The 144179-nt window shown below is 39.1% G+C and overlaps 2 protein-coding genes, 1 long non-coding RNA gene and 1 pseudogene across 7 annotated transcripts; 2 read left to right on the top strand and 2 right to left on the bottom strand.

Annotated features, from left to right (window-relative positions):
• Positions 1-18241: 18241 nt before the first annotated feature.
• On the top strand, positions 18242-18360 carry LOC120594881 (uncharacterized; annotated as a pseudogene).
• Positions 18361-43019: 24659 nt separating this feature from the next.
• On the top strand, positions 43020-48692 carry LOC120594858 (uncharacterized). Its single transcript, XM_039853032.1, has 5 exons — positions 43020-43163; positions 43725-44022; positions 44838-44941; positions 45581-45841; positions 48153-48692. The coding sequence occupies exons 1-5, from the start codon at positions 43020-43022 to the stop codon at positions 48690-48692; spliced, it is 1347 nt and encodes a 448-aa protein (XP_039708966.1).
• Positions 48693-52553: 3861 nt separating this feature from the next.
• On the bottom strand, positions 52554-83352 carry LOC120594589 (uncharacterized). 5 transcript variants are annotated; one of them, XR_005650638.1, is made up of 5 exons: positions 83273-83352; positions 83010-83148; positions 55020-55068; positions 53292-53387; positions 52554-53015 (listed from the first exon to the last, which is right to left on the bottom strand). It is a non-coding gene; the product is annotated as an uncharacterized LOC120594589 (long non-coding RNA). The 5 variants fall into 5 exon arrangements; XR_005650637.1 differs by lacking the exon at positions 83273-83352 and adding an exon at positions 79552-79590 and having other exon boundaries at positions 53292-53395; positions 83010-83266; XR_005650635.1 differs by lacking the exon at positions 83273-83352 and adding an exon at positions 79552-79590 and having other exon boundaries at positions 83010-83266.
• Positions 83353-101700: 18348 nt separating this feature from the next.
• On the bottom strand, positions 101701-143829 carry BMS1 (BMS1 ribosome biogenesis factor). Its single transcript, XM_039852737.1, has 23 exons — positions 143671-143829; positions 142002-142214; positions 141015-141205; positions 139606-139685; positions 136995-137183; positions 136289-136431; positions 135440-135561; positions 134926-135119; positions 133649-133788; positions 131231-131976; positions 130919-131020; positions 130047-130201; positions 125529-125610; positions 114510-114583; positions 113516-113686; positions 110706-110894; positions 110435-110615; positions 110177-110235; positions 109290-109412; positions 105513-105660; positions 105000-105175; positions 102798-102959; positions 101701-102259 (listed from the first exon to the last, which is right to left on the bottom strand). Exons 2-23 carry the CDS (start codon positions 142175-142177, stop codon positions 102029-102031), a joined length of 3834 nt encoding a protein of 1277 aa, XP_039708671.1. The 5' UTR covers positions 142178-142214; positions 143671-143829; the 3' UTR covers positions 101701-102028.
• Between the last annotated feature and the right edge of the window lie 350 nt (positions 143830-144179).

Genomic DNA, 144179 nt, shown 5'->3' with positions numbered 1-144179 from the left:
ACTGTGCTAGGAAACTTCCTTTTGTTTGTCGCAGGGGCTTCAGCAGGAGGATGAAGCTTTGTGCAGCTGTCTGAGGTGGTGTTCCCCGGCTCTGTGCTTAGGAAGGGTCTGTGCACAGCTGGGCTGCCTCACAGTGTGTGTGTGTTGTTGAGGGGGCATGCCTGGGCCCCAGCAAGTGAGACTGCATGGTAACTGCAGGTAAAGGGCATTGAGGTTTCCACAGGTGCATCCTTCCAACAGAAGGACTATGGGGTACTTTCCCTTTTCAGAAAGGGAGGACCCTGCCCCACCTCCTATCATATTTGGGTTGGAGGTCAGTCCTCACCTGACTTCTGTAGCCCAGGCACCTCTTTTCTACCTGCAGGCCATTCTCTTCTGCTCCAACCTCTCCCCTCTGCACTATCCTCCACACAGTGGTCTCTGAAATAATAGTATAGAGCCTGATCAGAGTTGTCCTTGCTCTCTCTGCCTCAGAATTAATCCCAGAGTGGGTAGGGGAAGGGGAAGGGAAAGAGGAAGGGACAGCTGGCAATCTGCGGATTCATGCCTGTGCCCTTCCTTGTCCCCTTGGGACTCATGGGGCTGAGGCCAGGGGTCGGGGTGTATGGCCTTGAGGCAGACCCTCACTCCTGCCTGGCAGCACTGCACATGCAGCCTTTGCTATCTCTTCCTTCCATGCCATCCCGTGGCTGCCCGTGTCTTGCTGTCTGTAAAGTTCAGCCCCACAGCCCCATTTCCCGCATGTAGTAAAGGCTTCTCTGCTTTCCAAAGGTACCTCCTGAGATGTCACTTTGTCTCTTACTTCACTTTGCCCCTATGCCTCCTGTAGAGACAAGGCCAGGGAGGCGCTGCCCCCTGAGGGGGGTTCCAGCATCAGAACCCACTGGGTCTGAGCACAGAGGGCACCTAGCTGCACTCAGGCCCATCACAGAGCCCTGGCCCTCAGCACAGCTTAAGTAGAAACTCATGTCTATGAGCAATGATGCTAGACTGAAACAATACTGGCTCACAAAGAGGTACGAAAGCCCCAGGGGAGCATGTGGGCATGATACAACTGTGGGGACCAGAACAGAGCATTCATCCAGGGTGCTTGGGTGACCTCATACACATTAACATACCAGGGCAGGAGTGCTGGCTACCTGTCAGCGGAGGCAGTACCCACCCCTCCCCGCAGCACCTGTTTCTCCCCACAGAACATGCTCCTTCCTGCAGGGCACTTCTTCTTTTCCACAAGAGCTGCCCCGTCCCTGCAGGATATGCCCCATCCCCACAGGCCCCACTCTTCTTGCCCCAAGGGCCCCACACTTCTCATCTCACTAACCTCACTGCCTTTGGAGATGGAGAATTGGCTGACTGAGGAGGATATTAGACCAAAATTTTGGACACCTAGTAGGAGTAGAATGGAGAGATGAGGGCTTGGGATGGGGTGGCCCTGAGGTCCAAGGGGAGGATAGAGGATTGGAGAATGAAAGCAGGGTCTATGTCACAGGCCCTTTTACCTTCTTGAAGAGAAGTGATCAAAATTAGGATCCAACTTGTGGAGCGGGGCTGGCGACAGAATGTACCTGACCCCCAATAGGCTGTTCAAGGTGCTGCAGATTCAGGCCCCTAGAAGGAAGGAGCCTGGGTATAGTCCAGACAGGACAACCATCTGCTGCCTCTCTTTCCTGGTAAAGGAGTGCCATGATCAGAAAGAAAGAAAGATTAGGAAGGGGGCCTCATCCAAGGTTTGCCTAGCCTGTGCTCTGCAGAAACTGAAGGAGCTGAGTCTCACTCCTGCTGGTAGCCTCCAGGCCTCCTCTGTCCCCGGTCTTACTCCAAGATGCTCCGGCCCACCAAGGGACTGCGCAGTGACCAGGTGTCACCCTAGGGATACTATTCTGGAGTGATAACCATATCACACATTCCACCCTCTAATAGCCCTTGAGTGACTGCTTCTTGGAGCAACAATTAACAGAAGTGTGTTCTGCGGGATCAATGACCCACAAAATCTTTTCATTACATACATTGGAAAAAGCTGTGCCCCACCTTCACTTTGCTCACTGCCACCTTCTCTCCTCAGTTTCTAATGTAGATTCACTGATTAAAAGGCTCTGAGAGGTTCTGTAGCAAACAAACATTTAATTGGGGGTTGTGCAGCATTTCTTATATCTAATTGATCATGAAGGTCCTTTCACCTCTACCACATTTTAAGAAAAGCTAACTAAAGTATAGGTCCTATCACTTCTTTCATCAACACTTGAATTCCTCCTTGGACATGTCCTTCCAGCCCCAGAGAGGCACACTGTTGGAGTTGGTCATTCCTGCCTTGCCTTTAAAACATAGATCTCTTGTTTTGCTTGCCCTCTTGAGCCCAGCCCCAACCTCTCGGCCTGGGTTCATCTTCCTCTAGGCCCACCACACAGGCCCACAGCCTGGCCTTTACACCTTCATTAAACACACTGCATTGCAGGCCTTCTTGCCTTAGTTTCAGCCCTTCTCAAGCCCAGAGTGTCCTCTCCCATCTCTTTCTCCATTCATTCAATTATAACTCATCAACAAAGTCTCAAAATGCTGATTCCTCTATGAAGGTTTTCTTGATCTTAAGATGACTCATTCCAGATGGGCTTCGTTTCTGTATTATACTCCTTCTTGCCTTTAGTTAGGAATTCCTAACTAAAGATAATCCTTGAGGGAGAATTCCAGGTCTGATTTGACCATATATCCTCCCTAACCCCACCCCATCCCACAAGACACAGCACAAGACTGTTCTAATAATATCTATCAATAGATGTTGTTGAGAGCACCTCTTCGACCTCTGGGAAGAGCCTAAAGAGGTAAGGTGGTAACTTTCATGGGAGCTCTGGGATTATGACATCTTCATGAGCAAGCTGTGAGGGGTAATATTTATTAGAGTAATGAATGTTGATGATTAAGTCTGAGGACTCATTAAACCATGTATTTAATGAAGTATGGAGTTCAGCCCTAAAGTGAGCCATCATCTAAGGAATCAATGAGGCTGCACGAGGGTCAGCAGAAGACCAAGGCCCTGAGGGCAGGACAGTGCTCCCATGAGGGGTGGTGAGAAATGGGGATGGGAAGGAAATAAAAGATAATAAAATAAAAGAGCCCAATGAGGAGAGAGGAAGAATTGCCAAGGAATCCTGATGTGTCCTCGTATTTTGTTGGACATTTTTGGAACATATAAGAAAATACTAAAAAAATATGGCGTGTCCTTCCCCGTGTCTTTCTGACAGTGCTTGTTCCATGTATACTCAGCTCTGGTGAAAGTCAGTGGAATAATAATTCATGCTGCCTTGTGGTGCAAGGCCAGATCTCTGGAGTTAAGGGCGAGGACAAGTTGTGGTAATGCTGAGAGCAGGGACAGATCTCCTATCATCCCCTAGGCTGACATAGGCCACATAGGAGCATTTGCCATCTGCAGTGTGCTGCATGTGTGAAGTGATGGAGGAGAAGAGGGTGGGGGAAAAAACTCTGATCTCTCCCCCTTCTCAGTAAGCATGGGTCATAGGCGCCCCCGGTCCTCCAGCTTCAGCTGTGTACATGGAGCCTCCCCTTTCCTGGGTGGACCTTTATGAAAATGATCCCAGATATCCTTCCACATCTTACAACTCAGCATGTGACCTTGAAGCAGCCACATCATTGACACCATGAGCTCAGCCCAGCCCCCAAAACTAGGTTCTGCATTTCTCCAGAATTCTCTAGAGATTCATGGGCAAAGGTGTGAGAACTACCTCAAGTTCTGTGCAGCCAGCATGACTTCCCCATCCATATGACAGGCTCCTTGAGGTGCAGTCCATCTTAGGTATCTTGGTTCTCTATCCTCCCCAAACCTACCCACATAAATTGGCCCTAAACCTAAATGGAGGTCAGTGCTCAGCAAGGAATGAACAAATTAAATCAGGTAACTGGGCTCAGCACTTTCTTGGAGTCTTAAAAACCATGGTCATTGTGACCATAGGATCATGGGGCCATAAGCTGTAATCAAATGCTTTTGCTGGCGACTCCATTCCAAGTCACCTGCTATTAGTACCAGTGTTGGACAGGCAGCCAGGTTCCTCCTTGATCAAGCAGAAGAAACAGCTGAGCTTGGTCTACTGCTCTGCCAGAGGAGATTAAAATCTTGCTTTTTTCAGAAGATTTTGGAGAAAATCGCTTGCCCCATGTGAATCCACATCAAGAGCCACCAACGATTGTCATTCTCTCACTATGCGTGTTGGGATCTGACTGCAGAGTCTCATTGCAGAAAGGCAGCTGTTCTTATCCACAGGTGGAGCATCTGTCTGATGTCACCGGGGCTGGAGGCAGAACATCTCCTGGACAGCTGGGGACAAGGGCAGTGGCCTTCCAACAGAGCCACCTGCCACAGACTGACAGACTGATATAAGGAAGGTGGAAAAGGTCCATTCCTGGCATTGTCCTACCAGCAGAAGAGAAGTGAGGAATGTGTCTGGCATTGATGTTATAGGAGAATGCATAAGCAGCCAACTCACTTTCTGGACAAGAAATGACCTAATTCTCCAAGCCACATAAGCTGCATAAGGAAAGTCATACATTTTCTTAATTAAAAAGCATTCCCTTGTTTATTATATATTTATTCACCACCTACTGTGCATAAAGCCTTGTGATTGGCACTGGAGAAGCATAAACTCAATACAGTCACCATCCAGAAAAGCACAAAGACTGATAAAAATGGTCTATTCCTCCCAATCTACTCCAAATACTCTTATATCTCTAGAAAAGTTACTTTCTTAGATGAGCCTACTGAGACACTTTATCTGGTAATCTGCCCAGTGTCTTGGATATTTAAGAACCAGCCTGAGTACTCACCTGTCCATACTCTTCCACTCCTACCACACCTTGTTGGCACCCCACAAGAGGGCAACTCGATGTTCTCCCATCTCCACCATGTAGACATCCCACTCCTCTGATTTCCTACACGCTGGGCTGGTGAATCTCACTGAGGCAAGAATCTGTCCCAGGGGCTCATAAAAGAGGTTGTGTGAGGGGAGAAGAGGCTGGCAGGGAGAGGGCTGGCATAGCCTAAGCCATCAAAGAGCTTGATGGACTCAGCATTCATAGTGCTGGTTCCAAGTACCTGAGGACCTAAAACAGATCCGGGAAGAATGACCTGAATAGGACAGGGCCGCCTCCAATGCTCGGCCCACCTTCCTGTTCCCCAACCTGAGAGCCCCAGTGGGGTTGTGCAAGCCTAGGAGGGGTGTTGAACTCTCCAAAGACTGTGAGGAGAAGGAACCGTACTACTAGTGGAGGAGCAAGACAGTGAGAGGCCATGAATCCAGGCCAGAAACAAAGAAATACCTGGAGGGGACAGTCTTAGAAATGCATCAGAGGCCCAGCTAGGTAGACCCAGGCCTGATATGAACAAGGAGGGAGAGCAAGGTGTCTAAGGTGATGAGACATTTTCTTTTAGGTAATATGGGAAATGAAAAAACAATCTTGAAGACAGAGGTGAAGAGAATAATCTGTCTATGTCCATGCCACCCTAAACATGCCGATCTCATTTGATCTCAGAAGCTAAGCAGAGTCGGGCCTAGTTAGTACTTGGATGGGAAACTACCTAGGAATACCAGATGCTGTAGGCGTAAAAAAAAAAAAAAAAAGAATGATTTTGCGGCATCATGAATTTGTAGTGCCTCTGGGACAGCCCAGTGGAGGTATTTGGTAGAAACTTGGACATGCAGGTCTTGGAAGTAGGTCACTGTGATGGTTAATTTTATGTGTCAACTTACTGGGCTAAGGAATGCCCACATATCTGGTAAAACTTTATTTCGGGGTGTGTCTATGGGGGTTTTCTGGAAGAGTTTAACATTTGAATTGGTGAAGTCAGCTGAATTCAATTGGTGATGGCTCTCCTTAATGCAGGTGGGCATCATCCAATCCTTTGAGGGCTCCAAGAAAACAAAAAGGCAGAGAAAGGATGAATTTGCTCTCTCTGCTTGAGCTGAGACATCTATCTTCTCTGGCTCTTGGACATCCATGCTCCTGGTTCTCAGGCTTTCAGACTCAAATGGGAACTTGTACCACCAGCCACCAAATTTATTAGGCCTTCAGACTCATACTGAATTATACTCCTTGCTTTCCTGGTTCTCAAGCTTGCAGATAGCAGGTCTTGGCCTCCACAATTATAAGCCAATTCTAATAGTGTGTGTGTAGTGTGTGTGTGTGTGTGTGTGTGTGTGTGTGTGTGTGTGTGTGTGTCTTATTGGTTCTGTTTCTCTGGAGAGCCTTGACTAATATAGTCACTTACCTTCTCTGAGTCCCAATGTCCTCCTGTGTAAAATGGGACTGGAGAGAAAGGTGGTCTTGGAGTACTTGTATACAAACGCCTGATGAAGCAGAAAGTGTTGGTGGACACAGCCCAGGGGAAGAGCAGCACCAGAGTGAAGATGGCTGAGCAGAAAGCCCTGCCCCCCAAAAGGGTTTCTGGGCATTCACTACACAGGTGAGAAAGAACCAAGAGAACAGGTTGCAAAGGAGGATTAGGAAGAGAAAAGTAGATACACAGCAAGGAACTGTCATGAAAGCTAAAGGAGGAACATTGTCTAAAAAGGACCCATTAAAACTGTAAATGCAGTTTCCTGTTTAATCACAGGCCTACCTCCAAGAATCTGTCCTTCAAAACCACTTACACAAATGCTTTAATATGCTTACAAAAATATTTATATTTTTTGTACGACAAAAATATTAGAGGCAATCCCAATGCTTAAGGCAACACCTGCATCCAGTAGTACTTCATATACCATTTGTTTAATAAGTGAATAAACTCAATTTTATTAATAGGACTATTGATTACCTGAATTATGAGAGGTTAATTTTAGGGAGACCTCTGCTTCCATAAAAAAATAAAGAAGACATATTCAAAGGTGCCTATGGTGTACCATGAAATAAAAAAAGCAAGTCACCAAATGCTTCGTGTAAGCATGAGCTCCTCTCTGAAAATACTTGTGCATATATATTCACATATCTCTATGTAATATATTATACACTTACATTTATGTGCAAGGGATCTGTTGAGAAAGTGCTCTTAGGTGAAGCCTGTAAAAAAGGAAGGGAACAGGGAAAGGCAGGGGAAGAAGCCAGGCATTGTCATGGGTCTAGCCTCATCTGATCCCGCTGGGAGCTCTGGAATGTGAATGGCATCACAGAGCTGCCCTACCTCAAAGAAAGGGGCCAGGATTTTGTACCTGTATCATTCAGTTGTTGGATGGGGGCTGCTCTGTGAGATGAGCATGACCTCCTAGGCATTGTTGCATGAGGAAGATCATTTTTGCTAAGAGTAATTCTCCAGAGAAGGGCACAACTCTGAATCATTAGAAGCTGGGATGGGTGCACTGACTAGATGAAGAAAATCTAGGCAGCACCAACAGTATCGAATACAGATGTACAGGTGTGTGTGTGTGTGTGTGTGTGTGTGTGTCTTTGCAGGTGCACAGAAAAAAATTGGAAGACTATCCCCCAAGGTATCAATAGTAATTAATTCCTAAAATGGAAATTGGGGCTGGAATAGGGCAATGAGAGAAGAAAAATTTTATTTCACTTAATATATTTCTGTATTAGTTGCATTTTTCTTGCAACCAGCATATATTATATTTGTAATAAAAAACTAAAAGAGATTGGCTGGCATTAAAAGTTGTAGATAGGCCAAGACATCTAAAAATGGAAAAGAATTCTTTGGGATGCATCTGATGAGCCCTTGACTGCAAGGTGGTTGAGGTCAGGGCATGAGAACACAAGAGGGCCATAAAACAGGGCTAGCAGTCAGGTGAAAGGTATTGGAGGATATGTTTGGTGGCCAGAAGCCACACCTCCCAGGGATGTGGGGCCCCTGGGCCAAATTATCCTTTCTGGGGCTGAGACATCTCATCTTACCTTGCTCTCAGAACTCTCTCTGTAATGAATGCTCTTTCTTTTCTCTTGGAATGGAAGAACAGATTAAGAGTCTTAAGGAATTTATGCCAAGGGTTGAGTGTTTCTTCCCAGGAGATAAGTTGTACACATTGTCATGAAGCAGGAAGACAAGAACCCGTCAGGAATTATGATTGTTGCTGTTGGAGGTTTTCTATTAGAAACTACAGAGAAAGGCCCTGGTCCACTCAGAGGTGGTGGCTGGAGAGGAGTGTGACCAGACACCCATAGAGGAGACTAGCCCTTTCATCTAATCCCTGCCACAGCCAAGCTTCCCCCAAGCCCTCCAGCCCAGCAATATTCTCTCATCAGGGGATGGGAACCATGGTTAGAGCCTGACTATTGGGAAAGGGCCACAACAAATGCAGCAGGGAGTGGGATCACCTTGTGTCTCACCTTGTGTCTGCTGGCTTGGAGCAAGAGCAATCATCCATTGGTATCTGTCTCAGTCAGCTCAGGCTGCTATAACAAGCTACCATGAAATAGGTGGCTTAGACAACAAATATGTATTTCTCTCAGTTCTGGAGATTGGAAGGATGCCAGAATGATTGGGTTCTGGTGAGAGTCCTTTTCCTGGTTAACAGCTGCCTTTTTGTTTTGTCCTTACATGGCAGAGAAAGAAAGAGAGGGCTATCTCTTTTTCTTTCCTTATAAGGGAACTAATCCCATTCTGAGGTCTCTGCCTTCATGACCTAATTACCTCCCAAAGGTCCTACCTCCTAATACCATCCTATCGGGGGTTAGAGTTTCAACATATGAATTTGGGTTGAGGGACACAAACATGAAGTTCATAGCAGTACTTATATTCCAAGATTACCAGTAAATATTCAGGGGAAGACAATCTTGAATGTACTTGACAAATTTGGAACATGTCATATGATGAGAATGTCACTTAAGCAAATGTCTCTGGTAGGACCCCAAAATATGGATAGTGCTAAAGAATGTGTGCCATTGATGTGAATGAGCCTTTAAACATGACTGGGCAAAAGAGTTCCTCTCCAGGAAACACTGATGATCCCAGAGAGCATGGCAAAACTCCTGCATTAGATATTCAGAACCCCCTCTATGGAATGCTTCTACACAGTGGCAAGCCTGTTAGAAAAGCACAATGTCAAGAAAAAGGAAATAAAATATTAATGATAGAAGAATTAACACAACAAAGCAAATATGTATGATAGGTGTGATACCCTAAAATATAAATATGCAGAGCCAATTTCTCTATCTGTTGTTAGGAATGACAACAGTGGAAATAGATAATAAGATGCTTGGACATATGAGATAAGTGGCTTGGGTTATTAAAGACTAGCCATCGTGAGTGACTATGGATCTTAGTTTAGAAATGATGGCTGTGGGTCACATAGACCACTAATACCTTTACCCGATCATATGGAGTGGGGTGTTGAAACTTGGAATACAAACATGGGGTGGTATGTGATAGTAATTTTTCCCATCTCCTCCCAGGTAGACTACAAAAATACAGGGTAATGGGAAAAAATACACAGACTCTATATTCAGCAAAAATAGGACACAGTAATAATCTGTAGACTCAAAATTTGTGTAAAGACTACTAAATAAACTGAAATCTGCTCAGAATCCACATAGGGTAAATTCAGGAGAAAGTGAAGCTGGAGAGGAGTCATTGCAAACAGAAGATATCAGGAGACAATAACAAAAATTGCCTTTTCTGTGGGTAAGGGGGATACTCACAAGGGACAGGCCTATATCCCTAACCTACAACCATGACTGTAGTGAGGAGGGAGCTGTGATTAGGAGGCAATCGACAGAACAAAGAAGGAAGTGCTATAAAAACATCCAGAGAATGAGGCTGCAGTCTCAGTAATTGCCAGAAAAAAAGCAATCCCTAAAATAACTTTCTGCAGATAGCTAAGCAAAGAAAAGTTGACTCATTACACAATGGGCTAAAGAGCTGCTGACATGGCATCAATACAAAGATAAAAATTTAAAAAGGAAAATCTGCAAAACTTAGGCAAAAACTACCCATCTGAAAATGTTGCCGTAAAACTATTAATAACAAAATATGTTTCCATGAATTAAAGAAAGAAAAACATTATAATGCAACAATGTATATGAGGGAAGATCACAAAGCAGAAACAAAAACTGGTAAGAAAACTAAAAAAGAATAAAAGAGAGTGTAAACATGAGGAAAACATATTAAGGAACATGGAAGATAGAAATGAGATTACAGATTTATTCTAGAGAAAAGACAATTTATGTTCACACGAACATGTGTACACAAATATTCCTAGGTGTTCTATTCATAATTGCTAAAAAGAACTCAAATATCCTCCAGTGAGTGAATATGGGATACCCATACAATGGAATACTACTTAGAAATAAAAAGGAACAAAATATTGATACCTGGAACAACTTTGGATGAATCTCAAAGGCATTGTGCTTATTGAAAATAGCTGGGAAAGTGACATCAGAAACATGGTGGAGTGAGAGATGGCCCCAGATCTCTCCCCTTGAAACAACAATAAGCTGAACATCTAAAACTCAACAAAAACACCCAACCTGCACACAAGCACATCTGAGCAAATGATCTGCAAATAAGAGCTACCACAGGTCAGAAACCATGGAAGTTAGGAGGTAGAAAAAGAGAAATAAAAAATCTGCCTCTCTCTGCCAGAGCTCCCTGAAGGAGGAGGGGGTGGGGAGGGGAAGCGGATTCCCTGAACAGCCCTGCCTGAGACAGATATGAGCTGCACGCAGTGGCAGTGCCCAGGGATCAGAGCAGAAGGCAGAGAAATGGAGATGGCAGAGAAGCAACAGTTGATTATTACCAGCAGCAGTTGCAAAATGTGAGGGTGAGCTGTAGCCCCCATCCCTCTACCGAGAGGGCAACTCCCCTGTATTCTCCAAGAAAAACATCTCCGATCCACAGGAGAATCTGAGGAAACACTACCAAAACTGTCACTAACACTGACAGAGACTGAGACTGAGGATAGCAAGCATGTTTGAATATTTATAAGGAAAAAAAAAAGACATTATTAAGACTGTAAAAAGCAGGGATCCAAAAAGCTTAGACTCCACTTACTGGAAACCAATAGAAAAATGCCTTCTTAATAACAAGCTAAAGAAAGACATTAATATAATAAATATTTCTGGGGGAAAAAGCAGAATACACTTCCATTAATGCCCAGGCAGAGAAACAGCCCATTAAACACCGTGAACAACCAAGGTGACAAGGCATCGCAGAAAGAGAAAAATCTCCAGAAAATAAGCTTACAGACATAGAAATACGCGACTTAAATAACAGAGAATTCAGGATAGTACTTCTGAAAAAACTCAATGAGATCCAAAACAAATCATATCAACAATTTCAGAAACTGAAAAAACAACTAGACGAGCAGAGGAAGGAGATCGAAACCCTCAGAAAGAACCAAATAGAACTTCTGGAGATGAAGCACACACTGAAACATATGAAAAATGAAATAGCAAGCTTGGGAAAGAGAGTTGATCAAATGGAGGAAAGGATCAGTGATATCAAAGACAGAAATCTAGAAATGCATCAAGAAGGAAGAAGAAAGAAACCAAAGAATGAAAAGTAATGAAAGAGAAATACAAGAACTAGCTGACAGCATCAAGAGAGGAAACATAAGAATAATGGGCATTATTGCAGGCGAGGAAAAGGAGCAGGGACTAGAAAGCATTTTCAGACAAATAGTTGATGAGAATTTCTCTAATCTAAGGAATGAGCTGGAGCTTGGAATTCAAGAAGTCAATAGAACACCCAATTATCTCAACCCAAAAAGGCCTTCACCAAGACACATTGTATTAAAGTTATCGAAAATCAACGACAAAGATAAAATTCTCAAGGCAGCCAGGGGAGAAGAAAATGGTAACTTATAAAAGAAAACCCATTAGATTATCCTTGGACTTCTCAGCACAAACCTTACAAGCCAGAAAGGAAAGGGAATCAAATATTTAAACTATTCAGTGAAAGGAACTACCAGCCAAAAATAATGTATCCAGCTAAGCTCTCCTTTAGATATGAAGGAGAAATTAAGACTTTTCCAGACATACAAAAATTGAGGGAATTCTCCACTACAAGATCTGCACTACAGGAAATACCAAAAGGGGTCAGCTCACCTAAAAGAAAATAACAACAACAAAAAAACATAATTAGGAGTAAAGTGACTATCAGGCAAACAGAAGCAGAGAGTGCAACTCTTACTAAGAACAGGGCATTATAGCTTAAATAATAAGAAGTGAATTGTTATAACAAGATAGTAATGAACGTTCAGCATACATAGGGACAAACTGAGACAACAGTGACTAAAAAGAGGAGGATTCAAAGATCCAGATTTGCAAAGGGGAACGGAGATAAGGCAGGCGTAGAAGAAAATGCACGACTGTATATATGTGACTATCCTTTTCATATTCGTAATGGTAACCACACACCAAAGATTCAGAGCTGAAGCATACGACATAAAACAAGAAGAACCAGAGGAAAATCCCACAAAAGCCAACCAAAATAAAGAGAAACAGAAACACAAGGACAAGGAAACAATGGAAACACTGAGCTACCAGAAAGCAAAAGATAAAATGGCTATAAGAAGACCTCATATTTCAATAATCACCCTAAATGTAAATAGACTGAACTCACCAATGAAAAGGCACAGAGTTGCAGAATGGATCAAAAAACAAAACCCAACCATACACTGCCTCCAGGAGACACATCTCAGCTTCAAAGACAAATATAGACTCAAAGTGAAAGGGAGGGAAATGATATTTCAAGCAAATGGCATTCAGAGAAAAGAGGGACTAGCAGTACTAATATCGGATGAACTAGACTTCAAAATAAAAAAGGTAAAGAAAGATACTGAGGGACACTTCATAATGATAAAGGGAATCATGCACCAAGAAGACATAACAATGATTAATATCTATGCTCTTAATCAGGGAGCCCTGAAATATGTAAAGCAATTACTAACAGAACTAAAGGGAGAAACACACCAAAACACTATCGTATATCGTAGTACGGGGATCTAATTATCCCACTATCGGATATGCACAGATCATCCAAACAGAAAATCAATAAGGAAATAACACCCTTAAATGACACATTAGACCAACTGGACATAACTGACATTTACAGAGCCTTCCTTCCCAAAACAGCTGCTTATACATTCTTCTCTAGTGCATATGGAACGTTCTCAAGAATCGACCACATACTGGGACACAGAGATAGCCTCAACAAATATAAGAGGGTTGAAATCATACCAACCATATTCTCTGATCATAATGCTTTGAAACTAGAGATCAACTGCAAAAAGAAAGCAGGAAGAACCACAAATATGTGGAGATTAAACAACATGCTACTGAAGAATAACTGGGTCAGAGAAGAAATAAAAAGAGAGATCAAGAGATACATAGAAACAAATGATAATGATAGTACAAAATATCAAAACTTTTGGGACACGGCAAAAGCGTTAATAAGAGGAAAGTTCATATCATTACTTTCCTATCTCAAAAAACAAGAACAATCCCAAATAAATAACCTAATGCTTCATCTTAAAAAACTAGAAAAGGAAGATCACATGAAGCCTAAGATCAGGAGAAGGAAAGAAATAATCAAAATTATGGCAGAATTAAATGGAATTAAAAACAGACAAACAAAAATAGAAAAAATATAAATGCAACAAAGAGCTGGTTCTTTGAGAAGTTTAATAAATTGAGAAACCCCTGGCTAGACTCACGAAAGAAAAAAATAGAAAGGACACAAATAAACAAAATTAGGATGAAAGAGGAGAAATTATGACAGACACTGCAGAAATACAAAGGATCATACAAGAACACTGAAAAAGTACATAACGCCAAATTTAATAACCTAGAAGAAATGAAAAAGGCTTTAGAAAGATACAACCTTCCTAAACTGAATCAAGAACTGGAAAATCTAAATAGACCGATCGGCATTATGGAAATTGAAACAATCATCAAATACCTACAAAAAAGTAAAAGTCCAGGACTAGGTGGCTTCACTAGTGAATTCTACCAAACATTCAAAGAAGATTTAATACCTATTCTCCTCAAACTCTTCCAAAAAAATCAAAGAGGAGGCAATATTTCCCAAGTCATTTTATGAGGCCAATATCGCCCTGATATCAAAACCTGGTAAACATAACACAAAGAAAGAAAACTACAGACCAATATCTCTCATGAACACAGATACAAAAATCCTAAATAAGATACTAACAAACCGAATACAGAAACATATTAAAAAGATTATACACCACGATCAAATGGGCTTCATCTCAAGGGCACAGGGATAGTTCGACATATGCAAATCGATTAATGTGAGGCACCACATAAACAAATTAAAAAATAAGAATCATATGATCATATCAATAGATGCAGAAAAAGCCTTTGACAAGATACAACACCCATTTATGATCAAAACACTTAACAAAGTCAGTATAGGAGGAAAGTACCTTAACATAATAAAGGCCATCTATGACAAAACCTCAGACAACATTATACTTAATGGTGAAAAACTAAAAACCTTCCCTCTAAGATCAGGAACAAGGCAAGGCTGTCCACTATCGCCACTATTATTTAATATAACATTAGTGGTCCTAGTGAGTGCAATCAGACAAGAGAAAGATATAAAAGGCATCCAAATAAGAAACGAAGAAGTCAAACTGTCACTATTCGTGGATGACATGATTCTCTATATAGGAGACCCTAAAGACTCCACAAGAACACTACTAGAAACAATAAGCAAATATAGTGAAGTTTCTGGATACAAAATCAATGTTCAAAAATGCATAGTGTTGCTATACTCTAACAACGAAGTGTCAGAAAAAGAAGTGGAAAAAATAATTCCTTTTGCAATTTAATGGAACATGTGAAGGACCTATATGATGAAAACTACAAGACTCTATAAAAAGAAATCGAAGCAGATACAAAGAAATGGAGAGATATTCCGTGTTCTTGGATTGGAAGAATCAACATAGTTAATATGATTTTATTACCTAAAGCATTATATAGATTTAATGAAATCCCCATCAAAATCCCATCGGCAGCTTTTAAAGAAATACAACAAAAAATTATCAGATTTGTATGGAAGCTCAAAAGACGGAATTGCCTAAGCCATCCTGAGAAAAAAGAACGAGGCTGGAGGCATCACTTGCCTGACTTCAAATTATACTACAAAGTGACAGTAATCAAAATGGCAGAAAAACAGTCACACAGACCAGTGGAACAGAATCGAGAGTCCAGATAAACCTATGTGTATATGGGCAAATAGTTTTTGACAAGAGAGCCAAAAACATACAGTAGAGAAAGGAAAGCCTCTTTAATAAATGATGCTGGGAAAACTGGAAAGCCACCTGCAAAAAAATGAAACTAGACTCTTGTCTATCACCACACGCCCAAATTAATTCGAAATGGATTAATGCCGCGTCCTCCTTCTACCCTACTGCGTGACAAGGTCCGGAGATGGGGACAGAGGCTTCAAGGAATGCATCGTCGAGAACGAGGACGTGGCATGTGTTTAGGGATAATTGGTTTCTTAGAAACGATCCTATTAATAGGGGGAATTTGGGTAGCACAAATTCTAGTAAGTGTAAACGCTGTACAAATGGATTTCCTCAAAATTGGCTCTGAGGAAAACATAGTAAATTCTCTGCGTATGGAATCAGCTCTAGTCACCCTGACGTGTCCAGAATGCGTAAACCCTTTATTTGAACAATTATTAAGGGAAATTCCTTTTGATGCGCCTCTTAAAGATATTATGAATAAATTATAACAAGCTGAATTACTGGAACCAGTTTATACTCCTGTTCCCACGCAGTTAGTATAAAAATTAGTAAAGGATAAGAAATTTACTCATAAGCCTGTGCCTACTATGGAAGGGCCTCCTTTTGTGGCCTAGTGGATAAATAGAGAACTCTGGTATCCACCTAGGGGGGCTAATAGTATGAAAAGATTACCTGATCTTCCTTTGCCTTATACAGGAGCTTATAATAAAGATAGTATACGTATAGTGAATAAAGATAGAATTCATGTGCCTTACAGTAGTTTAAGTTTCATAGAAAGGCTGGCTAGGTCAGGATCTCCTTGGTGCTTAAAAAACAAAGGAACAGAAACTTAGCTTATGAAAGCAGCTTTGTAAAACTGATTTTTATAAATATTTTCCTCATTACTGCACCAAGGAAACTTTTGAACAGCTATGAGAAAGGTTCAGCTTGAACTTTAGATATAGCATAAATCGAATAGCATTTAAAAGATTTCTTCAGGCAGAAAGAAGAACAATGTCTGCCCACAAGCCAATGCTTGCTGTTATGAATACATCTATCTATCACCTTTACTTAAATCAAACTGTATCTTACGTAATAGATATAAGAATTAAAAGTTTAGATTGTTCCATCAGGTAGTTCTGTTCTAATGATTGAGAGAAAAATGTACTAGTTAATCATGAACATTAATAATAATATACTCTATAAGATTTTCTGCTTCGCCTAACCACAGAAATTTAACTCCCTGCTACTTTAACAACAAAGTATAATCAAATGCCAAAATAAAAAGTATAAAAGTAGTACTCAAATCACAATAAAACGGAACAGTGTCACACTGCCTCTGAGTTGTGTAGTCGACTGTCTCCCGCGCCGACGCCTTGCCCACCTTCGGGGCCCCCTGGATCCTGTCGTGGCTGGACCGCGGCAGATTAAGAATCTGCATATGAGACCTGAAACAATAAAATGCATAGAAGTAAACATAGGAACTAAGCTCATGGACCCTGGACGTAAAGAGGATTTTATGAATTTGACCTCTAAGGCAAGAGAAGTAAGAGCAAAAATAAATGAATGGGACTACATCAAACTAAAAAGCTTCTGCTCAGCAAGAGAAACCGACAACAAGGTAAAGAGAGAACCATCCGAATGGGAAAATATATTTGCAAGCAACACCTCCGATAAGGGCCTAATTCCAAAATATACAAAGAACTCATACAACTCAATAACAACAACAAAAAACAAACAATCCAATCAACAGATGAACAGAAGACCTGAACAGACACTTCTCCCAAGAAGATATACAAATGGCCAGCAAAGATATGAAAAGATGCTCAACATTGCTAGCTATTAGAGAAATGCAAATCAAATCCAGAATGAGATACCATCTCACATCAGTTAGAATAACTGTTATCAACAGGACAAGTAATAACAAGTGTTATAGAGGATGCAGAGAATAGGAACCCTCATACACTGTTGGTGGGACTGCAATTTGGTACAGCCACTATGAAAAACAATATGGAGTTTCCTCAAAAATCTAAGAATTGATCTACCATATCACCCAGCAATCTCTCTTCTGGGTATCGACCCCCAAAATTTGAAAATATTGATCCATAAATATATATGCACCCCAATGTTCATTGCAGCATTATTCATGATGGCCAAAACATGGAAAAAATGAAGTGCCCTTTAATAGATGATTGGATAAAGAAGAGGTGGTACATATGTACAATGGAATATTACTCAGCCATAAGAAGAGATGAAATATTGCCATTTGCCACAATGTAGATGGAGCTTGTGATAATCATGCTAAGAGCAATAGCCAGACAGAAAAAGTTGAAGACCACATGATATCACTTATATGTGGAATATAAACCTACAAGCAACAAACAAATAGGACATACAAACAGAGACCCATGCATATGAACAATAGACTAGTGGTTACCAAAAAGAGGGGGGAAAGGAGAGAGGGGAGGTAATGAGGGGTCAAATATGTGTTGTCAGAAAGAAATTTAACTATGCAATGAATATATGTCTTACTATTGAATGGTACACCTGAAACTTACTGGATTTCGTTAATCAATGTCACCATAATAAAAAAGAAAGAAAGTAAGTAAGTAAGCAAGCAAGCAAGCAAGCAAGCAAGCAAGCAAGCAAGCAAGCAAGCAAGCTGATCTCATAAGGTTATGTACCACATGATTCTATTAACGTAATTTTCTAAAAGACAAACTATAATGGAGAACAGATCAATGGTTGACAGGGGCTAGGAATGAGGAGAGAGTGTGAACAGCCTAAGAGTTTTGGGGGATTTTTAGTCATAGAACAGTTCTATACTCTAGTTCTATTATGGTGTTGTTTACACAGATATTTATGTAAACAATACCATATTACAATTTATAGGCTTATACATCAAAAGATTAAAAACGTCCATTTTACTGTATAATTATTTAAAAATAAATGCATTTAATCATTTAAAGAAAAAAAGTGAAAGAAAACATAAAGAAGGAATTAAAAAAGATAAAAACATAAATTAGTCATTCAAAAAAATAAAAATAGTTTACAGCCATGCTACCCTGAATAAACCCAACTCCATCTGATCTCAGAAGCTAAGCAGGGTTGGGCCTGGTTAGTACTTGGATGGGAGACCACTCAGGAAGACCAGGTGTTGTAGGCGTCAAAAATAAAAAATAAAAAGTAAAAAATAAGAGATTGTAAGTTGACAAGGTCCTTGCAATCTGTGAGGTCAACCAAGGGTTGCCTTGCCTAACAAACAAACAAACAAACAAACAAACATAGCATAATTGACTAATAAATATGAAAGTTTACTATGGAGCTATAGTGGTTGGGTTGAATATATAAATTGCTAAATAACATAAGAAAAAATGTTTTAAAATACCACAAAGAAGAGATAATATGGAAAAACTATTGGAAACAGAAAATTAAAAGAATCATAAAGATTAATTGATCTATTCCATTCAAATACATTTGAAAACATTTTAGAAATCAATAATTTCCTAGAAAAATGTAGTTTACCAGAACTCCTAAAGAGTTAGAAAATTTAAATAGAGTAATTTGCAAGAAGTAGATAGAGTTGTTGTATGTGTTAAATTGTGTCTCTCCAAATTTATACGTTGAAGTCCTAACTGCCAGCACCTAAGAATGTGTCCTTACTTAGGGATAGAGTCACTGTAGATGTAAATAATTAAGTGAGGATGAAGTCTTACTGTAGCAGGATTGGCCCTAATCCAATATGACTGGTGTCCTTAATACAAGGGGAAATTTGGATGCAGACACCAGTACACAGTGAGAACACCACGTGAGGGTCAGAGTAATGTACCACAATCCAAGGAACTACCACAAGTTGGGGAAGAGGCCTGGAACATATCTTTTCCCAGAGCCTGCAGAGGAGCAGAGCCCTGCCAAAACCTTGATTTTGAACTTTCAGCGTCCAAAACTGTGAGACAATAATTTCTGTTGTTTAAATCACTCAGTTTGTGGTATTTTGTTATAGTAACCCCAGGAAACTAATATTAACTATTAACTATTCTCCAGAAAAAAATATTATCTATTCTCCAGAAAAGCTTTAGATAATTTTATAAGGGAATTTACAAAGCTTTTATTTTTTTAAGTTAAATTTATTGGGGTGACACTGGTTAACAAAATTATATAGTTTTCAAGTGTACAATTCAATAATATATCACCTTTATATTGCATTGTATGTTCACCACCCAAAGTCAGATCTTCTATCATCATATATTTGATAACTTTTACCCTTGTCTATCTTCCCTTTTCTCTCAGATAACACTGTTGTCTGTATCTATAAGTTTTGTATGTTTGTCTTGCTCATTTGTTGCATTTAGTTGTATAGCCTACATATGAGTGAAATCTTATGGTTCTCAAATTTTTCTGTCTGACTTATTTCACTTAGCATGATAATCTCAAGATCCACCCTTGTTTTTGCAAATGATAGTCTTTCATCTTTTCTTATGGCTGAGCAATATTCCATTGTATATATGTACAACCTCTTCTTTATCCAATCATCTATTGAAGGGCACTTCACTTGTATTTTCATATTTTGAGGTTTTCTTCATTTAAATTTCTTGCATATTTCTTGAATTTATTTCTAGGTGTTTTAACTTAATAGTGCTATGTTGAAATTAGAATATTTTCTTAATTCGTATTTTCTTTTTCTTTTTTAGAGCTTTATTAAAATATATTTAACATACCATAAAATTCTCACATTTAGAGTGGCTTTCAGCACATTCACAAATTTGTGCAACATCACTATAATCTAATTTTAGAACATCTTGACACACCCCAAAGGAAACTGTGTACACATTAGCATTTGAATTCCTGCTCCCCGCCCCTACCCCACCTGCTCCAGCCCCAAGCAACCACTAATTTACTTTCTGTCACTATAGGTTTGCCTGTTCTGGACATTTTACACAAATGGAATTTTACAATATGTAGACTTTCATGATTATCTTTTTATGCATAATATAATGTTTTCAAAGTTTATCCATGTTGTAGCATGCATTTGTACCTTTTTTTTTTTTTGCCAAATTATATTCTATCATATGGCTACACCACATTTATTCATCCATTTATTAGTTGATAGGCATTTAGGTCATTTCCAGTTTTTGACTTCTATGAATAATGCTACTATGAACATGAATGTACAAGTTATTTGTGTGGACATATTTTTAATTCTCTTGGGTATTAAGAGTTTCTGGAACCAATTCTGATATATGTGAGGGTTCCCCACAACATCAAGCAATTCTTGGACACCAGCTGAGTGTTCTACAATTCAACTAAATTCTGACACTATCTGAATTGTGTTAGCCTCAGATCCCACAGGTTAAGGGCTCAGTCCTACAAGACTTCCCCCACTTCCCACTTCAGAACTTCAAATGCCAATCACAAGTGCAGGTGGGCTTCTGACTGACAGGTTATAGATTGGAAGTTTCATACCTCTATTTACACCTGGTTCCCCTGGCAACCAGTACTCATCCTTAGGTGCTTTCCAAATGTCACCTCATTAACATAAACCCAGTTGTGGTGGAAAGGGACTTGTTATGAATAACAAGATACCCATTTCACCTTCATGGCTCAGGTACTGAGAAAAGAGACTAAAATATTATAACAAAAGATTCTGCCATTGCTCTTATTGCTCAGGAAATGCCAAGGGTTGGGGGAATTATGAGCCAGGAACTAGGTGAGAAATATATTTTGGTCATCTGAATGACCAAATATATATTTTTATAAGTCACAATATTGCAGGTATATACTTAGGAGTGGAAATTTGTGTTATATGATAACTCTATTTTTAGCATTTTGAAGAACTGCCAAACTGTTCTCTAAAGTGATTGTACCACTTTATATTTCTATCAATAGTTTATGAAGGTTTCAACTTCACCAGCACTTGTTATTGTTCATCATTTTTTTTTAGTTTTTTAAAAAATTAAACTCAACATTTAATATTATATTAGTTTCAGGTATACGGTGTAGTGGTTAGACATACATACAACTTATGAAGTGATTTCCCTGATAAGTCTAGAACCACTTGCGTCACCATGCAAAGTTTCACTTCTTTAAAATATTTCTCTTTTCTTTCTCCTTGTACTCTCATCTTGTACTCTTTTTTCTCCTTCCTTATCCTTCCACCTTTGCACATACTGCTCAATGACTCCCTTAATCATTAAGCCCTTAGGACATCGGATTCTGGTCATCATCAAACAGGTCTGTTGACCACAGAAACAGAGTTTTGGTCAAACTAAAGATAATATCTTTGACCTCAGTTGTGTTTCAGATCCAGACTCATGAAAGCGAAATGATCCACTGGCATCACCTCCGAACCAGATGGAATGACACCATGACTGACATTAGGACCTAATGCAGTGATCAACTGCCTCCTCCCCAAGCCCCAACCAGTAGAGCCCATGATCCCAACTCCCTTAGCTACCATAATTAATAAGTTTCTCCCTATATAAACTATCCCCTAGAGGCCATTGGAAAGCCAGGTCTCTGAATGCTAACTCACTTGTGTCTCTGAGCTTGGTGCCATTTCCTTAAACAAACCTTTACTTTTGTTGCTGGAAATCCCTGTTCATGTCTTGTTTGACTTTGATGCACACAGGCAAAACAAATCTCCCATTAGTTTGATAACAATGGTACCATACATAGTTTTTACAAAGGTTGAGTAATATTCTATTGTATATATGAACCATAACTTCTTTATCCAATCATCTGTTCATGGGCATTTAAGTTGCTTCTATAGCTTGGCTATTGTGAATAGAGCTGCAGTGAACATAGGGGTGCATAGATCTTACTAATTATTGTTTTGAATTTCTTTGGATAAATACCCAGGAGTGCAATTGCTGGGTCAAAAGGTATATACATTTTAAATTTTTTGAAGAACCTCCATACTGTTTTCCATAGCAGCTGCACCAATTTGTGATCCTACCAACAGTGCACAAGGGTTCTCTTTTTTCCACATCCTCACCAACACTTATTTGTTGTTTTATTGATGATAGCCCTTCTGACAGGTGTGAGATGGTATCTCATTGTGGTTTTAATTTGCTTTTTTTTAATGATGATTAGTGACCTTGAGCATCTTTTCATATGTCTATTGGCCATCTATATTTCCTCTTTGGAGAAATATCTGTTCAGGTCTTCTGCCCATCTTTTAATTGGATTGTTTTGTTGTTGCTGTTGTTGTTGAGTTGTATGAATTCTTTATATGTTTTGGATATTAACTTCTTTTCAGAAATATCATTGGTGAATACCTTCTCCCATTCAGTCAGTTGTCTTTTTGTTTTGTTGATGGTTTCCTTTGCTGTGCAAAAACTTTTTAGTTTGATGTAGTCCCATTTAATTTTTTTGTTGTTGTTGTTTCCCTTGTCCAAGGAGAAATGTCCAAAAATACATTACTAGTAGCAATATCAGAAAAATTACTGCCTGTGTTTTTTTCTAGACGTTTTATGGTTTTGTGTATTACATTTAAATCTTTAATCCATTTCGAGTCTATTCTTGAATACAGTGTGAGAAGGTGGTCCAGTTTCTTTCTTTTTTAATTTTTGCATGTATCTGTCCAATTTCTCAGCACCATTTATTGAAGAAACTGTCTTTACCCCATTGTATATTCTTGCCTCCTTTGTCATATATTAAGTGAACATGTAAGTCTGGATTTATTTCTGGGCTCTCTATTCTGTTCTCTTGATCAATATATCTGTTTTTATGCCAGTACCATGCTGTTTTGATTGTTGTAGCCTTGCAGTATTGTTTGATATCAGGTAGTGTGATACCTCCAGCTTCGTTCTTCTTTCTCAAGATTGCCGTGGCTATTCGGGGCCTTTTATGGTTCCATATAAATTTTAGGATTATTTGTTCTAGCTCTCTGAAAAATGCCATTGGTATTTTGACAAGGATTACATTGAATCTATAGATTGCTTTGGGTAGTATGGCCATTTGAATGATGTTGATTCTTCCTACCCATGGGCATAGTATATGCTTCCATTTATTTGTATCTTCTCCAATTTCTTTTTTTGATGACATATTTTTCTGAGAACAGATCTTTTACCTCCTCAGTTAATTTGATTCCCAAGTATTTTATTGTTTTCAATGCAATTGTAAATGGGATTGTTTTCTTAATTTCTCTTTCTGAAAGTTCATCATTGGTATATAAAAAAATGCCACTGACTTCTAAATATTAATTTTGTATGCTGTTACTTTACTGAATTCATTGATCAATTCTAACAGTGTTTTGGTGGGTTCTTTAGGGCTCTTTATGTATAGTATCATATCATTGGCAAATAGCAAGAGTTTTACTTTTTCTTTCCAATTTGGATGCCCTTTATTTCTCTTGTCTTATTTCTGTAGCTAAAACTTTCAATACAATGTTGAAGAGGAATGGAGAAAGTGGGCATTCTTGTCTTGTTCCTGATCTTAAGGAAAACATTTTTAGCCTTTCCCCATTGAGTATAATGTTAGCTGTAGGTTTGTCATATATGGCCTTTATTATGTTGATGTATGTTCCCCCTGTTCCCGCTTTGCTGAGAGTTTTTATCATAAATGGATGCTGGATTTTGTCGAATATTTTTTCTGCATCCTTTGATATGATAATATGGTTTTTATCTTTCAATTGCTAATATGGTGTATCACATTAACTGATTTGTGGATATTGTACCAACCTTTCATCCCAAGAATAAATCCAACATGATCATGATGTATGGTATTTTCAAAGTATTACTGAATTTGGTTTTCTAATATTTTGTTGAAGATTTTTGCATCAATGTTCATAAGAGATATTGGCCTATAGTTTTCTTTTTTTGTAATGTCTTTGTCTGGTTTTGGAGTCAAGGTAATAATGGTGGCCTCATACAAGGACTTAGGGAGCCTTCCCTCTTCTTGAATTTTTTGGAATAGTTTGAGAATAATAGATGTTAATCCTTCTTTGAATGTTTGGTAAAATTCACCTATGAAGTTCTCTGGTCCAAGACTTCTGTGTTTTGGGAGGTTTTGATCACTGATTCAATTTCATTGGTGGTAATCGATTGGTTCAGATTTTCTTATTCTTCTTGACTCACTCTCGGGAGATTGTACATTTCTAAGAATGTATCCATTCCTTTCAGATTGTCCAATTTGTTGACATGTAATTGCTTGTAGCATTTTTAATGATCCTTTGTATTTCTCTGGAGTCCGTAGTTATTTCTCCTCTTTCATTTCTGATTTTACTAATTTGAGTCCTCTCTCTTTTTTCTTTGATAAGTCTGCTTTAGGGTTTGTCAGTTTTGTTTATTGTTTCAAAGACCCAGCTCTTGGTTTCATTGATCTTTTGTATTGTTTTTCTAGACTCTATTTTGTTTATTTACACTCTGATCTTTATTATTTCCTCCCTTCTACTCACTTTGGGCTTTGCTGTTCTTTTTCTAGTTCTTTTAAGTGTAAGGTTAGATTATTTATTTGAGCTTCTTCTTGTTTCTTTAAGAAACAAGGCTTGTATTGCTACAAATTTCCCTCTTAGGACTGCTTTCGCTGTGTCCCATAGATTTTGAGTCATTGTGTTTTCATTTTCATTTGTCTCTAGACATCTTTTGATTTCTTCAAGAGATATCTAGAGACAAATGAAAATGAAATGTTAATCTATTCATTGTTTAGTGGCATGTTATTTAGCCTCCATATGTTTGTGTATTTTCCAGTTTTTTTTTCTTGTAGTTGATTTCTAGTTTCATAACTTTGTGACCAGAGAAGACGATTGATATAATTTCAATCTTCTTAAATTTATTGAGGCTTGTTTTGTGTCTTAACATGTGGTCTATCCTGAAATGTCCCATATGTACTTGAGAAGAATGCATATTTTGCTGCTTTGGGGTGAAATACTCTGAAAATATCTATTAAATCCATCCAGTCTAGTGTATCTGTTAAGTCCATTGTTCCCTTGCTGATTTTTTCACTGAAAGATCTGTCCATTGGTGTCAATGGGGTGTTAAAGTCTCCTACTATGAGTGTATTACTGTTGATCTCTCCTTTTATGTCAGTCAATAATTTCTTTAAATGTAGGTGCTCCTATGTTGGGTGTGTACTGATCGCTTTCTGTTTCTTCTTGATTCAGTCTTGGAAGACTATATGTTTCTGGGAATTCTTATAATCCTTTGTATTTCTGTGGTGTCAGTTGTCACTTCTGTTTCATTTCTGATTTTATTTAAGTCTTGTCAACTTTTTTCTTGATAACTTTGGTTAAAGGTTTAATAATTTTGTTTATCTTTCAAAGACCCAGCTCTTGTTTTTATTGATCTTTTGTATTCTTTGTCCAGACTCCATTTTGTTAATTTCTCCTCTGTTCTTTATTACCTCCTTCCTTCTATTTCACTTTGGGCTTTTTTTTTTTTTCTTTCTAGTTCCTTTAGGTGTAGAGTTAGATTGTTATTTGCGGTTCTTCTTGTTTCTTGAAATAGGCCTATATTGTTACGTCATTTAATATTTGCCCTATGTGCTTAGGTGCTCCTATATTATGTGCATAAATGTTTACTTGGATTATTATCCTCTTGTTGGATTGATCCCTTTATTATCCCCTTTGTCTCTCATTATAGCCTTTGTTTTAAAATCTATTTTATCTAAGCATTGATACCCCACCATTTTTTGTTTCTATTTGCATGAAATATTTTTTTTCATCCCTTTACTTTCAATCCATGTGTGTCTTTCAATCTAAAGTGGGTCATTTATAGGCAGCATATGTATGGGTCTCGTACTGTTATCCATTCAGCTACCCTATGTCCTTTTAATGGAGTTTTAATCTATTTGCATTTGAAGTGATTATTGATAGACACATACTTATTGCTATTTTATTATTCATATTTATGTTCTCTTCTACTTCTTTCTTCTTCTTAAAAAAATCTAACATTTCTTGCAATACTGGCATGGTGGTGATTAATTCCTTTAGCTTTTTCTTGTCCGGGAAACTCTTTATCTTTTTTTAGGTTTTAAATGATAGCCTAGCTGGGTAGCGTAGTCTTGGTTGTAGGATTTTGCTTTAAATATTTTGAACCAATCCCTTTTGGCTTGCAAAGTTTCTGTTGAGAAATCACCTGACAGTCTTATAGGAGCTTATTGTAGGTAACTAACTGCCTTTCTTTTATTGCTTTTAAAATTGTCTCTTTGTTTTTAACCTTTGGCATTTTAATTATATGTCTTGGTGTGGGCCTTTTTCGGGTTCATCTTGTTTGGGACTCTCTGTACTTCCTAAACTTGTATGTATATTTCATTTAACCAGGTTAGGAAAGTTTTCAGTCATTATTTCTTCAAATAGATTTTCAATCCCTGTTCTTTCTCTTTTCTTTTGGAGACCTTTATAATGCAAATGTTTTTATGTTGATGTTGTCCCAGAAGTTTCTTAAACTGTTTTCATTTTTTTGAATTCATTTTTTTATTGTTGTTCCAATTCAGTATTTTCTGCTATCTTGTCTTCTAAATTGCTGATTCAATCCTCTATTAATCTGCTGTTAATTCTTTCTAGTGTATTCTTCATTTAAATTATTGTAAAGAAACTGGTTCTTCATTTAAATTATTATGAAGAAACTGGTTCTTTCTTATGGTTTCTATATCCCTTTTCCTGCTTACTATCTCTTGTGAAAGTTCTCATTAAGTTCCTTAAGCATCCTTATTAGCAGTGTTTTGAACTCTGTATCTGGTAGATTGCTTGCCTCCATTTTGTTTAGGTTTTTTTTTTTGCGTTTTTTTTTTTTAAATTATTATTCACATTTTTGTTTCCCATTTTGGCTGCCTTCTTGTGTTTGTTCCTATGTATTAGGTAGATATGCTACATCTCCCAGCCTTGGCAAAGTGGCCTTATGTAGTAGGTGTCTTGTGGGGCTTAATAACACAGTTAATGGTCTCTTTGGTGCCCTGAGCCATATGTCTCCAGCAGTGTTGTGTGTGTGTGTGTGTGTGTGTGTGTGTGTGTGTGAGAGTGTGTGTGTGTGTGTGTGTATTGTGTGTTCCCTCCTATTGTATTTGAGCCTTGATTGCTGTTGGCATGTCTGTGCATGGGATTTACCTTCAGGCTTACTGGCAGTGAGGATTGGCCATGACCACAGAGTAGGAACTGCTGTGCAGGGGCTGACTCCAAGGAGCGGGATTCTCCCCAGTAAGCTCTGGTGCCTGGTAAGACCACCTTTTGGGTGTGCAGCTTATGGGGCTATTCGGCTGGTGTTCTGTTGTGGTTTGAAGCCAGACACCAGGTATGTTCATTCTGGGGCTCCTGAGAGGGGCTCCTGTGCAGACCAAGATCAGCCACTGCCTGTTACTGGCCTGGGGCTACTTGATGGAAGCTATAAAGTGATCTGCTATTGGTCGCTGCCTGTGCTTAACTTGCAGGTATGTGTGAGAGGGCATGCTACAAATTGAGGCCATTTGTCACCAATACTGGGCATGAGGCAGCTCTGAAAAAAGGCCCAGGGCACCCTGAGGCCTGCCAGTGTCTGCTGTCTATTCATAAGGCTCAGTCACTGAAAGAGCCTTGCGTGGTATGAAAGTTGGGTGAGGCAGGGTATCAGAGAGTCATTAGTATGGGGTAAGTGGTGTTCACTGGGTTAATGCAGAGGTAGATATGATGCCAGGTCCAAGCCTGGGCTACTCTGTAAAATGCTTAGAGTACACTGAGACCAGCTGCCACCTGCCTGATACCTGTGGACTCCCAACAGTTGTCCAAAAAAGACTATAGCACAGGCTAACACTGGCTGCCTGCCAGCCATGAAAGGGTCTCTGGTAGGGCTGAATTGGGTGGGGCGGGGTCTCCACGGAACTCACCAGGCCAATGAAAATTCAGATTTAGCCATGTGGGGGGAGGGTTCAATACAAGAAAGATGGGATCTGCCTGCCTGCTACATGGGAGGGGGACTCAACACAGGGACAATGGTGGCTTTCCCTCTAGCCCTTGCCATGAAGCCATACAACTCAGTTTTTCCCTATATGCCTCTGGCTCCTCTTGAGCCACTGTACCTCTGCTGGAGCCTAGGGTAGTTAACTGGGAGTGAGAGAGTCTGTGTGCAGGCCCTTTAAGAGGAATGCCTGGTCTCCAGCTGTCTTCTGTCACACCCAGATGGACAGAATCTCCATTGATTTTCATAGCCAGCTGTTGTGGGGTCCCCTCTTCCTGGCATTGGTGTTCCTGGCTGAGGAGCCCGGTGTGGGGCTGGGACCATTACTCTTCAGAGGAGACCTCTGCAGCTGAGATATTCCTCCCAATTCTCAATCACCACACATGAGAGTGGGGCCAGCCCTTTTAGTATCTCTGCCCCTCCTACCAGTCTCAAGATGGCTTCTTCTTTATATTCTGAGTTATAGGACTTCTGTTCAGCTCGTCTTCAGATGGTTCTCCAGGTTTATTGTTCTATAATTTAGTTGTAATTTTAAGGTGGTCATGGGAGAAAACAAGTACAGCGTTTACTTGCTTGCCAACTTGACCAGACCTCCCATAATTCCATTTTTAAATGTGTAAAGGCATTGGACAGAAGGTAGATTAAAAAATACAAAGAACTTTGGAAAGATGCTTGACCTTGCTTATACTGAGAGAAATACAAATTAAAACTACACCATGAACTATTTTTTTACCTGTCAGATTGGCAAAATCTTTTAAATGTCTGAAATTTTTTGTTTGAGGCTGAGGGATAACAGGTACTCTTACACATTGCTGATTGGAGTATAAATGGGTCCACCCTTATAGAGAGCAATTTAACTATCAGAAATCACAAAACCAGGTTCTCTTAGACTCAGCAATTCCAATTTGGGAGAATTTATCCTACAGACATTCTTTCACATATGTGAAGTGGTATAGATTACTTATCCACACTGCTTATAATGGTAAACATTGTTTGAAAACTACCTAAATGTATCACCAAGGGCCATATAACATGCTGAACAGAGCTGAGGAATAGGTTAAAGAATTGAAAGAAAAGACTGAGAATATTTCAGAAGGCAGGAAAGAATAAAAAGATAAAAAACTATAAGAATAAATTAAAAGATATGGAGGATGGTTGTGCAAATGCCAATATCCAGAAAGGAAGAAAGAAATGCAGCTCAAAAAAAAAATAATAATAAATAAAAAAAAGAAGAAAAAGTAAAATATATTTAAATAAAGGTAAAGATTACCCAAAAATAAAGAATTCAGATTGAAAGGGCTCATAAAGTGCCAAACAGAAAAGATAAAAAGTCACACAGACTCATTATAGTGAAATTTAAGAAAATAAGAGACCAAGAGAAAATTCTAAAAGCTTTCAGGGAACACTTATATAAGAATAAAAATCACATTGACATCCAAATTTCAAAGCAACACTGGAGCAATAGAAATATTGAGAAATGTTTTAAAGTATTGAACTTAAAAACTAGAATTTTTATCTCCAGCCAATTTGTCATGTCAATCTAGAGGTATATTAAAAATATTCTCAGGCATATAGGGCCATGCAAAGACCCACACTGAAAACAGTTTTAGAGAAAATACAGAAATAATAAGAGAAGCAAATTCAGAAAGATAATGTAGATGATATGGGCCATAAGTGTTCTCAACTACATCAGCAAATATTATTTTTGTTTTAGAAAGAAATGAGGGAAGAAAAAAAAGTAAGGAAGATAAGAAAAAATAAAGTAAAAATAAATGAAAAAAGGAAGGAAGGAAGGAAGGAAGGAAGGAAGGAAGGAAGGAAGGAAGAAGGAAGGAAGGAAGGAAGGAAGGAAGGAAGGAAGATAAAAAGGAAGGAAATATAAAACCAAAGAAAAGAAAAGAAGAAAACATATCATGGCAACTAAGAACCAAGATTCTAAACAATAGCAACAGGACAAGAACATCTAACATACTTGTATTGTTGGAGGAAAGATGTATATATTAATATGCTTAAAAAGATAAAAGTAGTAAATAAGTATATGTTTGGATATTAAAGCAATTGCCACATAAGTAAAAATAATAGCTGTAAATTTAAGTCAGTGAAAGAAAACAATACATTCAAGGAAAAAAGTAAATGGAAATATAAAATAAGTTAACAGAAATAATCACTAATATAACAGTAATTACAAAAATATAAAAGGATTAAATCCAAAAGTTAAAAAGCTGAAACTCTAAAAATTTATTAGAACAAAAACAATATCCAACAATATGTGGTCTCCAGAAGAAACTTTTAAAACAAAGACACACTGAAGAGGTGAAAATAAATGCTGTAAATAGACATTCCATAAAAATATAAACAAACAAATGAAAAGCTGGGAGGGCAATTGTAATATCTATATTGAATTGCATGTGAGGTTCATCAGTTATAAGGTATCATTATTTTATGTATAATTAAGAAAAAGATTCCTACCAATTAAATCATGACACATGCTTTCTAATCACTTAGAGTTATCATTTTATATCTATTAAAATAACTTTTAAACATATTTAGATTCAGATTTTTATCCTATAGCACCCTTGTTAACACATAAAAAGAGAAAATTAAAACTTCTTCACATGAGAGTAAAATTCTGAATTACTTTTTCACTCAGTTACCCAAGTTTTTAACTGCACTAAAATGCTATGATAGCAGTAAAATTTGTCGTGAAGCATTAAGAGTGCTCCACTATTCTCTTTGGCATTTTTTTCCTAGACACTGACACCATTGTACAAATTGATGCTAGCGCTTTTTGATCTTACCACAACTTTCCAGTTGGATATTTTCAGACAACAAATATAAATGATGTTCCTTCTTCAAACAGGTCTTAAATGATATGTTGATGGAATCATCAAGGGGTTTTACTCTAGCCATGCCTCGTGGAATAACAACCAACTCAATTCACTTTTTAGTGAGTTTATTCTTTAGCTTATCAGATACATCAAAATAAACATACGTGGTGGCTTAAGTCTCATAGAAACCTATTCCAGATATTTTTTCTTAGTCTGCTGTCAGTTTACCGAACGTCTTACTTTTCTTTTCAGTGCAAACACAGTAATACATTTAGGGAAATATCTCACTTTTAGTTATTGCTCTGTGCTTTAAAATTAAATATGGTAGCAACTATTTTTTTTTTACTTTTGTATACTGTTATTTCTACTTAACATTACACCATAAGCAGTTTCTCATCACCTAAATCTCAGCAAATGAGTTTTTATTTTTAAATGTATTTATTTATTCATTTATTCGAAGAAATAATTTAATTTTCCCCCTCCCCTTGTCTACCTCCCTACTTGCCCCTCTTCCTTACCTTTTGGTAAACACTAGTCTATAGTCCACGTCCATGAGTCTCTGTTTGTTTGTCCTGTTCATTTGTTGCTTTTCGGTTTATATCCCACATATCAGTGGTATCATGTGATTTTCAACTTTTTATGTCTGGCTTATTTCGCTTAGTATGATTATTTCAAGGTCCATCCATGCTGTCGCAAATGGCAGTATTTCATCTTTTCTTATGGCAAATATTCCACTATATATATATATATCACAGCTTCTTTAGCCAATCATCTATCGTAGGACACTTTGGTTGCTTCCATGTCCTGGCCCCTGTGAATAATGCTGCTATGAACATCGGTGTGCAAATATCTTTTCAGATATTAGTTTCCAAGTCTTTGGGGTAAATACCCAGTAGAAAGATTGCTGGATGATACAATAGATCAATTCTTAGTTTTTTGAAGAAACTTTATACTGTTTTCCATAGTATCTGTACTAATTTGCAGTCCCACTAGAGGTGTATGAGGGTTCCTTTTTCTCTGCATCCTCTCCAGCATTTATTATTTGTCCTGTTGATTATAGCTATTCTAAGGGGTATGAGATGTTATTTCATTGTGGTTTTGATTTGCATTTCTCTAATAGCTAGCGATGTTGAGCATTTTTTCAAATATTTGTTGGCCATTTGTATGTCCTCTAGGGAGAAGTGTCTATTCAGATCTTCTGCCCGTTTTTTGATTGGACCATTTGTTTTTTGTTGTTATTAAGGTGTATGAGTTCTTTGTATATTTTGGATATTAGGCCCTTAACGGAGGTGTTGCTTGCAAATATATTTTCCCATTTGGATGGTTCTCTCTTTACCTTGTTGACAGTGTTTCTTTTGCTGAGCAGAAGCTTTTCAGTTTGATGTAGTCCCACTCATTTATTTTTACTTTTACTTTCCTTACCTTTGAGGTCAAATTCATAAAATCTTCTTTAAGTCCAAGGTCTTTGAGTTTCGTTCCTATGTTTTCTTTTATGCATTTTATCGTTTTGGGTCTTATATTCAGGTCCTTAATCCATTTTGAGTTAATTTTGGTGTGTGGTGATAGACAACAATCTAGTTTCATTCTTTTTGCAGGTGGCTTTCCAGTTTTCCCGGCGTCATTTATTGAAGAGGTTTTCCTTTCTCCACTGTATGTTTTTGGCTTCTTTGTCCAAAATTATTTGCCCATATAAATATGGGTTTACTTCTGGACTCTCAATTCTGTTCCATTGGTCCATGTGTCTGTTTTTCTGTCAATACCATGCCGTTTTGATTACTGTCGCTTTGTAGTATAATTTGAAATAGGGCAGTGTGATGCCTCCAGCCTCGTTCTTTTTTCTCAGGATGGCTTAGGCAATTCAGGGTATTTTGTGCTTCCATATGAATCTGATGATTTTTTGTTCCATTTCTTTAAAAACTGCTGATGGGATTTTGATGAGGATTGCATTAAATCTGTATAATGCTTTAGGTAATATAGTTATTTTAACTATGTTGAATCTTCCAATCCAAGAACATGGAATATCTTTCCATTTCTTTGTATCTTCTTCAATTTTTTGTAATAGCGTCTTATAGTTTTCTTTATATAGGTCCTTCACATGTTTCATTAGATTTATTCCTAGGTATTTTTATTGTTTTTGTTGCAATTGCAAACGGAATTATTTTTTCCACTTCTTTTTCTGACACTTCATTATTAGAGTATAGAAACGCTATGGATTTTTGAACATTGATTTTACATCCAGTAACTTTACTGTATTTGCTTATTGTTTCTAGTAGTGTTCTTGTGGAGTCTTTAGGATTTTCTACATAGAAAATCATGTCATCCGTAAATAGTGACCATTTGACTTCTTTGTTTCCGATTTGGATGCCTTTTATATCTTTCCCTTGCCTGAATGCACTTGCTAGGACCTCCAATGTTATATTGAATAACAGTGGCAATAGTGGACAGCCTTGCCTTGTTCCTGATCTTAGAGGGAAGGGTTTTAGTTTTTCACTAATGTTCGCTGAGGACTTGCCATATATGGCCTTTATTATATTATTTTCCTTCTATACCGATTTTGTTAAGTGTTTTGATCATAAATGGATGCTGTATCTTGTTGAAGAATTTTTCTGCATCTGTTGATATGATCATATGATTCTATTTTTTAATTTGTTTATGTGGTGTATCACATTAACTGATTTGGGTATGTCGTACCATCCCTGTGCGTCTGGGATGAAGCCCACTTGATCATGGTGTATAACCTTTTTAATATGTTGCTGTAAATGGTTTGCTAGTGTCTTATTTAGGATTTTTACATCTGTGCTCATGAGAGATATTAGTCTGTAGTTTTCTTTCTTTTTTTTTTCTTTTTTTTATCCTTACCAGATTTTGGTATTAAGGTGATATTGGCCTCATAAAATGAGTAGAGACGTATTGCTTCCTCTTCAATGTTTTGGAAGAGTTTGAGGAGAATAAGTATTAAATCTTCCTTGAATTTGGCAAGATTTACTGGTGAAGCCTTCAGGTACTGGGCTTCTACTTTTTGGTAGGTTTTTGATGATTGTTTCAATTTCCATACTGCTGATCGGTCTATTTAGTTTTTCCACTTCTTGATTTAGTCTAGGAAGGTTGTATTTTTCTAAGTACTGGTCCATTTCTTCTAGGTTATTAAATTTGGAGTTATATGCTTTTTCATAGTATTCTTGTATGATCCTTTGTATTTCTGCAGTGTCGTTCATAATTTCCCCTCTTTCATCTATGATTTTGTTTATTTGTGTCCTTTCTCTGTTTTCTTTCATGAGTCTAGCCAGGGGTTTCTCAATTTATTAAACTTCCCCCAAACCAGCTCTTTGTTGCATTTATTTTTTCTATTGTTTTTTTGTTTGTTTGTTTGTTTTCAATTTCATTTATTTCTGCTATAATTTTGATTATTTCTTCTGCTGACTTTAGGCTTAATTTGTTTTTCCTTTTCTAGTTTTTTTTAAAGATGAAGTGTTAGATCGTTTATTCGAATTCATTCTTCTTTTTGGAAGTAGGCCTGTAATGATATGAACTTTCCTCTTACGACCGCTTTTGCTGTGTCTCAAAAGTTCCGTATGTTGTATTATCATTATCACTCATTTCTATGTATTTCTTATCTCTCTTTTTAATTCTTCTCTGACCCAATTATTCTTCAGTAGTATGTTGTTTAATCTCCATGTATTTATGGTTCTTCCCACTTTCTTTTTACAGTTGATCTCCACCTTCAAAGCATTATGATCAGAGAATATGGTTGGTATGAATTCAACCCTCTTATATTTGTCGAGGCTGTCTCCATGTTCCAGTATGTGGTCAGTCCTTGAGAAAGTTCCATGTGCGCTAGAGAAGAATGTATAAGCAGCTGTTTTGGCATGAAAAGCTCTGGAAATGTCAATTATTTCCAGTTGGTCTAATGTGTGATGAAAGGTTGTTATTTTCTTATTGATTTCCTGTTGGATGATCTGTCTATATCTGACAGTCGGGTATTTAGGTCCCCTACAATGAGAGCGTTTAGGTTTGTTTCTCCCTTTGGTTCTGTTTGTAATTGCTTTATGTATCTTCTTAGTGCATGATTCTATTTATCATTATAAAGTATCCCTCAGTATATTTCTTTACATTTTTTATTTTGAAGTCGATTTCATCTGACATTAGTACCACTACTCCCACTTTTCTCTGGATACCATTTGCTTGAAATATCATTTTCCTCCTTTTCACTTTGAATCTATATTTGCCTTTGGAGCTGAGATGTTTCTCCTGGAGGCAGCATATGGTTGGGTTTTGTTTTTTGATCCAATCTGCAATTCTGTGTCTTTTTATTGGTGAGTTCAGTCCATTTACATTTAGGGTGATTATTGAAATATGAGGTCTAATTATAGCCATTTTATCTTTTGCTTTCAGTGTTTCCATTGTTTCCTTGTGTTTGTCCTTGTGTTTCTGTTCTCTTTATTTTGGTTGGCTTTTGTGGGTTTTTCCTCTGGTTCTTTTGGTTTTATTTTATGTACTTCAGTTCTCAATTTTTGGTGCGTGGTTATCATTATGAATATGTAAAGGATAGTTATATATATACAGTCGTGCATTTTCTTCTGCGCATGCCTTATCTCCATTCCCGTTTGCCATTTGGGATCTTTAAATCCTCCCCTTTTCAGTCATTGTTGTCTCAATTTGTCCCTATGTATGCTCAATGTTCATTACTATTTGCTATAGCAAATCTCCTCTTATTTTTAAGCTTATAATGCCCTGTTCCTAGTAAGAGTTGCACTCTTTTGCTTCTCTCAGCTTGCTAGTCACCTTACCCCTAATTATGTATTTTTTCTTTTTGTCATTTTCTTTTAGGTGAGCTGTCCCCTTTTAGTATTTCCTGTAGTGAAAACCTTGTAGTGGAGAATTCCCTCAATTTTTGTATGTCTGGAAAGGTCTTTATTTCTTCTTCATATCTGAAGGAGAGCTTAGCTTGATGCATTATTCTTGGCTGGTAGTTCCTTTCATTTAATAGTTTGAATATTTGATTCCACTCCTTTCTGGTTTGTAAGGTTTGTGCTGAGAAGTCTGATATAATCTAATGGGTTTTCCTTTATAGGTTACTGTCTTCTTTTCTCTGGCTGCCCTGAGAATTCTGTCTCTGTCTTTGATTTTGGATAAATTTAATACAATGTGTCTTGGTGAAGGTTTTTTTGGGTTGAGATAATTGTGTGTGTGTTCTGTTGACTTCTTGAATTCCAAGCTTCAGCTCATTTCTTAGATTTGACTATTTGTTGAAAATGCTTTCTAATTCCTGCTGCTTTTAGATTTGACTATTTGTTGAAAATGATTTCTAATTCCTGCTGCTTTCCCTCCTTTTCGAGAATTCCCATTATTCTTATGTTTCCTCTCCTGATGGTATCAGATAATTCTTTTATTTCTCTTTCATTATTTTTTATTCTTTGGTTTCTCTCTTCTTCCTTCTGATTTATTTCTAGATTTCTATCTTTGATATCACTGATCCTTTCCTACATTTGTCAACTCTATTTCCTAAGTTTGTTATTTCTTTTTTCAACTCCTGCAATGTGTTCTTTATCTCCAGAAGTTCTATTTGGTTCTTTTTGAGGATTTTAGTCTCCTTGCTAAAAACTCATTCTGATCATCTAGTTGTTTTTTCAATTCTTGAAATTGTTGATATGATTCGTTTTGGATCTCACTGAGTGTTTTCCTGATTTCTCTGTCATTTAAGTTGCATATTTCTGTGTGTAAGCTTATTTTCTGGAGATTCTTCTCTTTCTTTCTGAGATGCTTGTCACCTCGATTGTTCATGGTGTTTAATGGACTATTTCTCCACCTGAACATTAATGAAAATGTATTCTGATTTTTTCCCAGAAAGATTTATATATAATGGTTTCTCTAGCCTGTTGCAAAGAACATGTTTTTCTTTTAGTTTCCAGTAGATGGTGTCTAACACTCTTGGATCTCTGCTTTATATAAAGTCTTATTGATATTTAAACATGCTTGCTACCCTCAGTCTCAGTTCTCGTCATTGTTAGCGACAGTTTTGGTAGCTTTTGCTCAGATTTCCCTGGGGATCTGCCATGTTCGGTCTCAGAGGGAATGTGGAAGGGGCCTTCTGGCTTGGGGAAAGGGAGTTTTGCAACCACTGCTGGTAAAAATCAACTGTTGTTTCTCTGCCATCCCCACTTTTCTTCCGTCCTCACTTCTCTGCCTTCTACTCTGATGACTGGGCACTGCTGTTGGCCACATGGAGCTCACAGCTCTTCCAGGCTGGGCTGTTCAGGGAAGTCGCCACACCTTCTCCCCTACCCCTCCTTCTACAAGGAGCTCCAGCTGCGAGAGGCAGGTTTTTTGTTTCTCCCACCTGACACCCGGGGTTCTGACCTGTGTTAGCTCTTATGCGCAGATCCCATGCTCAGACGTGCTGGTGTGCATTTGGAGTGTTTTTTGTAGAGTTTTAGATGTTCAACTTATTGTCGTTTCAATGGGAGAGATCCAGGGATTTCTCTCACTCTGCCATATTTCTGACATCACTATAAACTTAGTTTTCACTTTAGAATTTTGTACCATGTTCATATTTTGCTTATTCAAAATATAAAAAGCACTTAAAAATTTGATGGCCAGGTATTATTCATAGTTTCCAGCCTTCTGTCTAATGCCAGATGTCTTAGTTGGAATTCGAGAGAGAGAGAGAGAGAGAGAGAGAGAGAGAGAGATTTATTCATCACAAGGAATTAGCCCACACACTTATGGAGGCTGAAAAGTCCAGGCCCAGGAGAACCAATAGTATAATTCCAGTATTAGTCCAAATCCAAAGATCCAAAAGCAGGAGAAGACTGATGTACCTGTTCAAAGATAAAGTGAATTCTTTCCTACTCAGCTTTATAGTCTATTCAGGCTTTGTACTGATTGGATGAAGCCCTTCAACATTGGAGAGGGCACTCCGCTTTCCTTAGTTTACCTATTCAAATGTTAATCTCATCCAGAAACACCCTCACAGACACATCCAGGATCATGTTTAAGCAAATATTTGGGCTCCCCATGTCCCAGTCAAGTTGATCATCATAGCCATATTCTTCAAGTGTCTGAACAGTCCTGTCTCAAGACACCAGACCTAGCGTTGAGCTAGTTTACTTGGTAAGGAGGACAGAGTGTCAAAGATATGGATAATAATCTCCAAAGATTGCCACTGTGAATTCTTTCCCTGTACATGCAAGCCACACCACCCATGAAGATGTAAATTTGTTTTCCCTCCACTTGAATCTGACCAGGCCTTTGATCTTACCTTAATCAATAGAATCTAGTAGAAGTGATGTCTTGAGATTTCCAATCCCAGGTCTTAAGAAAATTGTTAGCTTCTGCTTCCTCTCGTCTGGAATTCAGGGAATAGAAGGAGCCCAAAAGTCCTAAGATAGCCCTGCTGTGAGGAAGCCCAAATTATCCATGTAGAAAGCGACCAAAGTGGAGAACACTGAGGTGCTAGACACAAGAGTGAGGACTTCTTATACCTTCCAGCCCAGCTCAGCTGCCAGCTGTGTGCAGCCCATGCCATGAGGAGAAACAGAAGAGTAGCCCATCCAAGCCCTGCCCAAACTCTCAACTCACAGAATCATGAGAAAGAACAATTTTTTGTTGTCTTAAAGAACTAAATTTTAGAGTGTTTGTTACACAGCAATGGGTAACTGAAATAATAGGTTTACTCTCAACCTATAGCCAAGTCCTTATAGGAAGAGTGAAGTGACCATCTCATGGGAGACAAAAATTTGCATTTCTTTATTGTGTTACTAAGGTGACATCCAATTGTAATCTTTTTACCTTATTTGAGATACTAATGGGCAATTTTCACTATTATGTTTTATGAAGCTATAAAATGCAAGCATAACTTCAAATAACTAGGGACCCCTAATAGAGGATTGGTACATAGCCCATCTCAGAATAAGACATGAAGACTTTTAGGTACCTTGTTTAATAAGATCCATAGACAGTAGTCACTCTTAATCCAATCAACCTGCCTTGAAAAGGAAAGATTAGTACACATGGTGTAAGGAGGCCTTCCATGAAAACAGAGACCTCCACCACTAAGACACAGTGTTCTCTTCAGCCCCATTCAGCAGCCTACCCTGATGGAAGAGAGAATGCCTGAGGAACACAAGCAGGAAGCTGGGTGCCAGTGAAAGTGGGCTTAGAAGATAGAAAGGGAGCCAAGAGGGCTGTGAAGCCAGAGGAGGCAGTAGAGATCCTATGAGGGGAATGGTTTCTGCCTTCCAAGGAGGAGGCTACAGGGGTCCTGGGAGAGAAAGGGGCTCGGGGACACACTGAAGGTAACAGAAGGGATCTCCCCCAACTTGTGGACTCTGCCCAAATTTTGATATATCACTTGAACCTGAAGAAAAGAGCTGCCTGAATATGTTTTGGATTCCATGTTTGTGCTGACATAACTACATCTTCCTTCTACAATACCAGGCCCTCAGGCCAGATGCTTCCCACAGTTTGTTTTAATAAACAAGATTTTATTAGAACAGAGCCACATCTATTTGCATACCTATTGTCTATGGCTGCTTTTATACTAGAACGTCAGAGTTGAGTAGTTATGATATGGCCTGCAAAGCCTAAAAATATCCACTCTCTGTCTCTTTACAGAAAAAGTTGGTCTATCCCCTTAGACAATAATTTAGAAAAAAACAGTAAGAGTTTCTAAGGAAAGCAATGGAAAAGGAACTATTTCAGTTCCTAAAAGTGTAAGATTTCTTAATGGTGAAAAACACTACACATTTTAAAAACAAATGATAAAGAGCCTGGGATAAAATATTTGCAACACATATATAAATAAGTTTAATAACTCTAATATTAAAAATTCCCACAAATTAATAAAAAGGCAAACACTTTAATAGAAAAAAGGCAAAGGAATTTGGATAGAAAATTACAAAAATGCAAATAATTTATTAATTTATGATAAAGATAAATGTCATAAGTTATTAATAAAATAGAAATTTGGCAGTGTCTTTTATTTATCATGTTGATAAATCAAGTATTGATAAAGTAGATAAAGATAATGTAGTTTAAGGAGTATGCATTTGCATACTTGTTTGAGAAGATAATTTGGCTAGACTAAAATTGAATTTTAAACATGCATATCTTTGCCAGAAAATATAATTTTTAGATGTCTGTTTTATAGAAATACTCATTTAAGTACAAGAATAAATACACAAGAATTTTTATTTCATCATTACATGGGATAGCATTTTAAAAATCTAAATATTAATTAATAGAAAATTGTTAAATTATGCATACATTCAATAAAATATATGGCTACTAAAAAGAATAAAATTTATTAACATTTTCTAAATGGAATAGTTTCTAAGATATGTTGTTGAGCAAAAGAGCAAGTTGAAAAACATATGAGTCATACCATTACATTATAAAAAATTAAATCTGAGTGTGTGTTATAGGAAAAGGATTGGGAGTAATGGACACCTAACTACTACTCTGGCAGGCTGACACTGCCTGACCATTTCCTACTCGAACGAGTTAGTTCTTGACTGCTCCCCCCTTCCCAGGACTCTGCCTGATGCAGTAGTCCGAAAACCTGCTTAAACGATTGAGCCAGCTTCCTTGTAGGTTGGCAGCCAATCAATGTATGTAATATCTATAGCTGTGTAGGAATGTGGAAGTACAAGATGGTATAAAACTGCACATCATGTTACAATCGGGGCTCAGTCTTTGGATAAGAATCTGCTGAGCTGATACCGGCATCAATAAATGCTGCTTCCTGCTTATATCCTTGGTGTCCCGTCTCTCTGTTTGAGAATCCCGGCACACTACAGTGATGTGTGTTCAACAATGCTGCTTGCTATATTCGTTACAATCATCTAGCTGCTTTGACAAAGACCAAAATAACAGTGGTTTACACAATGAAGAAGTTTGGTTTCCTCTCTCTTGTTAAAGTTTGGACTGGTAGAAGTGAGACGAGACTTCGCTTGTAAGATCTTTTAGCAGGAAATGAAATGGGACATCTCTTGCAGAGTTAATCTTTTTAGTTGCAGAGTTAATCTTTTTAGTAAACCTAGTTAAGTTTTCTTCCCTCCTTTCTTTGGAAAAAAAAGCCCTCTCCCTCAAATCCTGATAACTGCCCTAGCGACTCAGATCCTCTGGCTATTGATAAAGGTCATCAGCCCATTGTTAAGTAGAAATGATGTTAAGCCAGGCAGGGTCCTTAGAGTCTGGGGCGGGAGGGGACTTTAAGCCAAAGGTCTTTCTTTTTACTCTTTAAGAAACGTATTAACCAAGTCTGTTTCCCTTTACTCACTTAATAGGCAAATTAATAATAGAAATTAATAGATGTATGATTTAAATAACAAGTTTGTATTGTGGTGGCTGAAGAATGACTACTTGAGATTTATTACTTGTAGAAAATGTGATGACACACTAGTGAAAAGGTCACAGAAATGTGAAAGGGTTAAAGGATAATTAAAACCTGAAACTGGACAAAGGAAGTCTATACCTTAGGCCTAGTTTCTGGAACCCCTAACTGCATTCTGTTAATCATGAAACTTGTAACAATGAGCTCATACGCTAACTGCCAGTTTTAGCCTGTGTAACCCTGCTTACTTGCGTGGCATGAAAAATAATCAATTGTATATAAGCTGAAAATTACTGTTTGACTATTGCCCATGGGAACATAGGCAATCACCCATAGGAACATAACATTCTAACAACAAGCTTTCTGCTTCTGTACTCCCCACTCGCACACCTGACCAGTGGGTTGACAGGTAGTGAATAGGAGAAAGATGGACCTTTGTGTTTAAGACAGAATGAGGAATGGGATTTAGGGCTTAAAAACCTTGTACCTTGGCATTTCGGGGCTGCTCCTTTGGAAGGACAGCCGCCGGCTAATAAACTGCCTCTATAATCAAAGCACTCAGGTTGAGTCTGGTTATTCCGGTCACAACAAAAAATTACTGTTTGACTATTGTCATGGGAACAAAAGACTTTTGATCATAGGGACATAACATTCTGATAACAAGCTTTCTGCTTCTGTACTCTCTGCTTACACATCCCGACCTATAGGTTGACAGGTAGTGAATAGGAGAAAAATAGACCTTTGTGTTCAGATAGAATAAAGAATGGGATTTTGGGCTTAAAAACCCTGTACCTCTACATTTCGGGACTGCTTAATTTGGGGTCTGCGTACTCCTGGCAGACCTAGCTGGCTGAATAAAGAGTGTGATTTCTATAACTTACTAATTCCTGGTGGTCCATGTGTTTTTCAGGGGCTGGCGGCTACAACATTTGGAGGCCCCAGCGAGATCTCAGGGAGTGGCCCTGGGATCTAAGACTGGACCGGCCTCCGAAGCGGTTGCTGTCCCTGTTACGGATTCAAAGGTATGGCCAACCTGAGATGTTCCAGGGCCCTTGAATGCCATGACGGGGTTAATGCAATTGTCAAGGATGCAACTTTTAGGACACGCTCTTTGTTCCTGGTCCCGACAGGAATCTGGAATCTCTGAGGCCTCGGTGTCTGGATAAAAGGTACCTTCCTGTTTCTGTTGACCAGTCAGTGGGGGTCCGTGGAGAGACTGGACGCAGTCATATCGCTGCCTCCTGTGCCCTGTTGTCAGGTTTTGTTTATTGTCTCTGGTCTTGTCTAGGTTGTAGATGGCGGACTTCTATGAGATTGTGATTCTCGGGGAGGTTAATGAACTTGCTCAAAGCCATAACTCTCTGGGTCCACCTACACCCCAGTAATTGTTCTTGTTTGAGTGTTTGATTGTTTTTGTCTGAGTGTCTGTTTTGTGTTTTCTGCGCAAGCGATGGGGGAAGCCTGAGTTCACAGAAGACATCCTTGGGTTGTCTCCTACGATATTTCAGAGAAGGGTTTGTAGAGGGAGCTGATTATGGCATAAAGTTTTCTCCAAGCAGACTAAGAACATTGTGTGAAGTTGAGTGGCTGTCTTTTGGTGTAAACTGGCCTCCAGAGGGCTCTTTTGACAAAGGTTTGATGAGAAATGTTTGGAAGATTGTCACAGGAGACCCGGGACACCCCGATCAGTTTCCCTACATTGATCAATGGTTAAATCTTGCTCAGAATCCCCCTCCTTGACTCCGCCAGTGTGCCCTCTCTCTAGGGGTGCGAGTTTTAGTTGTGGGTACCCCTAAACATGCAGCAACTGGAACTCCAAAACAGCCCAGTCCTTCAGTCCTCCAATCTCCACTGGAGGACAATGACCTTCTCCCACCCTGTAATCCAGGACAACAGAGGCCCAATAGCACCGCCTCACCTCCCTGGAGGCGGACGAGAACAGGTAATCCTTATGGGCCTCCTGCCCCTGCTCTGGGCAAGGCACCAGCTGATACCGCTACCCTGGCCATTCTTCCCTTGCGAGAAGCACCACCCCAGGGGCATCGTACTGACAGGCCCTTTATGGTTTACGTGCCTTTCTCGACTAGTGACCCGTACAACTGGAAGGCACAGAATTCGCCTTACTCTGAGAAACCCCAAGCATTAATGGGACTCTTAGAGAGTGTCTTTCAGACTCACCACCCCACCTGGGACGATTGTCAACAGCTTTTAGTTACCCTCTTCACTGCGGAAGAACATAGACGCATACGGGCGGGCAGAAGCACAAAAGATAGCTGTGGGAGGGAGGAGGGTTGAAGAAGCACGGGAACAGATTGAGGAGGAATTTCCCTCTACCTGCCCAGACTCGGGGCACAATTCTCAGGCAGGGAGAATGGCATTAGATTGGTATCACCAGTTTCTAATTGGGGGAATTAGGATGGCTGCTCGTCAGCCAACTAACCTTTCTAAGGTAACTGAAGTTATACAGGGACCTCAGGAATGCCCCAGAGTGTTTCTTGAACAGCTACAGGAGACGTACCGGGTATACACCCCCATTGATCCTGAGGCCCCTGAAAACCAGCAGACAATTAATGTAGCCTTTGCTACTCAGGCAGCCCCTGACATCCGGCATAAATTGCAGAAATTAGAAGGTTTTGCAGGGATGAATCTATCCCAACTCGTTGAAATAGCCCAGAAGGTGTTTAACAACAGGGAGGCACCAGATGACCCCAAACTTATGGCTAAAATAATGGTAGCAGCCATGCAGGAGGAGAGATCAGGGAAGACTAGGGCAAGACAAGGGAGATCAGAAAGAGGCCCACGTAAAGGTTACACACCTCTAGGGAAAAATCAATGTGCCTACTGCAAGGAGGGCCATTGGAAAAATGAATGTCCTGAGAGAAATGCGAAAGACCAGGAAAACCGCAAGACTAAAGTCCTTTGCACTGAGGAAGAGGACTGATGAGGCCGGGGCTCCTACACACTAAGCCCCCAGGAGCCCAGGGTTGCCTTAAAAATTGGGGACAAAACTGTTAACTTCCTGGTGGACACAGGGGCTACCCACTCAGTGTTACTCGACCCAGGGAGACCAATCTCCAAATGAAAGACCACCGTCCAAGGGGCCACAGGTAAAATACAAAAATACCTATGGACCACTGAAAGGACTGTAGATCTGGGGTGAGGAATAGTGACCCATTCTTTCTTCGTAATTCCAGAATGTCCAGCTCCACTCTTGGTAGAGACCTACTCCAAAAGCTACGGGCTACTATTACATTCGGTGATAGTACCCCTCAGATGTCCATGTCTGCCCCGTCAACTATCTTAATTACCTGTCTTCTATCCAAAGAGTACCTACTCTATGAGAAGGAAGAAAATGTAGACCCGTGCATGGGGACATTACTAGGCAGACTCCTGGTAGAATATCCAGGAGTATGGGCTGAAAACAATGCCCCAGGGTTGGCTAAGCACCAAGTCCTGGTAGTATTGAGTTTAAATGCTACTGCAACCCCTGTCTGAGTTAAGCAATACCCAATTGCCCAAGATGCCAAAATTGGTATAAGAAAACATATCCAGCAGCTACGGGAAGCGGGGATTCTCGTGCCGTGCCAATTGCCATGAAACACTCCCTTGCTCCCAGTCCAGAAGCCTGGTACTCAGGACTACCAGACAGTACAAAACTTAAGAGAAGTGAACAAGAGGGTTGAAACCATCCACCCAACTGTACCCAACCTGTACACTCTCGTAAGCTTGTTACCTCCTGAGAGAACTGTTTATACCGTATTAGATTTAAAGGATGCTTTGTCGGAAGCCAGCCGACGAAGTAATTGAGGGTACCTGAAAGGGGGAGCATGGACTGAGGAAAAGAAAGAAGACAGACAGAATTGCAGGAGGGATCACAGAATCAAGCTGTGTCTGTGTCCCCGAGTTTATTTAGAACACACTATTTATAACATTACAATAAGAAAGACAGTAGTCAAGAATCAAGGTTAGCCAGATTACTATATCTAGTAGAACAATGAGATTCTCACAACTCAGAACTCTCTGCTAAACTATTGCAAGGAATGTGCAGTGACTGCTATGTGAACAGTTACCTCCCGGTTTTTCCCAGTGCTTTACAATCTCAACTTCTTACATTGTTGCCAAGTACACAAATATCCTTGTTCCTTGTTATACAATTTCACATGTCCATAAGTGACTCCCCACAATGCTTTCTTCAGCATTCCCTTAGCCCCTAGCAGCCAGCCTATTTTTGCCTTTAAGTGGACAGACCCAAAGTGGGGATTCTCGGGCCAACTAACCTGGACGCGTATACAAGGATTCAAAAATTCTCCTACCCTATTTGATGAGGCCCTAAGTGCAGATCTTCGACCTTTCCATTAGCATAATCTTGACTGTACATTACTCCAATATGTTGATGATTTATTATTAGCAGCTGAAACCGAGGAAATCTGCCTCGCGGCAATCAGGGACCTACTCGGCACCCTAGAGGCATTTGGGTACCGGGTCTTGGCTAAGAAGGCACAGCTATGCACCCAGTCGGTGGCCTACCTCAGGTATACACTCGAAGGAGGAAAACGGACTCTATCCCGGCAGAGGATTGAAGCCATTCTTCAGATTCCGGTACCTACCACCAAGAGACAAGTAAGAGAATTCCTCGGGGCGGCGGGCTATTGCAGACTTTGGATTCCTGGGTTTGCAGAAATTGCAAAGCCCCTGTACTCAACAACAGGAGGAAATCAGGCTCTCAATTGGACAGAGACAGAACAGAAGGCCTTTGACCTTCTCAAGCAGGCACTCATATCAGCACCAGCCCTTGCTCTTCCAGACATCACCAAGGGATTTCATCTTTTTGTAAGTGAGACCAAGGGAATCACCAAAAGGGGTCCTAACCCAAACGCTAGGCCCATGGCGTCGACCAATGGCCTATCTATTAAAGAGACTAGACACGGTGGCCTCTGGATGGCCACCCTGCCTACAAGCCATAGCAGCAATGGCTCTCCTAGTCAAAGAAGCTGACAAACTCACCCTTGGGCAAAGTCTGAACATTACTGCCACTCATGCAGTAGAAGCCTTTCTCCACAGTAGCCCAGAATGATGGATGACTAATTCTAGAATCACTCAATACCAGGCTCTCCTCCTCGACCAGCCAAGGATCAGCTTCTCCAAAGCCACTGTCCTTAACCCAGCCAGCTTGTTGCCAGACCCAGACCCCCAGACCCCCATTCATAATTGCATAGATTTCACTGATGCTGTGTGTTCCTCACGGCCAGACCTCAAGGACTCCCCTCTGCCTGAGGCCGATGAAGTTCTGTTTACGGACGGGAACAGCTTCATGCAAGAAGGTAGGCGGTACGCGGGGGCCTCGGTTGTTACTCTAACTGACACTATCTGGTCACAGGCTCTTCCCCATGGGACTTCTGCTCCAAAAGCCGAACTCATCACCCTCACTGAGGCACTAAAATGGGGAAAGGACAAGGCAGTCACAATATACACAGACAGCCGATATGCCTTTGCCACTGCACATGTACATGGAGCCATCTACAAGGAAAGAAGGCTTCTGACTTCAGCTGGGAAGGATATCAAGAACAAGGAGGAGATCTTAGCCTTACTCGAAGCCATATGGATGCCTAAGGCTCTGACTATTGTTCATTGTAAAGGGCATCAAAAAGGGAAGAATCCTGAGGCTGAGGGAAACTGACGAGCTGATACAGAGGCAAGAAGAGCGGCCACAAGGCCAGTGGGGCCCCCACCACATCTATTGACTGTTGTCTCTTACCCAGAACTGCCTCCGTCTCCGACCTATACGGTGGAAGAGGACATATAGGAACCAACAGGGATGATGGACGACCCCAGATGGAAAAATCGGGCTCTCACCGGCCCTGGGAAGGACTCTCTTCCACCAATTACACCAGACCACACACCTAGGGTGAACTAAGATGCTCTAAGCTTTAGACCCCTACTTTCACTTGTTAGAAGGGAGAAGAACCGCAGAGGAGATTGCCTCACGATGCCCAGCTTGTGCCCAAGTTAATCCAAAGAAGGGGAAAATAGAAGAACCTAGGCATAGGGAAAGAGGAACTTATCCGAGGGACCACTGAGAGGTCAATTTCACTGAGCTAACCCCGACTGTGGGGGGCTACAAATATTTACTTATTTTTATAGACACCTTTTCAGGATGGGTAGAGGCCTTCCCCGTCAGGAAAGAGACTGCCTTAGTAATTACTAAGAAACTATTACGAGAAATCCTCCCTCGATTTGGTCTTCCTGGAACTGTAGGGTCAGATAATGGGCCAGCCTTCGTAGCAAAGGTGTCACAGCAATTAGCTAGCTACCTAAATTTGCGATGGAAACTCCACTGCGCCTACTGGCCCCAAAGTTCGGGCCAAATAGAGTGAATGAATCGGACCCTAAAAGAGACATTAGTCAAGTTAGGATTAGAAACTGGTGGAAACTGGGTAGAACTTCTCCCCTTTGCTCTTCTCCGAGCCAGGTGTACTCCATATATTAATGGATGTACCCCATTTGAGATTTCCTTTGGAAAACCCCCTCCTTTAGTACCTAGAATAAAAGATGAGAAAAAAGCAGAGTTACGTAAGCTTGTCTTACTTAAGTCTTTACAGGCCCTTCGAAGTGTACAGGAGATGTGGTCCCAGGTTCGTGCTGCCCACTCAGCTCCGGAGGACGGACTTCCCCATCAGTTTCAGCCTGGGGACTCTGCGTGGATCCAGAAGTTCACTTCCAAAGGACTAGAACCCAAGTGGAAAGGACTCTTCACTGTCTACCTGACGACGCCCACCGCAGTTAAAGTAGACGGCATCCCATCATGGATCCATCACTCCCACGTGAAGGCAGCACGAGAGTGGACAGCTCAGGAAGATGGGCCCTTAAGATTGAACTCAAGCGTACATAGGTCTAATCCTTTGTCTCTTCCTTTTTTTCCTCTTTGGCCCAGACATACAGAAACATACACCAGCCTAGAGTGTGGGAACTTATAGTAACTGAAACCAGTGAGATTGTTGCCCAAAACATCACCAGCCACAGTACTCCAGAGATCCGAGTGGACCTATGCCGGCTTGCCAGAGATCCCCTCACCATTGCAACGGCCGGACACCAACTTGGATCGGGATCTTTCATAGGTAGAGCTTTCGTAGGGGGTGGAGCATACTTAGGCTACAAAGGGGGACCTGGCTGTGGCATATTATTGGCTGAGAAAAGCCTCTTAGGAATAGGGCTCTATATTTGTCCTCAAGGAATATCTGGCAGCATGAGGAATAGGGGACTCAACTGTGAGGGAAAAGGCCAATTTTCTTGTGCTAACTGGGGTTGTGAAACTATCTCTACTATAGATAATTATAAAAAACAGAATGATAATCATATTGAGTTAATAAGAGGACCAACCCCCTCTACATGCTCTCTTGGGTCTTACAATCCCCTCATAATCACCATCAAAACCGGTAGCCTTGGGGGACAACACTATTGGCTCACAGGATAGACCTAGGGTATCAGATTGTATAAAACTGGGTATGACTCAGGATTATATTTTACTATACAGGTTAAGGACCCTCCCAGAAAAGCTCACCCTATAGGGCCCAACAAACCACTTCTAATTCCAGGACTACCTCAAAGTCTTACATCTGAGAGAACTCCTGTTTCCCGGGCAACCCCGACTCCGGCTCTAGCCTCTTCAGGTAGTAGCCTAACAGCTATTAAACCCCAGGCATTTGACCAGCTGCAACCAGAACCCGAAGGAAAATTAATAACTATGTTAACAACAAAACACAAGGTCTTAAATAAGACCTCCCCAGACATAGGGCAGGATTGTTGGTTGTGCCTAAACCCAAAACCCCTTATTATGTCGGGGTAGGAACTCCCTTAAACCTAACTGAGCTCAGCAGCACACATGACTGTGAATGGGAAACTCCTCGACTCACCTTGGGAGACATACGAGGAAAAGGAACTTGCCTGATTTCAAAAAATTATTCCAAGCTGTTGACACAGTCACCTTACTTCGATAACTGTAATTGTACTATCAAAGCATAGCACTACCTCAGGGAGTAAATACTATAAGGCTCCAAATAATACTTGGCTAGCATGCGATAGTGGGCTCACTCACTGTGCTGCAGCTGTTCTTTTCAACTCAAGTGAGGCTAATATTTGTATCCTAGTCTTTGTGCTCCCCCAAGTGTTCCTTTACAATGGGCCGGAAGGCAGACTCCACTTCTTCCATCAGGACAGGTTACAGAAACGGGCCGTACCAGTCTTAGTACTCCTTCTTGTAGGACTCGGAATAGCGGGCTCAGCGGTGGTAGGCACTACTGCTCTCATCAAGGGAAAACATGAATTACGTGAAATTGGAATACAGATAGATAAGGATATCAAGACCTTAAAAGACACCATCAGCAGGCTGGAACTTCAAGTCGATTCACTAGCGGAAGTAGTCCTCCAAAATAGAAGAGGTTTAAATTTATTATTCTTAAAACAAGATGGGTTATTTATGGCGCTGGGTGAAACCTGTTGCTTCTATGCCAATAACTCTGTAGTAATTAGAGAAGGCTTATGACTAGTACAGAGAAATTTGGATGCCAGGGAAAAACAGAGACTAGAATCAAATAACTGGTTTCATAGGATGTTCAAATGGTCACCATGGCTAACAACTCTTCTATCTACTGTAGCTGAACCTTTAATCATCCTCCTCCTTTTGTTAACTTTTGGCCCATGTTTCCTTAATTTCTTGTTTACATATATAAGGAAAAAAATTAATTCCATTAGACTTTTAGTATTACAGACTAGAGGCTATGAACAAATTCCTCATGAAGAATCAAAGATTTGATTTTTGCTAAGGCCAGTGGGGAATGTGGTAGCTGAAGAATGACTACTTGAGATTTATTACTTGTAGAAAAATTACTGTTTGACTATTGCCATGGCAACTAAAGGCTTTTGATCATAGGGACATAACATTCTGATAACAAGCTTTCTGCTTCTGTACTCCCCGCTTACACACCCCAACCTATAGGTTGACAGGTAGTGAATAGGAGAAAAATAGACCTTTGTGTTCAGATAGAATAAAGAATGGGATTTTGGGCTTAAAAACCCTGTACCTCTACATTTCGGGGCTGCTTAATTTGGGGTCTGCGTACCCCTGGCAGACCTAGCTGGCTGAATAAAGAGTGTGATTCCTATGACTCACTAATTCCTGGTGGTCCGTGTGTCTTTCAGGGGCTGGCGGCTACAACAGTATTTACTTTTCCTTGTCTAGGGACTGAGGTGGCACTTCAGCAAGAAACCCAAGACCCCACCCTGACTGAGGCAGAAAGGGAAAGAGCTCCATAAACTCCTGTAGGCAGGGACTATGGCCATTCTCAGCAGAAAGCAGATACAGAAGAAGAGACCTCCGGTCCCTCAACATCCATGCTAATAATAAGGGGGTTCATGGCTCTTAGAAAAAAAGGTAGGCAAGAAAGTTAGTTAGGGAGTTTCGGGTCTGCCTGCAAAGACACTGAGGTCATCCTATCTTAGAAGGGGTCCGCTCCAATCTGCCCACAATTTAAGTAAGCCAGAAGGCATTTTTTTTAACTCACACAAAGTAGGCAGAAATTTAGGTACCACTTTAACCCAGTCACTCACACCTACGCAATCGACTCACCTGAATCTCTTACCATAATTATAATATGATGCATATGCCCAGAAGTTTATTAATATTATAACAGACAGAATTCTGGGAATAAAATGTGCAGAAAGCAAAATGATGAATCATTGAGTCCTGTCGATCTTAGTTGTCAATCAAGGAAGCCCACTCCTCTAAGAAAAGTAACCACCCTCAGCAAAAGTGATAAAAACCCTGAAGTCTTTGTTACCAGGCCTTTTGAGCCACACTTTTCTTGCTCAGGCCCACTTCCACATCTGGAAGTGAGAGAGGAGAGGAGGTATCTGAAAGTAAAAATAGATGCAAAGGAAAGGGCCTGCAGAAATAACCGACTCAGCTGGTTAAAACTGCTCTCTCTCTTCCTCCATTCTTCCCTATGTTCTTCAGTTAACATGTTTTCCACAGCTACTTCCCCCACCTCAATGATTGTCCAGCCCCTTCTCTATATCTGTAGCTGTATAGGAATGTCAAGACTGTGGAACTGTTTGCTATGTTACCGTGAGAGCTCAGCCTTTGGATAAGGAACCTTCTGAGCGGACGCAGACATCAATGAATGCTGCTCCCTGTCTGTAAGCCTAGGAGTGCCATCTCTTTGTTCAAGAATCCGATAAAGGTGCTGATAACATCAAGGGTCTGGAAATTCCTCCCCCGCAGCCCCCCATCCGAAGCTGCCCCTCTCCACTTCGAGTAAGGAGGGACATGTAAACCTCAGACAAAAGAATCACACACCCCTTGCATGGACACTGCAAGGGTATATAAGCTGTAAGCAATCTAACCATGCCCCATGCTCTCCGCCAACATTAAATTCTTCCTCTAACAAAGTTGTCTGAGTGTCTGAATTCCTCCATCGGCCGGCATTAAATTCTCCTTCCTCTAACAAAGTTGTCTGAGTGTCTGAATTCCTCCATTGGGTGTCACTTCCCGCAACAGATTTGTACTTTCCCTTCTAATAAAACTTTTCTTTTCTACTGTAGTTCAGTGTCTCGCTCAATTCTTTGTTCAAGACATCAAGAACCTTGACAATGCACCGGGAGAGGACCCCACTCTCCGGTAACAATGGTGTAGAAAAACACTGTAAATATATGGGTATTTTTATAAAACTTTAGCTGAATACATTAGTAATAATAATACAGTAGTGATTATAATAACAATAACTTTGAATGAATAAAAGTAAGTTGGAAACCTGGTCAGAACGAAATGGCTTAGTCTTATTTTTATTGATTCTTCCCTCTACATACAACTATAAACCCTGGAAATAATGAAAGAGGTAACCAAAGGAAACTCTGGTAGGTGGTAACAAAGAGGTAAACTCATTTGGACCCCAGAAATGGAAATACAGTACAGTGGCAGGAAGTCTTATCTCTCCTCCCCCAAAAAAGAAAGCTACCTATGTTTCCAACCGGCAATCTTGCAACAGAAGGCAACCAGAGAAGGTTCAGTCCTTAATCTACAGAAATCACTCCTACAACATCAGATTAATGTAGGAAGGAGGCAAGAGAATTAAAAATGTTAATCAAACTGTTAAAGGTGTGGCTCTGGGCAAAGATATGCTAACTGCCAACTTCTGCTTCTGTAATCTGCTTGCTTGTTTCATGTTAACTAGGGTGTGGTTAATCTTTTTGCTTGTTTGATGTTAAACCAGGGTATGGTTCTAGGCTTTATAAACTGCCTCTTTTGGGAGCTCAGGGCTGATCTCCTCTAACCCTGCGTGGTAGAGAGTCAGTCGCCGGCTGGCTAATAAAGGCTCATAATCTCAATTGGCTCCGTGGGCCTTAGAATCGTTCGCACCATAACAGAAATTTTCCTGTCCTGCATCAAGATGTTAGTTCCCTATTGCTGCTATAATAAATTACCACAAATTTAGTGGCCTAAGAAAATGCAAATTTATTATCTTCCAGTTCCGAACATCAGAAGTCTGAAATTGGTTTCACTGAATTTTCTCAAGGTGTCAGCAGGACTAGGGCTGCATTTCTTCTGGAGGTTCCAGATGGGGATCGTTCTCCATGCCTTTCCCATCTTCTGGAGGCCACCCACATTCTTTGGCTCCAGACCTGTTTCTTCCATCTTCAGAGCCAGCAACATCAGACTGAGTACTTTTCTTGCTTCCATCTCTTTCTCTATTCTGCTTTCACCTTCCATTTAAAAGGATCTTTGTGATTATACTGGATGCTCCTAGATAATCCGGAATGATGTCTCATCTCAAGATCAACTGATTAACATTTAAATTGCATTTTTAACTTTTGCCATTTATTATAACATATTCATAGGTTCTGGGATTATGATGTGGACATTTTGAGGGGCCATTATTCTGCCTACCACAGTCCACTCTCAGGCCCACAAAGAGAAACAATTATTCCACATGCAAAATACATTCCATCCTATAGTCCTCCAAATTATTAACCCATTATAGTATCAACTCAAAGCCCAAAAATCTCATGTAAATCTTACCAGTTCAAAAGTTTAAAATTATATTATCTAAATCAGGTGTGTGTGAGGCTTTGGGGATGATCCATCTTGAGGCACAGTTTCTCTTTATTTTTGAACCTGTGAAACTCAAGAAACAAGTTATCGTCTTTCAAAATGAAATTGTGGGACAGCACTACGATAACAGTTATAGAAATTTCTATTCAAAACAGAATAAAATAAGAGGAAAAAAAAAGTCAGCTGTCCAAAGCAATTTTAAAGTCAAGCCAGGCAAATTCCATTTTGTTTCAAGGTCTGGGACTAATCCTCTGTGCCTCAAAGCTCAGCCCTCTCGGCTAGTGGTTTTGCCCTCAAAGTCATCCTTTCCTTTTCTTAAAGGGGAGTTTAATCTGCCTATTTCTTGCCTATAGAATTTTGGGAGTCTAACAACCACCTTTCATTTTATATTTTCTTTGTACTTTTAAATCCAACACACAATGTTTCTACTGGTGTAACATCAAGAACCTTATGAGTCTCCAATGCAGTCATGGGGATTCACATTATTAGACAACAGGTTCCCTCATAGATCTTTCCTAGAACTCAGTACCACAAGCAAGGGGGATAGATTGGGAGCCCACTATCAGTAAGTGGCCAGGAGAAGCATTCACCTGCTTTGTGGGCCTGACACTCACTTCCCTGTGCAGAAATAGTAGGGCAGGGGAAAGCCACTGGCAGAGGGAATCCCACAACAAGTACCTAACCTGGGAGGCACTTCCTGTTCCCGAAAAGCAGGAGAGATCCTGCCACAACAGGGCCGCAACCAGAAAATCTTTGTTCCTGTGATCCTGAAACACCCCACCTCCACTGAGTGACAATAGACTAACAAGTCTAGGGAAATCCTTCAAGCCTCTAGGTAGCAACAGCAGGTACCAATGGGAACCTGGAAGCATCAGCTAAACCAAGCCAATTAAAATAACAACACCATAAAGTGTCTGAAAATTAAACTGTCATTGGGACCACAGTCCACAAAAATATACTAAACTCAAACAAGGTAATTGTCTGCTAAAATAGAAATTTTAAATAGAAATCAGAGTCTTCTAATATAATAGACAAAATGTCCAGGATATTAAAAAATAGAAAAGATCCATCATACCAAGAACTAGGATAATAACAACTTGAATGACAAAAGACAATCCAACGACACCAAAACTGAGATAAATCAGATGTTGATATATTTTGGCAAGGACTTTAAGGGAGCCATCATAAAAATTAATAATACATGAAAAAATAGAAAATACCAAAAAATAAATAGAAGTTATAAAAAAGAACAAAAGAAAAAATATAGAATTGAAAAATATAATAACAGAAATTAAAAACTTGCTGGTTGGACTCAGCAGTAGAGATGATAGAGGATGAAATCTATGATCTGAGGACAGATCAACAGAATTTACCCATATAAATAATAATAAAAAAAATTGACTGAAAAAAATAAACAGAGCCTCAGATACCTGTGGGACAATAAGAAAAAATTCAATCTCCATATTATCAGAGTCTCAGAAAGAGAGAAAAAAGAAATCTGAAAGAGTATTTGAAGAAATAATGGATGAAAAGTCTCATTTTAATAAAAGATATAAACCTACAGATTCAAGAAACAACAATAACCACAAGCAAGGTAAACCTCCAAAAAACCACAAAAACACTTATTATAGTTAAACTTCTTAAAACTAAAGACAAAAAAATATTGAAAACATCCAGAAAGAAATGATGCCTTACCTCATTTGAAACCATGGTAGCCAGGAAGAATTGGTACACTTTTGGAATGCTGAAAAAAAAAAAAACTGTCAACCAAAAATTCTATATCCTATAAAATATCCCTCGAAAATGAAGAAGGAAAGATATTCTCAGATGAAAGAAAACAAATAATTTTTCACCTTAAGACATATCCTTGAAAATTGGCTAAAGGAAGATCTCAAACAGGAAAGAAATTATAAAAGAAGAAATTATGGAACATCAGGAAGAAAGAAAGAACAACAGAAAGTCAGAAATGCACAAACAATAGATTATCCTTTTTCTCGTGGGTTTTATAAATCATATTTAAAGATTGAAACAAAAATTATAATATCATCTGATGCACAAGACAATGATTTATAAAATTAGGGAAGGTAAATAGACCTAAATGAAAGAAGGTTTCTACATTTCACTTTAAGAGGTAAAATTTTGATACCAGCACACCGTGATAAGTCAAATATATATTTTGTAATATCCAGAGCAACCAAAATGAAAACTATACAAAGAAACACACTCAAAAACATTATAAATATATCAAAATGAAATACTAAAAATTATTCAAGTAACACACAGGAAGAGAATAACAGAGAAACGGGAATGAGAATCAGAGAAAACAAACAGGAAATAAATAATAAAATGGCAGGTTTATGCTCAAAAATATCAACAATAACCTGAAATGTAGATAGTCTAAATATACAATCTGAAAAAACAGAGATGGGAAGAGTAGATTTAAACAAAAACACACTTTAACTACATACTGTTTACAAGAAACTCATTTCAAATTCAATGGCCTAAGTAGATTGAAAGTAAAGAAGTAGAAAAAATTTACTATGTGAACATTAGTTTTTAAAAAGCAGGAGTGGCTATATTAACTAATAATTATTAGAGGCAAAAAGAAATATTACACAATGATAAAAAGAATCAATCCACCAGGAAGTCATAAAACTCTAAATGTATATGAACCAAAAACAGTGCCTCAAAATACACGAAGCAAAAACTGATAGAGCTGAAAGAAAAAATGGATAAATCAACAATTATAGTTGGGATTTCAATACCTCTTTCTCAGCAACTGTTAGAACTGCTAGACAGAAAATCAACAAGAATATATATTTGAATAACAGTCAACCAGTAAGGTCCTATTGGTATTTATATAGAACACTCTGTCCAACAACAACAGAATATACCTTGTTTTCAAGTGTCCACTGAATAGTCACCACAAACATACCATATCCGGGGTCATAAAACAAACTACAATAAATCTAAAATAATAAATATTATACAGATTGTTCTCTCTGACAATATGTACTCACACTAGAAGTCAATGACATAAAGGCAATAAGGAATTTTATTAAAATATGCAAATTAAGCAACCCAACTCTAAATAACTTATGGGTCAAATAAGTCTCAAAGAAAAAAAAATACATGGAACTAAATGAAAGTGAAAATACAACATATCAAAATATGTGAAATGCAGCTGAAGTACTGCTGAAAAGGAAACATATAGCACTAAATGCTTATATTAGAAATAAATGATCTCAAATCAATAATCTAAGGAATGAAAAAAGGAGGAGCGAAATAAACCTATAGCAAAAAAATAATAAAGAGCAGAAATCAATGAAATTAAAAACAGAAAAGCAATAGCTGTCATCACCAATTCAATGCCAACAGGAGTTCCCCGTTTGGGGTGTGTCGAGGAAAGAAATTGTTTTTATGCAAACAGCTCAATTGTGAAAGAGCTCAGCTGTGGAACACATGGCCGTGGAACAGCTTGCATGAGGTGGCCTGGGCAAGGATGCTCTGGTGTTACATCTCTGGTTTTACAGCTTTGGTGAGATAGTTCTGCTCTGCACTGATATTACAGCTGGCAAATTTAGTCATCTATGGAAACCGAAAGTGTGTTCCACCAAGACAGCGATGAAGTTGGTCCAAAAATCAAGTCCTGATTGGTTGGATTGGAGCTGCTCTGATTGATCAGTGAAGATGCCAATGAGAATGTAGTTGTACAGCTTCCTTTGGACGGGGAAAGTCTCAATCCTATTCGTCGAATTTTGACCCTAGGAGCAACCTTATAAGAGTCAACTCAAACAGCAAGAGCACAGGGCAGGAGGCTTGGCAGCCCACTCTGCAGCTTTTCTTTGAAATGCAGTGTGTATGAGAGACCTCTATAAACAATGGCTACTAGCCACTGGTCATGAATCTGAGCCCGATTAACTACAAGAAATCCTTCCTGGCAGATATATTCTTCTCAGAGTTAACAAGATAAATTAATAAAATAAAAATCTGGTTCTTCAAAAAAATCAATAAAATCGTCAAACTTCTAGCAAGACTGACACAGATGAAAAGAGAGAATACACAGATCACCAATATCAAAAATAAAAGATGGAACTCACAAAAGATCCTGCAGTCATTAAGAAGATACTAAAAGACTACTGTCTTTTTATGCTCAAAAATTCAACTTAGAAGAAATGAGTCAAAGAAGAAGGTTCAAAGTAGAATTAAAAAGAAATTTTAAATCTGTAATTTAAAAGCTTCTGAACGAGAAGTCTTCAGGCCTTGATAGTTTTACCAGAGAATTCTCCCAAATATTTAAAGAAGAAATAACACTAATTTTGTAAAATCTACTCCAAAAAAAAAAAAAAATAGAAAAGGAATTTGGACACAAAATTTCTTAACTAATTACTAGCAAACCAATTCCAATATTAGCAAGTGGGATTTATTGCAGATATGCAATGTCATCAATTATACCAACAGACTAAAGAGAAATTCATGTGATCACGTCAGTAAATGCAAGAAAAACATCTGACAAAATCCAACACTCATTCTTAATAATTTCAAAAACAAACAAAACCAACCAAACAAAAAAAACAACAACCTTCTCAGCATGTTAGGAATAGAGGGGAATTAGTTTAACTTGATAAAGAGGATTTATAAAAACACACAAATTAGATCACACTTAATGGTGAAAGACTAGATTCTTTCCCTTAAAATGTCTACTCTTACCACTCTTATTCAACATAGTGCTGGAAATTCTAGCCACTGCAAGAGGAAAGAAAAAGAAATAAAACTAAAGAACTGCCAATTGGAAAGGAAGATATAAAGTATCTCTATTTGTAGATGACATGATTGCCTACATAGAAACATTAAGGAACCTGAAGGAACGAGAAAAAATCCAGAACTAAGAAATGAGTTCAGCGATGTCTCAGGATATAAGATCAATGGACAAAAATTAATCACATTTCTGTATACTAATGACAAACAAATGGAAACTGAAACTTAAAATGCAACACTATTTATAATCATTCCAAAGAAAATTAAATACTTAATTATAGACGTAACAAAACATGTACAGGATCTGTATGCTGAAATTACAAAATGTTGATGGAAAAAATCAAGAAATATCTAAAAAATATAGAGACATATTGTGTTCATGAATTGGAAAGACATCAGCTGTCCCCAAATTGATTTATAGATTTAATGCAATTTTTATCAAAATCCCAGCGAGGTTGTTTGTAGACATAAGCAAGCTTATTATAAAATTTATATGGAAAAGCACAGGCCCTAGGATAATAACAAGAATCTTGACAAAGGAAAATAAAGTACGAAGAATCACCCTATCCAATATTAAGGCTTACAATATAGGTACAGTAATCAAAGCTATGAGATATTATACAGCTTTGTGGAGGGACAGACACACATAGATCAATGGAACAGAATAGAGAACCCGAAGACAGACTGACAATATGCTCAACTTACTTTTGACAAAAAGTCCAGAACTAAGAAATGAGTTCAGCAATGTCTCATAATATAAAATCAATGCACAAAATTAATCATATTTCTGTGTACTAACAATGAACAAGTGGAAACTGAAATTCGAAAGCAATTCAATGAAGGAAGAATAATCTTATCAACAAATAGTGCTGGAGCATTTGGGTGTTCACAGTGAAAAATAGATTCCCTCCTAAGAAGACCAGGTGCTGTAAGTGTAAAAAATTAAAAAATAAGGGATTGTAAGCTGACAAGGTCCTTGCAATCTCTGAGGTCAACCAAGGGTTGCCTCGCCTAAAAAAAAAAAAAAAAGAAGAAGAAGAAGAAAAGAAAAAGAAAATTTCTAGGTCTAGGCTGAGGCAAAGATCTTAGACTTGACGCAAAAGCACAGTCCATTAAAAAAAATAAATTAATAAAAACTAAGAAGTTGGACCTCATCAAAAAACTCTTGCTCTATAAACAAGCTGGAACTAAAATATTAGAAAAGAATAACTGTAAAATGGGGTATGAAACAATAATCTGAGGTCTTTTATTTCTTGAGAGAAGATTATTGATCATTAACTTTAGCCTTTTTAAGCAAACAAGTTAAAATATGAAGACAAAAATATAAAACTGTAGTTATTTGTAGATGCTATTATGATGTACATAGAAAACCCAAAAGAATCCATGGATAAATTTTTAAATAAATAAATTATTTTAGCAAAGTTGCTAGATAAAAGGTCAATATAGAAATAATTATATATATCTGCAAAAACCATTAATTTAAAAAATTTAAATGATACCATAAATGAACTCATAAAAAATTAAATATGAAGGAATAAATCTAACAAAAGCTGTGCTGGAGCTCTACACAGAAACACAACACCTAAATAACTGGAGGAATATATCATGTTCTTAGATTGGAGAATTTAATATAACAAAGATGTTAATCATCCCCACATTGATCTATGATTCAATGCAATCAATCATAGCCGAAATCCCAACAGTGTTTTTAGAGGAATTTGACAAACTAATTCTAAAAGTTCTTAGAATAAAAATGAAATGGCCTGCGAATAACTAAGGTATGCTTTAAGAAGACAAGGTGAAGGGATCTGTTCTACCAATAAAAGTTATTTTAAGCTGTATGACAGAGTGGTCCTGGTGCAAGGATAGAGAGACTAGTGGAGCAAAATAGAGACTCATGCTTGCATGAGCTCTTGATTTTAGACAAAGTTGTCATTGTAGGCTTTAGAACAACGGATGGAGTTTTCAATAAATGGTACTGGGGGAATAGGATATCAATGTGGGAAAAAAAAAAATAAAACTTGACCCCTACTTCACATCATCTATAAATATCAATTCCAGGTGGATTAAAGATAATTTAGGAGAATGATTTGGGAGGTGGGAAAAGACCTCTTAAATAGGGTACAAAAAGCAATAATCAAGAAAAAGGGAAAGATTGCTAAATTGGACAACGTTGAAATTAAGAACATCTGTTCATCAGAAGACATAACTGAGAGTAAAAAAGCAATGCACGAAGTAGGAAAATATATTTACAATGCTTATTAAAAACAAAATTCTTTAATCCTCTCAAGATATCCTACTGATCAATAAGGAAAAGACAAGCAAATCAAAAGAAAAATAAGCTAGAAAATTGAACATGGAATTCATACAACAGAATATGCAAGTGGCTATTATGAATAATGCTTAATCTTATTAGTAATCAGGGAAATTTAAATTCATATCTCTTTGAGTCACCATTACACATCCACCAGGATGACTAAAATTTAAAAGACTAACAATAGCAAGTATTGACAAGATTGTGGAGCAAGGGGCAGGTACTGACCACTATTGGCAAGAGCTTATATTGTACAAATATTTTGGAAAATAGATGACATCATTGACTGAAGTTTAATATAAGCATACCCTATGGCTCAGCAATCTAATTCCTAGATATATACCCAACACAAATGTGTGGACATATATCTTAAGAGTCGTGTACAAAAATGATCACAGAAACATTATTCACAAAAACCAATAATTGGAAACAATCTAAGCATTCACCAACATTAGGCTTAATAACTCATGATATAGTCATTCAATAGAATATTATATATTCCAATGGAAATGAATATATTGTAGCTATGGGAAACAACATGGATGAATCTCACAAACAAAATATTGAGTGTAAAAACTGAGGAACATAAGAATTCACACTGTATGATTGCTTATCACTGTTGAAAATAATATACATCAAAACCTGAGGAATGCCACTGAAAGGTACTTCTAGGGGAATTTGTTATCTTTAATGTTACCTATTAGAAAAACATTCTTAGGGTCTAAATGAAGAAGTTAATAAAAATAAAAACCTGGTTAGAAGAAAGATTAGAGCAAACATCGATGAAATATAAAATAAAGATAAAATAGAAAAAGATCAACCAAATCAAAAAATTAGTTCTTTGAAAATACTAATAGAATTAAACAAACCTCTAGAACAACTGACCAAGAAGATGAAGAAAGTATTAGCATATAATACAAGGAATCAAAAAGGAATAGAATTTTAAATACAACAAAATTTAAAAATAACTAGACCATTATTATGCCAGAGAATTTGAAAACTTTGACAAAATGGACAATAATTGGAAGAAATAAAACTTTTTAAGAAACAGAAAACTCGAAGAAGGCTTAAACATTAGGGATATGGAGTCTGGCTTTAAAATCTGCTCAGAGAATGAAGAACAGAATCAGGTCCAGAGACCCATGTAGCTGTGTTCATCAGATGCTTTCAGAACACGTAATCTAATCTCAGACAAACTCTGCCAGTTTGTAAACAAGGGGACATGCCCCTCCACTCATTACTAGATTAACATAAGTATGATGCCCAGGGTCTTCCCTGAGGCAGGGCTGCTTGGCTAGCCCTCCTCATCTTGGGCCTGAGAGAATAGGCTCAAATTTAAAAACAGAGCCTAGCAGCTGTTTCTAAACAGAGTTCTTTCACACAAGCTGTGCTTCAGGAAGAAGCCTGCATTAAGTTGCCTGCCTCCTGCAAAGTGTTCCTGCCTCTGAGCCAACTCTTATAAAGGAGTTCCTGGAATCCTATTTCAACCAATAGGACTGAGACTTTCCCCATCCAATCAGATCTGTGCAGCTATATCCTCATTAGCACCTTCACTGACTAATCAGATAGGCTTCGTTCTGAACAATCAGGACAGTGCTTTTTAGATCAAACTGTGAGGATTTGGTGTCCTCATTTGCATGAGAACAGACTAATTAGGAATTGGGGAAGGGACATCTGTCTATACAAATCAGCTTCCCTCTGGTTCTGAAAGCATACTTTCCCTTTCCACCAAAGATTAAAGACTGTCTTTCCCTGGCTGGAGCTGTAACACCAAAGACCTCTTGCTGAACCATAGAGGAGGGAAGTATACCAGAATATACTGGACTGGAGAGGATGGGAGCAGAGCAGAGCAGAGCAGAGCAGAGCTGTCTAACCAGAGAGGAGCCTTGCCCAAGGGCTGCCTCAAAACCATGCTGTATCACAATTGAGCTGTCTGCACTAAATAAAGTTTCCTTCTTCACTACACCCCAAAGTGGGGATTCCTGTTGGTGTTGAATTGGCAGCAACAATCATGGTTGACAGAAGCAACTTGCCCATCAGGCCCCGCCATGCCCCAAGCACTTCCAGTTCCTGTCCTTTGCCCTGAATGACTACAGAGTAGAGTCAGAGGGGCACCCTGACGCCCATGCTCTCGGGAAGCCCAGCACAGGAGGTCTAAGAAGTGGGGAGACAGTGCCCAGCCTTCTCTAAGCAGGGTCAGACTGCCCTTTGGCTCCCCTCTGGTTCACACATTTGCTCTTTAACCTCACTGGGAACTCCCCTCTCCTGGTCTACCACCCTCTCTGTCTCCAATTTCTTCACTGAGTTTATTTTATGCATCTTTTCTTAACATCTGGTATTGAACATAGAGCTAAGTAATCTTCATTCTTTCTTTTTCCCTAACATAGGTTATATATTTCCTTCTAGTGCCATTTTACCTGCATCCCATGACAATCAATATCTGCTGCTTTCTTATTGCTTGGATTATATCTTTTGCATTTTTCATTATCATTTCTCCTCTGGCCCACAAATTATTTTGGTTTTCAGATATATCTGGGTTTGGAGCCTGTCTTTCTGTGATTGACTTCTAATATTATTGTGTCTTGATTAGAGAGCATGTCCCATATACCATCTTTCGTATTTGTTGAAGCTTTCTTTGTGGCTCACGACATGGTCAATATTATAAAGGTTCCATTTGTGCTGAGAAATCATGAACGTCCAACATGTTGAGTGTGGGGTTCTATATTGGCCCAAGATGTCAAATTTTAAAATTGCGCATTTCAGATTTCATATATTTCATATATATTACATAGTTTGCTTTTTTTTTAAAATTTAGTTAGAGAATCTGTTTTTAACGATATATTTTTTTATATCGTTATATACTTTTACTGTCGATATATACTTTTCGATATATACTTTTACTGTCTTACTTTCTATTTGTCCCTAGTGGACTGAGTTTTCTTGTTCTTTTTCCCTCCCCTGCTGGTCTAGATGTTATAAGATATATTTCTGTTTTAATTACAGTTCATTTTTTTGTGTGTTTAGAGGCTTGGATGCACAAACTTGATCACTCCTCAGTTCAGAAGGTGTCTCCTTCCGTCTCCCTTCCTACACATCATCAGTCCACACCAGGTCCCACTTCAGTACTGGTTATTGTTGGTGTTGGTTTTTCCTTTCACTCACCATCTCTGATCCCATTCTTCACATGCCCCACCCCAGCAGCCCCTCATCTATTTTACATGTGCCTTATAGTCCACATGCCACTTATTTATAAATGTATAAAGGTAGATAAGAAAATTACAAAGTATTATTTATATGGGCTTTTGTGGTGCACATTAATGGTTTTGGGCTCCAGGGTTCCCCCTGATTCTTTCATTTCACACAGTGCATCCGTTTTTAGATTTGTCCTTATCACAGCCCTGTATGTTGCGTAGTCTTAGCCTCGTGCCACGCATTATGGACCTGACAATGGACTTGGTCTTTCATGTGGCCTTGAGAGATCTAGGTCAGACTCTTGTTTCTCCATAACCACTTTTTCTTCTAGAACTCTCTCTTTGCTGGTTTTGGTTTGTTTGACACTTGAATGCTTCCATCTAAAGTCTTATGTTTTTAATTCTTGGAAATTCTCCTTCAGCATTTATTCAAATATTTTCTTCCCATTTCCTTTTTTCTGTCTTTCCAAGACTCCTGATATAAAGATGAAGACACTTCTTTTTCTAATTTTCACACCTCTCAACTTTCCTCCTATGCTTTCCATCCCCTTTCTCCCTTCTTGATGCTTGCTGGAATAGTCCCTCAGTGAAGCTTCCAGTCCATTTCAACATGTATATTGTATTTGTCATCCTCAACATCTCTAACTGGTTCATCTTCATAACTGCTTCTTTTGAGCTTATGTTCCCCAAATTCTCCTTTATGACTCTGAAGACTTTGGTTGCTTGTCTTAAGTACCTGCTCTGTCTGTTCTATCAGTCTGTCTCCTCTGGCATAGGTGACTCCCTTTGGGGTCTGTCATAGGTTTCTGGCCTTTTATTAGAGGCCTGTGAGCTCATGCTTATTTCCTTGGAGATATCAGCCACCTTGGCCATTAATGTCTCCCAGGGGTAGATGTGCACTGTATCTCACGCTTCTCCAGATAAGGTTGTAGTAAGAAAGGGAATATCCAGGAGCTGGGCAGCCCTCATACCCATTACTATGAGCCCTATGCCCAGGTGGACCCAGTATAGCCTGATATCACCACATTGTTGCCACCAGTTTGCTGCCAGCTTTATACCTATAGGGTATATAGGGTGATGGTGGGGCTGAAGGGACAGGTTGGAGCAGCTGGTCACTGCTCATGTGGGAATGATCTTAGTTTTTGCTTCATTCTGAGTTTCCTGTCTGCTCTGAGTACCCTCTGTGCCCAGTGGCAGAGGGGCCTCCTCCAAGGTCAGAATGGGGGTACTCAGTCCCTACAAGCAGAAAAAGGGAAAAACCTAGCATGACTTTGAGGCTGCCTCACTAGTTCTCTCCTTGCCCATTATGTCCTCAGTAACTGGACTGACTCTGGTCTGTCTCCCCAGGTATCCCCTGGTTTTACATTTGCTCTGGATCTCTCTCTTCTAGCACTGGGAGGAAGTTGACAGCAGCCCTTGATAGTCTACCATTTACTCTAGCACCAGAAGATTTCAAATATTCAAATGCAAAAGCCCTCTTCTATCTCCATTCTCACCAAGTCCTTAACACCATTTATGATCTCTGATGCTTCCACTGACGCCCAGTAAGGCCTCCAACTTGAATCAACCAGTTGCTCACCTTCTTGATTGCTGGAAAGAAACAGCTGTTACTGTTAGAGTCACCATGAAGTCATGGCCTCTGACCTCAGTGGACCTCACCCTTGGATCCAGCCACCTTTTGTCTCTATACCCTGGAACCTTACCCTCCCACCTCCCCCCACCACACACACTCACATATTCTCACACACACACTCTCTTGTTCACACACTAGCTCACTCTCACTCACACCACCAAGAGAGGTGATGAGGCAGCAGTTCTCCTGCCACTTCCCCATAAGCTCTGCAACTCTCTTGCCTGGCTGCCTCAATCCTGACTTCAACAAACATTTTCTTCCCCACTCCTGTCCCTAATACATATACAACTCTATTTAAATTGCTTCTCTTTTTAAAATAAAAGGGGAGATAAAAAATCTCCCTCTGTCCCATGTTCCTCTCTGGCTCTCTTCCTCTTACAGCCAACTTCTTAGCAGAGCCTGTGCCATCTCTTCTCATCTGTGCCCTGAGTGCTATTGACTCTCCAACCCCTTGTGGAGGTCCAGCTTTGGGTGGTCACCAGTGAGAAGGCTATTTAGCATGATAAATCCAGCATTCCCAAACTCAACTAATCTCAGCACCATTTTCTATGTAGCACCCTCATGCCCCAAGGAACACATCTGGGGAACCAAGAACCATACCCACTGTCTCTTTGGATCCACACTAGTCTCCTGGTGAAGCAGCATGCTGGCAAACCTGAAGGACACCCGTCTGTTGTCCCCACCACATCTCACTCAGCATTCTTTTCCTTCATGCTGTCCATGACCCCTGCCCTTACTTCATGGGGCCCCTGGTTCTCCTCCTTCCTTCCTTTCAGCTGCTCTCAGCTGCAGCCCATCTTACTGTGTACACTCCCAGGGCCTCTGGACCTTCAATGACCACCCCCTCCCCCCGCCACTGGGAATGACCCCCTTCAATTTTAGCAACTCCTAGGTTCCCCTTCAGTTTCTCCCTGTCAAGGACACCTCCTGTTCCATGGGTCCAACAAAGAGCTTGTCAGCTCCCCTGGAGGAATGAATACCATGTACCTGCCCCCAAGCACCCAAGCTGTGACAGTGGGCAGAGCCCTTGCCTCACCCCAACACCCACTGGGTCTCTGAGTGGCCCTGCCTGGCCCCTGCCCATCCTTGAGCATAGCCTCAGGATTTTTCAGAAGTACACAGGGCCACCTGCCTTTCTAAGAAACAGCAAACAGACTCAGAGCTCAGGAGGGAAGTGTAGGCAGCACAGGGAGGTGAGGCAAAGGAATGCATTTAAGGGACCTCATCCTTTCCCTTCTTCCCTGGCCATAGGTCTGAGTGAAGCCTGCAATCAACACAGAGGGCCTCTTTTCCCCTGGAGAGAATAAACACAGTCCCACGGCTACAAGCCCCACTGTCCTCTGACATGAGGATGTCTCTGGCCATCCTGAAGGACACTTAACCCTGTGATAAGCCCACCTACCACTGTTTCCAGCAGCTGAAGGAGCACTTCCAGCTGTCACCACTTAAATAATGATGGGGCATGGGAGTGGAGGTATGTAGACAGGAGCTGCCCCATGAACCTCCCAAGGGGTGATTGCGGACTGGGGGAAGACCAGTCCACAGATGACTATTGAGGTGGCTGCAAGGGCTCACCTCCAGACTCTCATTGGCCAAGGCTATCTATTACTTACCATGCCCTTAGCCACATTTCTGACACCTGCTAGGAGCCAGGCAGAGTGCAGGTAACACTGTGGGGGAAGCAGGTAAAGGAGCAAGGGCTGGGCCTCCTGAGGCTGGTGGGAAGCATGATATTGTCATAGGAAGAGGAAAATAAAAGATGCTCCAGGAAGGGTAAGATAAAGTGAGGTGCTCCAGACCCTCAGAGTCCACAGGCCACAGCCCCAGGCCCTACAAGGGCCTCTGTGCAGGCCTGCCCTGTCCTGCCATGGATGGTCTCTGCCTCAGCGCCTTCTGTAAGATGGAAATAAAATTTGAAGATGCAGTCTGTCAGCTCAGCCAAGCACCCTCTCCAGGGCCTCTCCTGGTGAGTTTGGAAGCTCTCCCTACCCTGACTGTTCCAAGGACCTGCTGAGCTTCTCTCGCCTTCCCACTCAAACACCTTCTCCAGGAGGCAGGTGGTGCCTATTGTTCTCTGGCCTCGGTGACCTGTGCAGTTGTTATCTACTCTCACCTCCCCCTCCCCATTGCCAGGGCCCTGCTATTGCCTGCACAGTACTTACCTTCTGTGCTCCTCAATTCATCCACTAGTTCACCACCTATGTCCCTCAAGAACCTGAGCCCCATGATGACAGATTGGCAGCTAGTCCACCCTGGGATCCCTGGATCAGGGCCTGGCACAGGAGGTGCTCAGCAAGTGTTTTGCAGATGAATAAAACTGAGTGATTAATGTTTAGAATGTCTTCCTGTTTAATTCCAACAAAAAATATTTCTTTTTTTTTTTTCATGAATGATTAGGCTGTGTTATCCACCTTCATATCTGTGTTATCTGTATTAGTCTTTTTTCTCCAGAGAAACAGAACCGATAGGAGATATATACATATATATATGTATATATCTCCTATATATACATATATCTATCTATTGAGAGAAAGATTTATTATGAGGAATTGGCTCATGGAATTATGGAGGCTGTGAAGTCCCAGGATCTGTCATCTGCAAACTGTAGACTCAGGAGAGCCAGTGGTATAGTTCCAGTCTGAGTCCAGAGGCCTTAGAATCAGGGGGCTAATGGTATAAGTCCTAGTCCAAGGGTAGGAGAAGACTGATGTCCCAGCCCAGCAGGCAGGCAGGAAGGTAACAAATGCTCCCTCCCCCAAACTTTTTGTTTTATTTAGGCCTTCAACTGATTGTATGAGGCCCACCCATGCTGGGGAGGGCAATCTGCTTTACTCAGTCTACTAATTCAAATGCTAATCTCTTCTGGGAATACCCTCACAGACACACCCAGAAATACTGTTTCATCTAGGCCCTCCATGGCCCAGTCAAGTTGACACATAAAATTACCACCACAATATTTAGTTACCCACACCTCCTGCCTCATGCATGGTCAAAGCGGGGACTGGCTGTCCTGCCGAGACAGGCTGTAAGAACTTCAGGCACATTAACAACCAAAGGACCCCCATCCAAAAATCTAAACACCAGTCCCAGTACCACACATTCCAGGCTCACATGGCCCTAAGAGGAAAGTGTTGAGGGGGTAAGTCACACAACTTGCTAGTGAGGAGCTGCAATTTGAACCTAGGTCTAGCTGGCTTCAAAGCCAAAGCTCCCAACTACTGGTCCACTGACTCTCAAGGGGCAGTTTACTCCTTCCCCTGATCACCTGACAACACTATGCCAAGCCCTGCAGAGCTCTGTGCATAACAAAAGGGGACTCTAACAAGCCTTCTGGAATTCTGTAGCTAGGGGCTTAGATATATTTATGTCTTTATTTATCTAGATGAATTTGCGGCAAACATAAGAAAACTGAAAACAATCACGGCTAGACAATTGTTTTGTGTGATTTTATGTAATCAGAGCATCTATTTATTGGCATCTGTAGGCACACAAGTGTGTATTTTCCACATACACCCGAACACAGCTCTGCCCAGAATTCTACCACACAGCTTTTGAACAGCTAGGAAGATGACCATAGCATCAAACTTGCTTTGCATTTGGAAAACGTATTTGATGGGAAGTTTTAGGAATAGAAAGTGCAGTGTGAGCCTGCAATGATTTCTTAAGGACATGTTGCTAAATGATTTAATCCCTTCCTGAGATACTGCACATAAATTGATGAACAATGGATTTTTTTTGTCAGGCTAGTAAATTTCTCCCATTGCTTCTACTTAGAAAAAAATTTTTGAAATATGATGCAATATACGATTATTACAAAGCACTCTGCACCCAGCCCCCTTCCTTCGCAGAGTATAAAGCTACAGTAGAATGAAGGACAAGCTGGTGGAGGTGCTTCCAGGATGAGCAGAGTGCTGCTGTTAAATTAAAATAAATGAAGGCTACTCCCAGATGGTGACTCACACACAAAGGAGGCTGGAGACAAGGGGGATGGCTCGCTACTTTCCTGAGCTGTGCCCAGGCTCTGCGATGAGACAGGGAGGGAGTCACTTACAGCCTCCTGTCCCACTCAGAGCACCCCCAAATGTCATACTTACGTCTGTAGGGGGGCAAGGGGATCCCAGAGGGACCAGAGGAGAACCTCACTCACCTGGCAGAACCTCGGATCCAATCATCCAACATATGCATTCAGTCTGACAACCTCACACTACACCTTTTTGTAAGCCAGGCAAATAGCCATTTCATGCCTAAAGGGACACCTCTACTGGGAGTCCTCCAGGTTGTACCTCCAAGAAGTGCTGCAACAGTCAGCAAGGGCAGGTTCCTGGAGGAGGGGATAGTGCATGAACAGTGGGACTGACAGGTAACCAAGTTACGTAAGGCAATAGTGTGATGGGCAGGAGGCTGAAGAGATGCTAGGTACGGGGGTCTGTAGAACGTGAATAGCTAAGATGGGTCTTGCTCAGCACCTTGACTGATCCATCCCTATCTCTGACTCTGCTGAACAAAACCTTCTGCTGGGTGCATGCTCCCATCCTACCCCAGGGTGACTTTCCTGGCCACTGAAGGATGAACCCTAGGGACTTCCCTTCTCAGGTATAGATGGGTCTTGGAGAGCTCTACAACCAGGTAAGCAGTCTGCTGTGGTTACCTTCATGGGGCTGAGTTGGGACCTCATTCATCCTGGTCTTTCAGATCTGAGGATGGTGTGGCCCACAAGCCTTGTCCAGGTGCATACTTGCCCCAGCTCCCAGGCCCATGGGGCCCAAATGGGAATAAAGCATAATGCAGGGTCCAGGTTTAGGCCTCAAATGCACAAAACCTGCCCCCAAAGACCACTCTCAGCCAGACTTAGCCTCCAAACTCAGGGTAAGGAACGATAACGGGACAGTCCCCTTTCACTGGCAAATCAGGGCCATGACTTAACTAGAAAACAATCTGAATTTCTGGGGGCAGAAGGTGGGGGAGAATAAAACAAGAAGAAAACAAGCTAGAAAGCTATTTGTATAAAATATGACAGACCTATTGCTAATTTTTAACATAAAAATTCCCTCAAATTTTAATGAATTTATTAATCCTCAACTGATAAAGGTGTAGTAATTATGAAGAAATAGTTTATGAGAATGAAACACAAACAGCAAAAGAAAGAAAAAAAAAACAAGACTACGACATCATAAAGTAGAGTGACTTGCTCAACCATACAGCAAAGAAACTCAGATTGAGTAATAAGTTGTAGTTTTGTACCAAATTAATGTCTTAATGCCAAATCCAACAGTGATAAGTCTGGGGTACAGGAGCAAGCTTCTGGTGCTATGGTTTTGGGAACTGGTCCGGTTCTTCAGGCCAGACCCACACACTATTGTATTCAAACACTCATACTCTGGGACACTAATTCTACATTTGAGCAATTACTCTGTGAATATGATTTAAAAGAAGGAAAAAGCTATATATGAACTAACAGGCTCACTGCAGCATTATCTTCATTATTGAAAAAATAAGGACAATCTAAGTGAGTTCCAGTGAGAGGAAGGCTGGTTACTATAAGATAGTAGCTCATGTAGTGCCTTAGGCTTCTTTCTGGTACAAAGTTAGTGAGTGAAGCATAACACAAACACTTCCACTTTTGCCTCAAGTATAGGCCAAGATAGCCAACAGATATGAAAGCAATGACCACTAAACAAGAAGCTGTGGATGGTTTTCCCTTCTGTGCATATGAAGTTTTTTATTCATGCTAACTTGCAACAATTCTGTTTATTTCAAGTGATCTGCTGTGATGTCACCATAGGCGTGTGCTCTTTGATAACTGCTCCCTGATTGCCACCATTGAGGCCTTCAAGTCCTTTCTCTTCCTTTCCAGCCCACATGCCTAATTCATCCTTGGCAGAGAGCCCTTTAAAGACACAGTAACCTCCCAGCATTACTTACTCTTTATCTTGCCTACTTGTACTCACCCAACCTCCTTCTGAAGAAATATCCCACAATCAGCAATAATGGTTATAATAAACAAAAATTAAACAACAGGCTCATGCAACAAAGAGGGAAAAGAGACCAGGGACTGTACCAGAGGACCAGTCCTAGGAAAGTAGGTCTGGAATTGAGCATAAAAGTAGGCACTGAGCTACCTGGAAGCCAAGGTAAAAAGGAAAATAAGACATATTTTGACCTTCATTATCTAGGACAAGAAACCATAACCATTTGTTGGGACAGACCAGTGTTTCTATAACATGACTTAAGGAGACCTGTTACTATGTATTTGCTCATACAAAGGTCCTAAAGACGTCTCAGGATCTCCAATGTTCCTGGTTAATACAAGAACATTCTTTGAGTGATCCGATCTCATCCTAGCGTTGTCAAAATGTCCTGTTGAGTTCTAGTTCTCTGAAACATTTCAGTTGGAACTCTGTAATGTAATCAAGGCAGGTCACTTTCTGAACTAATCCAAATGTGAATACTTTCAGAAATGAATGGCAGTCTTGGACACCACCCTTGGTTCCCTGACACAGCTTTGTTTTTCATTCAATGGTAGCAATTAATGTAAGGAAGAAATGAAATGACAGAACAATAAGTAGTGCTTGGGCTCCTGGACCAGGAGGTAGATAGATGCCTGTCGCTTGAGAGTTCTGGTTCCTTCTAGGGTAGAGAATATCTTTCTGCCATGTGGCCTGAAGGTGCTAGAGGACTCTGACAGGCATCAGGAACGAGGTGGGCTACCAGACCTTGATGCTTCCCCCATGAGCTCTCACCATGCAGCCTGCTGGCAGAATACAGGGACATGGCTCTCCCAAAAAAGTTGGTCCTGCCCTCCACTGACACTACCTTTCCTCTCATAGCACTGTGGTAATAAGGCCTGAGCTAACTGCTTCCTAGGACGATTGAAAGTTATTCACTTCCCTTTATGGCCCAATCGAAATACATTTTCTTTATCTAGAAATAACATGCAAGTCTAACTATGAGGAAGTATAAGATGTGTGTAAAAGGGAAAGCCCCACTATGATCGGGTCTCAGCCTTTCGATGTGAATCCACTGAGCCAGTGCCAGCACCAATAAACACTATTTCCTGCTTATTGCCTTGGTGTCCCATCTCCCTGTCCAAGTATCCTACAACATTTCTGGGGGCTCCTTTGGGATCAGAGACAGCCAGTTTTTGCCTCCCTTGTCATTGGGGTTGTCCCCCGGGACGCTAGGAGAAGCAGACTCTATGTGGCACCAGCAGACCTGTTGTCTGTAGGGGTGGGTAAATAACTCCTCTAGCGGACTGAGGTGGTGGCTCTGAGAGCACAATGGAACCCAGTGAGGTGCAAGAACCAGTGCAGGAGCACTGCTTGATGGACTGGTAAGGACCTGGATCCAGGTATTTGACTTGCCCTTAAAGAGGCAGAAGAGGAGTCTGATCAACTCCCGAGGTCATCCTAGTAGTCTGTAGAGGGAGATGAAACTATGACCTCTCAGGTATTTTGGGTGGAGGGTGGTGTTTGAATGATGAGAGCCTGAGTGTGAATGAGACACAGCCTGGCTGCGAAGTGAGAGTTGAGCCCGTATTTGCGGGTCCATGGAGAATCTCATATGGCTTAGAGTTGTATCATTGGATCTCTGTGAGGAGTCTACTCCAGTGATCCAAGTCAGGGTCTTATACTGACCCATCAATTGCTAAGAGGCACCTGAAATATCCCCACAAGGGGAGCAGCCAGAGAAAGGTGAAGTGAATCCCTGAGCATATATGCGTCACCATCACACTGTGGAATGTGGGTGGACAAGAGAGTAAGCAGACCCCCTTAGGATGTATGATAAAGAATTTTAAGGAGGGCTTTTCAGGAGATTATGGTGTGAAGCTCACCCCCCAGAAACTTCATATTTTTTGTGAGATAGACTGGCCCTCATTTGATGAGGGGTGGTCATCAGAAGGATCCCTGGACAAGGCAGTGATAGCCAGGGTCTATTAGGTCATTGCAGGGAATCTCGGTCATTCAGACCAGTTCTCCTATATTAATAGTTGGCAGGATGTGGTCCTGACCTAACCCCCTTGGTTGAGAGCCTGTCTGGAAGGGAATTGCAGAGTAATGTTAGCCCGGGCCACTGAAACCTCCAAATGCTGACCTAAAGAAAAGAAACCAATCTTGCCAAGTGAGCCAGAGGATACCCCACCTCCATGTGCTCCCACTTATCCACCCCTGCCAAGGGCCTCAGAGCAGCCAGCTATGCCCCTGAGACCTTTGTCCTCAAGTCCACATGAAAACAGCCTGGAATCCACAGATACCTCATTCTCGTTGACCTCTGTAGATTCTCCACCACCTCCTGCCCTGACCCCCTATGGCCTGACCAGAACCCGACCAAAAGCAGCTGTCTCTAGAGAAGAGGCCCTCCAACTACCCCTGCATGAAACACAGGACCCCATATACTATGACCAGGATGGCCACATACAGTCTGGCTGATGCACCTTTGTGTACTAGCCCTTTACCACCACTGACCTCTTAAAATGGAAAAATCATACTCCCTCCTTCACAGAGAAGCCTCGGGCTATGGTTGATCTACTGTAATATATCATCCAGATGCATAAGCCCACCTGGACCGATTGCTGCCAGCTCCTCCTGACCCTCTTCAATATAGAGGAACACTGGTGAATCGCCCAGGCTGCTTTAAAGTGGCTAGAGGAATATGACCTGGCAGGGACCTTAAATGTTCAAGCCTATGCCCAAAACTAGTTCCCCAAGGGGGACCCCCAATGGGATCCCAATGAGGACAGTGGACTCCAAATGCTCGAGTGCTATGAGGAGGCCCTCCCAGGCAGTCTAAAGGAAGGAGGGAAGAAAGCCATGAATATGAGTAAGATCTTGGAGGTACTCCAGGGACCCGAGGAAAGCCCAAGCCAATTCTATTAGAGGTTGTGTGAGGCATTTTGCCTTTACACCCCCTTTGACTCAGAGGCAGCCCAAAACCAGAGGATGGTTAATGCAGCTTTTGTCAGTCAGGCCCAGGGTGACATCCGGTGCAAACTGCAAAAATTGGAAGGTTTTGCTGGTATGAATGCCAGTCAATTGTTAGAGGTGGCAATGAAAGTGTTCGTCAGCCAAGATCAAGAAGCCCAATGGGAGGCAGACCAAAAAATGAGAAAGAAAGTAGATCTGCTCACTGCTGCCCTCGTAAAATGATCAGGAGACTCCTGGAGAGATGCCCTGACATGCTGCGGATGGGACCAGAGGAGAAGGCGACCGAAAGAATCACCTCACTCAGACATGAGGTTGGGGCGGGACCAGTGTGCTTGTTGCCACCAAAAGGATCACTGGAAAAATGAGTGCCCCCAACAGTTGGGCAGTTACCAGCCTGCTCCTGGCCCAAGAGGAAGAGGCCAGGTGTTCCAAGGATGGTACCAGCCAACACGGTGACCACTTGACTTGAGGCCGCAGAAGATTATTTTGTTGGCCTAGATGCCTTGAGAGACTATGGAGAAGAGTAGGCCAAACTGGGCTCCATTCTATTAGGCCCCCAGGAGCCTATGGTCAGAATGACTGTAGGGGGTTGACCCATTGACTTTATGGTAGATACAGGGGCAGAACATTTTGTGGTGACTCAACCCATAGGCCCTCTTTCACAGAGACAGGCCACCATTGCAGGGGCTACGGGCAGCCAGACTCATCGCCCTTTCCTGCTGCCCAGATGATGCAACCTGGGAGGCTGCAAAGTCATTCACAAGTTCTTATACCTCCCTGACTGCCCAGTGGCTTTAATTAGTTGAGACTTGTTAGGAAAATTGAAGACCCAAAAAACCCTCACCTTCCATGGCCGAGTAGCCCTAACCCTGGGGAAACCAGAAGCAAGGATCATGACACTCACAGTTCCCCAAGGAGAAGAATGGCTCCTCTACAGTAGGGAGACCACAACCTGGACCTGAACGCCCCTTCAAAATACTTGGGGTATGGGCTGAAGACAATCCCCCTGGACTAGACTGGAATATTTCCCCAGTACTGGTAGAGCTCAGACCAAGAACAGAGCCCATACGTCAGAAACAGTATTTTATCCCTCACATGGCACAGATCGGGATCCATAAACATCTAGAGAGACTCAATAAGTATGGGATCCTTCAACTGTGCCAGTAACCATGGAATATGCCTCTCTTACTGTTCCAAAAAAAAAACCCAAAAAAACAGGGACCTACGATTATCAGCCAGTCCAGGACATGGGGGCCATGAACAAGGCTACCGTAACTCTGGACCCAATCGTCCCCAATCCATACACCTGCCTGGGACTCATCCCCACAACCTTCTTCACATATCTAGATCTTAAGGATGCCTTTTTCTGCATACACCTGGCCCCTCAGAGCCAGTCGATCTTCACCTTCCAGTGGGAAAATCCTGAGAATAGAGACAAAGGCTAGCTAACTTGGACTTGATTGTCTCAAGGTTTTAAAAACTCTCCGACCATTTTCAGAACAGCACTGGCCTCCAACCTAAAAGCTTTCCTAGCAGACCAGAATGGCTGTGATCTGCTCCAGTATGTAGATGATCTACTGCTGGCAGAGAAAACACAAGGAGAATGTATGGAGGGAACACAAACATTCCTTACCCTATGGGAAGCCAGATATAAGGTTTCCAGAAAAAAAAAAGCTCAAATCTGTCAGGAGAAAGTTAAATACCTTGGCTTCTACCTATCCCAGGGGCAATGCCAACTCGGCCCAGAAAGAAAAGAGGCTGTCTGCTTGATACCCATTCCATCTACCTGATGCCAGGTTTGGGAGTTTCTAGGTGCCACAGGGTTCTGTAGGATCTGGATACCCAACTACTTTGTCTTGGTGAAACCCCTTTATAAGACCACAAAGGGGGGGCAAATGAGAATTCCTAGTATGGGAACAGGTACAACAAAAGGCCTTTGAAGACATTAAGCAAGCCCTCACTAGTGTACCTGGTTTGGGACTGCCTGACCTCTCCAAACCCTTTTTCCTGTATGTACATGAATGGGCAGGCATTGCAGTCGGGGTCCTGACTCAAATGTTGGGAACTGGGCATTGCCCAGTGGCCTATCTCTCTAAACAACTTGACTCCATCACCCAAGGCTGGCCACCCTGTTTGCGAGCACTTGCAGCCACGGCCCTCTTTGTGTTAGAGGCCGACGAACTGACTATGGGGCAAGAACCGACAGTTCAGGTACAAATTCAGTAATGATGTTACTGGAGTATAAGGGACAATATTGGCTAACCAATGCCCAGATGGTCAGATACCAAGGAATGCTGTGCGAGAATCCACGCATACGCCTAGAGGTAGTACGAACCTTGAACCTAGCCACCTTGCTACCCATTGGGCCCAGCCAGCCAGACCACCATTGCATTGAAGTCATGAATGAAGTGTTTTCCAGCCCACACGACTTGACAGACCAGCCCCTCAAGGACCTTGGTGCGGAATACTATACAGATGGTAGCAGCTTCGTGAGGGGAGGAGAACATCTTGCAGGATGTGCTGTGGTGGCTCTACATTCTATCACTGAGGCAAAACCTCTGACTAGGGGAACCTCAGCCCAAAAAGTAGAGTTCATTACACTGCTGTAGCAGGAGTACATGTCAATATACATACTGACTCTAAATATGCCTTTACCACGCTCGATGTAGACTTATATAAAGAGAGGACTGATCAATTCATTGGGGGAAAGACATAAAGTATGGAAAACAGATCCCTGAGAGTGATGTCAGAAACATGGCAGTGTGAGGGATGTCCCCAGATCTCTCCCCTTGAAACAACAATAGGCTGAACATCTAAAATTCAATAAAAAACACCCAAACTGCACACCAGTACATGTGAATGTGGGATCTGAGCATAAGAGCTACCACAGGTCAGAACTCCGGGTGTCGGGTGGTGGACTGGGAGAAACAAAGAAACTGCCTCTCACAGCCCACTGGAGCTCCCTGTAAGAGGAGGAGGAGGGGAGAAGGTGCGGCAACTTCCCTGAACAGCTCTGCCTGGGAGGGCTGTGAGCTCCACATGGCTGGTAGCAGGAATAAGTCATCAGGGCATCTGAGCAAATGCTACCAAAACTGTCGCTAACACTGACAGGAACTGAGACTGAGGGTAGCAAGAGTGTCCAAACATCTATAAGAAAAAAAAAAAGGCATTATTAAGACTTTATGTAAAGCAGGGATCCAAGGGGCTTAGACAAAAAGTAATGGAAACCAAAAGAAAAATGCCTTCTTTGCAACAGGCTAGAGAGATCATTATATTATAAATCTTCTATCTGGAAAAAAAGCAGAATATACTTCCATTAATGTCCAGGCAGAGAAATAGTACATTAAACACCATGAAAAACCAAAGTGACAAGGCATCTCAGAAAAAAAAGAAAAGAAAAGAAAAATCTCCAGAAAATAAGCTTACAGACATGAAAATATGCAACTTAAATGGCAGAGAATTCAGGATTGTGCTTCTGAAAAAAACTCAGTGAGGTCCAAAACGAATCATATCAACAGTTTCAGGAACTGAAAAACAACTAGATGAGCAGAATGAGTTTTTTAGCAAGGAGATTGAAATCCTCAAAAAGAACTAAATAGACCTGGAGATAAAGAACACACTGCAAGAGTTGAAAAAAAAAATAGCAAGCTTGGGAAATAGAGTCGACTGAATGGAGGAAAGGATCAGTAATATCGAAGACAGAAATCTTCAGAAATAAATCAGAAGGAAGAAGGAAGAAACCGAAGAATGAAAAATCATGAAAGAGAAATACAAGAACTAGCTGATACCATCAGGAGAGAGAACATAAAAATAATGGGGATTTCCTAAGGCCAGGAAAAGGAGCAGGGACTAGAAAGCATTTTCAGACAAATGGTGGACAAGAATTTCCCAAATCTAAGGAATGAGCTGGAGCTTGGAATTCAAGAAGTCAACACAACACCCAATTATCTCAACCCCAAAAGGCCTTAACCAAGACATCTTGTATTAAAATTATCAAATATCAATGACAAAGACAGAATTCTCAGGGCAGCCAGGGAAAAGAAGACGGTAATCTATAAAAGAAAACCCATCGAATTATTGTCGGACTTCTCAGCACAAACCTTACAAGCCAGAAAGGAGTGGAATCAAATATTTAAACTATTCAGTGAAAGGAACTACCAGCCAAGAATAATGTATCCAGCTAAGCTCTCTTTTAGATATGAAGGAGAAATAAAAACCTTTCCAGACTTACAAAAATTGAGAGAATTCTCCACTATGAGGCCTACATTGCAGGAAATATTGAAAAAGTCAGCTCACCTAAAACAAAATGACAAAAAAAAAAAAATAGATCATTAGGAGTAAGATGACTAGCAAGCTGATAGAAGCAGAGGAGTGCAACCCTTACTAAGAACAGGGCATTATAAGCTTAAACACTAAGAAGAAGTTTGCTATAGCAAGATAGTAATGAATGTTGAACATACATAGGAACAAATTGAGACAACAATACTGAAAAGGAGAGGATTCAAAGATCCAAATTCACAAATGGAGATAAGGCAAAGAAAAGGGATGACCGTATATAAGTAACTGTCCTTTACATATTCATAATGCTAACCACAAACCAAAGATTCAGAACTGAAGTATATAACATAAAACAAAAAGGACCAGAGGAAAAACTCACAAAATCCAACCAAAATAAAGATAACAGAAACAACAAGGAAGCAATGGAAATACTGAGCTACCAGAAAGCAAAAGATAAAATGGCTATAAGAAGACCTCATATTTCAATAATCACCCTAAATATAAATTGACTGAACTCACCAATAAAAAGGCACAGAGTTGTAGATTGGATCAAAAAACAAAACCCAACCATATATTGCCTCCAGGAGACACACCTCAGCTCCAAAGACAAATATAGATTCAAAGTGAAAGGGAGGAAAATGATATTTCAAGCAAATGGTATTCAGAGGAAAGCAGGAGTAGTGGTATTAATATTGGACAAAATATACTTCAAAATAAAAAATGTATGGAAAGATACTGAGGGACACTTCATAATGATAATGGGAATCATGCACCCAAAAGACATAACACTTATTAATATCTATGCTCCCAATAAGAAAGCCCCAAAATATGTAAAGCAATTACTAACAGAACTAAAGAGAGAAACAGATTTAAACATTATCTTAGTAGGGGATTTAAATACCACACTGCCGGATATGGACAGATCATCTAAACAGAAAATCAATAAGGAAATAACATCCTTAAATGACACATTAGAACAACTAGACATAATTGACATTTACAGAGCCTTCCATCCCAAAACAGCTGCTTATACATTCTTCTCTAGTGCACATGGGACATTCTCAAGAATCGACCACATACTGGGACACAGAGACAGCCTCAACAAATATAAGAGTGTTGAAATCATACCAACCATATTCTCTGATCATAATGCTTTGAAGATGGAGATCAACTGTAAAAAGAAAGCAAGAATTACAAATACATGGAGATTAAACAATATATTACTGAAGAATAACTGGATCAGAAAAATAAATAAAAAGAGAGATCAAGAACATAGAAACAAATGACAATGATAGTACAACACATCAAAACTTTTGAGACAAAGGAAAAGTGGTCATAAGAGGAAAGTTCATATCATTACAGGTCTACCTCCCAAAACAGAAACGAGCTCAAATAAACAGCCTAACAATTCATCTTAAAAAACTAGAAAAGAAAAAACAAATGAAGCCGAAAGTGAGCAGAAGGAAAGACATAATCAAAATTAGAGCAGAAATAAATGAAATTGAAAACAAACAAAAAAAATAGAAAAAATAAACACAACAAGGAGCTGGTTCTTTGAGAAGGTTAATAAAATTGACAAACCCCTGGCTAGACTCACTAAAGAAAAAAGTGAAAGGACACAAATAAACAAAATCAGGGATGAAAGAGGGGAATTACTACAGACACTACTTATAAGTAGTGTCTGTAGTAATTATTGAAATTACTTAGACATACAAAGGATCATACAAGATTACTATGAAAAAGTATAGAACACCAAATTTAATAACCTAGAAGAAATGGACCGGTACTTGGAAAAATACAACCTTCCTAGAGTGAATCAAGAAGAACTAGAAAATCTAAATAGACCGTTCAGCATATGGAAATGGAAACAATCATCAAAAACCTAACAAAAAGCAAAAGTCCAGGACTAGATGGCTTCACCAGTGAATTCTACCAAACATTCAAAGATTTAATGCCTATTCTCCTCAAACTGTTCCAAAAAATCAAAGAGGAGGCAATACATCCTAACTCATTTTATGAAGCCAGTATGACCCTGATACCAAAACCTGGTAAGGATAACCCAAAAAAGAAAAAGTACAGACCAATATTCTCATGAACACAGATACAAAATTCCTAAATAAGACACTAGCAAACTAAATACAGCAACATATTAAAAAGATTATACACTTTAATCAAGTGGGCTTCATCCCAGGGGCAATGGGAGGGTTCAACATATGCAAATCAATTGTGATACACCACATAAACAAATTAAAAAAAGAATCTTATGATCATATCAATAGATGTAGAAAAAGCCTTCGACAAGATACAGCATCCATTTAGGATCAAAACACTTAACAAAATTGGTATAGAAGGAAAGTACCCTAACATAATAAAGGCAATCTATGACAAACCCTCAGCCAACATTATATTTAATGGTGAAAAACTAAAAATCTTCCCTCTAAGATCAGGAACAAGGCAAGCCTGTCCGCTATCACCACTGTTATTCAATATAACATTGGCTGGTCCTGGTGAGTGCAATCGGCAAGAGAAAGATATAAAAGGCACCCAAATAGGAAACGAGGAAGTAAAACTGTCACTATTTGCAGATGACATGATTATACAGAAAACCCTAAAGACTCCACAAAAACACTACTAGAAACAATAAGCAAATACAGTAAAGTTTCTGAATACAAAATCAATGTTCAAAACTCCATAGTGTTCTTATACTCTATTAATGAACTGTCAGAAAAAGAAGTGGAAAAAATAATTCCTTTTGCAATTGCAACAAAAAAAAATTAAGTACCTAGGAATAAATTTAACAGAACATGTGAAGGGCATATATAATGAAAACTATAAGATCCTATTAGAAGAAATTGAAGAAGATACAAAGAAATGGAAAGATATTCCGTGTTCTTGGACTGGAAGAATCAACATAATTAAAATGACCTTATTACCTAAAGCATTATACAGATTTAATGCAATCCCCATCAAAATCCCATCAACATTTTTTTTTAAAGAAATAGAACAAAAAATTATCAGATTTGTATGGAAGCACAAAAGACCCCGAATTGCCAAAGCCATCCTGAGAAAAAAGAAGGAGGCTGGAGACATCACTCTGCCCAACTTCAAATTATACTACAAAGCGACAGTAATCAAAACGGCATGGTATTGGCAGAAAAACAGACACATGAACCAGTGGAACAGAATTAAGAGTCCAGAGGTAAACTCATGTTTAGATGGGCAAATAATTTTTGACAAAGAAGCCAAAAACATACAGTGGAGAAAGGAAAGCATCTTTAATAAATGGTGCTGGGAAAATTGAAAATGTACATGCAAAAGAATGAAATTAGACTGTTGTCTATCACCACACACCAAAATTAACTCAGAATGGGTTAAGGACCTGAATATAAGACCTGAAACAATGAAATGCATAGAAGAAAACATAGGAACTAAACTCAAGGACCTTGGACTTAAAGAGGATTTTATGAATTTGACTTCAAAAGCAAGGGAAGTAAAAGCAAAAATAAGTGCGTGAGACTACTTCAAACTGAAAAGCTTCTGTTCAGCAAAAGAAACCATCAACAAGGTAAAGAGAGAACCATCAGAATGGGAAAATAAATTTGCAAGCAACACCTCCAATAAGGACTTAATATTTAAATATACAAATAACTCATATGACTCCATAACAACAAAAAAAAAACCAAACGATCCAATCAAAAAATGGGCAGAAGACCTGAACAGACACTTCTCCCTAGAGGACATACAAATGGCCAACAAATACTTGAAAAGATGCTCAACATCACCAGCTATTAGGGAAATGCAAATCAAAACCACAATGAGATACCATTTCACACCTGTTAGAATAGCTATAATCAACAGAACAAGTAATAAATACTGGAGAAGATGCGGAGAAATGGGAACTCTCATACATTACTGGTGGGACTGCAAATTTGTAAAGCCACTATGAAAAACAGTATGGAGATTCCTCATAAAACTAAGAATTGATCTAGCATATGATCCAGCAATCCCTCTACTGGGTATTTGCCCCAAAGACTTGAAAACTCATATCCAAAAAGATATTTGCACACAGATGTTCATAGCAGTATTATTCACAGTGGCCAAGACATGGAAACAACCAAAGTGTACTATGATAGATGATTGGTTAAAGAAGCTGTGGTACATATATACAGTTACTCAGTCATAAGAAGAAGAGATGAAATACAGCCATTAGCGACAAAATGGATGGACCTTGAGATAATCATGCTAAGTGAAATAAGCCAGACATAAAAAGTTGAAAACCACATGATATCACTTATATGTGGGATATAAACCTAAAAGCAACAAAGAAACAGGACAAACAAACAGAGACTCATGGATATGGACAATAAACTAGTGGTCACGAGAGGGAGGGGGAAGAAAGTGGGGGAGGAAGTAGATGGGGGGAAATATTAACGAAAATAATTTCTTCAATTAAAAATAAATAAATTAATACATTTTTTAAAAGATTTTAAAAAAAGAGAGATCCTTGAGCTCCTAGATGCTGTATGGGCCCCTAAGAGAGTGGCAGTCATATATTGCCAGGAACATCAAAAAAAGAGACACTGTGATTACCTGGGGAAATTGCAAAGCGGATCACGAAGCAAAGCTTGCGGCCTCCGAGAGGGTATCAGAACCAACAGCTCTGACTGCCGCCCTGTTCTTCAGTCCCTTAAGCGGAGTGGGATTCTAAGTATTCACAGCATGAGGATTCCTGGTTTAAGACCGAAAATGGGAGTTACCTCTCTAGTGGATTGTGGAAGTTTGAGGACAGATGAATAGCAATTCCTGAGGCCCTAGCCCTAGCCTTTGTCAGACAGTTCAATCAGAATACTCACATTGGCTGGACGGTTCTTGAAACCACTTTGGGCCAGTATTTCTACATCCTCTGGCTCTCTAGCATCTCCCGAGTAGTATGTAAAAAATGTGAGGTATGTGTTTGAAACAACCCATGACAGGGGCCCTGTCCTCTCTGGGAGTCCAGAGTGTGGGAGGAACACCCTTTGAGAACTTGGAAGTAGACTTCACTGAGATGCCCCAATCTCAGGACTACAAGTACCTCTTGGTTGGGTAGAAGCTTACCCCACCTGGACTGAGAAGGCCTGAGAAGTAGCCAGACTGATCCTCCAAGAAATTGTTTCACAATTTGGCCTATAAATTACCATTGGCTCAGATAATAGATCAGCCTTTGTAGCAGAAATAGTGCAGCTGCTAGCCCAAAATTTGAACATTAGATGGAAATTGCATACTGCCTATCGACCAAAGAGTTCGGGACAGGTGGAACGCATGAACAGGACCCTTAAGACTCAGTTGAGAAAACTATGTCAGGAGACACATCTACAATGAGACAAAGTCCTCCCCATGACACTATTCAGAATCAGGTTGGCTCCAACCAAGAAGACTGGGTTCTCCCCCTACAAAATCCTGTTTGGGTGACCACCCGTGCTTCTCAAGGAAATATGAGGAGACCTACAGGAAATAGGCGAATTGACTCTGAGACAGTTACAAGCCCGGGAAACTACTTTGCAGGCTCTCAACCACTGGGTTAGAGAAAGGCTGCCTGTTAATCTGATTACCGAGGCCCATTCCTTTAGGCCAGGAGGTTCGGTGTGGGTCAAGGAATGGAATGTCCAACCCTTAAAGCCTCTTTGGAGGGGCCCATTCACTGCTATCTTGTCCAACCCCACTGCAGTAAAGGTTGCCGAGATGACGCCTTGGATTCACCATAGCAGGCTTAAGCCAGTGGCTGCAGATTGGGAGTGCATTTCAGACTCCACAGAGTCCCTCAGACTAACCCTCCAAAAGAAGACATCGACTGGACTTGCAGATCGAAAGAAGGTTGGCCCTGCTTTGGTCACACCAGACGCTGACCAATCCATGTGCAGCAGAAGCCTGAGGACGGCAACACCTCACCAAGATGGCCAACATACTCGTAAGGACTCTGTGTTTCTACTAAGCTCATCCTTTAGTATGACCCCTGAGACTATAAATGTAAAGAGGGAATCAGGATAGGTACTCGGTTCATACAGCATAGAAATATCAGTCCTTAGACCAAGAAGAGGATGAAGATGATGCTCTCTGACCTAATCTTGGGCCCGAGCATCAAAGGGGTAATGTGGTAGCAAGGCCCTATCTAACCACTTCCTAGGACTGTTGAAAGTTATTCACTTCCCCTTACAGCCCACCAACCAATCAAAATACACTTTCCTTATATAGAAATACACTTTCCTTTATATAGAAAGAACATGCAAGTCTTTAACTATGAGGAAGTATAAGATGTGTATAAAAGAGAAAGCCCCACTGTGATTGGGGCTCAGCCTTTGGATGTGAATCCACTGAGCTGGTGTCAGCACCAATAAACGCTACTTCCTGCTTATTGCCTCAGTGTCCCGTCTCTCTGTCCACATATCCTGCAATGGCACAACCCCATGGAAAGGGGTGAAGGAGCCTGGAGAAACCTGGTTCCAATCCCAGCACCACTTCTGCATTGGCTATATTACCTGGGACAGGTCACCTGGGCTCTCTGAAGCCCTATTTTCTCCTGTGTCATCTGGGGGGATGATAAAGTATATTCTGCAAGATTATTTTAGGGCTTGGATGATATGTAAAGCTTCTGGCACATAGTATACTCTCAACATATGGTAACAGTATTTTTTTCTAATTTCCTGGGTTACATCTTAACCCACAGAGAGGGCAACCATCCTCACCTCTCGCTGAAGGACTGTAGCTCTCAGAGCATTAAATAGGAGAAGAAAAGTCATAAGTGAGACTTGAAGTAGGGCAGGGGAGTGGTGGGGAAGTGGAGTGGTCAGCAGAGGAAATTAATGATGATGTAGCCATGTCATCACCACCATCCTCACCCTATCTCCCCTATGTCCAAGGGCTTGCCATTTCTCTTTGTAGCTGGACAGCAGGGCCATGGATGAGTTTGTGGGGAATTCTGCTGAAGTCAGTGAGAGATTCAGGCCCAAGCTTGAAGAAGCCCCTTGGGGACAGTTGACCTCGTTCAGCCTCTTGTTCCTGACAGCTCTGCTCACAGAAACCACAGGGTGCCTGCCAGAGGGTGAGGAGGCCTGGCCAGCCCTGCTCAGCCCCACTGAAGCCAGGACCAAGAGGAAACTCCACTTGGTCCATATGGCAGGAACATGTGGGACAGGCGAGCACATGAGGGGCAGATCAGGCCTTGGGTGCCCTCAGTGCCACACCCAGACACTTGGATGCACTTGGAGAGTCATTTTTCTGGCTGTCACCCTGGAAACCTGTTTTTGGACCCAATTGCTCTCCTGCAGCATTCTCACCTTGAACCTCTAGTCCCTGCCTCACTGGGAAAACCAAGACTCTCAATTTGGCTTGCTGCCTACCTGCACCTGGCCACAGCTCATGATCATTCCTCTGTCTGGAAGTCCCTATCCTCACATTTTCAAACTACATGACACTAAAGTGCTTTTGAAGTCAGTCAGTCATGAATGCAGACTAGGGTGGGGAGGTGGGGCCGCAGCAAATCCAAGAATCAAGGTGCACCCACTCGCCCTCCCTGAATCTACTTCCTAGAATATTTGACCTCATCAGTCGCCTCTTACCCCAACTACTATTATTCGTTGATGACACACACTGGGCCATTCTGGGTAGAGAATCCATGGGAATTAACACAACTTTTTAGTTCTGATTACAGCTTATTACCATAATGGTGAGAATTTCTGGACTCTCCCCAAATTTTCTCTCCTCTTAAAATTTTCAATTAAGAGCCTAACCTAATGGAAAATGGCCATTTTATGGAATGTCCTCCAAAGTGCTGATACCTCATTGCTGAGTGCTTCCTCTAAACAAATGAAGACTCTCGATGACTGAATAAAATCAGAGCCAGAGACCTCACTCAAAGAAAGGAGGAAGGTGTCTACAAAGCACTTTGGTGAGGCCGTGCTCAGAGTTGGCCCCTCCCTGTGGGCACCAGCCTGGTTGGCGGAAGGTCTCTGGCCTGAAGAAAAGCTGTGAGCCAAGATGAAGTACAGACGGCTGAGGAGTCAGGCCCAGCTGCCAGCAAAGCAATTGAAGTCTTGAGGAAACTTTCCTGATTGTATTAATGAGATGGCACCACCAGGACATAATCAAATCTCTCTGGAGGACATGGCTTCCAGAAGGGCTGCTGCTCACATATGGCAGAATTAGCACCACCAGGGCCAGACAGAGTGGAAGGAGGGAAATCCTATGCTCAGGACCCAGGGCAGGAGGTCAGAGAAGCTGCTGCGCTGTGGCTCGTTGGGCAACACAGGGCCAGTGGGCAGTGCTGGTTGCCTGGCTTCAGGAGGCAGCTTTTCACGGTGATCAGGTGTGGAGGTAGCTAGCATGGGAAGGCCCAGTTACCTGCCAGACTGCCCCACATCAGAAGCCTTCCTGTTTTTTTTTTTCTAGACACCCCTCCAGGTAAGCAGGGGTGCCTAAAACGCTTCATGCTTAAGGTAGGAGTGAATCTGAGCATACCCTTCACACCATTCCCCATGCCTTGTTCATGAAGAATGAGCTCTGCATTTGGAGGAAGGAGAGAGAGGGCGCACATTCCAGCTCTACCATCTGAGCCCCAGCAATCTCTGAGCCTCAATGGGTCAGGACTAATCACATCTACTTATCAAGATTGCTGTGAGGACCATGGAAAACCCTGGCACAGAGATTGTACCATGTAGGGCTGTGGATATAAGTATCAGCTCCCACAGGCTGGACCAACCTTGGCAATGCCACCTCCTAGCTAGGAGACCTTGGGAGATCTGCTTAACCTCACTGGGGCTCAGTTTCCTCATGTGTGAAATGGGGATAATCACAGTGTTGTTTTCAGGTTGAAATAACAAAATGAATGTAAAGCATTAAACACAGAGCCTGGCCCAGAGAAAGCACCCAGTATATGATAGTGGCTGTTGCTAAATGATTGTTGTTAGACAGAGAAGATAGGACCATTTCCACCTGAGTTAGTAGCTGGGGCGTGATGGGAGTGATCTCAAAGTCTACTCCTTTACTTTATCTTTCCAGCACCCATGGAACACAACTCCAGCTAATCCAACCACAGGAGACTGAGGGATATACTGAGGGCCAATGTCCTACACTGTGCCTCCTGGTTTCTTCTCTAAGAATACTTTTTACAAAAGTTCCCAGGGCAGCTAACTCTATATTTTAAAATCCTAACTGTGGAGCGAAAAGAGCTTAACCTTAATGGAAAATGGTTATTTACTGGAATGTTCTCCAAAGTGCTGATTCCTCATTACTGAGTGCTTTGAGGGTGAGGGTTTCTCAACACAGGTTTGTCAAACAAATGTACAAGTGCAGGGAGGGATGAAGGGACACAACAGAGAAATGACAGAGACCAGCTCAGTCAACCTGCTGCTACTCAGGGGGCTGCTCACTGTGGGCCTCCAACCCTGACAGACTCCTAGGCCCTTGTCATACCCAACACAGCCTCTGTCACTTGGGCCAACCTTGTCCTGCCCTCTCCTACCCTCACATCTCTTCTCTTCCCTCCTGCTGGCTCCTGCCCTGGGACTCTAAGAGTCCTTCACTGATGCCCACAGCTTCCTGCTGTCTGCTCTCCTCGCCCTGGAGCCTTGCACCTCCTAGAATGCATGTCCACCCCATCCACCTGAGTTATGGTGGAGGGCGTTAGTCCTGCTAACCTGTACACAGCAAGGAGGGCTCAGCTGTGGAGCCTGAGTGTGGACCTGGTTCTGACACATAGCCTGTGTCTTTGCTTCCTCATCTGTCTACTGGGGTTCATCTCATCCTGGATTCACAGAGGAGCCTGGCTTGGCACACAGAATGTGTTCAGTAGCTGCCCCTGACACAGGAGGACCTGGCATACACTAAGCACCCAGTGAATGCTTGGTAACTGAGGAGAGCATCACTTCTTCTAAGAGGAAGGGAAGGAAAGAGGACCAGAAACAGCTGACATGGCTTCTGAGTGGGGCCTTGAACAATGAGAGGACAGGCAGATTCAGAGACAAGAAGGTGTGTGTATGTGGTGTGTACATGTGCTGGGCTGAGTGCACTGTGAGGCTCATAGAACAATATCTCTCTAGGAGCCCGCCCACCCTAAGCCTAAGTCAATGGGACAAGGTGACTGTTGAACCAGAATTTATGGCTATTTATGGCTCCCTTAGTGTGGGTCTGGCCTTGTGGAGACCCTGAAGGCAAGATGTGTGTAGTAGTCCACCTTCCCAGAGCTGGGAGAGCCCAGTTATCTCCAGTACCTCAGGCAAGCCAGGGGCTGATGAGTAGATGGAGCACCTCAAGACCCCTGGATGGACTAAGGAGGCTTCTGGTGGTATCTCTGCTAAAAGTGGAAGGGAAGTAGGCACAGGGAGAAAGGCTAAGATGGCGACAAACTAGAGAGGAGGAGAATGGAAATGGTAATGCCTTTGGTCTCATCTCTTAACCTCTGCAAATGCCAGTGTCTCATCAATGAGTGGGAAGACAATCAAGCCTCTTCTTCCAGTACGAGGGCTGAGAGGAAATTCCTGTAAAACTCCTGAAACTGGGCTTGGTGTATGAAAATTCTGTTGATGCTGATAGGGATGGTGAGGATGGTGAAGAACGTGGAGATGGAGATGGCAATGCAGCCAGAGTGTAGTCCACTGGGAATGTTCACACCAGCTGACCTCAGGAAGGCCCCGTGGTAGAACTCTTATGATATGAAGAGTAGAATGCTGACAACAACCAGAATGTCCAGCAACCAGGGAGGTTTCAGCAATGGCAATATCAGTACTATGTGGCATCGTTAGAAAAAAGGCCCAAACATTAAAATTAAGTGGATAAGTCCAGATTGCTTAGATGCATACCTTTCCATGATAGCAACTATGGAAAAATATGCAGACCTGAAAAAAAGCGTGGCAGGGTCTAAGCAAGTTCAAGTAGGTCCTTAGTCCACATTCTTGGGAATTGGGGTGTTCTTCCTTTCCTAAACCTGTGGCGGCAGGTGCTTCATGTGTCCAGGTTGGTTTCAGTGGCCTGTGTGATTTCAAATGCTGTATGTGACCTCAGTGTTTTTCCTTTCTGGCTCAGGTAGACTGAATGTACAAAGTCTCTGAACTGCAGAGGAATTCCTAGGGGACAATGGCAGGAATAACCCCTATACCCAACAGCCATTGGGGGTGTTTTATGTAGTTCTCAGAAACCTGCGGTTAGTGACTGGTCTACCCCTCCTGGTTTACCCCTCCTGGTCTCCGCTCTCTCACCCCTGCTTCCTAGGATCGAATTAATTACCCACTCCCAAGCCTTTTTTGTTTGTTTTCCTATTTTTTTTTTTTTTAACATTTAAAGGTTTAATCTATCTGGAATTTATTTTAAAGCATAGTGTGAGGTGAAGAGTGACTTCATGTTTTTTTCAGTAGATTAACTAGTTGTCCCAACTAACCTGTTGAATAACACATCTCTCTCCTATTTTGGTGGTGCCTTAAATTAAGTGGCATCACCATTGCCCTATGCCCATTTGTCCATACTGCATGGGACTTCTTTTTGGGCTCTGTTCTGTCCCATGAGTACAACACTTGTATAGTCTCCTTCCCAAGGGGCAGCCTTGGCCCAGGTACCTAAAATGCCCTCTTGGCAGCCTGTGCATTTCTTGAAGCCTCCAATTTTCACTCTCTTCTCTAATTATTCTCTTCATCTTCTCAGTCCCATGCCCTCCACCTCCCCTGAAGTGTAGGACTGTCCTGATCCAGGCCCCAGTGCTCCTCTTTCCTTATTGTAAATAGGTTCCCAGCTGATTGCCCCAAAATATGACACCCAGAATGCTTCTCTCATGGGCACCAAACGCCTGGTGTCAACTGCCTTCTGGGCCTCTCCCCTTGACTCCTCAACTCTACTCCTGGAGGCCTTTAATGCACACATGCAAGCACACATACACAGACACGTACATATAAACACATTCATACACACACTCGCACACACGTGCACACACAGTTTTACTAAAAAAATCTATTTTGTGTAGAAGAACCTCGGGCTCAAAGACGTGTCCAAAGTCACACAACCACTGAGTAGCAGAACTCAGGCCACTAGTACTTTTAGCTCTACTCAGTGATTTTTAATAACAGATCTACAAAAATACAGGTTTCCAAATATTTGGGAAATAAAATGAGAGAAAGCACATTATGCTATCAGCCTAGTGCCTGGGAGCATAGCGCTAAATAAGCAATAGCTATTGTAATTAAGAATTCTTCTCATTGTTAGCCTTAGGCAGGGATCTGAGTCATGGGCGGACCCCCTTCTTCCCTATCAGGCTGAGGAGCCCCGCCCTCCGCTATCCCTCTGCATCTGTTAGTCTGTGGTGCCCCCTCTTGGTCCGAGCGGAGCTGGAGCTCAGCACGTGCTTAGCCAGGACGTCCTACCATCAAGGCCAAACAGTGAAATGCTCCTCCTCTTTTATGCTCCAGGACAGTAAGAGGAAGTCTTCCCCTCTGCTGGGAGTTGGGGCTAACCCTTGCCTGAAAACACAAACACACACATTTACACGCACATACACACGCGCACTCACTTATGTGCACTTAGACGTGCACGCAGACACTTCCCCTCACCTGGGTGGGCCCGCCAGGCTTACATCTGGCTTGATATCGATTTCTATTCTATAGGCACACAGCACCAGATCTAGATGACCTCGATGGTTAATATTATAGGTGAGGAAACTGAGTCCCCGAAAGAAGTGTCCAGTCTAGAAGCTTTTGCTGATCCATTACCAGGACCAGGTGTTGGGGCAGCAAGGAATGTGATATTTAAGGTCAGTTCACAGGACCAAGGAAGGGAGTGCTGCGCTGCGCACCCAGATAACTGCAGGAGCCAGTGAAGATGCCTCTGCAGCCTCGGCCAGTCACAACTGAGGACTTTGTTCAGAACCTTAGCATTTCAGTGGGGGAAGCAAGTGTCCCAGCAAACAGATACAATAAAGTGTTATAGGAAATTATAGACACCTCTGTGTTATAGGAAATTATGGACACCTCCGCGTTATAGGAAAGTATGGACACCTATGGAGAATGGAGATGCCAGGAGTCAGGGGCTGGTGGAGGTGCTTCTAGAGCTGAGCTTGAAAATCAAGGTGTTACAGGAGGTCAGGAAACAAGTAGGGCACGATGTGTAGGGAGTGGGTGCTGAGGTGCTGAGGCTCGAGGGGACAGGGACGGAGGAACACGGCAAAGCCCTCCTGGAAGAAGGCGGGGAATAAACAAGATGGAAAACTGAGCTCCCTTCTCCATATCCCCAGGGAAGTACCCAGGTAAGGCAGCAGCAGCCATCATTTAGTCTGGGCCCATCCATTCTTACAGCTCTGCCAGTATCACCCCCCAGAACCATGCTTTAGATGTGTAGCATTCCCATTTTACAGTGAAGGACTGAAGTTCACAGGTTAGTAAACTGCTTAAGGTTATCAACTTAATGACAAAGACAGGATTTGAAACAGGCAGACTGGTTCCAAAATCCATGCCTTAAAAAAAAATTGTGGTAAAATATATATAACATAAAACTTACAATTTTAACTATTTTTAAGGGTACAGTTCAATAATATTAAGTACATTCACATTGTTATGTAACCATCATCATCATCCATTTCTTCCCAATAGAAATTCTGTACCCATAAAACAACTTCCTATTCTCCCTCTCTTCAGCCCCTGGCAACTACACTCTACTTTCCATTTCTATGAATTTGCCTAGTCTAGGTGCTTCATTTAAGTGGAATCACATAGTATTTGTCCTTTTGTGTCTGATTTATCTTACTTAGCATAGTATCTTCAAGGTTCATCTACGTTGTAGCATGTGTCAGAATTTCCTTCTCTTTTTAAGGCCGAATAACATTCCATTGTATAGATATACCAAATTTGTTTATCCATTCATCCACTAATGGACACTTACATTGCTTCTTTTTTTTGGGGGGGGGGAGTTATTATAAATAATGCTGCTGTGATATGGGTGTGCAAATATCTGTTTGAGTCCCCACTTTCAAAAAGTCCACACTCTTAGTACCATGCAGAATCAGCTCTCATAAACCTCAGGGAAGATTCGAGTCAGTGTGGGAAAGCAGAGTGAGAAGGTGAAGGAGCTGAGCAAGATGTAGTGTAAGAGAGATTGCTGCAGGCTGAGGGGGTGCCTTGAGAGTCACCATAGATGGAGGAAAGCCTGCTGAAGAGAATAGGTATAGGGCTTGGTGTCAGAGCAGCAGCAGCCCTGGGGTGGGAGGTGAGGGAGAGGCGGGGGCTTGATTCTTTTGCCTGTGTTCCTTTTCATTCCTTTTAGTCTCATCTCCTCACAGTTGGCCAGCCAGGTGCACACACCGACTGGGAGCCAACTGACCAACAAGATCTATCAGACAGGAAGCAGAGAAGTGGGTCTCAACTGCAAAAACAAGAGGCAGGACCACCCACCCCAATCCAGGGGAAATGCACCTCACCATGCAACTACTGCCAACTGTGCTTAATGTGCTCTCTGAAACAGGGGAGTGCTTACCTGGCAAGGCTCAACCAGGGCAAATGAAAAAATACCAGCCTGGACATCAGATATCTGGCCTTTTTTCTTTCCCTTACCCCTTCAGCCAAAGCAAACAAACAAACAAAAAATCCAGGATGTTAAAAGATTCACTAGCACCAAGGATTTGAGCAAACTAAACAAATGAAGCTATTTTAAAAAAATCAGAACAGATTGTAATCTCTTAACTCATTTTTACAGAGAAATTTGTACCCATACCCAACAGAGGATATTCTCATCAAGCTTATTTAGAGCATTTGGAAATACTGCCGAATGAACAAGGACACCTTAACATCTTTCACCGATCAACTCTCTCCAGGTTGCAATAAAATTCAAAACAATAATAACACAATGTTAAAATTGTATTTTGGAAGCAAAATTAAATTTCACGGTGAAAATTATAAAATGTATAGAACTCAGTGACAATAGGTATTTATATAAAAATAATGGATTCAACAAAATTGGTATTTAGAGAGCAGTGTATATCCTCAAATGGATTTGTAATAAACAGAATAAAAGGGGCAAAAGAGAAAGCTGATGGCAATTTGGGTTAAAGAAAATAAAAACTAAAATGAAAAACTCTTTAGAAACAGACTATAATAAGAACATGACCTATCAAAACCTAAGAGATATGTCCAAAGAAGCAACCAGGGAAAATTATATAGCCTTGAGTATATTTATATATATTTAAATATAAGAAAAAAACAACTAAGCAAATAATACAAGCTTTTTAAAAAATGAATAAGAAATAATTTAATTTTGAAACAATAATAAAAGTGGGCTTGATAAATAAAACCCAAAACCGATTCTTTGAAAAGACCATTAAAATAAGCAAAATTCTGGGAACTTAAGCAAAAGAAAAAAGGGAAAAGGCACAATTTGAAAACATTAGCTTCAAAAAGTGACATGTCTATTACTCTGAAGGAGATGTTTTAAACCATAAGAAGATAATAGGTATAGCATCATTCTGGTAGATTTTGTTTTATCTGGATGAAATGGAAGATTTTCTTGGAAATGTATGTATCACCAAAATGACTTAACAGGGTGCAGGAAACCTGAAAAGAACAATAAACATGGAACAAACTAAACAAGTAACAAAGGCACACTAGAGGGGGTTTATCTGCCTCCAGAGTCGGGGGATTGCTCCTATGGATGTTATCAAACACAGAAGAAAATGAAAGCTTCCCAGTTCTTCCTACAAGATTAACAAACTGATTACTGTGCGCACACTCACACACGCACACACACACTGTAGTGATATAGAAAGATCTCCCAAGACATTTATAATAGTTAAAAATAAAGTTTCCAAACAAAACAATCCTATTTGTGTTTGTGTTTTTAAAGATACTACATGGAAGAAAATGTCAGCATATGACTGTAAGTATCTACTGGAAAGATCTATCTAAAAGATACACATCAGACAGATTAGCACAGTAGTTGTGGAGAAGAGTGTAAGATGAGAGGTTTGGGAGAGAGTTAAAGAGGAAACTAGTCCTTTTTATATGTTCCTATCTTGTTGGAATGCTTACAAACTGAATATATTTATTTATTAATTCAAAATAATGAAATTAAACTAAATCTAAATCAATGAAAGCAAATAAACATAACCAATAATTAATATTAATTTGAAAAGTAACTTTAATAATTACTAAATATTTTAAGCTAAAAACATTAAAAATTTAGAAAACATGTGGAAAGATCTTTTGTAATAGGAAGATATTTAACAAAGACAGTCATTTTTGTAATTAAATAAGTAGGAATGACTCATCCAAACAGTATGCAAAAACCTTGAAGCCATAAAGGAAAATACTAGATTTGATCATATGAACATTCAAAACCTCTATACAAAGAAAGGCACTGTGGACTTATCAAAAGACAAGTGTCATACTAGGGAAAATATTATAAAATTTATAAACAGCCACAGGATTTATATCAAGAATAAATAAGGAGATTTTACAGAATCAATATGGTAAACAATCTAACAGGAAAATGAACAAAGGATATACACAAATCACAGAAGATATAAGCATGGCTAATAAGTACTTGAAAATAAGCTAAAGCCCTCTAGTTAGCTAATAAAAATGCAAATTTAAACAATAATGAAATATTTCTTATGTCTACCAGACTGGCAAAAATTAGAAGCATTGAACACATCAACCACTGGCAAGAATTGGGAAAATTTTGTTATTTTTTAGATATTTCCTCTTATCTACTAAATATTTCCTCTCCTTCTGGCACTCAGATAAATGTGAATGCTGCTTCTTCTCATCTGTCCTTTTTTAACTCTCCACCTCATTGGCTACTTCTTCAGCTCTTCTAGAAAAACCCTCAATCTGATCCCCATTTATGTATTTGTTCTTCTGCTCTTTAACCTTCTCATAGAGCTCTTCATTTCAGCACTTATATTGTTCATGTGCAATATCCGCAGCTTGTTCTTCATAACTGCCTCTTCTAGCCTCAGATTTTCAATATCTTCCTGTGGATATTTATTATGTACATGTAAATATGGTTTCTGTCTTGACTATTTATCTGCTCCCTCTGGTGTTTAGTTTGTGGTCTTTCTCTCTAGTTTACTCTTCTCACATGTCTCAGCCACCACAGCCACTCACTTTCTCTGGGAAAGGTCAACCACTTTAGATAGTCAAGTATACTTGGGAGGAGGGGCAGAAAGCCTTATCCCCAGGCAACATCTTCCATTTAAGTTTAGGGAAGGTGCCAGGATGCTCCCGAGGGCAGAGTATAGGGCGAGATAATCTGGTTCAATCACCCCTATTTGCTCATCCCCACTGGGCTAATCTGACCCTCAGGGAACTTCCCTGTCCTTCTAGCCTGGGTGCTGTCTTTGTCCAGGGGCTGCCAACCTGAATCATAATTGACTATTCCTTGATATAGGGAGGTGTTATGGGGGACTTAGCTAACCTGCCCAAGTGTGGTACTCACTCCAGGCTCTGGACTGCTCTGGTATTGCCTAGACACCTGTGTCTGGTACAGGATCTCAAGAGAGTAGTCTTGGGCAGGCAGTGACCCCAGGGTGGTATAGGTAGAAGAGGAGCTGCTCCAGCCTGGCCCTAAGAGGGCTGAGTAGCCACTTCCACTCCTGAATGTACACCTCACCTCCCATGCTGGACCTCACTGGGCTCTGCCTCTCTAGAGATTTCTCATGGGTTTTCATATTAGGTTCTGGGCTCCATCAATTAGTTATCCCTTTCTGTGGCATCTCCAGGTTATGGATTCATAGGATACAGCCAGCAACTCATATTAATTAATCATCTTATTAGGAACCAAAAGCAAAATTTAAAAACAAAAAATCATACATTAGATCTCATGGGTGAAGAAAACAGACATTGCTGGTAGGAGTATAAATTATGCTCTTTCCAGGGGACAGACATTGTGGCAACACAATCCAAATGCTTGAAAAATTGCCTGGGGATTCCATAAGATGGTATAAACTCACCTGTCTCTGCTCCTTCCCTCTAAATATGACTAAATGCATTGGAAATAATCTAACAGATAATCTTAACAGGACTCTGTAAGGTGGAAAGAGGAAGGCAGACTGGCCAGGAAGCACAGGACTTGAGGGTGACACTGTACTAAGTTCCTGGGTTTTGATCTGCTATAACAAAAATATCACAAACTGGGTAACTAAAACAACAGAAATTTCTTTCTTATAGTTCTGGAGGCTGGGAAGTTCAAAATCAAGGCACTGGCAGAAGGACAGTGGCACAAGGCACTGTGTCTCCCACTGAAATACAACTATAAAATCTAGATCGAATGCATGCTGGCTATTGGAGGACTTTTAAAATCAAATAACAGCAGGAGAATTTGAAAAAGAGACAATAATTCAAAGTAAAACTGAGTGATGGTGAGCTTTACCATTTCTCTTCCCCACTATCTCACAGCATATCCTCAGGCAGTCTGAACATGGAAGTGGACATTAGTGCAAACAGAGGGAGCTCAGGAAAGCCTTCCAGTTCAGGCTGAGGAGCAGGAAAGGGTCTCCTAACAACCTATAATACTGTAAGAAATCTGCCCCCCTCCCTTTTTCTTTACACCATGTTTTTCACTCCCCAGCCTTCTGTAGCCCACAGGCACTTCCTTTATTGATAGATAGAGCTGTGATCCAAGTAGAATGGATTTTTTAAAACTATTGTTTTTTTACTCTCTCTGTTCTTGTACTGCTTGACCCTTGATGTGGGTCATGGTAAGGAAGATGCAGAGTGAAATAAACAAAGTACCAGTCTCTTGGATAGAGGGCTAAAAAGGAGAGACCCAGGGAACTGAAAAATGTCAGGGAAATCATAGAGTGGAAGAAATTCAGGATAGTGACCCCAAAATATTGTTTATGAGCTCCTGGGCTCCTCCTGAGCATGCATAGATCCTATCCTAAACAGCATATCTTTGAGCACTGACCTAGGAGAAAAATTAACGTCCAACTCCTATACAGATCATTGGGTAGTGCATACCTAGGACTGACCCAAATAACACAGCCAGAGCTTTGTAAATGGAACTGACATTGTGACCATGACCCACAGAAGGCTGGTGGTGATTTTCAGCTAAACAGCGCTTACAGGAACATGCACAGCATTAAATGTTTATATTAGAAAAAAAGAAAAATCTCAAGTTATTAATCTAAGCTTCAACCTTAAGATATTAGAAAAAGAAGAGCAGGATAATATTATGGCATGTACAAGAAAAGAAATAATAAAGAGCAGAAACCAATGAAATCGAAAACAGGAAAAGAATAGAGAAAATCAATGAAACCAAAAGCTCATTCTTTGAAAAAAAAAATCAATAAAATCAATAAACCTCTGGCGAAACTGATAAAGAACAAAAGTAGAGAAGACACAAATTACCAATATCAAGAATGAAAGAAGTGATATCATTATAGACCCCAAAGATAATAAAAGGATAGTAAGGTAAGTCTACAAATAATTCTATGCCCCTAAATCTGATAATTTAGATGAAATCAATTTCATTTCATAATCTATCAAATTTCACTCAAGATGAAATAGCTAATCTGAATAGCCTTGTAACTATTAAAGATATAAACACAGATTTAAAAAATCTTCAACAAAACATTGAAGTGCATCAAATCTACTAAAATATCAAAAGAATAATATACCACAACCAAGTGAAGTTATTCTAAGAATGCAATGGCAGATCAATATTTGAAAAATAAATCAATGTAATCTACCTCATTAGCAGTCTAAAAATGAAAAACCACATTATAGAGATACAGAAAAAGCATTTGGCAAAATTCGACACCCATTCCCAATAAAAATTCCCAGCTAACTAAGCATAGAATGGAATGTCCCCAAACTAAGAACATCTACAAAAAAATTAAGATCAAGGCAAACATGCCTATATTCGCCACTCCAATTCCACATTATACTGGAAGTCCTAGCCAGTGCAATACATTAAAAACAAAACAAAACAAAACAAGCAGACAGAAAGGAAGGCATAAAAACTGTCTTATTTGTAGACAACATTACGATCTCTGTATAAAATCCTGAGGAATCTGACAAAAAATAAAAATTAAAAAAAAAAAATCCAGACTAATAAATGGGTCTAGTAAAACTGCAGAATATAAATTCAACATATAAAACTTGCAGTGAATAATTTGAAACCAAACTTTAAATAATTAGTACCACTTGCAATGGCTCCAAAATTATTTTAAAAAGGCATAAATCTGAAAAACATGCATAGGATCTATATGCTGAAAACTATAAAATGGTGATGAAAGGTATCAAAGAAGACCTGAGTAAATGGAGAGATATTACATGTTCATACATCAGAAGACTTGACAGAGACATTGATGCTCTTCAAATTGTTCTATATAGATTTAATGCAATTAAAATTACAGCAAGGTTTTCTTTTTCATAAATGTAGAAAGCTTATTAAAATTTATACCAAAAGAGAAAGGCCCTAGAATAGCTGCAACAATTTTCAAAAACAGGAATTTAGGGGAATTACACTACTCAATTTTAAGTCTTAATATAAAGCTACAATATCAAGATTGTGTGGCAAAGGGACAGACACACTGTTCAATAGAACAGAATAGAGATCTCAGAAATATACCCTCACAAATATGCCTGATTTTTGACAAGGATGCAAAGTTATTTCAATAGAGAAAGGGTAGTCTTTCAGTCTTCCAACAAGTGGTATTAGAACAATTTGTTGTCTCTAAGTTAAAATAAAAAATGAATAAATTAGTAAATATTAAAAATTTTGCAAAAGACACTTTTAAGACAATGAAAAGACTGCAGTAGACTAGAAGAAAATATTTACAAGTCACTTATCTGACAAAGGGCTTCCCTCTTTTGTCGATGCCACTGAAATGTCTGGCTTCGGCGCACAGCCTTGTTTAGCTGGACCTGCTCAGCTCTTAGTCAAGTGAACCTCAGCGGGATCACTTGGGCTTTTTTGGGCACTGGTTTGCATACATGGATTGGATTTGGTGATCTTTGAGGTATGTGAAGATACTGATCTAATGAAAAGAATGCTGGACTGAGAACCACCTGTGTTCAATCTTGACCTTTCCCTAGATAATTCCACCTACTCCCAGCTAGGTATTGATGTCTGTCAAGAGTACATTTTAAGCATAGACAGTATATCAACTTGAGTTTCAAATACCAATCCTATCTCCTCTAATGTCTCCACATGGCCGTCCCACAGGTATGATGCCCTGAAACTGAGTTCATCACTCTATCCAGCATCCCAGCCAGCTCAGTCCCCAGTGCAGGTCAGACACCTGGGAGTCATGGGGTCTTCCATGAAAATCCTCTATTCCTCACAACTGCCAGATCCAATATATTGCAATGTTACCTCCTAAAGCCATAGCATCTACCACTTCTCCCTTTCTACACTGCCCTCCAGCACCTTTTCCAGGACTTATCCCTAGACTCCCTCCAAACTATTTACCCAAAAGTAAAGGGAATTTTTCAAAATTGCAAAACTGATCATGTTGTCCCAGCTAAGTGTCCTTCAAGGGCTTCCCAGTGTCTTGGGATAAAGATACCATCTTAGTTCAGCCTTATAACCTCTCCTTCATCACCTGCCTCTCCATTTCTTTCTCAATCTCCTTCTCTCTCTAGCTTCTTGCAATGCTCCAACCACAGTGGCTTGCAGGTCTCATGCTGCCTCGTGCCGCATAATGTTTGCATGTATGTTCTTGCTGCCTGACATGCTCTTCCCCAAGTTAATCTGCTTCTTCAAATGATGGGTCAAAGGTTACTTGCTTCCTTTAAGTGACATTTGACCCATGCCTAGAACCACACTATCCTCAACATAAACAGTGGCCATAGAGGCCACTGAGCAATTGAAATGTGCAATTGCTGCTACTGAACTGGAAATTTAATTTTGTTTCATTTTAATTAATTTCAATTTCAAAACTAGTACTAGGTTTAGTTATATTTGAAATAAAGTTATGTAAATCTTCAACTGTAAATTTTATGAAATCTAAATGTAGATCAATTATTTTCTACAAAATTTAGCATCTGAATTGAGATGCTTTAAAACATACACCAAAGACTCAGCAAAAAAGAATGTCAAATATCTCATTAATGATTTTTATATTCATTATATGTTGCAATATTTTAGATATATTGCCTTAAAAATAAAATTATTACCTGTTTCCTTTTCTGTTTTGTTAATGTGGTAGTATTGTATTTCTATCAGATGGCATGTAGAGGGTATCATTTAGAGGGGAAACCCTGATCATGCACGCCTCCCAGACTGGGGCTCTGGCTGCCTCCCCTCAGCAGAGGTAGTGGGTTGTATGGCCTGGCTCTGTCATTTTTAGTCAAGCCACCACTGGGCCCATCTTTTGTTCTGTCCCTTCAGTCAGGATTCAATGGGAGGGAAAGGAAATTTAAGAACGGTGAAATAGTTCCATTTATATAATAAGTTCCCTGCTAAAGTCTTGTCACATTATTAACTTTGCCAGAACTTACGGTTTTTAAAGCGCATTATTATATTCAAGTCCCCCCCACCCACAATCTTGAGACTCACAAGTCATCTACTGCATCTGGGGTCTTGGGCAGGTAAAGCATGCTCCGAATGACACAGGGAGGAGCCAGAAAACTTGGCAGCAGCTGTCTTCCTATGCATTTGCTGCAAGGCCACAACATCTTGGCAGGTATGGAAAAATCGAAGCACTTTCTGATAGAGCAGGAATTTTATTACTTCATCCCTGTTTATGGCACACCTATAAGGTACCCAACACCAATATTAGGTTCTGGGTAACATGGAGGTGAGCAGCATGGGGTGGCAACCTTAGGAGGGAGTTCAGGACAGTGGTTCCCAGACATTTAGATCTTAAGATCTTTACTCTCTTAAAAATTACTGAGGACATCAAAGAGTTTTTCTTCATGTGGGTTGTATCTATGAATTTTTACTATGTAAGAAATTAGAATGAGAAAAATTTAAAGTATAAAAGAACAAAAAGGGCCCATTATATAGCAACATAAATAGTATATTCTTATGAAAAATGTTTTCCAAAGCAAAAACACTTTGTAAGAAAGTAGCACTGATTTACATTTTTGCAAGTCTCTTTAAGTCCAACTTAATAGATCTCTAGTAAGGCTGTATTATTGTACTGTATTATTGCACAACATGTGGCTGTACACTGTACCATATACCCTTCTCTAAAAGTTTATTTTAAAGTTGAGGTTTCAAGTTAATATTTTTTTTGTCCTTCTGGAAGACATCATCAAGGTAGTAGAATAAGTTATTATCCACAATCATTAAGCATTCATCCCTAATGAAGACTACTAAGCCAAAATTAACAGAAAAATATTTTAATGACATTTTGAAGCATAAAAATATTAAACTGAGATAGGTTAAGAAGAATGTGAAGGAATCTACAAAACCATAAATTATATCGCTTTAAATCTTGACATAACCTAGATGCTGAGAATAAACACATGTCCAATCAGCAGATTTTCATTTCTCTTCTCAAAGGCACAGTCTGGACAATATATCCAGCAAAGAGATCTTTCCTGGGCTCCAACCCTCTTACTTGTCATTTACAAGTACAATACTATTTGAAGGTAGACTGTCATTTGGATCCCATCTCTGCAGATCCAAATGACAGTCTACCTTTCTAGAGCTCACTTCAATTGCTCCTCAGGCCCCTTCAGGCTGGACTTCCGATTTCTTCTTTCCTTCTGACCCTGAATTCGGAAAAGCTTCTTCCTGAGGTCCTTCTGTCGCTTTAGTTTCTCTTCTTCTTCCTTCTGTTTCACTTTGAAGTGCTCTTTATTGTGCAGATGCCGTTGCTCCTTGGCCTTCTTCAACTTCTGACAGTGCACTGTACTCAGAGCATCCAGCAGTGCAAGGATCTGATGAGGACAAAACCCTCATGAGCATCAAAATACTCTTATAGTTATAGCATGCTTTCCTTTTAAGTTTCAGGAAGCCTAAACACCTCAGCTGAGTCTATCAAAACTAGAATCAATTCATGATCCAAATGAATATTAACCTAGAGAAAACTTATCCTGAATTAGGAAATCATAATTTGCATGAAGATATAAGGAGGAGCCTATTTACTTAGCAAAATACTTAAATAATGGCCTTCACTACAAAACTACTTTTGTTAATCACTCCTGGATACTATGTACAACTAATTAAGACAGAATGATTCGCTAGCTATTTGCCTATACTCCCCATTAAAATGAATGATGCAGAGTATGACTAAACAAAAGAAAGAAAACAGTCGCTGGTCTTTCCTCTAATTTCCAGTTCTAGTACCTTGAATAAGTATGGACCTTATCCTTTCCTGATGAAAAATGAGAATGCAGTAGAAATGCCAAGTGAACTACAGAAAGCATTATTTTTACATCTAAATGTAATGTGCAGGAAGCTGTCATTGACAAGTACCTTCCTTTCATGAGGCTCCCGTATGACGGCTGGTCTCAGCCTGTCCTTTGGCATCTTGCCTGCCTTTGCTTGGGTCTTGGGCTTGTTCTTAAAGGGCAGGGCCTTCTGCAACGTTTTTGGAATGTGCAGTGAATTAAAATGTTTCTTTTGCCTCATGATTGACTGAAAAAAATAAAACAAAGATTGACATATTTAAATTATGATCTAAGTGCATTTAGAACTTACATAAAATCTTCTCAATGGATTGACTTTTTCCACAAGATCAGAAACACCAGAATCTGCTGACCATCAGAAATAAGGATTCAATCATCCATCAAACATGGAATGTCTCTATAGACATCACAGCTCTAAGGCAAAACAGAAACATACATAATATATTTACAATTTGTTCAGGAATTCAACTGTGCCCATTTCTACAGTATGGACTATGGGAGTTTCAACAGAGCAGATGACTAGATCCAAAGTTTCTTTCAACGGAAAATTCAGGCTTTATCTTTGGGGTCTTGAGGTGGTCTTTCTAACCTAACAAGAATAATCTAGCTGTTCATCTTGACCACCAACCTCTCTGGATTTAAGGACATAGCTCTTCCTCTATCTAATCAGTAGCCAAAGTATCCTCATTCTGGATTCTCATTGAGAAGATTAATTTTATTCTATTTCTAATAAAAGGCCAACTGAGAAAAATGAGATTTAAACAACTGATGAAGGCAAAGCACTCTCTACATTCAATTATTAAGGTAATCTAAATTCTACACTTAAATTGAGATGACCAAATTCTTAACTACCTCTAAGGCCTTTCCTGAGGTCGATGTCAACTACATAAAGAATACTTCTGCCATGTCCTTAAATTTATTATTAAAGACATCATTTACAATAAATTTAGCATTCTGTTTTAGGAACCTAAAATGCTTCAGAATGAAAGCAAGCAGAGAAAACACTTGTAAAAAAAGAGTAAGCACCACAGACTGAACAAGTGGTACCATGTCCTGAAATGAGTTTTAACAGAAATTCAAGTAACACGATTCAAAATTTTTCATCAATTATTTTATAGAAAAAGCAATGCCTTGGAAACTTCTGTCTCAAGCAGAATGGCAGACTGATATCCTGAAGTACCATCTTACTACAAAACAAATATCCTGCATTAAAACAAATCTTCTCAAATGCATTGCTAACCTGTGAAACAAAGAATGAAAGTTCTTAAAGACCAAAATCTAAATGAAAATGAGAATCCAGACTGACACTGAGAACTTTTTAAAATTAAAAAAAATACTGATAAGGCCAACTACTGGCAAGGATATGGAACAATCAAAACTGATAACCTGTTAGTGAAGTCTAACCTGGTATGACTTCAGAATACTATAGGCATCATATATTGAAGTTAAGCACATACCCTGCTCACCTTGTAATCTGGCAATCCCATCTTTGGGAATTTATGAAACAGAAATGTGTGCTCATGCACACCAAACAAGTTGCATATATGTGTTCAGGGCAGTACTTATAATGGCCAAATATTGGAATTAAAATCTATCAATAGATAAATTGACACTGTCATATAACAGAATTCTACTCAATAATAACAACAAATGAATGTCTACTATATACAAGAACATGGATGAATCTCATAATACTGAATGAAAGCCAGGCAAAATAAATGCTATATTTTATGAAACTCAAAAATAGGCAGAATTAATTTACATATCAAGAGTCAGGATAGTGGCTCTTTCTGATGTAGAGGTGGGGTAGTGACGGGAAGAGGTCACAAGGGGGGCTTCTCTTGTCCTAGTAATTCTATCACTTCATACATGTGATGGCAATTTGGGTGTGTTAAAATTTACTGAGCTGTACATTTCTGATTTTTATACTTCTCTGCATGTATGTTAACACTTCAATTAAAAAGTTTATTAAAACTTTTCTCAAAACTCCCATTGCTCCAATAAAAATTAGCATTGTTTTTAAACGTAGTATGTGTATATAGTGAAAAAGGACAGTTCGAAAGAATATACAATGAAAAGTTTGTCTCCTTTCCAAACCACAGTAAACTACTCTTACCCCTTTCCTGTGTTCCTTCCAAAATATTCTATGAATATACAACATGTTCATTTGAATTTAACATTAGATTTCTACTTGAAAATTCAAATTACAGAAAACATTACATACAAAGCATTTGGATGACCCATCTACAGAGTGCATATGTGACTGTACCTTATAGAGGGAATCCTTGTTGGGCTTTAGTCTGACACCATGGGCAAGCCGGAGTTGACCAGTTGTCCTCATTCCTGACCATGTGTCTTTCTCACCAACTGGTTTCAACAAAGATGTTACTGGATTATAGAAGGCTGGAATGGAGACTGGATACCAAGTTCTCATGAAGACAATATCTGGAAAGAGAGGAAATTTACTTTAACCTTTTCAAAAGAAGATTCATATCCAAGATTCATATCCAAAACATTCGCCCCAAATTTCTTTAGCTGGTTGTGTTCACTTAGTGAAGACAGATTTCACTAAGTGGACTACTCACAAAACTTTTACTGGGTGTGAACCATATGGCCTCAGATACTGCATAACTTGGTACACTATGCAAGATGCTTCAACCAGGGAACCTGGAGCTGACTCCAACTTACTGATGACCTAAACTACAACCTCTAATCCACACTAGCTAGAAATCAATAGTGAATAGTAACATACTGTTAAGAACACACCACAAAGCATATTTACCACTCATCAGCAACTTATCCTCAAAGCTGGCCCGGAAAGCTCCTTCTGGGGTCCGGAGTGCTTTCTTGATCTGTCCCCTTATTCCACTGACAGTTCTAATCACAGCACCTTCAAATCTGGCCACTTCTAAGGCAGAATTAAACATTCCCTACACATACACAAACATATATATAAATACATACACACAAAATCAGATACTTTACCTCTTAGTTGACAAATATATGCTTGGTTTTAAAACAACTCATTGATGATAAAAGTGGTAATCAAGATGTATTCTCATCTCCTGCCCCAGCCAAAAAAAAAGTAGAATTGCTAGGTCAAAAAGAATATAACTATATTTTATTCTTCCTAAAATAACATTAATCAAACTCTATTGTGGGCTCATTAGCATGCTCATCACTGATATCTTTGTAGAAGAGAATACCCAAATGATATTTATTAGACCAAATTAGCCTAAACAGCCTTTCTTGTCATCTCACAGGACAGGACTAAAGCTCATATCCTATAACTTTGGTGCACACACTCAGAAAATAAAAAAGCTAGATAAATCCTACATTAGAACGCTGCATGATAATCTTCACTCCGTGTTAATGAAAACACCTCCACCAATGAAATTTTCAATAAATGTCACTCAAACCACCCTCCTACATTATATCGCATGTGTCCATGTCTCTGCACCCTCACCAACAAGTGTTTTGAGAACTGCTTTGTCTACTGATCTGTTTTTCTACTGATCTGTTTGATAAACCTATGATTTCCCCCCTTTCTTAACATAAACCAAAAAGGTAGGAAACAAAACCTAGTGAATAAGATTACATATTTCAATATTAGCTCTCTGATAGTATCCCATGGAAGTAATAAGTAATAGCCTCAATTACTATATATTTCTATTTTACTTCACTTTAAGATTTCTGAGCATATTTAAGTAACGCAGGGACCAATATAAAGAAATAAACTAGACACCAAAATTATAACGGAACTAGAGCAACCAGCACACACAGTGACATAAGGTCTGGCTAGACAGAGGCCCTACACCTAGGGACAAAAATAACAGGTCACCTTAAACCAGTAGGATGGGTGGAGATATAAAATAGTCCAGTCCCACAACGGTATTTGGCAACTGAGAATTGGGAGGGTTATCTTGGCTGCAGAGCCCCCTCTCCAACCTGAGGAGTGAGGAGTCCTGGCCCCACTCTGGGCTCCCCAACATGGGGTTCCCATGCCAGGAAGAGAAGTCTCCACAATCTCTGGTTGTGAAAACCAGCAGAGATTATGGCTGAATGATGAGGGCTGCATAAGTTGCAGATGTTCCTCTTAAAGGGCCTATGCATGGACTAACTGACAGACTCTCTTACTCTGAGCTCTAGCACTGAGGCAGCTGCTCAAGGAGCACCAAGGACATATGGGAAGACACCGAGCTGTCGGCCTTCAGGGCAAGGGCTGAAGGGGTGGCTTTCTCCCAGAAAGAAAGTGCTATCCGTATCTAATGTTCCTTTGTTGAGCCCTCCCTGCTCCTAGCCTGCGGACACAGGTGCTGCCATAGCTGAGTTGCCATCAAACTGGATAACACAGGTCGCTCTGCCCAGGTGACTGCCTGAGAGTCCGCCTCTCTCAACTTGTTGGGCCCACCGAAGCTGCTTCCAGTGGTTTATTCCATACAAATGGCCTGTCTTGGTTTTTGCTGCAGACCTTCCTAAAATCTCTCAAAGACTCACAAAACCCAAAGAAGCAGCATCTGGCCTTGGTGCGCTCTGTACTTCTTGCTGAGAAGCCTCAAGCCTAGCATAAGCGGCAGCCAACTTCAGTTTCTGGCTTGGCTTCCTGAGCCACCTATGTGCCCAGCACAGGTGGCAGCCATTTGTGGATTGCTTGGTGACTCCTAATAGGTGGTTCCAGAGGCACACAGGCTGTGGCTGAACTTGGCCTGCAGCCAGACCTCCCAAGACTGTGCCACTGAGCCCCACAGGACACATATTAGATAAAGTCACTCTACAAAGATCAAGAGACTTAGGAGCCCTAACTAATACACAGAAACAGAGGGAGGCAGCCAAAATGGGGAGAAAAGAAACATGTCCCACATGAAAGAAGAGTACAAAGCTCCAGAAAAAGAACTTAACAAAATGGAGGCAAGCAATCTACCAGATGCAGAGTTCAAAACATGGGTTATAAAAATGCTCAATCAACTTAGAGGAAGAGTAGATGAACTCAGTGAGAACTTTAACAAAGAAATAAAAAACATAAAAATGAAAATGGAAAACATAATAGGGAACCAGTCAGAAATGAAGAATACAGTATCTGAGATGAAGAATACATTAGAGGAAATCAGCAGAGTAGATGAAGTGGAGGATCAAGGATGGGGTAGCGGAAGATACCCAATCAGAACAAGAAAAAAGAATCCGAAAAAATGAAGATAGTTTAAGGGGTCTCTGGGACAACATCAAGTTTAACAACATTCGCATAATCGGAGTACAAGTAGGAGAGCGAGCAAGGAATTGAAAACTTATTTGAAGAAATGACAGAAAACTTCCCTTAACCTGATGAAGGAAATAGACTTACAATCCTAGGAAGTTCAGAGAGTCCCAAACAAGATAAACCCAAAGAAGTTCACACCAAGACACACGCATACTTAAAACATCAAAGGTTAAAGACAAAGAGAGAATCTTAAAAGCAGCAAGAGAAAAGCAATTAGTTACCTAAAAGGGAGCACCCATAAGACTGTCAGCTGATTTCTCAACAGAAACTTTGTAGGCCAGAGGGCTTGGCACAAAATACTCAAAATGATGAAAATCCAGGGCCTACAACCAAGATTATCCAGCTAAGCTATCATCTAGAATCGAAGGACAGATGAAGAGTTTTCCAGACAAGAAAAAGCTAAAGGAGTTCATCACCACCAAGTCCGTATTACAGGAAATGTTAGAGGGTACTTCTTTAAGAAGAAGAAAAAAAATATGTATCAAAAATATGAATAAAGATAGGCAAGAACTACATATCTATCAACAAGTACTTCAAATGAAAAAGAATTAAGTGCTCCAATCAAAAGATAGGGTGGCTGAATGGATGAAAAAACAAGACCTTTATGTAAGTTGCCTATAAGAGATTCACTTCAGGTTGAAAGACACACACAGATGGAAAGTAAAAGGATGGAAAAAGATATTTCATGATGGACCTAGAGGGTATTGTGCTGAATGAGGTAAGTCAGACAGAGAAAGATAAATGACATATGATTTCACGTATATGTGGAATCTAAAGAACAAAATAAATGCACACACACAAAACCCAGAAACAAACTCATAGATACAGAGAACATTTTGAGGGTTACCAGATGGTAGGGGGGTTTTAGGGGGGATGGGTGTAAGGGGAAGGGATAAGAAGTACAAATTGGTAGTTACAAAACAGGGGGAAGGGATAAGAAGTACGAATTGGTAGTTACAAAACAGTCATGGAAATATAAAGTACAACATAAAGAATGTAGTCAATAGTGTTGTAATAACTATGTATGGTGTCAGAGGGGTGCTATATTTATTGGGGTGATCGCCTTGTGAGTTATACAGATGTCTAATCACTATGTTGTCCACTCGAAACTAATATTGTATGCCAACTATAATTGAAAAATAAAAAATATTATGAAAAAAAGAAGTAAACTAAAAATATCAAAGACCAAGTTCATAAAAGATTTCAGATATTTCTCTGAAAATATCAGACCTGTATTTTAGAAATATTTCATTCCTTGTTTAACAATATATATTTATAAATATGTGAATATAAAGATATACAGACCTTAATGAATGAAGTATTCTTGAAAATTTTATACGGAAAACCAGTTAACTTTAATTTCTTCACAATTTTTATGGATTTATCTAGATCAAGGACAACTCCTGTGGCAGCAATCCGGAAATCAGGCTAAAAAGGAAACCCCCAAAATTTGAATTAATGCACAGTAATCACTAGAGAAAAATTACAATTCTCTGTGATGTAATAAATTACCAATGTACATTTCACTTACAATCAGCTAAGAACAAAAAAGACTGACCATGCAAAACAGAATTTTAACAAAAGCAATCTGAAACTATAATACATGTAAGCCAAACTAATAATAATATCTTCTATATTTTCCTGAGGTGGTTTCATAGCAACATAATTTCACAACGATGACCTATTTGGAATAAAAAGAAATATGAAAATTTGGTCAATGTTTAAGAAATTAAATTTTGTACCTCCAGGGTGGACTCCATCTGCTTATTATTCTATTTACTTTTCTGTTAAATGGGGCCAATAATACGTGCTCTGACTGATCAGATGAAGACTGTGAACACACTTTGCTAAACTAATATTACAGGGCGTATTCTTACATCTACCTGGTAATCAATATAGCCTCAGAACCTGCTATAGTTGATAGCACATGGTGAGCACTACCTAAATATTTTTAGAAAAATAAGTCCAAAAAGCACATAGAAATATTAAATGTCACCAGTACTATTACAATTCTTCTTCTATCTCCCTCTTCCACACTCTCACAACCTACTTAAAAAGATGTAGGAAAATTAAAAGCAGAAAATTTACTTTACACCTTACAAATTTTCAACTTAAAGGTTCATGTACATACTCCATATTCAAGATATATTTCTCAAACACAATCTGTAAAATAAAACATCCAAGATACTTACTATTATGCCACTGACAGACTGTACTGCCAAGAAGCCAGTTCCTTGTGGAGTGATAGGACCTTAAATAAAACAGAAAAAAAAATATATATAGTGAACCACAAAATATGGAATCTGTTTTAAATATATATACTCCAATCCAGAAAAAAGAGAAAAATCTTATGAATTGGGATTTCATGAAAGGAAAAAAGCAAAACTATAATGATAAGGCCTAAAAGGTTTAAATTAACCTAAAAGCAAATTATTCTAATCACATTTTACCCCAGAAGGTTGCTCCACAATGCATGTGCTGTGGGGTATATTTTAAAAGCCTCTGTCTTCCATTGTGGTCTTCAATATAATAGAGTGGGGTGGTCTGAAACCTCCTCCATCCTACAGAAAAAATGATTGGATCTCGGGACTTGAGGATTTTCTTATACCAACGATGTTTCTTCAAACGCATCTGAGGGAAGAGGAAATCTCAGTAAGATTATTGGTGAAAGTATGTTAAAAAAAACCCTTCAATTTTAAGAATGTAGCAAAGAGTACCTACCTGTACATATCCAACATTGCCCTCACTATTGCCCAAACCACCCAAAATAATTGGGTAATGAGGATCAAAGTTAAGCACGAATTCACAGGGAACATTCTCTATCTCAATTCGGACATACATCCCAGGTCGAAAACCCTCATATTGAACTCTGGCTTCATCATCTTGATCTTCGAATTCTGCCCGGTTAAGCTAGATATGAGAGGGGACGAAAAAACAATAAAAACCCTACAATGCTGTTTTCTAAAGTTAATATTTAAAAAATGAGCAATTTCTAAATAAAGGAACCATGCACAGAATTATTTAGGCCTTACCCTAACTAAAAATAATAGACATTTTATCTTCACAGTTTGTTCAGTATATGTCCCAACAATTATTTTCTCTGTTGTTCCAAGGTATAGCAAATGTGAACAACTCTGAAAGGAGCCCTTAATGTTGGTCAGCAAACACTCTCAGCTTCTCCAGTCTATACTTTCTTTTCTTATTCTCCAAACAATTATTTCAGTTTTTCTCCTTTCTTCAAACACCTAATATCCACCTCCTCACTGTCACTCTTAGCTGTTGACTATTTCCTAATTCATTCAAAAACTAAGCAATCTGAAAGAACTTCCATAGCCAATCTCTTTACTAGGGCTTAGGCCCATATCCAGTCTTTTATTATAGTTCTACATTGTTCAATATAGTAGCCATACATGGCTTTTTGAATTGAAATGAATTAAAATTAAATTTAAAATTTAATTGAAATTTAACTGAAATTAAATTGAAATTAAAAATTCAGTTCCTTAATCACATTAGCCACATTTCAAGTGATCAGTATCAACATGTGGCTAGCAGCTACAATACAGTACAGCACAGATATATATTTCCCTTATCACAGAAAGTTCTACTGGGTAGCTGTTATAGATTATTTATCAATGTGTCTATTTAAGGTCAAACTTCATTTGCACAATAGATATGCACTCTTGGACTTTATTCCAACATATTTTGCTGTTATTTCTCTCATCTTAAAACCTTCTTTTGACTCCACTTCCTCCAACTTGTCCTCCATTTCTCTGTTTGTCTCTAAAGAAAATGCCACAGAAGTTTTCTACAGCTTCAGTCTTTAGTTCTTCTGCTCCCATTCTTTTAAATTCCTTAAAATCACACTTTAACCCACACTCCATAAAAATGCTTGCTAGAGACACTTCCTAATCCAATGGTCAAATGTGTTTTAACTGTAGTTAACATATCGGTGAGATTTAAAAAAATTTATCACTTCCTTCTATAGCGGCTTTCAGCATACCTCATATTCTCAGATTTCTTCTGTCTCCTGAGCACTGCTTAATCTCCATTGCTGCTTATTCTTCTCTGCCCAGTCTCTTACAATGACATACCCAGAGTCATCCTGGTTCTCTCCTCTCCTGTCTCTATACTCACTCCCCAGTTATCCTATCCATCTCATGGCATTAAGTAGCATCTAGATGTTGAGAACCATACAACTAAGTACTTGGCCCCAACCTCTCTACAGAACTCCTCACTGGCTACTTGACACTTCCACTTGTCTGAAAGATAACTCAAACCTAACAGAGCCAAACTTCATCTTCCCAGACAAACCTATACCAACTAGAAGCTTTTGTATCTTACTTATGACAACTCGATTCCTTCAATAAGTCATCTTATTTTCTCTCTCACATGCCCCGCATTCAATCCACCAGGAAATCCTATTGATCTGCCTTTCAAATAAAGTACACTCGGAATTTGACTCACCTCCATAGCCACACATCTTCCCTGCCACACACTTCCCCAAACCCTGGTATGAGCTACTTTAATCTTACTTAACTCTTGCCAGAGCAATCCTCTTATAGGTAATTAGATAGTACATGTCTCTCCTCTGTTCAAATGGGCTTCCATTTCACTCAGAGTAAAAAAAAAAAAGCCAGTCTTTTACAATGGTGCACAAGGTTCTAAGTGATTTTAAATTGTAAATGCCTGAAACAAAGACCAAGTGACATTCCTTGGTCACTTTGTCAAAGGTCAGTACAGATTTGGAACAACTATGTTAATGACTAACCAGGAGATGCTTCTTTGACTAGATGAAGGCCTAGATTGAGCAAAGCCTTGTGACTGCATTTTACAAATCATATACTTCACTGCATAAGGCATATTAAGGTATGTTCCAGCTTATAGAGATTTCTGGTACCCCACTTGTCAAAGAACAACTCAAACACTCACCATCAACTGCGTACATATCTTCGTCTTTCAGAGTGAGTGCATCAGCCTGCTCAGTATCCCCAGGCAAAAGGGCTAGACTATCTTTCTTTTAGCATTCCACATGCTCCTCTTTTCTCCAGATCTGATCTTAACTCAAAATATTCCCTGAATTCTGATCAAGGCGAATTTTAAAAAACCTTTCCTGGAGAGCAACAGTGTGTGCATAAGCCACACAGATCAAGAATCACCTACTCATTCAAATGACTTATGGTTCCACGGAGCAGTAATTATAATGCTAAGGCAATGCTGGCATTTAAATAAACACTCTATCTCAAATCACTACCCTGTAATATCCTCAGAAGTGGCAGCAGTGTCTCAGCCATTTATTTCCTCAGCACTTAATGCTTGGTAAAAAATAAGCACTAATATCTTTCTAGTGAATTTCTGACCAAAGAAATTAGTAGATGACTGCATGAATAAACACATACATCTCCATCTCGACCTAGGGGTCTAAATGAGAGGCACAGAAGCAGGTCAGGGAGCAGATATCTAAAAAACATTAAGTATTCACAACACTAGATTATAGCCTTGAAATGAGGCTGATAGGATCTGAGTTTTCTTACCTGCGCTTGTTTCTGCATTTCTTCTTTAAGATCATCGAAGTATGAGCTTTCTCCTTCATCGTATTCTGCATCAAACATCTCCTTCAATTTTCTCTTCTTATCCAAATGCTTTTTCTTGGCACTTTCCTCTGGGTCAATTTCTTCCTTAACTTCTTCCTCTATATCTTCAATCTTAAATTTCCAGAAGAGAAAATTTTGTAAAAGTTTGTGGAGATCTTTTCTTTAAACTTAAAGGAGATTTTAAAAGTTCTACTGAGCTGCAAGAATCTTAAGTATGAGCATCAGGAAAACAAAACAAAACACAGCCTTCAGCTCGAAATACCATGTATTGCTACAAGAGACATTTAGAGCATCGAAGAAGGATTGTAATTAGTATCAATATGATGGCTAAGTGGAGGGCCAGGGGAAGGAGGGAGCAATTGGGGTCATCGTTTTATGAACATTATAGATGTCTAACCAATGTACTGTACACTTGAAATTAATTTAAATAAATAAATAATTTTTTTTAAAAAGACAGACAGACATCTGCATTATAATTAACTGCCATTCCTTAATCTGTCTAGGAATGCCAAATGTGAATAAAAATAACAGCAAGTGTCCCCAACCTAGATGCTCCCAGATATTGTTCTAAAGAAATCTTAGGGAGAACAGGGAATTAGTTTTTCCAAATGGCACTTAAATTTAAGAAGAGAATGTGGCAAAAGGAATGGTGAAAAGGAAGACAGTGACTCAGGAGCTAAAACTTTCAATGACTGAAGAATCGTAATTCAATGACAAGAAGAGGCAATAGGTATTACCCAAAAGAATCAAAAATAACAAATAAAGCAATGACTTTTGATCCATCACCACCCTCCATACTTTTAGGAAGGAATTCATCCAGTCTCTAATCTACACAGATAACAAGATTTGAATTTCTCAAAACAGGCTTCTCTCAGAATATACTGAACACAGATCAAGGACCAGTGGCTAATGGTAAGCCATGGTAAAGTCATACCTGAGTATCCGGGTCTGATTTTCCCTTGTGCATGTTACCTGTTTCCAGGTCTTCAAAGTCACCATAGAGCTCCTCTAGGAAAAGAACATCCGAATGATTCCTCTGTGAATAGGGTCTGCATATGACAATTTAGTACAACCCAACACCAGGTGGACAGTGCATTCTACGTCCCAAATTTTGTTTTTACTATTCCCATCGCTACACACCCCAGAAGAATCCTGCACTTACATAGGTTTCTTTTTCTTGTTAAATTCTATTTCATCGCCTGTTAAGTAAACAAACACAATCCACATTTCCATACTTTACTTCAACACACCACAAAACCAAGAGCTATTTTTCCAGTATAGGTAACAGACACTGCATTGCCTCTGAGATGCACACAAAGGTGGCATACATGGCCCTGCAGGTGAGACCTTAAAACCAACAGTTCAAAGAGTGACTGTAAAAACGAGTCTCAACAGTAAGATCAACACAACACAATCATGTGACATACCTAGGGAAAATCTTATATTATATAAAATACATCATTTAGAGTAGGTGTAGTACCTAAAACAGTGCTGAGCACACATGACGAGCTCATTTATTCATTCATTTTTTTGGAGCTCTAAGTTAAGTCATGGGTTTTATCCTTAATAGAAGTAGACAAGTTAAAACTCCTTTGGGAGGCAACTTTAGAAGGGTATTAAAACATTTTCATGCAAGAAAGAACCAAAGAGTCAAAGGATATATAAAAGATGGGAAGACTACACTGTAATAAAAACAAAAAAGGATAACATACTTAGGAATAAGAAATGCGCTGGATCTTTATTTTAAAATTTATTAAAGATTTAATTTGCTACCAAAGGATACATGGAATAATATTAGCTAACACTTTTAAGTGCTTTACATACCAGAGAATGCTCTAAGTACTTTACATACCTTAACTACATTTCTCAATATAACCCAATGAAGATGGTATTATTAATATTACTTACTGAATAAAGATTACCATGTGTTTAGAAGGAAGACTCAGTATCATTAAGATGCCAATTCTCCCTTTAACATAATAAAATACCAGACTTACACATCAATAAGTATCTTAAATGTAAACGGCATAAATACACCAATCAAGAGACAGATTGGCAGAGAGGATTAAAACACATAACCCTACTATATGCTGTTTATAAGAACCTCACTCCAAATTTAACGACCTAAGTAGATTAAGGACAGAGAAAGATATACCATGCAAATTCATCTTTAAAAAAAGCAGAAGTACTATATAAATATCAAGTAATTTCAGAGCAAAGAAAATTATCAGGGCCAGAGAGGGGCTTCATTGAACTATAAGACTTATAATTTCATGTACTGTCCTGACAGCTTTGAGCCTCACAAGGTACCAATGGCCTAGCTGTGAGTAGGCCTGCCAGACATGCTCTCATCCTATGAAAAAGGATCCCTACCATACCAGTGTTTTTTATCATTTGGGCCAATTGTACTCACCCAGTCCTCAACCTAACAGGTTTCATTTCACCTCTCTGCCAGACTATGATTTTATTCAAAAAAGCTAATCACATTTTCCCAATGGAACCAACAGTCATCTCATGCTCTTTTAACTAAAAAGCCTGCTTCCCAAATATAATCCCTGCATGGCATGCAGTGTCATCTTCCTTCAGGCTGTGAGTGTACATGACTAATAAACTGCTGTTGATATCATCTGCCTAGTGTCAGGTATTGGCTGTTCAGCCATACCCATAACCATAGTGCTGGAATCTCTCCCTCACCAATGGGGTAAATAGGTGACTATAATTTACAATTACAAATGGATCAATCCACCAAGAAGACATTAACAATCCTAAATGTGTATATACCAAACAGAGCCTCGAACATATGAAGCAAAAATTGATAGAGCTGAAAGAATAGATAAATCTATAATTATACTTGGCAACTTCAACATCTTCCTCTCATCAACCAATAAAAACTAGATAGAAGATCAGTGAAGATACTAAAGATTTGAATTACACAGCCAATCCATAAGAACTTGACACATATAGAACACTCTACCTAACAACAGCAGAATACACAATTTTTAAAGTACCCATAGCACATCTACAAAGATGGGGCACATTCTGGGTAATAAAGCAAATCGCAACAAATCTAAATGGCTTAAAATCATAAGCATATGTTCTTAGTACATAATGTAATTAAACTGGAAATCAATAACAAAGACAACAGAAAAATTTCTAAACATTTGGTAATTAAACAACACACTTCTAAATAATGCGTAGGTCAAAGATAAGTCTCAGGAATATAAAAATGCATAGAACTAAATGAAAATGAAAATACAACTAATATGAAAAGTTGTGGAGTACAGCTAAATAGTGCTGACAGGGCAATTTACAGCACTAAATGCTCACATTAGAAATGAGATAGATGTCAAACCAATAATCTAAGAAAATTTAAAAGTGCAAAATAATCTAAGACAAGCAAAGAACAGAAATAATAAAATGCAGAAGTCAATGAAATTGAAAACTGGAAAACAGAAAAATCAACAAAACAAAAAATGTTTATTTGAAAAAAATCAACAAAATTAATAAACCTTAATGACAAAGATAAAAAGAGAGAAGGCACAAATCACAAATATCAAGATTGAAACCAAGTATTATCAAAATAGATTTTGCAGCCATTAAAAGGATATTAAGGGAATACTATGAACATTATACTCAGAATACCAAAGCTGGCCTCTTGGAGAAGGCACTTAATGGAACTTTTACTTCTCCAATAGGCCTTGAAATTCTGTGAAAACCACAAGCTACCGAAATTCAGGCAAGATGGAATAGACAACTTAGAGTCTTATAACCAATAAAGAAATAAAATTTGTAATTATAAGCTCCCCAAAAGATCTCCAGGACCTGATAGTTTCACTGGAGAATTATATCAAACATTTAAGAATTCATCCCAATTCTATACAATTTCTTCCAGAAAACAGAAAAATTTGGAACACTTTCCAACTCATTTTATGAGACCAGTATTACACTGATACTAAAAACAGTAAAGACAATACAAACAAAACTAACAACATTACAGACCAGTATTTCTCATGCACTTAGACATAAAATTCTTCAACAAAATACTACCAAATGAAATTCGACAGCATATAAAAAGCATTATATGCCATGACCAAGTGGGATTTATTCCAGATGAGCGAGGCAGTTCAACATTCGAAAATTAATCAATGTAATCCACTATATCAAAGTGTAAAGAATAAAATTCACATGATCCTATCAATTGACACTGAAAAGCATTTGACAAAATTCAACACTCACTCATGATTAAAACAAACAAACAAAAACCGAAAACACCTCTTAGTATAGTAGCAATAAAGAGGAACAGAGCCCAGAAGGAGCATCCACAGAAAAACCAAACTAACATCATACAGTGAAAAACACTGAGAATAAGGCAGGATTTCCACTCTTAATGCTAGTCCTAGCCATTACAATAAGGAAAAATAAAAATAAAAAGTATATAGAAATCAAAGACAGGCTGAAAAGGATAATACTGCCCCTATTGGCAGATAACATGACTGCCTATGCAGAAAATCCCAAGCTATCTACAAAAAAAAAAACAAACCAAAAAACAAACTTCCTTGAATAAGTGAGTTCAGAATAAGAGACAAACAAAAATCAATCAAAATGAAATAAAATCAATCAAAATAAAATCAATCAAAACGAAATAAGCATAAACTTATCAAAATATATTCTCCATTAGTGTGCTGAAAAATCAGACTTAAATAAATGGACAGATATACCATGTTCCTGGATCGGAATACTCAAAATAGTAAAGATTCTCCCAAAATTGATCTATAGGTTTAATGTGACTCCCATCAAAATTCAAGTAGATTTTTTGTAGACATAGATAAGCTTATTTTAAAATTCATATGCAATATTACAGGTCCTAGGATAGATAAACCAATCTTAAAAAAGAAGAGTACAGTGAGAGAAATCACTCTAACCAATATTGTTTACTGTATAACTACAATAACTAAGATAGTTGGTATTGGTGGAGGGACTGACATATAAATGAATGAAACGGAAGAACCCAGAAACATACCCACACAAAGATGCTCAACTAATCTTTGACAAAGATGCAAAAGTAATTAATGGAACAAAAAGTGCTGGAGGAATTATACATCCACAGGCAAAAATATAAACCTTGACCTAAACCTCACATCTTATCGAAAAAAGCAAAATTAAATTGATTACAGACATAAACAAAAAAAGTTATAAAACTTTTAAAAAATAACATAGGAGAAAATCTTTAGGATCTAGGAATAGAAAATAGTTCTCAGACATGACATCAACTACATGATCCCTAAAACAAAGTTATAAATTGGGCCTCATTAAAATTAAAAATTTTTGCTCTGTGAAAGGCCCTATTAAGAAAATAAAAATAGAAACTATAGGAGAAAAATATCTGCAAGCCACATATCCAACAATGAAATAAAATATAAAAGAACTCTCAATATTCAACAGTTAAAAAAATAAAAACCTATCCGATTAGATAAAGGGCAAAAGATATCCACGGACATTTTACCAAAGAATATATACAGGTGGCAAATAAGCACATGAAAAAATGCTCAACATCATTAGCCACCAGGGAAATATGAGTCCATAGCCTCTTGATCCATGTGTGCTTGTGCTGTCTGCTATCAGTTCAACATCCAAATCAAAATTTGGGTGGGAGGTCTATTAGTATAATAACATCACATCAACAAATCTAATAAGGAAAAAACACAATAACTCAAGACATAACAAAAATGCATTAAAACTTAATCAAAAATATAAAACTGCTTAGAAACAAGAAATATATGGTAATGCAAAAAAACTTTAGAGATAGAAAAGATTTAAATAGGAGTAGAATGTGTTCCTGGACAAAACTAAATACTATACAAAAGTTTCAATTATTCTCAAATTAATTTTTTAGTTTAATGTAAAACTATTAAAAAAAAAACATACTTCATTATTTACCAAAATAGTTTTCAAAGTTAATTTACTGACCTATGAATTATCAAAACTAAAAACAACTGATAATATCCAGTTTTGGTCAAGATATAGAGAAAACTGCTTGCTTATATACCGTACTAATTAGGAATATGAAAGTCAGGACATTGGTCTAGGGCAACTTAAGTTCAGAATTAAAATGTATATACTCTTTGACAAAGTAATTCCATTTCTAAGTATATGCTCTACAGAAATGTTCCCATAAATTGTTAAGGATGTTCACTGTGATTTTATTTCTAAGAATAAAAACTGAAAAAAAATTGAATGGTAGTGTTAAAAACTTGAAGGCACATTAACACAACATACAGTCATTAAAAAGAATGAGGTTACAGTCAAGATAGTGGAGTAGGTAAATGCTATGCTTCCCTCCTCACAACTATATAAAGATTACAACTAGACTATGTTTTATGTCTATGACTAGCCATCATTGGGAGTTGCCTGAAGTCTAGATGAACAGAAGTCTTAACACAGGGAAACAGAGAAGAGGCCACCTGGAGAGTGGTAGGTGGGGCAGAGATGTGAAACGAGTTGGTCCCATACCCACATGCGGCAGTTGAGAATTGGAAGAAGTATCTCAGCTGCGGAGATCCTCCCAGAAGAGTGAGGGGTCCTGGCCCCATGCCAGCTCCCCAGCCCAGGGTTCCAGTGCAAGTGAAGAGAATTCCTCACAACTACTGGCTGTGAAAACCAGTGGAGATTGTGCAGAGTGAGTCAAAGGGCTGAGGGAGTCACAGACTTTCCAATTAAGGGGCCCATGCCTGAACTTGCTCATTGATGGACTCACTCGCTCTGAGTTTCAGCTCTGGGGCAGCAGCCAGAGGCGTGCCGGGGACATATAGGAGGTCCTAAGTTGTCTAACTCCAGGGTGAGGATTGGAGGGGCAGCTTTCTCTCAGACAGAAGTGCTGGCAGTATCCATTATTCCTTTGTTGAGCCATTCCCCGACCGGCTTGCAGATCCAGGCAAGCGCCATATCTCAGCAGTCTCCATCAATGTAGGTAACACAGGTCATCCAACCTTGAAGATTCCAAGACCTTGCTCCTCCCAACATGCGGGCCCACTGAAGCTGCTTCCAGTGGGTTTTCCATACAAACAGCCTGTCTTGGCTCATACTGTGGACTCTCCTAAAATCTCTCAAAGGTTCACAATATCTAAACAAGGAGCATCTGGCCTCAGAATGCCCTGTATTCCTTGCTGAGCAGCCCCAAGCCCAGCACTAGTTGCAGCCGGCCACAGTTTGCAGCTTAGCCTCTTAAAGCACTTCCAAGCCCAGCATGGTGGCAGTCATCTGCAGATTGCTTGGTGGCTCATGCCAGGTGACCCCAGGCAGGGCACAGGCTGCAGCTGAACTTGGCTTGAGGCAGCGCCCCTCCCAGGGGGCCTTGGCCTGCATATCTGGTGGCTGCCTTCAGTCTGAGCCGGAGCACCACCTAGAGTCACGACTGAGGATGACACACCCAAAGGACAGGCAGGGCAGGCACCAGAGCCCTGCTAAAGTGAGTCTTGCTCCTCCACTGGTCATGGCCAGTCATAACACAATAAGCCCAAGGGTCAATCCCTCGCACTGATGTGTAAATAGCAACCAAAGCTCAACTACAACAGGAGGGCACACACAACCCATACAAGGGACACACATGGAGTACCCGGCTCGGGTGACCAAGGAAGACGGCTACTGGGCCCCACAGCACACCTACTATATAAGACCAAGTTACTAAAACTGGGAGACAGAGCGGCACTATCTAAACATAGAAACAAACACAGAAAGGAAGCCAAATGAGAAGACAAAAAAAAAAAAACATATCCCAAGTGAAGGCATAAAACAGAGCTCCAGAAAAAGAACTAAACAAAATGGAGACATGCAATCTACCAGATGCAGAGTTCAAAACATTGCTTATAAGGATGCTGAATGAACTTAGGGGAAGAGTAAATGAACTCAGTGAGAACTTTAACATAGAGATAGAAAACATAAAAAGAACCAGTTAGAAATGAAGAATACAATAACTGAAATGAAGAACACCTTAGGAGGAATTAATAGTAGATCAGATGAAGTGGAGGATCGAATCAGCAATTTAGAAGATAAGGCAGCAGAAAACACCTAATCAGAACAGCAACAAGAAAAAATAATCCAAAAAAATAAAAAGAGATAGTTTAAGGGGCCTCTGGGACAACATCAAGTGTACCAACATTAGTATCATAGGGGTACCGCAAAGAGAAGAGAGCAAGGAATTAAACACATTCGAAGAAATGACTGAATATTTCCCTAACTTGGTTAAGGAAACAGACATACAAGCCCAAGAAATGCAGAGTCCCAAACAAGATGAGCCCAAAGAGGCCCACACCAAGACACATGCATAATTAAAATGCCAAAGGTTAAAGACAAAGAGAATCTTAAAAGCAGCAAGAGAAAAGCAGTTAGTTATCTACAAGGGAGCTCCTATAAGACCGGCAGCTGATTTCTCAACAGAAACTTTGTAGGCCAGAGTGATTGGTACAAAATATTCATAGTAAAGAAAATCCAGGACTTACAATCCAGCAAAGCTATCATTTAGAACTGAAGAATAGATAAAGAGCTTCCCAGACAAGAAAAAGCTAAAGGAGTTCATCACCATCAAGCCAGTATTACAGGAAATGTTAGACAAATTTAAGAAGAAAAAATGAAAAAAAAAAAATATATGAATAAAATAGCAATCACTACATATCTAGCAACAATCAAAAGACAGGGTGGCTCAGTGGATAAGAAAACAAGACCATTACCTATGCTGCCTACAAGAGACTCACTTTGGATTGAAAGATGCACAGAGACTAAAAGTAAAGGGATAAAGAAAGATGTTGCATGAAAATGTCAACAAACAAAAATTGGGGGTGTCAATACTTATACCAGACAAAATAGACTTTAAAACAAAGGGTATAACAAGAGACAAAGAAAGACCCAATGATCTCACTTCTGGTTATTTAACTGAAGAAACACAAAACACTACTTTGAGGGACACGTGAACCCATATGTTCATTGCAGCATTACTGACAGTAGCCAAAATATGGAGGCATCCTGGATGTCCATAAAGAAATGAATGAATAAAGAAAAGGTGGTATGTATATATATAAAATGGATATATACATGTATATATATATATACATATATACATATATACGTATATATATATACATATATATATATACGTATATATGTATATGTATGTGTATATATATATGTATATATATATATGCAAGCCATACGCAAGAATGAAATCTTGCCACCTGCAACAACATTGATGGACCTAGATGGTATCTGCTGAGTGGAGTAGTCAGACAAAGACAAATGTCATATGTGGAATCTAGAGAATAGGATAAACAAACAAACAACAGAAACAAGCTCATATGTACAGAGAGCATTTTGGTGGTTGTCAGATTGGGGATGAAGGGTTGGGTTAAGGGGAAGGGGATTAAGAGGTACAAATTGGTAGTGACAAGATAGTCATGGGGATGTATAGTATGGGGAATATGGTGAGTAGTATTGTAATGTATGGTGTCAGATGGGTACTAGATTTATCAGGGTGATCACTTCATAAGTTAAATAAATGTCTAATCACTGTGCTGTAAACCTGAAATATAATATTGTATGTCACCTATAATTGAAAAAAAGATAAAAATTTAAAAAAAAAAGAATGAGTTTATTCCATAGATTAAGGATGTCTTAAGTCACATATATTCAAGTAAAACAAGCATGCTGTAGAACATGTTAGATTAAATAGCATTTTTATGGGAACAAAAAATTATATCACACTCTTAACAGTGACTACACTCCCACAAGCTAGGAGTGGTAAGGAAAGATGACTCAGGAGTACTAAGTCCCAAATTTCTATATTCCAATATTTAAAGTTTTTGTGTTTGACTAATCTGCAAGTGTTACTGTTACTTTTATTTAAAGAAAAAATATAAAAATTAAATAGAAGTTAATCTAAAAGAACTGGTGTGAATGTGAATTAAGAAAATAATAAATGAGGTGAGTTCCCTTGGATTTCAAAAGGTATAATAAATATTTAATAGAGAAAAAATATGCTAATAGTACGATAATCAAAATAATCATCCAATAGCACAGAAGAAATGACCTTATAACTGACTGTTGATATACATACACATCTACACGTGCATGTGCATGCACACACACACAATAGGAATGCATCATAAACCAACATTATCCAACCAACAGTGATAAAAAAATGATGATCTGCAAATAAAATGAAGTTGTTTCTTACAGAAGTTCCAGATGGGATCAAGTTAAATGTACAAAATCAAAGTATAAAAATGATTCTAGGGCTAGTCATACAAAATTTAAGTGCTCAGTGACTGTACTGTGAGAGTTCATTCAAGGGCCTGGAATTAGCCTGAGCTCTTTTGCTAAAAAAAGAGCAAGCACCCTTGGTCAACGCATTGCTTTAGAACCATGGGTTCAAGAAGTTTTAGGGTTGTTTGCTCTAGGAGTTTGTCATCACTGTTTATTGATAATGGAATTGAGGAGGTGAGACCCTGAGAGGGCTCTGTAGTAGCAGGAGCATGCCTCTAAGAGAAGCAACATGTGAAAACCCAGGCAAGACTATTTGGCTCACTGGTTTCCTGATTTTTAATAAAAGTGTGTCATGCTAATAGTCCTTACAGAAGGAGAAAGGCTAGAGCTGCACCTGGACTCTGCAGACTCTGGGCTGTGTGGCAGCCTGTACTGATGCTGCTATATCACTTCCTTTTTCCATAATAAACTGTAGATTTGGAAGTATTGTCGTTTGAATTATATGGATTTTTTAGTAATAGAAACCCATAAAAATGCCTCAGTTCTTGCAGTAATGCAAAAGAAATGTCTATGGAAAAATTAAAAGTAACGAAATCCCACCAAAAAGATTGATAGATCTAACTACGCAATATTTTAAAATGTATGATTCATGTAATACTAAAAACTTTAAATGGTAAAAAGCAGAAAACTATATGAAACAAAGGATAAATATCCTTTAGAGAGTGATTTTACAAATCGTTAAAAAATACATTAACATATCATTAGAAAAATGGGCAAAGGACACAAAGAATTCACCAAAGAAATGTCAGTCAACACATCTTATTCTTACTTACACATAATAAAAAAAAATAGCCAGTTACAAATATAAGAAACTATTTTCATCTATCAAATTGGAAAAAAAAAATTTTATGGGTAATACTCAATATTGAAAGACAGTAACAAATTAATAAGTACTAAGATACACTTCTCACAGAATTAGAATGACTTTCTGAAAAATCTCTTGGCAACTGTGGTCCATAAAAATGACTCAACAATTCTTTTATGAATCTACCTTATAAAAATAAAAAATGTGGTCCAAGAGTTACTTCAAGGTGGTCCAAAGCAGAGTTATTAATAATATGGACAAAGTAAATTGTTTGTCTGTCAAATAACAAAACTATGAATTGAATTATAATGCTTGAATCATAAACAGAAAATCTTTTAAAAAATTTACTAACACAATTTATGTAAAATATTATAAATCAAAGTTGATATATATATATGTGCATATATAATATACGAACGTATATAAAATTTTTAAATGACTATAAGTTTAATAAAAGTTTCTTTTTATAGATGGTGGGAGTTATAGTATAATATTAACTTTTTATTTCAAATGTTTTACAATGCACACTATATCATTTTTTTAGAAAGGAAAATATAAATGATATTTGAGTACATTTTTCACATGCAAAATATCTATTTGTAACGAATACATGATAGAATTTATGGAAAGCTTCCCACTTTTCTTCAAGGTTCATATCTAATAAGTCAGTTAACCAAGGGGGGAAAACAAGATCATCATGAAAGGAATAACCAGAACTTTACCCATAACTCTTGTCAGGCAATTCATGCTTGACTATTAGTTTTGACTAGTAAAGATATAAAGAAAATAAAGTATAGAAAAGGCAGTCTTCTCTGAAAAATGCAGCATGTTACTCACCATCTTCTGCTAAGATCTTGGCTGCATCTTTATCCTCTTCCCACTTTCCAGTCACAAAGCAATCTCTGATACTGTTCATAACCTTACACAGAAAAATCAGCATTTAATTGACAGTGAGAAAGTCTTATTAGTCCACTGACCTCATAAGTAAACAAATATTTACTAATTCAACTGATTTTCAAAGTTTATTAGTGTTAAGGCAATGCAGTTTAGACAGCGGCATTTTTAAGAAAGTTAATCTTACTATTTGATACTCTAGACATACTGTGGCTGTTTGAAAACTTAATTCCTTTGACCAACGATAATATTCAAAGACAAAATACTTTGTAGAGCATAGTAGTGCCAAGAATACTGATGAGATTCTCAGTCTCAGATCTGCCAGATAATCTAGTATATAGTAGATACTGTTTGCACCTCTCAAATACATATTAAACCCTTGTACACAACTCTCCACTACAGAGTCTGTTTCCTGGGGAACCTAAAACAGCACATGTCATTCACTGCCAAGGCCTCAAAAACAAACTTACAGAAATCTTATATAGGTCCTAGTTTTCACCTGAATCATATTTTGGTTATGAATCGTGTTTTTCATACACAGCCTCACTCTCAAAGAGTAGTCTTGAGGCTAGTATGATTACAATGGATGCAAAAGCAAATTTGTTCATTTACTCATTCCTTTATGCCTATAATTACTCACTATATATTTACTGAACATCTACTCTATGCCAAGAAGCTCTGTAAGCAAACTGTTCCCAAAAGATCCTTATTTCATGACGCTTAACAATCCACTTAGGGAAATCAAAAACCAACCAACCAATCAACCAAACGAAATAGAATCTCCATGATAAAAGCACTCAACAAACTAAGAATAAAAGGAAAACATGATAAAGAGCATCCATTAAAAAATCCACATCTGGCATCATATTTAATGATGAAAGACTGAGAGCTTTTTCTCTAAGGTCAGAAATAGAAGAAGGATGTCTACTTTTACTTCTATTCAACATTGTACTAGATGTTCTAGCCAGGGCTATTAAGAAAGAAATTGAAATAAAAAGCATCCAGTTTAAAAAGGAAAACTATCTCTATTCACAGGTGATATGACCTGGTATACAGAAAATCCCAAGGAATCCAATGAAAAACTATCAGAACTAATAAATGAGTTCAGCAAGGCTGTAAGATACTAGTATTATATACAACAATAAATTTTATTTCTGTACACTAGCAATGAACGATCCAAAAATGAAATTATAACAGCATCAAAAAGAAAATGCTAGGAATAAATTCAACTAAAATTCAAAGCTTATATATACTCTTGATAACTACAAAACATTCTTGAAAGAAATTAAAGATCTAAACAAGTAGAAAGGTATTCCATATTAATAGATCAGAAGACTTAATATTGTTAAGATAACAATACTATCCAAAGGGATCTACAAGATTCACTGCAATCCCTATCAGAATTCCAGTTGGCTTCTTTGCAGAAATGGAAAAGCTGCTCTTAAAATATAGAAAACACAAGAGATCCAAAATAGACAAAACAATCTTGAAAAAGGACAAAGTTGGAGTCACACTTCTCAATTTCAAAATTTAATATAAAGCAATGGTAACTGAAACAGTATAGATGAATGGAATAAAATTAAGAATCCATAAATAAACCCATCTATCTATGGTCAAGTGATTTTTTTGTCTAGGATTCTAAGACAAGGCAATGGGGAAAGAATAGTCTTTTCAACCGTGATAACTGCATCTTCACAAGCAAAAGAATGCAACTCACACCAAATACAAAAATTAACTCAAAATGGACCAAAGACCTAAATGTAAGGACTATCTTATAAAACTCTTAAACAAAAACATAGGAGTAAATTATGATCTTGGATTTGGCAATGGTTTCTTGGATATGATACCAAACACACAAACAACAAAAATATAGACAGGTAATTCATTAAAATTTAAAACTTTGTGCTTCAAAGGGCACAGAAAAGACAATCTACAGAATGAGAGAAAATGTTTGTAAATCATGTATCTGACAAGGGACTTCTATCCTGAATATATAAACTACTCTTACAACTCAATGATAAAAAGACAAATAACCCAATTTTTTAAATGGGCAAATGGTATGAATACACATTTCTTCAAATAATACATATGAATGGCCAATAAGCACATGAAAAGATACCGGACCATCAGCAATCAGGGAAAGGCAAATCCAAACCATGAGATATCACTTCACAACCCTAAGATGGCTATTAAGAAAAAAACAAACAAACATAATAAATAACAAGTGTCGGTGAGGATGTGGAAAAATCAGAAGCCACATGCACTAATGGTAGGAATATAAAATGGTATGGCCACTTTTGAAAAGAGAAATGGAAAAACATGAGGAAAAAACTTTAATTGTTTTCAGTAATATTAATAGTAAATAGTAATGTTATACTGATACTGTTTCATGTTATATATCAGATAAAGCAAATGAGTAATTATACAATTTTCTAATTTCATCACCTTTGGATTCAAACAGGAAATAATTCTCCAATGGAAAAACAGAGTTACAAATGTAAGATAAAAGAGGTTAAGTAAAAACCCTGTAGTTCTGAATCTGAACAGGAAATATCTGTATGAATTCTAACTCTGGTTACTTGAAAAGGCCTAGAAACAATAATCAACCCATAGCAATGAGTATTACTATGCCCAGATTGAGAAGCTGAAATGCCATTTAGTACTAAAAAAGAAATCAGGATGTATGGCTGCTCCCAAGTCTGGCATCAGAGATGTAACAAGATGATGCTGGAATACCTTATCATATCAGATTGTAACAAAACAATCAAGGACTACTATGATCATGTCGAAAGAACACAAGGACCAATGTGAAGAGACTTCCACTAGCCAAAGATGGAAAAAATCCAAGCATCAATAAGGATAACAAGTGCAGTGAAAGAAAACACTCAACTATGTTTAAATGAGTTCAAAATGATTTAAAAAAAAAGAGTTGCCTTTGGATAATCACTCTGAAAACTGATAAAAAGAATCAAGCATTTATCCTGCTTATGTGGAACTGGGTAACCAAATAGTAGAAGAGGGGGAGTTTCTCTTTATAGAAGTATTCCAGTTAATATATATTATAGAGAAATTTGAACAGATTATCATTGTTTTACATCCTTATAAGTTAATGGATCTAGGCATTGAGGATCAACAACTTTTAACACCACAAAATGATTTTATGTGCCTCCTAATTAAAAACACCACCACCTAGGAAGCAGTCCTGCCAAAAATTAAAAAAAATATATATATATAATCTAAATCTAATCAAACTTCTAGATGTACGTTCACAGGGTGGCTACAACCATGTGGTTATTTAAATACTAATTAATTAAGATTAAATAAAACTTAAGTAAAATTAAAAATTTAGTTCTGAGCCACAAGTATCCACCTTGGACAGCTCATATATAGATTATTTCCATCATCAGAGTTCCATTGATATTATTCTGTACCAACTTACAGGAAAAACAGAGGACACAGGAGCCTGATAAGCTGCACAAAGGAATGCAGTGGAATCCACAAAGTCCAGAATATGAGAAACTCTACACACCAAATACTTAGTTTCTTAAAAAATTAAATGTAAGGGGGTAAAAAAAAAGATAGATGGAGAGGATTATGTATTTGAAGATTTAAAAGGCACAGTGGAAAACAAATCCCCAAATACATGATAAAAGTAAACTATGGTGTTTACTGATGCAAACTTGGAGGGTGAATTATGAGGAAGAAAATGGTAATCTTAAGAGTCATGGTTTCTTCTTCAGGGAGGGAGATGAAGTTACAGGGGTACTCATCTAGTAATCCATTAAGTTAAATAATTGCTTTATGTGGTTTTCTAAAATCTCTATTAAATCTTACCATAAAAAAACAGTTACATAAAATCTCATAAAGTACGTAAGTGCTACTCAATGAATTAAAATAGGTAATGTGATAGTGACTAGACTTCTCTGAAGAGTGACATTTAAGCTAAACTGACTGAATGATCAAAAGAAGCTAGCCTTGGGAAAATCAGAAGAACATTCCAGAAGAGAAACTAGAGGGGCAAGAGGTCTTAAGATGGGATTAAGCCTGACAAGTGGTGAGCAGGGAAGGAAATTTACCAGTGTCACAGATTTGTTTGTTTACAAATAGTATAAATTTTATATGTTAACTCAGGAACATTACATTTATTTTAGTTATAAAACAATTTTTTAAATGTATAAAACTTAAATGTAATGCTTTAAACTAAAGAGTAACACTACTATTCAGGCTAAAAGTTGAACATTTTCCCTTTCTTCATAGCACATGCACATGGTCCTACTAAACTCAGAACGTATTATTGCTAAGGATGCATGAAATATCCACTCCAATATCTGGGAAAATATGTTATCTTATAAAAATAAGACACTAATAACAGATAGGCAATACGGAAATCACACGACCTTCTTTTAGAACAATTCTCTAATTCTCTCATAAATCAAACATAGTATTCATAATCAGCCTTACCTCCTCTAAATCCCAATCACGGGGCATCTCCACATGAAATATGGAGCAGTCCAAAGAGTCAACCCTGTGCTTATACTCTCTGGCAGGCTGGTTGACACGAAACAACCCTCCAAGTTCTTCCCTCGTATCACCATCTTCTTCGTTATCTTGTGTCACTAAAAAGACCATCATCATGGAAAAGTGAGAACAAATCTATATCCTAAAGGACTTCGGACTGAGGGTCCCTGTTTGTGGTAGGTATGGTGGTGCCCCTGAGAAAAGCCAGAAAACATGTCTGCAGGACTTCTGTCCTCCTGCAAAGCACCAGCAAAGAGTGCACTGAGGAGAGAGAATATTGGAGGCTAGGGGTAGGGAAGGGACATTTATAACGGGAGAGCTTTCAATGATCATAAAGAGTTTGTCTGGAAGAATGTTGAGTCCCTAATCACTAAGCATAATCAGGCAAAACTTGAATGAAAATCAGTACACACCAATTCCTGATCTGATACTCCTAACCCACACATACTCTTTGGCTTGTTCTAATCATGTAGTAACTGGGAACTACGATATAAAATTTGCCATTTTATATTTTTCTGGCGCTAAATTCCACAAAAAAATTCTCATTAAGGACTTTATATAGGGAGTATAACACAACAGAGGATATTCTCATCAAGTTTTATGGCAAACCCCATATATCTATCTCATACAACCAATTTATGGTCCTTGTGAGCTGATAATTAAAAACAACTGTCAGATATGAACTGTGACAGCCAGAAATACCTTATGGATATCTCAAGTACCATTCTAATCCTTCAACCAATTTCCCCATCTCCTTTTCAGAAAAAAGTCTAAGAAACTAAAATGCTTCTAGGTCTAAACCAGAACTCTTTTACCTGTTCCATAAATAAACTTTTGAAGATTTGGAGTTGTTTGTTGCTGCCTCAGAAAGGCCTCAGCTGCTTTCCTGGAAAGGTCTTCCTTCCACTTAAGGGCACCTGAAATGACCAAGGCCAACATTAGTTAAGTGTGTTTATCTGTCATCTCTGCTTCAAGCTCACTGCTTATTCATCCTGAAATCCTTTTATGAGGTGCAATATTTGAACAGTTAATAAAATATCCAAAACAGCAGACCCCCAAATATAGACATTCTATTTGTAGAACATTTTCAGTGCCAAGTATATAATGGCAGTTTATTTTAAACATACCTAAAGTTTCTGTTGAATAATTATTTTCTTCCTTGTAATCTTCCTCTTTGAGTAAGTCTTCTATATCACTGGTCTCATCAATTAAGTTTTCTGACCCAAGTTTCTGACCACTGACCATTTGAGAAGGCTCTGGAAACTTTTTCCTAATAACTTCTTCATTTTCTGAATCCTCTTCCTCTGTATTAAGAGTGCTTTCTTCAGATTCATCTTCAGATGCAAATGCCTCTTCAGCTGTACAATGACCTGAATCTGAAATAGGGAGGGTTGCTTTTTTCATTGTCTTCTCCAGATTTAAATTGTTGCTCAAACCATTACTGTGTAGAAGACCTGGTTTACTGTCTTCTATAGCCTTGGATACTAAAATATCCCTCTCTCCTTCTACAGTGGAATCTTCACTGCTTTCATCAGCTTCCTCTGCTTCTCCTTCATCCTCTGAGCTTTTCTCAAGGTCATCGTCACTGTCAGCAAATGCTGGCAAATCTACCTCAACGTCTTCTTCCATCTCCTCAAGTTTCTGCCAGTTCATACCTTTACCAGTCATATATACTTCATCAGTAATTTCAGCATTTTCTTCCTCTTCTGTTTCATTATCACTAGAGCTATTTTCCAACCTGTCACCTTCAAACATTTCTTCATCATCTTCAACATCACTATCTCCAGACTCATCTTCATCCACAAAAATGGCTTTCCGACGTACTCGACCGGTTTTCAAATCCACATACTTTTCCTCTTTTGGCATCCACAACCTATATTACCAAGTAAATGCAAAATAATTAGATTTGTATAACAATCCACTAATCCAAGAATGTTAAGTCAATAAATATGGAAAAGAAAACCTCCAGAAAATAATGTCAAGGAATGGTTTTAAATGACATAGCATAGAAAGGAATGATTTGATAAATACTGGAATAGTTAAAAAGCAAACTCATAGTTTCCTAACAACACTCTTCAAAAGAACTTAGAGAGAATAGATAGCCTTAAAAAAAAAAAAAAAAAAAAAGGCAAAAAAAGCGCCTAATTTTAGGGAAAAAAATGGTCAAAATGGAAGCAAGTGTTTAACAAATCTTTTAGAAGACTGATCATTTCCAAGCTTGAAACAGATGATCCTTGGAGAAATGGCTCACTCCGGGTCAAAGGCAGAGAAGTACGAAGCAAGCCTGGACCTGCTTAAAGACCAACAGGCCAAAAAGATGCAGAAGACAGACTGAAAGGACAATGTAAGCAACAGAAAGAATAATGATATTAATGGGCTAAAAACAACCAGAACAAACAAAAAAAATTTCACTAGTCAACAATGATATTAAAATAAAGGGGTGGAAGTGAAAGCTCCTTGTTAAGGAATGCCAATTAACAAATATAGAAGGAATAACAGGTTAAGAATATTGCCATTTTGAAATCACCAGTGCAATACTTGATAAAGAATCATCATCAAGATGCTAAAACCACGGGATGAAATAAAAAAAATTATGAAGCTATTTACTTTAACAGTTCATATAAAATTGTGAAAAAAAAGATCAGGGAAATACTAAAAATCGCACAAAATGATAAAGGATTAGAATACATCAATAGTAACAAAATGATGAATATATAGAGACTGTATAGAAAAAGGATATTGAAATTTTACATGTATCATGATTGTAACCATGTTAGAAAGAGTATCCATGTAGACAAGGATGATTAGAGGAATATCTCAAAATGAAAATGGCTAATAACACTGATCGTAATACGAAGGAATTTTTAGGGAATACTCGTTATCTACATCATGCTGAATAGTTTATGTACACTACTGTATTTAATCACCACAAAAAACTCCTGACATATTAGGGAACTGAGGCTTAGAGAGATGATTCCCCCAAACTAGTAGATCCGTTGTGGTCAATTACTGTGCTATATATATCATCTGCTAGTTAGAGGGCAGTAGATGGTATTTTTCTTCATTAGTATATTTTTATAATAAGTTATACACTAGATAATCTCAATTATTTTCAGACTCATTTTTATTGGGAGTCATAAATCACTACAATAAACCAAAACTTTTAGAGACAAGATGTATGGTTTCTGGCCGGCCACGTTAACAAGCTCCCTGACTCTGGTTGTTCCACTATTTTGACCACTGAAAGAAAGACAAATGGCCTCAGGTTTCCTAAGAAATAAAAAAGCAACATACGGAAAAGATTTTGTAATAGTTAAAGAATATTTTGGGTCTTTTAAAAACTGAATTTTGCATATTAACAAAATATTTCCATTTAATGCCACCTAAATGAAGAGTCCTCAGAAACAGATGCACATACAAAGCAAAGCAGAACAAAATAACCTGAAATGAATCCCACATCAAAATGTATGATGATGGCAGTTATGGGTAATATAGTCTTCTGTAATATATTTTTTTAAATAAAAATTGAAAAATAGCAAACTTACCCTTGATTATCTACATCCTCTGACTCCAGTGGTTTGGAATCCGAAAAAAGGGTCACTCTACTTGAAGCCATCTTGGCATCAATAGTGGAATGGGTGGAAATGAGACTCTGAACCAGTTCATGGGTGGGCCTAGCTTTGTCCTATTAAGGTCACCAAGAAACGGAAAGTGAAGAATGCACAATGATTCTGAAGACACACTTTTCAATTACTGTCTCAAAATTAACTTTAAACATAGTTCCTGAGAACCCTTACTGCCTCAAAAAAGTTTTATTATAACACTTAAAATTGATCTCTGTCTTAATTAAACTCTTCCAAGTTCATGGAGTATACACCTGGTAACCCAAATACTTACCTAGAACACAATGCACTATACATAACACTTACTGAATTGTAAATTTAAAACATATATCGTTTTATTAACCAGTTACCCTAATAAACTTAATTTTAAAAAAAAGCTAGAAAAACATTTGGTGTCAATGCTATAGAAAGCACCTATTTTAGCCCAGTAAAATCTCATTTCAAAGCAGTAAAAGAAATAAAAATCTAGAGTTCACTTAAAAAAATTTGCTACCTTTTGATCCAAAAATTTCACTTCAAGGAATTTACTGCATAGAAAGATCCTTTCCAGTGAGCAAAGCTACATACGCAAGGGTGCTCACTGCAGCACTGTTTAAACCAGGAGAAATAGGGTGAGCCCCTTAGCACTCATTTACTGAGCCCCTTGCTTCAGTAAATGAGGTTTATCTATACAATGAAATACTATATAGCTGTATACAGATGAAAGCTGCTCTACAAATACTAACATGGAACAATGAAATCACATATTCTTAAGTGCCGCAAAAAACAGAAAAAGAATTTACAGTTGGATCTCATTAAACAAATATTTCTCTCCCACATACAAATGCCACATATTATATTTACATATAATATATATTAATCTAAACATATAATATGACCTAAATAAATACGTATATAGTTAAGAAACAGAAAAAAAGAAAAAGACCAAAGAGAGCTAGGAAACACACTGATTTTGTATAAATAGAGACAGAAGCAGAGGTGCCAAACTGCTTGCAATGCCCACGCTGGGATACTCAGAATCCCCTGTGCATCTTGGCAGCAGGGAGTTATGGAGAACATGATTTTTACTTTCTCCTTGATACAATTAAGTACTCTGCATATTTATAATGTGCATTGTGGTCTTTATCATAAACATGAATAAAGATAAAGTTTCAGTAAATAAAAGCTGACTATGTTACTTCCTGTCACTTTCCTCTCACCGATTCCTGGAAGCCATGGCTGCCACCAAGGTCAACATAGACAGCATCTTTGTCATACAGCACCCCACCGACTCCAGAGAGAGGTGCATAAACTAACTTCTCCTTTTCATTTAAATAGCGCTTCTTTTGTTGTTCAGGAAGGGCACAGGGGTCTGGTAGGAAACTGACGTCACTCACAGCAAAATCTCCTACACCTGGAAGACAGAGACAAGAAGATGGCTTCAGCTGACAAGTCTATTAACTGTCAGAAGAAATGGCCCACAGTCATAAGGCTTCAGCCATGACAAAGGCATCATCTGACAGTGGCACTATGCCTCTCTGGCTAAACGACACCATCAGAGCAGAGGGGACTTGATTAACTCAGTATCTTTGCTGGCAGATGCAAAGCCTGGTAGTTACTCTTAAATCCTCCAGCACGGTGCTTCTACCTTTTTTGGCTGTTTTTCAGTTTTCCTAAGAAATCAAGTATCCCAAGAGTTCTACGAATATAGTACATTTTACAACAAAAGGATACCGGGCATGTGAATTTGGCATTTGTTTTTCAAGTGTGCTCCTCTTAAATAACCATAAAGAGACACCCTTCGGTCACACTTGGTATTTCTTCGGATATCTTCTGGGTTTGTCAAATCTTCCATCCTAGAAAAATAAAACCCAATCATATGGCAGAAATTAATATCAAAGTTCTTGTACCTCCCTTCATATATCAATAATTCCTCACATTCACTAGTTCACTAAACACCTTTAGAAAGTTATAGGAAATATAGAAATAAGGAAGTACAGTTCACTATCTACAAAAAAAAAAAAAAAAAGCAACCATATGACTGCACTTCTTTTAGGCTCTATGTGATATACTTTCCATAAGTAAGACATTAGAAATGAGAAATGCATGCACCTGAGGTAAGAGAAGAGTAGAGAACATATCCAGAAAAACCCTTTTTGGAAGAGGATTAAGCTTTGATCTGAGTTTTTAAGTGTGGCTTCGGTTCTACCAGGTAGAAAAGGGGTATTACAGGATAAGAAAATAATATGAAAAAAAGCACAGAGGAATGAAAGCACAGGACACAGTTTGAGTGATTGGAGGACCATGGTCTAAATTAAGGGTAGAAAAGCACGATGAAGCCACATCCTGTAGCCTTAAATGCTTCAAAATCCTCACATTTTTCTAAACATATTATACTTTATTCCCAAAGCTACAGCATCTTTAAGTATGATACAAAAAAAGTAGGCATTTTCCATCAACTACATTTCTCCCTCCACTATTCAAAATTAAGTACAAAATAAGCTCTATTACTATTCTTTTTCTAACCTTTTCAGCTTTGAAATACATGGACAAGAAAAGCAAAAATGTACGTTCACTTTTTACCTGTCTGCCAGGATATAAGGGTGAGAGGTTTGCCATGTAAGAGGCCTAAACTTCATAACTGTAATAAAACGGCCCAGATTGTGAATTTCTTGATTTTGATATTCTCCATGTACCATTCCAGAAAGGTAAAACAGCTTAGCACCCTGAATATTAAAGAAAAAAGAACAAAAAATCAAATTTCAACTAAATTCTTATCAGTACTGCATCAAAATAAATGCCTCTAAATAAGAAGCAACCCTGAAAAGGAGCGACTTCTAGCAAACCACTGTGCCAATGCTTCTCTGGCTTCTTTTAGGAATCATCTTATCAGGGCTTCATAGGAACAGAACTGTAAATACTTTTAGTTTCAAAACTGCTCTCCAGTCAAGCAGAGGAATTTGTTTAGAGTATTGTACAGAAAGGGTAGTGAGGCTCCTGGGCACAGAAAAAATCCTGTGACCAATGGGCTTGTAGCTAGGAGAAACCTCAGACAAACTCTATTAAATCACAAGAGCCAGACATTGCCTGGTGCTGGCGGATACAGATACAAATGAGACATACCAAGAAGTCTGGAATTAAGACTATCTCGAAAAAATATGCCAGAGACCATGAACAGATTTTTAAAGAAAACTCAGGAGGTGAATCCTACAAAGATGCTTTTTAACCTCTCTTACTCATCTTATTTTTAAAAAATTATAGTGTTAGTAATTAATAATTCTCTTCCTACCGGGTAGACTTCTGTCCAGAACCTGTGTTTTAATCGCTTCTTTGTCTTCTTCAGTTGCTTATTATACTTGAAGGAATCTAGGTGAGTGAGAACACCCATAATTTTAGGAAAGCCATGTACTTGACAGATGTTTAGAAATTCAAATGTTTCCATTTCGAACCCGAAGCTGGCATCTATAAGCATCAGAACCTAAAAAAGGAAGACACAATTTCTCAAGGAAACTACACAAAACAGACCACCAGCAAACTATAGCCTGTGGGCCAAATCTGACCCATCACCTGTCTCAATAACTAAAGTTATCATGGAACGCAGCCACGTTAATTCATTTACGTACTGTCTACAACTACTTTTGAGCCACAGTGCAATGTTAAGTAGTTGCAACAGAAACTATGACCCACTGAGCCTAAAATATTTATTAACTAGCCCTTTACAGAAAAAAAGTGCCCACTCTTGCTCTAGACTAAATCAAATGATTAGTTACAGATTACCATGGTAGAGAAAAAAACCACCCTTTGACTTGCTCTAAAAGGCAACCATGAGACAATAGCCACGACAATATAAACTTCTATTTCAAGAATATAGATGTATGATAAATAACTCAGGAAAGGCTGGGTACAATTTGGCCCTTACCTGAAAAGTCTTCACTCCACGCTAAGTAATAGGTCCCTAACAAGGAAACCAAATAACAGATCTCTGATATCCAAAAAAATGGAAGAGATAATAAATGAAAATATAAGCAGATAAGTCCAATTTTTAAAATTTATGACTCTTTAAACATGCAAAATAATTTCAGAGCTGATTCCTGGAGATTTTTAGTTTTAGGATATTAAAGACATCTCTGTTCTCATTTTTCTGTAGCTAATTAAAAACAATTTAAAAAAACAGAAAAACTTATCTATTAAATTATGGAATTCATAACACTGAACTACAAAATGCATGAAGGTGGGTCACTGAGCGTCATGAGAAAGTATAGCTGCTACTGCAAAGCAGAGGCCAAGCCAGCAACACAGAGCTGTCCAACACTGGAACAGGGTAAAGGTGAGTGAGCTGGCTATATAATAACTCCATTTGACATCATGGAGTGCCAATGGGTAAACAATTAGTTGTAGGATCCAAAGAATAGGTGGTAAACAGTCCTTTAGCTGACAATCTTTGTCAAATGAAGATAAATGAAGACTGTATTACTCCTCCAATGCACACGCATGTATCATGTGTACCTTTGCTGTGACTCGAGACTTTATAACAATCCAGAGCAGAACAATCAACATAAGCCAGGTTAAATAAATTGTGGTACGCGCAACGGAATACTTAAAAAAAAATAAGGTTGATCTATATACTACTTAGTCTATACCTCCAAGACATATTAAGTGAAAAAAACAAAGCACAGAACAGTGTGTATAATTAACAGTGTGTCCTTTAAAAGAGCTGCATTATATTTATAGATGCATCTGGAAAGATACTGTTTTGAGGACTACTGAGAGATTAGAGGTAGGGCAAGGAAAGAGAAAACATGCATTGTGTGTACCCTGTGGTACAACTTGAATATTTTACCAAATGCAGATGTTCCTTTCTAAACCTTAAAAAGATATATTAAAAAGTTATCTTTGTTAATGTGTATGCTTTAAAATTATGGACTTGATATACGTTACATAAAAGAGAAACTAATGACTCGTGTTAAACTATTTCAAATATATAAGATTTAATAAGTTTATACTATTTTGTGTTGACAATGACACACTTATTTTTATTAATGGTAGCATTATATGTTCAAAATTTGAATAGTATTTAGTTTTCTGATATTAAAATGGCACAGCCATAACATTTCTATTAATTTTTATTTTATATTTTGGAATTCTTGAGACAAAGAATGTCTGTAGCTCCGTCACTAAACAGCTATCCAGAAAGTGTTGAATCAAATGAAACAAAATAAAACAAAAAACAAGGTATCTGTTACCTCACACTTCCTAATCATTATGACTTAATTGTTTTCTTTTTGGCTTACTTTTGCTTGTTTAAAAAATAATTAACTAACCGTATCATTTCTGTAAACACAATTGAGGCTGCAAGATTTCCATACACTAAGTACTCTACAGATTTTCTATTATAAACTCTGATAACTTCTCAAGGGCAATCTGTGTATTAATTCTGTCATAATCATTTAGAATGGAGGTTCTGGAACCATCAAGAGCAGAGTTCCTATCCTCAAATTACTTAACTTCTGGGAGCCTTGCTTTTATCATATATAAACTGGAGATAATATCTACTTACCACTAAAGCATACTGGGAAGCTATAAGCACTATACCCAGTAAGGGTCCAAGAAATGGTATTATTTATGTATGTATATCTTAGTGAGCTTTTATTAGCTATGTTCATGAAAGGTTTTCTCCATCCTGTGGTTTGCTTTTAGATTTTAGAATACATTTCATTGTGCTCATTCCATTTTTATTATAACAATAATTATCATCACCAATTCAAACACATCTATTATATCCTTGATGACACCCACCATTCCTTTAATCATAAACCTTTCTTCCCTTCAACATGAGATACATAACTTACCACACCACTATAAGTTCCCATCAGAAATCCACATTGCCCCCACTGACTTACCAAATCCGCTACTTTAGCCAGATCAATCATCATGTTAATGTCACATCCACATTCAACAATGGTGAGTCTGCGTTTTTTACCTGTGAAGCAAATGAAAATTTTATTAAAAAAAAAATCTTGAAAAAATATATCCATTAATTCTAATTATCACTTTTAATTGCATCCAGTAAAGAACCATATCCACTTATGGGAGTATGCCAGAGTTCATTTTTATAGGAAAAAACTGATAAAATATATTCCATCTTGGTTTTCTTGCTATATTCTCTAATCTTGCTATATTCTCTAATATCATCAAAAGTCTACTCATATGAATAAAGTGCTCAAATAGGTAAAATTCCAACTAGAATGGGCAGATAAGTAGGTTTCGTAAGGATCCTGACCTTGTTGTTCAGCAGTAGGACAATGATTATATCTCTATCAAAGTTTCCTGTGTTCCCATTTAGCTAAAAACATTCTCAACCTAATGTAATGAAGTGTTCATTGAAAAACCATTATTTTAAATTAAGTTTAAAGAAATCAGTCACCATGATAGAAATGCCTTGAAGACAAAGAAAAGCCTCAATCCAACTACAGTTGACCCTTAAACAATGAGGGAGTTAGGGGCTCTGACGCCCACACAGTGGAAAATCCACGTGTAACTTTTGACTCCCCAGAAACTTCAGCTGTCCTTCGGTATCCATATGGGAAGGGTTCCTGGACTCCTATGGACACAAAAATCTGCAGGTGTTTAAGTTCCTTACATAATATGCTACAGAACAATGCTTACAGTTGGCCCTCTGCATCCACAGACTCTGAACTATGAACTAAAAATACTGTTTTTGATCCATGGTTGGCTGAATCTGCAGATGTGAAACCTGGGCCTAAAAAGGACCAACTGCATAAATTCACTTATAAGTAAACCTGTGCAGTTCAAGGTCAACTGTTATTATTGCTATACTAAGAGATTTCAGATTCTACCACTGCCATTTTGGGGATTTGTTTCATCTTCCCTCAAATTGAGAAAGGTCACCATCTCTCAGAGAAGTTCCTTCAGGAAAAAGAAAAACTTCCTCACTTCTACAAGAATGTGGCTTCATGGGGGCAAGCAGGTATCCCTGGCACATAGGAGGTACTTGCCATCTGTTAAATAAACATGCTCACTATGACCAGCCTGCGTGTCCAGGCCTGCCAAGTCTTTCAGAGGAATACACCTGGCAAATCCATACAGCAGTGAGAATAAGATATACATCTACATCAATATTATTACTGGGAATCTATCTTTTTTTGAAGCTACAGCCAACTTAGTAAAACTACAAGAGAGATGACAATATTACTTTAACATTTATTGATCAAGAAAATGTTCAACGAAAACATGTATGACCCTCAGATGACAATACCTGTCATGTCATTCTGGGGTAGTACCCTCCTACCTGACACGATCGTTACAGGGCCTCTGATCTCTGTCAGCTTCTGCCTGGTGAAGTTCCGAATAAGGCACTGGATCAAAGTACTCTTTCCAACTTTTGGAGGCCCCATCACCACCACCACTATTGGTGGAGGCTCTAGTGGAGTTCGATCAACCAATGGAATGTGGTGCTTTTTTGTCTTTAAATCCTGAGTCCTATTTGTAAAAAAAAGAAAGAAAGAAAGAAAAAAAGCTAAATTCATTTTCAAAATATGAAAGGCATTATCATTATAAGTAAAGATTTTAAAGAGAGCGGAACAGACAACATATGTATGCAATTAACTTGTTAACAATCCAAATAACCACTTCAGTAAATATGTAACAGACTGACTTGTTAACAATCCAAATAACCACTTCAGTAAATATGTAACAGACTGACTTCAGTAGTACAGAGTGTTGAAAATGATACAAACCTTAAATCCAATTGCTTTATTAGTTGACTATAATAGTTTAAAAAGAAAAGAAAGGGCGAATTTGGAGACAGTTATAATGAATAAGAACAGAGAATATGGAATTATATTTGGCTCTCCTACTGGGAGACTCTAATTCAATAATATTTAAAGTACACTTCTTGGACTTCAGTTAGGATTCATTAAACAAAGCTATTTAATACTACATATTACAATTCTATTAATAATATCCAGGAAAAAAAAAACACAAGCATATCTATTATCATAGAAATTTTTTAAAGTTTACAAAAAAATTCTATTAAGAAAAACTCTTATGCTTTTCTCTTGGGCCAAAAAAAAAAAAAAAAGTCAATCAGTGTGCAGATGCTGGAGAAAAGTCTTTCCACAGGAAAGACTTCTCATGTTTTAGTAAAAGAAATATGGTATTCATCTTCATGTCCTTTAGAGCGGAATAGACTCATGAATCCAAACATCATGTGGAGAGCTTCTACTATTTAAAAAGAAAAAAAGTGAAAGAACCATTAGAATTCAGCTAAGCATACCTGTGAAAGGATCGAGCCATCCGCACAGCAGACTGGACTGCAAAAGCTTTGGGGTTTCTCTTCTGGGCAACTTCCTCATCTCCAAGTTGGAGATCCTGCAGATACTGTTTTTTTTTCTTCTGAGCTTTAGGCCCACTAGTTTTCTTTCTGTGTTTCTTCTGGTCCTTAGTCTCCATAGCGGCTCTTTACCAATTCACAAGTAACTCTAACAATCTACATTGATGGAGGTGGAGGGATTTTACAATCCAGACACATCCAGGGAAAAACAAAAAATTCATTTATTTCCTTATAAAGAGATATGTATTTGTTCATCCAACGGGGGTAGAAACTGCTTAATATTATCCCCAATTTCACTGCTCTGTTATGCTATAAATTAGATTAGTTACCTCTGCTTAGACTACTATTTATTCATCTTAAGTGTCTATAGCAGCACTGTCTGTGTTTGCGATAATGGAAATATTCTATAACTTTAATTTTCAACACAGTAGCAACTGTTCACATGTGGCTACTGAGAACTTAAAATGTACCTACAGAAACTGAGATATAATTTTATTTAATTTTAATTAATTCAATTCTAAATTTAAATAGTCCTAAGTGACTAGTGGTTACCTACCATACCGGACAGCTCAGCCCTAAATATCAATTGCACTAATGAAGTGGTTTCCAAACTTAAACTATTTTTAAGATATTTTATTTTAAATAATTAAAGCATTTTATATGATTACTTTTAGTTTGATTCTGCAAAACTTTTAAAACAGTCACTTAAACAATCACTATGTACACTTAAAAACAGTAATATCTACACGAGATAAGATTAGTTGTGGATGATACCTGGAGACCACATGGATTTGCTGAAACCCTTACAATGATTTCTGAACATTCCAGGAATTCACGGCACATGAACTGGGAACTACTGGATTAGTAAGTTTTTTTAGTAAATCAGGCTGTATACAGTAAGAGCGCTCCTATGTCGGGGAGAGAGGCGGTCACATCATCCAATTAATTTCAGCTCAATAAATATTTGTGTCTGCCTATGATGTGCTAGGCACTGTGCCAAGAGATGGATACAGCTATGATTTTACTAGTGATGGAAATTCAAACTAATGGCTTTCGTGCCACGCAGTAAGGGCCACGTTAGAAGGCTGCATTGCAGGTCAGTAAGATTTCCCACAGACACAACAGAAGAAATAAAGTCCCTATACACCAGCACGATGTCAAGAAACACTAGCAGAGATTTAAGAGAGCTGGGTTCTAAGAACACTTTTTAACTACATAAGTGAATGATTTCAGGGATTATTTTTCTTTTCTATTATATTTTAGTTTTGAGCTTGTACATACTTAATGCCTTTCTCCTTTTGGCATAATTCGGGGTCAACAGACTTAGCCCCGGTCTAAGCCACCGACAAGGATTACTCCACTAGGAAATGACCTCTCTACTGTCCCTGCCACCTCCTCTCTCAGCACAAATTAAGTTAACCTCTGCCCTAACGACCTCGGAGTACTTCTTGGCAGAGACAAAATACGTCTAGCCAGCGTTTGAGACACTCCTTAGGGGCAGACTGCCGGAAAGACCCAAGGAGGACCTTAATATGCACACGGCTCTCGATCCTTCCAGAGCCCCAGCCCCAGAGATCCCACCGCCACCGCCTCCCAAGCGCGCGGCCGTTACCGGGGTCACGACTGCTTTTCCTTCTCAGGGCCGCATGGACAAAACCGGGAACGGAAAGGCACCCTACGCGCACACTCCACCCGCCGGTGAGAAACGAGGAGAGAGCAAAAGAAAAAGACCGGCGGAAGGACAGGTTTCCGGGGAAAGCCGGAAGGAAGACTCGTGATTGGCTGAGGGTGGGCGCAAGCGACGTCTGCGCAGTGCAGTGCGTCCACCTGGAACAGCGCCTGCCGGGCCTTAGGACTCCCAGCGGCCGGCTAGAGTGGCGAATTCAAAGCAGATACTGCACTACAGATCTGGGGCTCCTATCTGCGCACGCCGGAGTGCCTTTGCAGGCCGTGGAGACCGTCTGGCCTAGCACCCGTTTCTTGGGGCGGGACAAAAGCCGGAAGTAACATATTTGGTCCTTGTCACCCCCGAAATCACCGCGCCGTCTTCTCGGAAAAACGCAAGCACCATGTCCCCTGACTGGCATAATGGAATGTCACTTGGTTGAGAGTCACTAAGGC

This window comes from Pteropus medius, unplaced genomic scaffold (assembly GCF_902729225.1).
Source record: "Pteropus medius unplaced genomic scaffold, Ma_sr-lr_union100, whole genome shotgun sequence".
In the NCBI taxonomy this organism is placed as follows: domain Eukaryota; kingdom Metazoa; phylum Chordata; class Mammalia; order Chiroptera; family Pteropodidae; genus Pteropus; species Pteropus medius.
Note: the sequence above shows the minus strand (reverse complement) of the source record. Positions and strands in the feature narration are given on the sequence as shown.

Excerpts from the sequence above, each read along its gene's own strand:
- BMS1 (XM_039852737.1), bottom strand. The coding sequence starts at position 142,177 with ATGGAGACTAAGGACCAGAAGAAACACAGAAAGAAAACTAGTGGGCCT. Across the intron at positions 131,021-131,230 it reads TTATTCAACAGAAACTTTAG|GTGCCCTTAAGTGGAAGGAA; the intron begins GTATGTTTAAAA and ends TGGTCATTTCAG. Across the intron at positions 113,687-114,509 it reads AATCAGACCCGGATACTCAG|ATTGAAGATATAGAGGAAGA; the intron begins GTATGACTTTAC and ends TGGAAATTTAAG.
- LOC120594858 (XM_039853032.1), top strand. The coding sequence starts at position 43,020 with ATGCAGCAACTGGAACTCCAAAACAGCCCAGTCCTTCAGTCCTCCAAT. Across the intron at positions 43,164-43,724 it reads CTGGAGGCGGACGAGAACAG|CTACAGGAGACGTACCGGGT; the intron begins GTAATCCTTATG and ends TTTCTTGAACAG. Across the intron at positions 44,023-44,837 it reads GAGATCAGAAAGAGGCCCAC|TCCAGAAGCCTGGTACTCAG; the intron begins GTAAAGGTTACA and ends CCTTGCTCCCAG.